Source organism: Chenopodium quinoa, unplaced genomic scaffold (assembly GCF_001683475.1).
Source record: "Chenopodium quinoa cultivar QQ74 unplaced genomic scaffold, ASM168347v1, whole genome shotgun sequence".
In the NCBI taxonomy this organism is placed as follows: Eukaryota; Viridiplantae; Streptophyta; class Magnoliopsida; order Caryophyllales; family Amaranthaceae; genus Chenopodium; species Chenopodium quinoa.
Genome location: NW_018742879.1, coordinates 3,071,663 through 3,215,450, shown reverse-complemented (window position 1 = coordinate 3,215,450; position 143,788 = coordinate 3,071,663). Strand labels below are relative to the sequence as shown.

Genomic DNA, 143,788 nt, shown 5'->3' with positions numbered 1-143,788 from the left:
ATCAAGGCCCAATTCAGTCTAGAGGCCCGATCAGCCCTAGGTTTACCTTAAACCTAGAGAGTTGCACGCTTCCCAAGGCTATAAATACTCGATTAATCCTCATTAATCAAGAACCGAATAATTAAGAGATCAAGCAGAGAAGAACAGACTTATTAACGACCGGCTAATCTCGCTAACAACGCAGATTACCAACACTAAGCACTCTCACCTAGAGAGATCTGATTACTTTAATTTCTGTATTGATTACTCCTTAATCAGGTACTAACTTGACCGTTGGAGGCGGAGCTCTCAGGAGTCTCCGTTATTTTGCAGGTACAGGCGTCCGGTTCCAGTCTCGGAATTGTAACTCTCCCGCAGGACATCAGAAAACCCCGAAACAAATGATATACATATACATTAACAATGTCGTATTGAATCAATTTCGATTTCCAAACATTTACATTTCTTATAATTTATAAGTTACACGAGGTTAAATGGATTAGTTTGTTACCTTATTTAGATTACTAATTCAAACAGCCTGATATGCTAAATGGACGAAAGTCACTAAAGTGGTGATGAAATCTTTATGCAATACTAATGTACAAATATACAACGGTTAGATTGAATGCCCATGAAAAACAACGGTTAGATTTCATTAAAAACTAAACCTACCAAACTAAACCCCAATCTACTCATACTCTTTAGTCTCTATTATTTATTAATTATTATTACTTTATTAGTTATTACTTATTAGTTTATTACATATACAGTCACAGACTCATAGATATATACATATAGAGATGTCAAATATTGATACACATTAACTATGTCGTATTGAATCAATTTCAATTTCGAAACATTTGCATTTCTTACAATTTATAAGTAATAACTTACATAGTTACATACTACATTATATAGTTTGTTGGATTAGTTTGTTGTTGTATTACCTACCAAACTAAACCCTAATCTACTCATACTCTCTAGTCTCTATTATTTATTAATTATTATTACTTTATTAGTTATTAGTTATTACTTATTACATTATTACATATACAGTCACAAACTCACAGATATATACATATAGAGATGTCAAATATTGATATACATTAACTATGTCGTATTGAATCAATTTCAATTTTGAAACATTTGCGTTTCTTACAATTTATAAGTAATACTACGTAGCTTACATACTACATTATATAGATAGTTTGTTGGATTAGTTTGTTGCTGTATTTATGTTATTAAACTCAAACAGCCTAAAAGGCTTAATGGACGAAAGTCACGAAAGTAATGAAACCATTATATAGTACAATTGTAAAAGTGACAACGAAGTAAGAATCGTTTAAAGCTCAATAACGGTAAACTATAAACTGCAATTTTCTCGATAGTAGTAGTAGTAGTATGATACCAATTGATAATTAGATCGATTCTGTAAGTTCTAATTTTTATTTTCTTCTTTTTTTTTTTTTTTTTTTGTAGATTTGTCATATTTATTCTGTACTCACAATTATTTAAGGTATTTTTTTTATTCTAAGTTTCGATTTTTATTCTAAGTTCTGTTTTTTATTGAATTTCTGGTTTATTTTGGTTTGTTTTTTTCCTAATGTGTTGTAGGATTTTTATCGGAATTTTATTTTGTTAGAAACTTAATTTTGAGTCTGTTTGTTTTTAAATATTTTGAGACTCTTATTTTTTTGCAATTTATTTTCAGTTTGTGAATGTTAGGTCTGTCATCTGTATTTAACTTCTGATTTTATTTTTATTTTATTTTTATTTTTTTATTTTGGTAGATCTGTAACTAACTTGCTCACGTTTTTTCTGTTAAGGTATGTTTTTTTCATTTATCCTCAATTTGATATTTTTTCTTGCTTTTAATTCTAAGTTCCGAAATTTATTCTAAGTTCTGATTTTTATTGAATTTCTGGTTTTTTTTGGTTTTTTTTTTTTTTTGCTAATGTGTGAAATTGTAATAGCAAATGGAGTGTTGTTTAAGTTCTGATTTTTTGCTGATGTGTGAAATAGAAAATCGAAATATATTCTAAGTTCTAATTTTTTAATGACTGTAATTAAGATTTTAAGTTCTATTTTTTATTCTGTTTATTTCAATTTATCTGTTTTTTTTTAAGTATTGTTTTTATGTTATGCTATTTGTTTTGCTTTGCCCTATGTATTGTATACTGTTGATTTGTTTTTTTTAAATGCTGCTACAGTCATGGCTCATGAATATGATGATTTTGACCATTAGAGGAGTGAGGGTGAGAGGCCATCTGATTTGGAGAGTGTGAGCTCTCAAGCTCCCTCTGGACCAGTTGATGATGCTCATAATACTAGCATTATCACTATTGCTGGTAATATACGTCAAAGAACCTCAGGTATATTGAAGCATTACACATTTTTTTTTAAGACGGTAGGTAATAAAAAGGTAGAATATGCTCGTTGTAATTTGTGTGGCAAACATATTAATGCATGCTTGGGCTAAACCATGGTCTTCAGCAAGGTGTAGAATCAACATTTGATCAAAAAAACTTATTTACAAAAGTTTGCTAAAGCTAAAATCTGTCATGCATATCCTTTAAATATTGTAGAGCATGTATATCTTAGGGAACTTCATGCATATTTGAATCCTAAGGTGAAGCATGTTTGTAGAAAAACTATGTTAAAGTATTGTATTGCTGAGTATGATAAATATAAATCCTTGTTGCATGAGTCTTTGGCTAATGTTTGTGGTAGAGTTAGCTTTACATGTGACTTGTGGACTGCACGAGGCTATCTCACTTTGACTGCTCATTATGTTGATGACAGTTGGTCTCTTAGGTCTAAAATTTTAAATTTTTAGATATTGTGGCCCTCCCCATACTGGTGTTGAGGTTGGAAAGTTTGTGTTTAAACTGATCAAAGAGTGGAACCTTCAAGGTAAGGCTTTTTCAATGACCGTTGATAATGCTCGTTCTATGAATGTTATGGTTGAATATTTGAAAAAAGAATTAATGCAATGATCTCCTCTTCCTTGTAATGGTAAATTCTTTCATGTTCGATGTTCAGCTCATGTTTTAAATCTTATTGTTTAAAGAGGTTTAAAAGAAGTTCATGAAAGTGTTGAAAAATTGTGTGAATTTGTTAACTATATTGATGCTTGTGATTTTAGATTAACTCAATTTGAGCATGCTTTGTTTGAGTTACAGTGTGCTTTTAATGGTAAGTTATGTCTCGATGTTGTGACTCGTTGGAATGCCACTTATACAATGCTCTGAAAAGTCTTAGAAGCTAAGGATGCCTTGATTCTATATACTAGTAGGTTTTTGGGTATTTTTTATAGACTTGATGCTGATGAATGGGATACTATTCAAAATATTTGTGATTTCCTTCGGCCATTTTATGATATTACTGTGTTATTTTCTGGTACTGAATATCCCACTGCTAATTTGTATTTTGTTAGTGTTTTAAAATTGAGTACGCTATGAATCAAGCCCATAAAGACCCTAAACTTGCACCCATGGCATGCAGCACTTATGCTTGAGAAGTTTGAGGGTCATTGGGAGGATTATTGTTTGATTCTTTTAGTTGCTGTTGCTCTTGATCCTCGTTATAAGCTGTGTCGAGTGAGAAAAATGTTTAACTTGTTGTATGATGGTGAGGCATGCGACGAAAAGATTAAGATGATTAAGGAATCTCTTTGTGACCTTTATAAATTTTATTCTGCTGCATCTAATACAAGCTGCAGAAATCCTGCCACTTTTGTCACAGCTCAATCTAAAAATTCTAATCGCATGTTGAATTCTCAAAATATTTTCACGGTAATTATCTCATACAATATTAATGGCAGTATTTTATTGTTATCTGTAATGTTATAATTGAACTTTTTATAAAAGAAAACTGTTTCAGTTGTGTGAGATTGATGATGACGAAGATGGTGATTCAGCTAGATGCCATCTGGCTGATCTTGAGTCATATTTGAATGGACCTCGTTCGCGAATAATTCAAGGGGAACATTTTGATGTTCTGAAGTATAGTACTGGGAATCTCAAGCTTCTTCTTTTCCTATTTTAGCTAATATAGCAAGGGATGTTTTGGCCATTCCTATTACATCAGTGGCCTCCGAATCTTCTTATAGTTTGGGTGGTCATATTTTGAACAAATATAGGGGTAAGCTTTTGCCAAAGAATGTTGAGGCATAGGTTACCACCCAAAATTGGTGTCGTGGTTATCAAGGGGATGTTGAGGAAGACGTCCTCCTTGTTGGTAAAGAGATTGAAGCAGAAAGTGCTTCATCTACATAACAGGTATTTGTACAACGGTGTTGCCTCACTATGGCTAGCTGTTGTTATATATGTACTTGCTCCTGTTGCCTCACTGTGGTTGTTTTATTTTATCTTGAAAAATCGTTACCCTTGTCATTTATTTTGAGACTTGCTGGTAGCATTTTTCAAGATTTAGGTTAAAACACCCACTGCTCGGTGATGAAATTGTAAACTTAAATCTGAGAGAAATTTATAAAACAAAAAATGACGCTTGATTTTGGATGAAAGGATGCTGCATGAGTTGTTGTAGCATGCTTCTGGTTACAATTCATGTTGAGCTGCTTCTGCTTATTCTGTTGCCTGCTTCTACTAAGTTGTTCATCTGTTGCTGCCTCAACTGGTTCCTGCCAGCTTGAGGCTGCTGCTGTTTCTTCTACTCTTGGGTGTTGTGTTGCTGCTTCAGTATTGTTGCTGCCTTTTGTGTTTATGATAAGTTTTGTTGCTGCTGTTTCTTATGCTTGTTGTTTTAATTTATCTTGAATCATCGTTGCCCTTGTCATTTATGTTGAGACTTCAATGTATATGTACTTGCTGGCAGCATTTTTCAAGTTTTAAGTTAAAACAACCATTGCTCAGTGATGATACGATAAATGTAAATCTGAGAGCAATTTTTAAAAACAAAAATTAGTTCTAAAGTTGGTTGAACTGATGTTTGTGAGCTGCTTATCTGCTTTTGGTTGTTGTTCCTGCTAAGCTGCTTCTGCTTATATTGTTGCTTGCTTCTGCTGAGTTGCTGATCTGTTGTTGCCTGAGTTGGTTCCTGCCTGCTGATGTTGTTTCTTCTGCTCTTGGGTGGTGTGCTACTGCTTCAAGATTGTTGCTGCCTTTTGATTTTAGGATTTTTTTTTAGGTTAAATTTTGTTATTAGGATAATTTATGATCATATGTAAAATGTAAATCCTAATAAACTTATTTATTTTTAATGTAAAATGTAGATGAAATGTATATTTTTTGGAATAATTAAAGTTATTTACTTTAAATTTATATTTATTGTTACCTTTGTTTAATTAAAGTATATATATATATAATACATTAATACTAGTATGCTACATTTTATATTAATTAAAATAAATAAGTAATCTAAAACGACATCAATAATGTCGTTGGACTAGGTGATATATACCATTGTATTAACCTAAGCCGTTTGATTAGATCTACATTTATTAACTTTTTTACATTGTAATCTAATACAACGACATATTAGATGTATATGTTATATTTACAAAATTACCAATGGCTACGGTTAATTTACTTTAAACATTAATTGTATTTAGGTTGTAAATAATTCAATTTGAATTAAGCAGTTTGTAATCGGATCTGTTTGAACGGGTTGCGATTTGAAAACAGTTCGATTTTAACGGTTTAACGGGTTATAGCGGTTCAGTTTAAACGGTTAACGGATTACAACGGTTCGGTTTAAACGGTTTCAGTTTATAAACGGGTCGGTTTAAACGATTAGCGGGATACAAATGGTTCGGTTTAAACGGTTTTTTCTACGGTTTAAACGGTTTCGGTTTATTAACGGTTCGGGTCAATAATGGGTTTATAAACCATTCGGTTCGGTTTTGAGCGGTTCGGTTTGTTATCAGTCTACGGTCCGTAACATGTTGATAATTAAGCGGTTCGGTTCGATTTTGGTTTGACATTATACGGTTCGGTTCAGTTTTCGGTTTAAAATTAGCGGTTTATAAACGGTTCGGCTCGGTAACGGGCGGTTTCACAATTCGGTTTGAAAAGTCCCACCCTTACGTGTTTCTATTAATGTGTACCACACACATGTAAGGTCTATATATATGCTCATATCAATTACTGTACATTACGATGCACATACAGTTTTGGTATTTCTACCACCTAAAACTTATAGAACGAAGCAAACTCGAGGTTATGCTAAAATTTTAATGTTCTTGAAAAAGTTAAATTTGCACTTTTTTCATCAACATTTCTGAATACTACTACATGATCTGATAACTAATATTCGTATTGAAAATATAATCGATATGACAAGAGACGTAGCCATGTAGGTCATGTATGTCATTGTTACCTATACATTCTCTGCACACTTACAATATAATATAGGAAAAATTGATTATAATAATCCTATTTTTGCCGGTTCACTGTTAATAATCCCACATTTCGATTATTATTTAATAATCCCACCTTTATAAGGCATTTTCTTTTGTTGGTTCTTTGTGACCGGTAACCTTGTACATTGGGTATTTTTTTTTATTTTTTTTAGTGACACATGTCACTACGCGATTAGTCAAAAAATTAAAAAAAAAAACTAAAAAAAAAGGAAAAGGCCAGCCGTTAACCCCAACCCCTACGTCAACCCTCCGGCAGCCTTCCCCCGGAGCGCCGGTCAACCCAACATCTTCCCTAGCGCCGACCGACCCATCCCCCTCCACCACTCAGGCCGATCCACCACCCCTTCCTATCCCCCGCCGCGACCATCCATATCTTTCTAAATCCTGATTCCCGACAATCATCCCCCCTCCCTTCCACCACCACCAAATGGATCGGATTGTTGTTTTGCCTTCTTTGCTCTTTTCTTTTGATTGAATACATAGCCTCCTGCGCATATTAATAGCAACAATAGAACGGAAAATCCGATCCAGGGGGGAGGGCTACCGGGGTTAGGGTTTAGAGAAAGATGGGTGGTCGCAGCGGGGGTAAGGGGGGCTGAGTCGGCCGGGGGGGGAGGCTGGGTTGGCAGGTGCGAGGAAGTGGTCTAGGTCAGTCGGTGCTCCAGGAGAGGGCTGCCGGAGGGTTGGGGTGGGTTAGTTATTTTCTTAATTTTTTTTTTTTTGGTTTAAGTTTTTTTATTTTAAAAAAAAATATTTTTCACCAATCACAAAGTGACACGTAGACTTTAACCTATCAAAACCGGTTACCAACAGGTTAAGAACCAATAAAAGAGAATGTTTTATAAAGGTGGGATTATTAGATAATAATCAAAAGGTGGGATTTGATTAGGGGATTTTTATCCACCAATCACCGTCTGACAAGTGGACCAACCATGTTCCGCCACGGGTCCTTCACGAAGGCCAATAGGAGCCTGCCACGTGTCAATCACAGATACGTCCTCTACGGACCAATCAAGGCACGCCACGTGTCCACCCATGCCAAATGGGAAAACCGGCCATCAAGGCCCAATCCAGTCTAGAGGCCCGATCAGCCCTAGGTTTACCTTAAACCTAGAGAGTGGCACGCTTCTCAAGGCTATAAATACTTAATTAATCCTCATTAGTTAGGGAATGGAGAAATCAAGAAATCAAGCAGAGAAGAACAGAAATATTACGGAACACCAACAACCGGCTAATCTCGCTAACGACGCAGATTACCAACATTAAGCACTCTCACCTAGAGAGATCTTAGTACTTTACTTTCCGTATTAATAACTCCTTAATCAGGTACTAACTTGACCGTTGGAGGCGGAGCTCTCAGGAGTCTCCGTTATTTTGCAGGTACAGGCGTCCGGTTCCAGTCTCGGAATTGTAACTCTCCCGCAGGACATCAGAAAACCCCGAAACATTTGGCGCCGTCTGTGGGGAGAGTACTTCAGAGATGGCATCCAAGTCTGTACCGACTCTTGAAGAGAGGCGTCCCCTAGACGATCCTCAAGTTCAGTCGGACCATGATACCGAAAGTGAATTTGAAGTTGAAACTCATACAGCTCCAGACGGGACCCTAAGGGCCCGACGTACCCGTCATACCGAAAGGAGGGAACGGGAGCATCTTCAAACAGGAAGCGAGCCAGCAGGCGCACCGCCTGCTCGGCAACAGCCGACTGATGGGTCTGCTCCCATCACAAGGAACGAACTCATGACCTTCATGAGGGACTTCAAGGGAGAGATTCAAGAGTTGATCAACAAAAAACCGCCTGCTTCAGTCAAAGAGCAGTCGGCCAAGAAACCTTCCACTTCACTGAAGAGGAAGCCAGTTCAAGGGCGAGAGGCGACTCCTCATCCTAAATCCAAGAAGCGGGAGCCACCTGCTCTTGATTTCACAAAACTCCGTTATCCTACGGGAAATAGGAAACCGGTTCGTCATATTCAGGCGGACGGGTCAAAGCAAACGTTCACAGATGCTCGGCTCCTGCTAGAGCAGAAGAAGAGTGACCGATTATCAGAGTCGGCTTCTACTTCAAATTTTCAAGACAGTTTGCGAAATGCCTCGATGAGGCATACTCAGTCGTACCATGAGAGTCAGTCAGGCGGCACCTCCCGTCAGTCCGGCTTTCATAGTGCCCAGGCGGTACCAAACTTACCATTTGTGCCGCAACAACAGTATTTTATGCAGCCACCTCCATTTGGTGGACCTGCAGCAAAAAACGTCCAACCTATGGACTGGCAGCTACGGTTGCTTAGACTTGGTGAACAGCCGTCGGCCTTCTCCAAGGAAATTACTGAAGCCGCTCAGCCGGCCAAAGTAAAAAATGTTCTAGTAGGCGCCTATGACGGCACTACTAACCCAGAAGACCATCTGATGGCATTCACCAACCTGATATACCTTCAAGGGTTGGATGATCCCACTTGGTGCAAATGTTTCCCAGCGACTCTCAAGGGAATTGCACAGCAATGGTTCGGCAACCTGCCGACGGGTTGTGTAAACAGCTTCAGGACGCTTGCTTACTTATTTGCCTCCAACTTCGCTATGAACATCCCTGCGAAGAAAACGACCCTTGATTTGGGAACAATTCAGCAGGGCGAGAAGGAGGGGCTTCGTTCTTACATCAGGCGGTTCAACCTGATGAGAATACAGATTCAAGGGTTACCGGATGAGGTAGCTTATACTGACTTTTTTAGAGGTCTCAAAGACGGGTCTACCTTCAAATTTGATTTAGTTCGAAAAAGGGTGGCGACTCTTCAAGAGGCCTTGATTGAAGCAGAAGCCTATATACAGGCGACTGATCTGTGTACGATAAAACAGTCGGACGGGAAAAGGTTCGACAAAAGAGAGGGACGACAGAAACAGTCGTCCAACAAAGATGAGAAAAGAAAAGAGGTCTGGGCGGCTGATTCCTCTAAACAGCCGGCCCAGAAAAAGAAAAAAGAATTCAAACCATACTCCCCAAAGTATGTGTTTAACAAGGATAACCAGTTTATCCTAAAAGAAATAAAGGGACGGTTCTCAATTGAGAAGCCGCTCCCCATGAAGGGTTCTGCAAACAACCGGAACCAAGATCAAAATTTGTGCTTATCATGATGACGTTGGTCATCACACCAATGACTGCATCAGTCTCATGCGGTACCTAGACCGCTTGGCTGAGCAAGGTGATCTTGACACTTATGTCAAGAAATCTACGGGGAACACTCCCTCAAAAAAGCAGTCGGCCAAAAAGAATCAACAGGCCGACAGTTCTGATACAGATGATGCAGTCGTCTACACCATTGCAGACGGCTTCTCAGGAGGCGGTCCCACTATTAGGGGCAACAAAGATAATATAAGGCGGTTAGATGTAAATTCCGTTCACCAAGAACGGTCGCCCAAATATATATTTCCTGATATTGTCATCACTGAAGAGGATCTAGGAGGGGTAAGGGGGCCGCATGACGACCCTCTCGTTATTGAATGTAAAGTGGCCAACCAGAGAGTTGGCCGAATCCTCATAGATACCGGGAGCTCCTCAGATCTCATCAGCAGCAAATGTCTGTCAAAACTGAAATATCAGACGGACTGCATACATCCGGCCTCCCACCCTTTAATAGGGTTTGGAGGAGGAGGAGTCCACCCACTGGGACGAGTAAATTTACCCATTTGCCTGGGCGAAAAAGGGGAAGGACGACACATGGTAGTCCGGTTCCTAGTAGTAGAGGAACTCTCGGCCTACAACATGATTCTGGGTCGACCAACCCTGAATAATTCCAAGGCTGTTATAATCCCGTCTCTTATGCTGCTTAAGTTTGAAAGGGATAATGGAACAGTCGGCTCCCTAAGGGGAGATCAGAGGATGGCCCGAGAGTGCTATCTCTCGGATGTCAAGCCCACTGTTGTGGCCACTGGGTCAAGTGGAGAAAAAACAGACCTTGACAATGTCAAGGAGAGTGCGCCTGTTCAAGAAGCAGGCGGCAAAAAGAGAAAGGCGTCCCAGACAGAGTCCGCGAAAAAAGCGAGAAAATAGCAATCATTGGCAGAGGAGCGGCCGGATGAACTCCGCCCTCAGCCGACTGGTGAGCATGCGGACCTGATATTAGACGACTCACGTCCTGACCGAACAGTCAAAGTTGGGACGACTGCTCTGAGAAACCTTGGTGACGACTTTCACAACCTGTTGAAAGAATACAAGGACATCTTTGCATTTGAAGTCCATGAAATGCCAGGCATTAGTCCTGATATGGCGGTACATAAACTCGCTGTGGATCCGAAAAAGAAGCCGGTACGGCAAAAGAAGCGGAACCATGGCGAAGAAAGAAGTCAGGCGGCAGCCGCCGAAGTTAAAAAATTACTTGATACAGGGTTCATTCGGCAATGTTACTTCCCAGACTGGGTTGCAAATGTGGTGCTTGTTAAAAAGCCGAATGGCACCTGGCGAATGTGTGTAGACTACACAGACTTAAACAAGGCGTGCCCCAAAGACAGTTACCCTCTGCCTAAAATTGATAACCTGGTCGACTCAACAGCCGGCCATGCCTTGATGAGTTTCATGGACGCCTATTCTGGTTTCCATCAAATTCCCTTATGGAAGAAAGATCAGGAGAAGACGGCCTTCGTCACTGATCAGGGGTTATACTGTTACACGGTCATGCCGTTTGGTCTTAAGAATGCCCCGGCTACCTTCCAACGAATGATAAACACAGTGTTCTTTGATCAGATTGGGAGAAACGTCGAGGCATATATTGATGATATGATTGTCAAGACTAAACTTCAGAAAGATCATCTGACGGACCTCCGAGAAACTTTCGCCACACTCAGGCGGCACCATGTCATGCTCAATCCCAAGAAATGTGTATTTGGAGTTGAGTCTGGGAAATTTCTCGGATTCCTTATCAATCAGAGAGGAATAGAGGCGAACCCTGAGAAGGTACAGGCGGTCATTGACATGCAGTCGCCTCGTACCGTCCGAGAGGTTCAGAAGTTAACAGGTTGTCTGGCGGCCTTAGGGAGATTCCTAAGCCGATCAGGCGACAAATGCCTATACTTTTTCCAGGCAATTAAGAAAAAGGCAAGGTTTGAATGGGGGCCGGATGCTGAGGCCGCCTTCCAGAAATTAAAGGTTCACTTGCATTCCTTGCCGAGGCTGGTCAGCCCTTTGCCCAAAGAAGATCTCTACATGTACTTGGCCGTCTCTGATCATGCGTTAAGCGCTGTGCTCCTTGCTGAAAGGGACGGCTGTCAGCTCCCGGTCTACTTTGTCAGTCACGTACTGAAAAATGCCGAGTTGAGGTATCCCCTAGTGGAGAAATTTGGTCTTGCACTCTTCATGGCTGTTAAAAAATTGAAGCCCTACTTTTTGGCACATGCAGTCGTCGTGTATACCGACCAACCAATCAAGCGGCCCCTTACCATCATGGAGTCGTCAGGACGAATGATCAAATGGGCCATAGAAATACAGAGCCTCGAAGTTACTTTCGAGCCTAGAAAAGCAGTGAAGGGGCAAGCCTTTGCTGACTTTATTGTAGAGATGACTCGTCCTCATGACTCTCAAGTTCCAGACCAAGTCTGGAAGGTATATGTGGACGGAAGCTCTACTTCAAATGGTTGTGGAGCAGGCGTCGTATGTCAATCTCCAGAGGGCGACAGGTTCGAGTATGCTCTACGCTTCAGTTTTCAGGCTTCAAACAATGAGGCAGAATATGAAGCTTTACTAGCCGGGATCCGCATGTGCAAGGCGGCAGGGGCAAGAAAAATAGACGCCTGTTCTGATTCACAATTGATAGTGAGTCAGTACAATGGCGAATACGAAGCAACCCATCCGGCCATGATCAAGTATTTACAGGCGGTCCGACAAGCAGTCGGCTCCCTGGAGGATTTCCATCTGATCCAAGTGCCGAGATCAGAAAACAACCAGGCAGATGCACTGTCAAAATTAGCATCATCCGCCTCCTCCGATACTCCTCGAACTGTTTTTTGGGAAGTAATGGAGAAGAGAAGCATCGAGGAAAACCCTATTGGAATCCTAGACAGAAGCTCAACCTGGATGGATTCAATCAGGGCATATCTGACAAACGGTAAACTGCCGGATGATCCTCAACAAGCGGCAACACTGAAAAAACGAGCCTCTTGTTTTGAGATGATACAGGGAGAACTTCACAAGAGGGGGTACCTTCAACCCTTCTTAAAGTGTGTTACTCCTGAAAAGGGACGAGAGATACTAGATGATCTTCACTCTGGTTTCTGTGCTTCCCATATAGGTGGTAGGATGCTTGCTCAAAGGGCAAGGCGGCAGGGCTACTTTTGGCCTACTTTGGAAGCAGATGCAATGGAGATGGTGAAAAAATGTAACAAGTGCCAAAGGTTTGGCAAATTAATTCACCGTCCGGCTACTGACCTCACTACCATTCACAGCCCACTACCGTTTGCTAAGTGGGGCATGGACATTCTGGGTCCATATACGCCTGCTACAGGCGGCAGAAGGTATATAATTGTTGCCGTTGACTACTTCACTAAATGGGTAGAGGCGGAGGCTGTAAAGGGAATCAAGACGAAAGATGTAATTTCATTCATTTGGAAAAACGTCATCACTCGGTTCGGGGTTCCCATGTCTATGGTTTTTGATAATGGTCCCCAATTTGAGACGCCTGTTCTCAAAAGCTGGTTGGGAGACCAAGGAATTGCACACTACTTTGCATCTGTCGGCCGTCCACAAGCAAACGGCCAGGTAGAAGCCTTTAATAAAATCATCTCAGACGGTCTCAAGAAAAAGATTGAACGAGCAGGCGGCCTATGGGCGGATGAACTACCACATGTTCTCTGGGCCATTAGGACGACTGAAAAAGGGGCGACTGGAGAAACTCCATTCCTCCTAACTTATGGTGCAGAAGCTGTTCTTCCAATAGAACACTACGAGCCGACTCTTCGAGTAATGCTGTATAACGAAGAGGCAAACTGGGAAGCCATGCGCCTGGCATTAGACTCACTTCCTGAAAAGAGGGGCAATGCTGTTTTGCGCCATGAGATCTATCGCCTGAGAATGACTAGATCATACAACAAAAAAGTACACAGGCGTCCACTCAAAGTAGGGGACTTTGTACTTAGAAAAATGGAAGCAGTTGGTAGGGCTAATGAGTCTGGCAAACTAACTCCCAACTGGGAAGGACCCTACCGAATCTATGAGGAAGTCAGGGACGGTACCTACCGTCTGGAAACACCAGACGGACAACCGTTGCCTCGAACTTGGAATGTAGATAACCTTAAAAAATATTTCTTCTGAATGATGTAAAGTAAAGAGCTACTTAATAAAGGTTGCACTTACTATTCAATTTTGTAGTACGAGGGGCATGCCGTCTGTACCTTTACAGTCGGCTACTCTCCATTGAGTTTTTCACTCTATCTTCAGAGGGGCATGCCGTCTGTACCTTTACAGTCGGCTACTCTCCATTGAGTATTTTACTCACAATACTTAGCTAAAAAGATTAGGGCCTGGCCGACCCTGTGTCTAACAGGCGGCTACCCTTCTTTTACTTAGCACCTACGTTCACCAAGAACTTACCAAGGCCACCGGCCGAATGATCAGACCAGGCGCCAAGCCACCTGATCAAATCTACAGAACTAATACGACCTGTCCCAACATCATAGCAGGCGTCCGACGGCATCCCTCCGGATGAAATTCGTCGCAGAGAGCAGCTCCCTTTTGGGTGGAACATTGTTCTATAAACTAATTACACGGCACCTATACGACTGTCCCCAAGGGCAACCACGTAGCCGTTTTTGAGACAAGGATAACTCTATCACTAACCAAACCAGTGGTAGCAGTTGACATCTGAGTCAGATGACCGCCTGTATTACTTGGGATAAATGCAGGGGGTACCTATTGAGTTAATAGCCAACAAACATTGGCGAATCAAGGGGTCTAGCCGGCCTCCGCCGCCTGGTACCTCTACTATTCAATCTAGAGTGTGACGAAGACTAAGTAACTCCTATGTTTACTTAATAGTCACTCAAACTTAGTATGGAGCCTAAAAGGTATGAGTCGTCCGCCTGTTTTTAACAAACAGGGACTCTCAACCACTACTCTTGCTAGGTTAAACAAATTACGAGTTAAAAGCCAACATTGGCAATAAAGGGAAACAACCGGTACCCGCCGCTTGTTATCCTACTTAATTCCTTGACGACTAGGTAATACTATTTACTTGGTCAGACCGATTGAATAAATAGTTCGAATACCGATTGAATAAATGGCCGACTGATCGTCTATCCTGGAAACAGACAACCAGTCGTCCAGGGGCATAGGCGGCGTACTTTTACGTTGGCCAAAGATTTCTCCATGGCTTCGTAAAAGTGCATTTTTTGGCGAAGAGGTTTCAGCTCGGCCTTAAGGTTTGTGACGGTCGCCTCCAGCTCGTCAACCTTCTTTTGGCCGCCTCTAACTGAGCCCGAACAGCGGCGGTAGCCTGCGCCTGATAATAAAGAAGATCAATGGTCAGTACTTCATTTTGGGCAATTTGAAACATTGCCTTATCACAGCTGGAGGCGGCCATAGCTTTTGCGGCCTTTACCTCTTTGTTTTTCCGATCAATCGGCTTGCGAAGGCTGTTGACTCGGAGCAGGGCCTAAGTACAAAGAAAAACAGGCGTCAGTTTCCAAACAAAAAAGATAACAGGCGTCCTGGAACTCAAAAGCTCAAAAATATGCTAAGTATACCTCAGCAAGGACCCCTGAAATCCCATCAAGGTCAAGGGTGCCGGCACCCCTGACCGCCTCCCTGTCAGATGGAGGAACTACTTTAACCATGGACTTGGCTACCTCAACCAAGTCAAGCCCCTGAGGGCCGGCTGCATTAAGCGAAAGGAAAAAACAAGTTAGACCTAGTCAAGAAGGAAGCAAGTGTGAGTTTTTACAAGTGATTGTCCATACTTCTAGGCGGCCCCGCCGGGGTTTTAGAAGAAGTGGCCGGCTGCTTCTCAGCCGCCACTGTTTTCCTGGAAGACCCAGGAGAGCTTGCAACAGTCGTCCTCCGGGCCTTGGGGTCCGGCTGTTGCGAGGAAGAAGCCCTTGGAGTGCCAGACTGAAAACAAAAAGAGTTAGTATATGCATAAGACAACTAAAAGAGGAAGAGTTTTCGAAGCTTACCAAGGGTGCCCCCTTGTTGGGGGAGTCGGCATAAGACTGTTGCATGAGCGAGGCCCGCAACATGGCCGCCGCAGTCTTGGATGCTGTTATTTTACTCATGGCGTCAGCTGCAAGAAATAAACAGCAAAGTTAGTAAAAATCCTAAGTAAACAAGGCGTGAAAAAACAGAGTATTTGTCAGGCCGGCTACCTCTAGAGCACCGACTGCTGAGGCCACAAGCGGCCAAAAAGTACTCGTCATAGAGCCACTTGAAGCTCGGGACGCAGTTTAGGGGTACTTGCTCTCGTACCCCTGACGTAGGGTTCACCCTAGTCTCTACTTTGAAGAGTCCTTTGTCTAGGATCTCTCTTTTAGCCTTTGGGGGAACAGGCGGCATGCTGCGGCCGCCTGCGAGAAGAGGCGGATCCCTATTCCACTTGTTAAAACGTTGGTTCAGCTCCGTGTCTGAACCCTCAATGATAAGGAAGGTGTTCCGCCAATCCTTCCATTTGTTCGCCTTACCTCTCGTCATGAGGTAACCCCTATGGCTTGTTAATTGGTACCAGCCGGTACCTCCCGACTTAGGGGTCCGGCTGAGATAGTTCATGTGGGCGAAAGCCTCAAAGCTTGGCTCCACCCCGTACATTTCGCACCCGGCCACATAGCCGAGTACTTTTACCCAAGAGTTGGGGGCTAACTGCCATAACCCCAGATCATACCCATCTAAAATCCGCTGAACAGCCGGATGTAATGGGAAGCGCAGTCCAGCTTTGATGGCCGCCACATAGCAGCCAAAGCAGCCGTCACCATAGCTGGTACCAGCCGGCCAGACGACAGTGTCTTCTGGATCCGGCACGAACAGTAAAAATTCCGGGCCCATTCTGTGGTTGGCAATAAAGCTCGCCACGTTGTCTTGCATGGTTGCGATCCGGCCCCGGGGTACCATGCAGTAGTAGGGGGCGTTTTCCTCTCTGTAAGAGGCGGACGGCTCCGCCCAATTGTCCCCCTTCTCAACTGCATGAGAAAGTCTCGCCTCTTGTAGGCGGCTATGTCTTTCTTCTGAGCCTGGAGAACTGTGGCCAGAAGAGCTGGACTCGGACTCGTCCTCTGACGAGTCCGAAGAGGACGACTCCTCCCCTCTCCCAGAGGGGCCCGCCTCCTCTCCCTTAGAAGGAGCAGGAGGAAAATTAGACATGTCAACGGTAAGATGGGAAGGGACCACCTTGGCCCCTCTCTCAGAACTGTCGGCTTGGCAGTCGCCTCGTTTCAATTCTACATCTGGCGCCTGGTCAGATGTTTCACTAAGGAGCACCCTTTGGGAGGAGCCGTCTGAGTTTGATATCATAGCAGTCTGTTTCGTTCTGGCCATCACGTTCTGCATAGACACAGATACAGTCGGACTTTGTATAAAGGGCAAAGATGGGTCCAGAAAAGGGCAGGCGGCACTCCTAGTCCTAGATTCAGCCGTCCCCGGTGACCGGCTGATCACTAACTTAGGTCGTGTCGTGTGCTTCCGTGGTGCCATTTCAAAAAATAAAAAGAAAATTAAGAGTAAGAGAACTGAGTTACCTGAACGAGTGACGGTTGATGAAGTCCTGGAAGTCCGACGCAGTCGGCTTGTCAGAACAGGCGGTAGGCAGAAAAGGTCCGAAATGTCAGAGCAAGTTCAGGGGTCCGAATGTTCTCGCAAAGTTCTCAAATGTGAAAATGACCGAAGTCAGCACTTCCTTTTATAGGCAAAGTGAGAAGGCGAAAGGTCGTTTCCAAATTCAAAATTTGGGCGGGAAAATCTCTCGGCCGTTTGCAAGGTGACACCTGTAGCAGGCCGTCGCCTGTCACCGTGCGACACCTGTCACAGGCGACACGTGACCAGTCACGTGCCACCTGTGAGGGGCAAATGATTAGGGGATTTTTATCCACCAATCACCGTCTGACAAGTGGACCAACCATGTTCCGCCACGGGTCCTTCACGAAGGCCAATAGGAGCCTGCCACGTGTCAATCACAGATACGTCCTCTACGGACCAATCAAGGCACGCCACGTGTCCACCCATGCCAAATGGGAAAACCGGCCATCAAGGCCCAATCCAGTCTAGAGGCCCGATCAGCCCTAGGTTTACCTTAAACCTAGAGAGTGGCACGCTTCTCAAGGCTATAAATACTTAATTAATCCTCATTAGTTAGGGAATGGAGAAATAAAGAAATCAAGCAGAGAAGAACAGAAATATTACGGAACACCAACAACCGGCTAATCTCGCTAACGACGCAGATTACCAACATTAAGCACTCTCACCTAGAGAGATCTTAGTACTTTACTTTCCGTATTAATAACTCCTTAATCAGTTACTAACTTGACCGTTGGAGGCGGAGCTCTCAGGAGTCTCCGTTATTTTGCAGGTACAGGCGTCCGGTTCCAGTCTCGGAATTGTAACTCTCCCGCAGGACATCAGAAAACCCCGAAACAGGATTATTAATAGCGAACCGGTTAAAGGTGGGATTATTAGAATCAATTTTTCCTATAATATATGGTTACACCTTAAGTACTTAAGCGTAGAATACTATATTAATTATAAGCACACAAATTCAACATCAATACATACAGGAAACAAATACAAATTAAATTAAAAGATTTACGCTAAGGTCAAATTAAAAATATTAATAATTGAAACACGAGACATTACGACTCTCTTAGGAGCATTATATTATACATGGGGAAAAAAACCAAAACCCAACCTGCCGGAATCAAATCAGCTGAGGGAAACCTCCGACTACAGTCCTCCGCTCTACCAACTGAGCATGGTTGGACATAAGTTTGTGGCTGCTGGGGTCCGAGCCTAGGTCTCCACGGCCACAACATGGAATTCTTACCACTAAAACCACACCCGCTTTGTTGTTTTAATTTGGATTAATTTTAAATTGTTAATTAATGTGACTTAGTTAATATGAGCCCCTAGTAGTCTAGTCCAAGAATCCTTCTGAATAGGGCTAATGGTCCAATCAATTCTAAACTTTATCGAAGCCCAAAACTATCTTGTTCAAGTTCCACTTGTACTTTCATTCAAGATATCTTCATATCATTTCATAAACTAAAAAGCTTTGAGAATAGCCTCCTTGAGAAGTATTATTATTCTCTATATTTATGTAAAGTATTATTTTATATTTCCTCCCTTCTAGTAATATTGCAACAACTTGACAATATATTTTTGTGGTATCTTGTTAGATCCGTCTCATAAAATAATTACACAATATTAACTTTTTATAATTTTTTTTTATAGAATTATAGATATTTAACATATAAAATGTGTTTTGGGATACGTAATTTCATCCTTGTTGCAATATTTTATTTTATTTTTTTTAATAGATCCTTGTTGCAATATTAATAGAATGGAGGAAGTAAAAAATAAGGAGATATTTATGTATTTTCTATCAAATGTGATAAAAATTTGTGAGATTTTTCAAATGATGAGAGCTTTCTAACACTTGATCAATCTCATCATGTAGATGGATGTTAAAGAAGGTTGAGCCTTTGAAATGAGTAAAAATAAGAATTGCATTACGTATTAACCCTTATTCATAAGTATGGTGCATAGTATGTAAAATTATATACATCGCAGATTCGATCGATTGACTTAATATAAAATTTCATCTGAAACAATACAATATTTGAGGGTTAGCACTAATTCGACTTGAATCCACAAATGCATAGTCGTTTGGGTGAAAATATTCATGTAATCCTCTATATACTTATAGAGATTATGAAACCCTATATTTTCAATTCACGCCAAACAACACCATCTCCAGTTGGGGATCAAGTCATTGAAAGCGATAAAAAAGTTTTTGGGGCTTACCACCGATAAGAATACCGGTGGAAGGCCCAACAAAGATTCACATAATCATATCCAAGACCGAAAAAAATATGAAAGAGAGAAAAGGGAGAAGAGTGAATGAAAACATTATTTTTAAATAACAGAAGAAACCTAATAATGGATCGGAGTTTAGAAAAACTTTCTTAAAAAAGAAATCCTAAAAGAAACCAGAAAAATCCTCCCAAGGAAAAACCCTAGCTAGTGGGAACTTGCATTATCTAAAATGTTTTCTTAAAGTTTAGCCTTTTACGAGTTCAAATTGTTATATTAATCATGTGTTTGGAAAATATCCTTAAAACTTTGATCAAGTATTAATTCAAAGAGTATATGGAGTATCCTTGCCAGAGTGAACATAGAATTTAATCAAATTGGTATCTAAAAAAAAAATATTAAAAAAGGAATAAGGGTGATAAAAGCATTTTGACCGAAAAAAAAAAAAAAAAAGTTGCTAACTAAACTAGGGCTGAGCAAAACTGTCCGAAAAACCGAAAACCCGATTCGTAACCGTTTTGAAAATTAAGGTACCCGATCCGATAATCATAACGGTTCGAGTACCCCATTCGATTATTTGTTATCGGGTATGGTTAATGGGTATCATTTTAAAATTAACGGTTACCTGATCCGATCCGATAAGCAATTTTTTGTTTTTTTTTTCCTACTTAAATCTATTTTTCCAAAATCTAAACTCTTACTTTACTTCATAATCACTTTATAGTATCAATGATTAGTAATATTATTAATAATTTGGTCAAGATCATGTGGTATTGTTGTTAATTAGTGTTAAATGATATCATAATAACTACATTAGTAAGTTTAATTATCATTATTGGATATCTTATTGAGTACTCGATAAGCAATGATCCAAAAATCCGGGTACCCGGACTTATCAGTTCGGTTTATGGATATCACTTTTAGTGATATTGGTTATCGATTACCCGAACCGTTAGTACTAATGATACGGGTACCCGTCCCATGCTCACCCTTAAACTAAACTACTTCACGAATCGAATATTCAAATTCCTCCATTTCTCCTCCTCCTAATTAAATTGGCCCAACTTGTATCTACATTTGAAAATTTCATATATATAATTGCATTAGGGGCGTTTGGTTCGCGAAATATAAGTATGAGCCTATGAGGTATGGGTTTAAATGACTAAAATACATACCGTATGTTTGGTTGTCAAAAGTATGAATTTTAAACCCATACCTCAAACCCATGAGATATGGGGTTTAGAAATCTTGGGGGGAGGATGGATTTGGCCCATTCCATTCCCTTAGGTATTAAATTAAAGGAAAAAATAGTGAGAGATTTCATTCCAAAATTGAACCAAACACATGGTATTAAGTATCAAATTCCAACCTGATACCACCTTAACCCCATTTCTGATTCCAAACTCATACCACTCTGCGAACCAAACGCATCATTCGCATCCTTAAAACTCTATGTTTTGGATAATTATAATTTGTTTATTTACTCCATTTGTAGATGTTTTGCATTTCAAAACTCCATATAATCGCATTGAAATTATTTCAATCATTGCCCAAAATATACCAGCATATTTGAAAATTGAATCCTAAGACTAGACTATCAAATTCATTATTCCAATTTATCCACCTTACCAAATCAAATTAAAGATATTGAGGAAAATTAATGAGTCGTCTTTTATATTATTATTTTTAATGGAGGGACCACTCATCCAATCAATTCTTGACGATTTTATTCGACCACAAAATATAAAGTTCATATAAAAAGTCATCCTTGAGTATATTATACAAATTGATGCAATTGAATTAGGACCTTAAAACTATTTATTAAGCTATTACACATGTGTAATGGGTCCAACGAAAGCAACACTTCTTGACTTCTTGTTCCTATATTAGTGAAATCGAAAGTGATTTCAATTTTTATTTATTTATTTTTTTTAAAAGAAAAGAATACTAACATTTTTACACATCTAGATCACACAACTTTACATTACATACTTGTAACAAAAAAATAAAATTAAATAGTTGCTTGTTTATGCATTTTTTATAATGGCTATATATACATGTCTTGTTCATAGAATCGTAGGTAGCAGGAGAAATCTCTTTTGAAAATTTAGCTATTGACTCTTAATATTAGTACTTGTAGTTATTGTTTTCACGACTCACCTGCTAAGATATTACTCCGTATAATTTATTTTTCATGGTCTTACATCAATACTAGAATTTGCATTTCTAAGAAATAAAACGATTTTTGTATAAAGAACTACACAAAAGGCAATGATGTTATGAAATTGATCTTAGTTCCTATACTACATTGAATTTTATTTATTTTTTGATGATGTTGTGATTATATGAAAAATCAACTCTCTCTATATATAATACTTCATAATAACAACTATATCTGTGTCTTTGTTATAAGTAAAAGGGTAATAACTTCAAATGTGTCTTTGTTATAAGTAAAAGGGTAATAACTTCAAAACAAGTAAGTTTTAGATCAAATATGTAGAATTAATGGGATGATTGAGCATGTATGATTTTTTAAATTATGTACTTGAATCAGTTAATTAAAGTTGGCCCTAATGAAATCTGATGTAAGATGGTTGTTGATAAGCTTATACGTACTTTGTATAACTTTTTTTTGTTAATCATAAATTTCTTAAGGTGAAAGAAATACTTTAATATTAATTTTTATACCTTTTTTCTCTAATACATCCTCCAACTTCTCTCACTATCATTTTATTTCTCTCTCTAGAAACTCATCTATATTTAAGGTTTTTTTAATGTAATTTGAGAAACAAAACAAGTACAATATCATCTGGCACAATGATTGTTTCTCTGGAAAGTTTCTTAGGATGGATATTGGATATGGAGTATGGACCATTGAGTTTAAGTCTCATTTAATTAAGCTTACGTTGACGTATTAATTTAGAAACTAAAATAAGTAAAACAGCTTCAGGCACAATGATGATTTGTCTAGAAATTTTGTTAGGACGTAACTTAGTTAAATATATATGTTCAGACAAAAATAAAATTTGACAAGGTAATCGTACATACTAGCGACTAGCGTATACTTTGCAGTATGAGTTATGTTACATCTATAAACTTATCAATACTGATCGACTCAGTGATATTAATGCCATAACGTCATGATGAAATATACAATAATAATCTTTAATTACCATTGAACCAAGTATGTTAAATGTATGATCGATGATGATTTGAAGCATTGGATACATGCAAGATAAGTAATACAAAATACAATTGTTTTTTGGTAGGCGAGGACATTGATAGTAACCTATAATATTGGAACCATGCACAAGTCAATTCAGCTTGACTTAGCCAGTAAGACCCCTTTAAAGTGTAAGGAAAAAATAAGGGAATTTCTAACCCCAAAGTGCTTCAAATACAGTACTGATCTTACAATTTTGTAAAAGTTAAATGGAACAAGTAAATATGAAATAGAGATGGAAAGAGTAATTATTAAAGATATTAATGGTCAAACTTTTATAGTAGCACATGTGCCAATTAAATTGAGATATTTATTTTCAAAATGGAAAAGTACAAATATTATCAATACATCAAATCCTAATGAGGTGTCAAATCGAGTAGTTGAGTCGGTTTGTAAAGTTGATCAGGTCGGGACTATTTCAAAGTTGATTTATGCTGAATTATTATAATTACACGAGTTGAAATTTGAATCGGTTTTTTTATCAAGTCGATCGGCTCAGTTTTTTACAAATGTCTTACACCTAATTCTTAAAGATAAATAGCGGTCGGCTGTTTGTGCTCCATTGAGAAACGCCAAGTACTCGTAGCAATATAAGAGGTTCCACAAAAAAGTGGGACCCAAGAGAGAATCAAAATAGGAAGAGACAACCAATGAGTATAGCTTGGTCGACGGCGTAATGGTCACGTGGCGAACATCAGACGGCTGGTGTTGAAGAGACGAGAGTGGACCAAATCATATAAAGTGTAATTAGCTAAGATTGATTAGGACACTTGGCATGTGATTGATGGGCTGTCACAACCATTCTTTGTAGCCCTGGATGTTAACAATTCGCTTAAACTATCCATAATTTCAAACTCATATGTGCTCATGCTCCACGCAATTATCCATTTATATTTTAAATAATCGCAACATTTTCTTTTTACTCTAATATATTTGTATGTACTATGTAAAGTCATGTACAAAATAGTTGGAAGAATCTTTTAAAATTGATGTAAATACTCGCCGTTTATATTATATAATTACGCTCATATTTACATTATCATGACACAGTTAATGAAGTATCAAGTATTGTTTTGCTTGGTCCTATCCTTAAAAAAAGTATTGCTTGATCTCACATCATTTATCTTTCAATTTTCAGTTTTGTTGTTGAACCCATGAGCAAACCCACATGTGACTGAAAGTGTTGTCCCACATCGAAAGAGTATGAAAGTGTTAGGAAGTGTATCCTACATTGAAGAAACAAGAAAGTTGTGTCCACTTTATAAGGCTAAGGGGCTATTTCCCTCATTACCATATGGTTTTGAGGTGGAACCTCCTTGGACTTATATAGTGGGGAATGTTGAGCCCATGAGCAAACCCATATGTGAGTGAAATTGTTGTCCCACATCAAAAGAGTATAGAAGTGTATCCCACATTGAAAAAACAAGAAAGTTGTATCCACTTTATAAGGTTAAGGGGTTACTCCCCTCATTGTCATATGGTTTTAAGGTGGAACCTCATTGGATTTGTATGGTAGTCACTTGTGACGAGTGTGGCCCAGGCCCGTTAATCATTTATGAGACAGGATAAGAGTCAAGTAGTAATTGATCTGATGGTAAGATTTGTACCATTATTGATAATTACAAGGTTGTAGCATTGCAAGACAAATGCCTCGTAGGATACTTCGGGAATACGAAGTATAATTTCATTATCATTTAAACTAGCTCTTCCTCATACCTAAATGTACATTTGTTAGCATATTGAACAAATAAGTACTCTGACTTGAATACTTTTGAATTGAAGTTATGATCGATGATGAGATTAACATGTTTGTCTCTTCATGAATAATTTGACTTTCACGGGCTAAAATTTTGAAGAGTTGCAAAGGAGTCACATTTTCCTCTAACCCTAGGATATGCAATTGACCAAATTACAATTTCAATTTAGAAGGATAATTACAAATTTTTGAGCCAGCCTTAGGCTTGGGTTTGAGTTTTTACAATTTTGTTGAACAACCTCAAATTTGATCACAATTAAGCTCAATACTTCACCCAAAAAAACACATTTAAAATTAGGAAATAAATTAAAATCCCAAAGCAAATATGATGGAAACTAAACCCCCCCCCCCCCCCCCCCCCAAAAAAAAAAAAAAATAGCTGGGAAAAGCTTAATGGTTTATAATTTTTGAGCTTGAGATTGTGAGTTTAGTCTTGTACAATCATGTCTTTTTTTTTTTTTTTTTTTTTTTTTCACAATAGCACAATCATATGTCTCCATGTTTTAAATAATGTGTAAATAAATTCGAAGTTTATCATTGAATAAGTTTTGCATCGATCATGAGCCAACTGATATAACTTGCTTAAGAATAATTTTCAATAATTCATACATAAAAAAACAGTTATAAAGCTATGACTATTGTTTAAGCAAATTTCTGTTAATCTTACTAATAAATAATGCAATACGAGGCATAAATGTATTCACAAGCTATGGTTTGTCGGTTTAAAACTGAAGTATTACCTCCATTTCATATTATTTGCAACGATTAGACATTTTCTACTCACACTTTATGTTAAATTATTGCAAATAATATGAAAAGGAGGTAGTAACTAATTCATACAGATAAAAAAAAAATTAAAAATTAATACTCCGTATTTCGTATGAACTATATGAAATTTGAGTGTACATCATATTATTATATAGGCCTCCCTATATAACCATAAACAATTTGGCAGGACTGGAATTTGAGTAGGCCGGTGTTGGTGGTAGGCAAAGATGTTGTATGCAAGGAGCAGAGGAACGAAAAGAAACGAATCTTTCATTTAATTCATCATACACAATTAAATAATTTATAGATTAGACCATTAGTCCATTAACAAAAAGTGTAGATTTTTTAATTACCTTTTTTTGCAATTTTTACATAAGTATTTTAATTCTACGTACAGCCAAGCTAAGCTTGGTTTAATGAGAAATATTGCACATTTTAACCTTAAAGTTGAGAGTTCACTATAGTTATTTTAAGGGTAGGTATCCCTTACCCTTTCCCCTCAGATCACTCACAAATTGTCTAGCTCACAAATAAATGATTAATAGACCAAAAAAGGTGTAAGGGTTGAAGTTTGTCTGATTAGGTCATGGTTATTTTCCTTACGCTTATACAAAAATCATTATGATTCATTCTACCATTATGCAAATTAAAACAATAGCAACAACTAGTTAACATTCAACCTTGTAATATCAAAGTTATTATAAGCTTATAGCAGTGATTTACTCCTCCATATATGGGATCCCACTTATATATCTTATACTTTCATCATGTTTCTAAACATTTGATAAGCTAAGATTATTAGACTATAAAAATCATGAGAACAAAGTAGGTTTGAGTATGTCATTCATATTACTTACCCAAAAAAAAAAAAAAAAAAAAAAAAAAAAAAAAAAAAAAAAAAAACAACGTATATGTAAATGAGACTTACATGTTATTTATACAATAAACAATAAAGCAATCACCTTTGAAAATACAAAACTGTCACAACCTCACAAATAAAAAAAATATTCTTAGTATAAAATCACCTCGAATATCTTATTAAAATTGCCAATTTATATATGATTTAATGTGATTTCCTTTTCATAAAAAGAAAATTAAAAGAAGAAAAAGAAATAAAAATAAATAAATGGTGGACGTCGATATCAGCAGTAGCATCCATACATAAATTGATAGGGCAAACACTTTGAATGTGACTTAAAAATGCGCAATACTTCGTCTCCAAAGGATTGCTCACCTTTTAATTAAACTATTTAAGCATGTCTCTTCTTCGTCATCTTCCACCTGACTTTTATTATTTGTTATGTATACGTAATTACGTACCAACTTAAGTTTTATTTTAATTTAATTTTGAATTGAAATACTATTTGAACATTAATTAAAATACGAATTTGAAGTGTAGTCATATTTACCACCTTTCACTAGCTATAAAGTTTATTTGACTATAGTTTACATTCTAGTCGGTCGAAGTGCAATTAGTCATATTTTTAAAATATGCGAAGTAGATTTGTTATGTCAAACGAGGGATATAGATTGATGGTCGAAGTATCATGATTGGTTTATTATTTTTTCAATATATACCAAAATTTGATGATAGGCAAACAATTAGCCGCCGAGAGTTGACTCTTGATATCATGTCAAATGATCAACTCAATTAAAAGGTGAAGTTTTTGGTTAGAATTCAACGATTGAATTTATAGTATTCTATCATATATATTAGCCAATAATAAGCATGGTTAACATCTCTTGATCAACAAAATAATAAGCATTTACTTCATCCATCCGTCGTAACAAACCAACGCATAGTGCATAGTATGTACTCTATAGTTGACAATTAGTTCGTTAATTGAGAGAAGTTAAAGATACAAGTAATGTTTTAATTGAAGTATAAAATTCCCAAGTCGAGCAAATAAACAAGAAATAATAATTTGATACGTTGTTTGTTTGTTTGAAAATCAAGGTAGTTGCTTATCCTAGCTAATTAAATTACTAATTATAACATAATTTATACATCTTTATAAATTTATAAACACACGTGTAAGCTGTAAGGGTGACTAGGTAAGATGTAGCATATTTGTGGCTACAAATGGATGTACATGTCATCTTATTTTTAAACCAAGATTGACTTATTAATTAACCTTTATAATACAGTAGAAATTACAATATGAAATTAAAAAAATACTCCTGTGTCACTAAAAACTATAAAAAGACTTTTCTCTTCTCAGGAAGTTAAATTTAGAATAAGATTGTTTAATACGGAAAAAGGGCCAATATTAATTGATCAATCCACACTAATTGCCACTAAATGAAATAATTAGCATTGTTTTTATTAAGATACTAGTGTGTGTCCCGGGTGATGCCCTGAATTGCTAGTTTGTATTTTGTACTTCTTTAATTTGATAATTATGTTCAATTGTTTGTATAGCTAGTGTGTGGTCCGGGTGTTGACTCGAATGTTACAGTTTTTCTTAACTCATATGTATTTTTTTTTTTTATTTTTTTTTTTGAAAACCTATGTATTTATTTTCTAATCTTGTGAAGAATAAATAAATTAAATAACCTCTAATTTGAAAGGAATACATAATGTTAATTATGTGAAATTTAAAACACTAATATAAGTTGGTTGAGATGGTAAGTCTATAACCTTTATTTGTTGGAGGTTACGGGTTCAAATCTAGATCAAATCATAATTTATTTATTTTGTTAAATGAAGTTGCAAGCTTATGTGTCGCATGTACTTTGAATAGTGACATGGCATTGTGATATGGTGTCATATACGTTGAAGAGTGCCACGTGGCACCGTTCCTTTAAAAAGAACGCCTTTTAATATATACTATATTATATAGATTATATATTTATATGTGACAATGTGAGATAGGTATGGGAATCCCTTTCTAAAAATTTGCAAAATAAGTCCTCTAGAATAAGATTTATAGCTATTAGACTATTATAGTGCTTAGTAAGGTTAGTTAACCGAAAAGCCCGAAACCATCCGGATTATGTGTCAACCATCTCTCTTTTCTCCGAGCAGTATAAAACGCGGAAGTTAAAATTGGTGTCAATTCCTAACCTAGTACTCATATCCTTATACTTCGTATAATAATTGTAAAAAAAGAATGTATAATGAAAAACTTTCACACGATTCATGCACTTTGTCAATCGCACGTTACAATACAAATAATCACCGAATAATTTCATGTCAATTGGTTTTGGAGCACACGACTAAAGATGGTACAAATTGACTCTGTAAATTCATAAATATTCCAAATTCTTCATACTGGGGAACAGGATACTAAAGGGGCCATTTAGCAAAGATATTATTAAAAGTTAATCATAACACACAACCATAAAGTATATATATCCATCTTTCAAAAAAAAAAAAAAAGGTATATATATCCAGCTAATCTTAGCATCAACCTCGAGATCATTAATACTAATTTAACCTCAAAAGCTATGGATCAGATATTATATTTGATTATCTAACCTTTTCTGCATGTAAGCAAGCAATCTTGATTAATTAAAATATATAAATAAGCAAATCTTATTTAATCACATACTTAACTTTGAGGTAAAGTTCGGTGAGCTCAAAAAAAGAAAATCAAAAGATAAGAGTCAATCCCCTCCAACAAAAGCAAGATTACATAAAAGGGGATCACCAAAAGATGGTAATAATTCAAAATAAAAAAAAAAATACAATTTTTCAAACCACAATTGAAGAGGGGTGCAAATGATTGGTTTCATAAGTGAGTAGCATACACACTCTCTCTACTTATCATGATAAATATGTGGTATGAATATATCATATATATGTTTAGTATTTATAAGTAGATTTATTACATTTTCAGGTTGATATCTCAGTAAGGCCAGAAGAGAGGAGAAGGATGATCATCTGCTGGAAGCCCATAGTTGTTGCAAGAGCTGGTGGCAGGCGGGCCAGGATAATCGACATCCCCGATCTTCAAGAAGACATGGGAAGAAGGCAGAAGGCTCTTGCTCAAGTAGTCTTCATCATCTTGAGATATATCAGAGTGGTCTGCTTCAAAAGCATAGGAATCACCAGGCTCGCCGAAGGGAGAATGGCTAACATCCACATAGTGTGGGCTATCAGAGTCGATAATATCGCTCTTACCAGAGCTCAGGTCTTCCTGTTTGCAGCCAAAGACTGGTGCTAGGTGATCCTCACTCTCAGAAGCAGATTCAATAACGGGTTCTTCTTGGACTGTTTTGGATGCTGCGTATGTTTTGGGTGGTTCGGATTGATCTCCCTCCGTTTTCTCCTTCAGAAGCAGCTTGTCTGTCAGGTTAACAACCTGAAATCAATGACAGCAAAGATAAAAGTTAGTATCATTCCTAGTGTTAACAGCTAATCATCATATAGCTACTGTCGAGGTCAAATTGAATTCCGAAAGGAAAACTTATTTTAGTTGTGGGTTGAACTTGGGTAGCGACTTATCTTAACTAAACTTATTTACCTCAAACTTATTGTAAACCATACGAATCTTGCAGGAAAATATCTAGCTAAAAGAATATGTCAAGGTTAACAGGATTAGATACCTCAGCTTGAAGTTTCTCCTTTTCCTGAAGAAGATTCTCATAGTCAGCCTTCAGGTTGTTAAAGTTGGACTGCAAACTGTCGAAATCTTTCTCTAGTTGCTTAGTCTTCCACCTTGCTCTTCGGTTCTGGAACCAAATAGCAACTTGCCGCGGCTGCAAGCCAAGGTCCTTGGCTAGCAGAACTTTCCTCTCAGGCTCAAGCTTGTTCTCAACCTCAAAGCTCTTTTCCAAGAATTGGACTTGCTCGACTGTCAGCCGTCGTTTCTTCTCTGGCTGATGGAAGTAATCGTCGTAATCCTCATCACCATTCTCTTCTTGATCATATGTGCAAAAGAATGGCCTCTCTGACCTTTTTCCTCCACAAACATCTTCGAAACTAACCATGGAGCTCGAACCTAATAATAAACATCATCACAAAGAATATGAATTCAGATCACGTCACAATAAATCCATATTTGGTCAATTAAATCTAATTGGCCCATTTTATGTGTAGTATGACAAAGTGGGAGCACAACTACCTTTCCACAAATAGCCTATTGCTAATAATTATCAAACAACAAACCACAGATACAAAACACTCACACTAAGGTAATGATCAAATTCCAAGCATGTTGGGGGTGGCACTAAAGACATGAGATCAAATACCGTCTATTCGTAACTATGTATACACACACAAACCAAAGTGGACCAAGTTCCTTACTAAATTTAACTTTTTTTAAGGATTAAAATTGATCAGATAAACAAGATGTTGACTTTCGACGAACAAGTACAGTATGGGAAATAACGTGACCTAAATCAAACCTCTGAGACAGGAAAATTTCAGAGAAAGTATATAAAATTAATAATAAAACTAATACGGAGTATTAATTTAGTAAACAGTTTAGAAGCAGGAACAAAAAGCAGAGCATCATTGTTATCTTTCTGGCATAAAGCATCATAGATCAGTTTTTTGTTCCCCTAATCCAAAATAATCATACAACAATCAATTAGATCATAATTAACAATATCATAATCTTGAATTAATAAAAATAAACAGACCCATCTCATTTAAAAACTCAAAAAATCAGATCCAGAAAATTAAATAACCAAAACCAATCAAAACTCTCACACAGGCATTTCAACAAACAGTTCGAGGGCAAAGGAGAAAGAAAATATACCCAGAAAATTAGAGGTAGACCCAGAAATGAAAAGTGATTCAGGAGACTGAGAAGAACGAGGTACCCTCTGATTAAACAGCAAAGAAGCTCCAACACCTACACCGCCGGAAGAACCACCACCAAAGACCCTTCCAACACCGGCGCCCGCCATAACTTCTGCCTTCTAAGTAAGAATTTAGCTAAAAAACTTGGGAATTCTAAGAAACCATGATCGATTAATTAAAGGGTTCTAAGAAGAATCTGGAAATTTCGATTTGATGGGGGGAAGAAGAAGAAGATGAAGATGAAGGGATTTTCAGAGCTTATGACGGAAAAAGCTGGTGATGATGAGTTCAGTGATGTGGGAAGTGTGAGAACCCGGAATTCGCACCCCCATCACTCAGTACAAGAAGCTTCAAAATGGAGGAGAGAGAAAATCAGTTGAATTTCTGTAAAAGTTTTGATTTTTCTGGAAAAAAATGAAGAACAGAGCAAAAGGAAGAAGAAGAAAGAAAAAAGGAGGTGTTTTGATTAAGTTGAAATTTTTGGGTATTTGATTGGAAGATGGGAAGGGGGGATTATAAATTAAAATAGTACGTCAAAAAAATTAAAAAAGATGTGGGGGCCATTTATTTTTGGCTAGGGGGAGTGGACGTGGTTTGGTTGAAATGACTATTTTGTCCTTTGATTGCATCGTTGGGAGGAGAGAGAAGGAGTAGAATAATAAGGGGGTGAAAAATTCTGTCCATATGACTCATTAGATTCTTTTTATTCCCCCTTTTTTGAAGGGGATTCCTTAATTGGTAAGGTTAGGGTTTACTTGGGTGAGTTGGGCCCTATCATGATAGACCTGGTAAACGGATCGTTTGGGTCGGGTCAATTTCGGATCAGCAAAAATTCGGGTTGGATCGAGTTAATTCGGGTTTCGGGTCAGCACTTCGGGTTAAGTTCGGGTCGGGTCAATTCTTAGGATCAATTTTCGGGTCAATTTCGGGTCGGGTCAATTCGGATCGGGTCAAGTTTGGGTCAGGTCACCAAAATAAATTCACTGAAAAAAAAAAAGGTTGGAAAAATAAAGTAAAATCGTTAAGAAAATAAAAAAAAATCGTGAGTACCTATTACTTAGGAAAGAAAGAAGCCCTAAAATAAGTAATTCACCATTTCACCCTATTCACTTCGAGATTCGGGTCACTTCGAGTTGAATCAATTCAAGTCGGGTCACTTCCGGTCAATCAATTTGGGTTTAAATCAGGTGGTGTTACTTCCGGTCGGGTCATTCGGGAATCGGGTCATGTTCGGGTCAACTCCATGTCGGGTTTGGATCGGGTTAGTTCGGGTTTGGGTCAATGGTTTTGGGTCATGGGTCGGGTCATTTGGGTTGGGTCAAGATTGTCAAGTCTAATCATGTTTAGTTAAGGTCAGGTCAAGTTGAGTTGGATTGGATTGGATGTTGTTCACGATCTTCATCGTCGGCGAGTCCTGATTTTAGGTTTTGTGAAATTAACAATCTTAACATGTCGTTGTTACTTGTTGGCTCAAAAATTGGGGAGTGGAGATGTTGGAGGGATTAGCTAGTTTGATTTTTGTAATCACTGGAATTTTTTTATAAGCTACTCCCTTCGTGTTTAAATAAATTAAACGTTTTGACTTTTTGCAGTATTCATCTAATTCACTTTAACTAATGTTTGCAATTTATACATAAGAATAGATATAGTCTTGTACGTGGATACTTGTCGGAATCGTCTCAATGAATAATTTATTAATATTCAATTGTTAAAATTTTTACTTATTGATAATTAAAGATACTATCAGTCAAAGCGTTGCATTGACATACATGCATAAGGAAAACGTTTCATTTATTTAAACATGGAGGGAATATATTTATTAAGAAATATAAAATGTTATTAATATAATGAAAATATACATAAGGACTAATCCAAAAATATTTTACATAGGTACATATCTTTTTTTCAGTTCTTTTAGCAAATTTCAGTTCAGTTCAACAAATTCGATTCAATTCAACAAATTTCAGTTTAGTTCAGCATAGTTCAGCGCAGTGAATTTCAATTCAGCAAATTTCAATCCAAAAGAACGGGGCCTTAGTAATACTCTTTATACTACAATTTGGAAATTTCAATACAAACGGATGCAATTAACAATGTGAGTACTCTAAGTGACTACATTTGTCAAAAAATTTCCATTATAAAACTTGTACTAGTATTTAGGTATTTCATGACAAATTTTCCTGGTATTCTCTATCTATTTCATAATATTTCACTACTTATATTACTTTAACAAAAAAATTACTTTAATATCTTTTCATACCATGCATATTCTGTTTTACTCTCTTATTTTTTTTTTATTTTTTATTTTTAACTAAGTTAGGTCCTGTGTCATGCATGTTAATTTTCAATATTTATCATTAGTTTAACACTATTATTTAACCATAAAAATTTACTAGTATAGATCCCGTGCATGCACATATAGTAGTAAGATTTTTATTCAACTTATTAATTCAAAGATTATCATATTTAAACTTTAATGAAATTAATTGATACATAACTATGTCTCGCCTTTTCAATTTATAGTACTAACATTAATTTTACAAGAAATTATTATGTATAATATTTTTATTTTCAAAAAAAAAAAATTGATTTTAGTTTATACACTTTCCTTATTAGTTGATTAGTCGAAATTTTATAAATTATTGATTTATAAAAGAATGTTTTTCCAACTTTAGATTTGTAACATTTGTTGTAATAAAAAAAGGAAATTCATTGTTAATAATACTTAATGAAATATCGTGTACATACTTATCCTTGAAAATCATAATTTAATTATGGTAAGATTTAGTAACAACGGTAATAAAAAGAAAATTTTGGAAAGTAAAATTAGGTAGGAAATTATTTTACCTCAAAATGACACTCTTTTAGTATAGGTTTATTGATTATTGATACTTTAAATTATCTAATTGCAAAATAGGATGAAAGTCATGTAATTACAAAATTAAAAAAAAATAATAATATATTTACACTAAATAAAATAGAGGAAGAAATACATGCACGACTAATAAAAATACCTATGTATTATAGTACATCACAAAGTTTTAAATATGAAAATATTATTGCACAATATTGTATAAAAGAATAATATCTTTGTTTAACGTGTATAAATGGAATATACTTACCAAATAGGAAGAGAAATATTATTGTATAGAAAGTATTAAATACTTCTTTAAAATGCTTTGGCAAAAAAATAATATATATATCACTAATAAATAAATTCGGTCTCACAACCAGGTCATGAGATAGCGACACTAGGCATTCCAGTTTTTCGTCAATTGTCGAGCCACTGCACGTAGGCGATAAAAGATATTATTATGACACATATGATGGTAAGGAAGAGAATTTTGGATAGATTTTTTAAGATAAAAAATGTTGTATAGAGTTTTATTATTGATATACTTCTAATATTTCGCATATACAAAATTAATTATAACTTTTAATAAAAATCCTATAACTCGGTTCTAATTCCATCATAAAATTTGTTTTAAAATTTTTTATAAAATAAGATTTATTTATAATATATTTTAATTTAGTTTTAAAAATAATAGAGAATCAATAAAAATAAGTTTTAATTAGTAAAAATAATTTTAGTTTAGTAAAAATTAAATACTTTTAATTCAGTAAAAATAATCTAAGTTCAATAAAAATAATTTCAAGTCTATAATAACATAGATATGTATTTACAAACAAAACTACAAAAGGTATAATTAATAAACACAAATTCTTATATGTGACTGGCCACACGGTGTGGCCAATCATAATGGGGGTTTAATCGTTAGTGTTATAGGGGTTACTCGGTTAGTGCTATAGGGTTACTCGGTTAGTATTACAAGTGTTACTCGGTTAGTGTTATAAGGGTTACTTTGTTATTTTAAGCGGGCACATGGTGTGGCCACCCACACACAAGGTGCGCTGCAATTATTATATAAATAAGCGATATGATATTGTATGTCTAAATATCTAGCTTTATCAAAAGGGATTATATGATCGTATTTAACATTTAAGCCAAAAAATTTATTAACAATTTGAGTATCGCCCGGACACAAAACTAGTGTGTGTGTGTGTGTTTATGGAGGGTTTGTTAACCAGGAAATGAAATGTGTCATTCCTGGCTTCGCTTTTAGTATAGATTATTATCCTAAACACCTTGAACTTTGGAAAACAAAAAGGGTAACCATTGAATCGAAACAGATGGAATACAAAAGTAATTGATAAGCAAAATTTATAAGTAAAAAAGCATAGTAAAAGCATGGAGCCAATTAGACCTATGTAGCCGATGATAAATTGAGGTAATGGCATGAAAATTAATTTTATTTTTAAGTATAATTTAGTATGAAAAACAACTTATAATCTCCATGGGAACCCAATCTCATCTCCAAAGATTGAATTTTCTTCGTATATATTCATTATCATTTATCATCCATTACCACTAGAGAGGTAGGATTGTCATAATGAAAATTTAGAAGAGAAATATACACTTTAGGTTTTTTTTTTTTTTTTTTTTTGAGTGGTCATGAGAATGAAAATAAAAGGCCAATTACCATTATTTATAATCGATTATCAAATGGGCCGTTATGGGATTACGCTAAGATTTCTAGTGGAGTTATCCACTCATTAAAAAGTAAGATGAAAAATCCTACTCTTTTTAATCAAGGGCAAAATTGTCATTTGAGGCAAAGTCTAGAATTAAGATTGACAACGAGGCAACAGGCTGAGTTAGACTAAACAAAGGAATCTGTCCAAATCAGTCACTATCATTCGTTCAAGTGGTGGGCTCATGATAAGTCCATTTATGGGCCCAACCTTATTCTTGGGTCACTGTACTTGGTTAACCATTCTTTTGGTTTACTTCTAGATTAAGCCAGCTAGATCCAGCCCACAGTGTTGGGCTACTGACCTTTACCTATTAAGCCCAACTTGGAATCTGAAGTACACTACCCCAAAATCAAAATCCAATTCAACCTATAATTAATTATAACACAAATTATTGAACTAATGTTGTTTTTGTCGTAATTATCAATCTCGTGATTTATGGATAAGGATACTTTATGTACTGTTAATAAGTTAGGATACAATTTTGAGAGAGAAGTCTAATTTACGTGAATCCTTTCATAAAAACTGTACTTTTTTTTTTTTTTTTTTTTTTGGGAAAAACTGTATTTTTTTTTTTCGAAACTGTACTTGATTGTTGCAATTTTGGGAAAAATATATGTTGTTTGCCATTTTTTTTGGGATTTGTTAAACATCGCCTGCAAATCTCTACATAAAGCCCACAAATTTTAGTGAATTGACACTTTTGCCCTTTTTCTAATTTTTAACGAAAATGAACGTAATTTTCTCTCACGAAAAATGTGGAGCCGGAGTGGATCGCCGAGGGACACCGGAGAGCGACGAACATCGGAGAGTCGTCATCGTCGCCGAAAAGCGACGTAAAATGGAAAAAAATCTACCAAATTTAGGGGTGGCGTCTTGTCGGGACGTCGCCACCATGGTAGTGGCGTCTTTCATCGGCTCTCCGGTGTCCCTCGGCAATCCACTCCGGCTCCACATTTTTCGTGAGAGAGAATTACGTTTTCGGTAAAAATTAGAAAAAGGGCAAAAGTATCAATTCACTGAAATTTGAGGGCTTTATGTAGAGATTTGCAAGCGGTATTTAACAATATATATTTTTTTTTTTACAAAATGTTGTTCGCTATTTTATTGCAACCAAGTTACAACGTTGATGACATTTATTGTTACAAGCATATCTTTTATTTATTTTTATTTTTTTGAAAGGATTGGTACAAGTATATCTTAACTTATGTAATTGGTATAATACAAATTTATAACTTATATATAATGTAGATGATTAAAGTCGTTGACCACAAAAGTTAAAGGTATCTTATATTGAGGCCACTCACAAACTTTTGTGAACTTGTCTGGCTTTCTACCTTTTTTGAGGTCCATAAGTCCAACATAAGTTTGTGAAAGGGTAACTTCCAAAATAGGAATCAACTATGGTTTAATCAATAATTGATCATTAGTGGAATTTCTACCCCATTAAGATTTAGGGATCAGATTCAACTACAGCACTATTGGAGAGCGTCTTCCCTATTTGTGTCATGGGTTGGGCATTCCCAATTTGTTAGATTTGGGCTTGTATATGAAGCCCAACGAGGCACCTTCTCAAACATGGACAATAAAGTAATAATAGGCATAGCAATAGTAATGCAATTTATACCATCAATCAATCATATATATATATTTACTAAAACAGACACCAAGAAAGACACGCGTCAATTCTCGGTGCAATATTTTTCCTCAAAATATCTTCCCTCTTTTCCTGCCAAGAACATTTTAGAGAATATTGATATAATTTGATTTATTATTTATTGGTTTTATTATATCTTTTATATATACGCAATCAACTAAAAATTTATTCTTAATATGTTATAATTCGTATCTTTTCTTGCCAAGATCTTTTAAAGAATATTTGTATAATATGATTTTCTATTTGGTCTTTTTTTTTGGGTAATCATGGTTTTTTTTTAATTTAATTTGATGCAATTTATATTGGGAAAAATTAAATGATTAACTATTTTTTTTTCTCCCAAAAGATCGCAAGATCACTTTGACTATCAAGCTAAACTCTCTTTCCTCTATTTAATGTCATCTCATCATTTCACATCCCTATTTTGTTTGTTTTTCTTTTCCACTTCCTATGTACCGTTGAATTAAGGATTGAAGTATCAAATATTATTATTATTGTAGTAAGTTACATGTTGATTTTAAAACTATTTCAATAATATACAACTTTAATTTACGCAAATTTTTTTGGCTACATACGTGTATCGCACGGGCACTAACCAAGTAGGTGTTCTAAACCACACACAATTTTAATTTTCGTATTGGGCTTTGTGCGTTGATAATGAGGCTAACATAAACTTCAGAGCTATTAAAAACCGACTCCATTCAAGATACGAGTAAACTAGAAAAAATGTTGTATCTGATTTTAATATTTGCATTACTTTAAGTTATGCACTATTTACATACTCTATTATAAAATAATTAAATGTTGTTATGTATTACTATGCCTTTGAATTAGTTACAATGTCTATTTTCATAATTAAAGATATTAATGGTCAAAATGGTCAAAATTATGTCTTGACAATTGTACCGGTCAAAGCGATGCAAATATTAAAAACTGGAGAGAGTATTCAAATTTTAAAGTGACTTGATGAAACTGTTGTTCAATTCTAATCCGCATGTACACTGATCCAACATATGAAAAAATTAATATGACTCGACTTGACGAGGTCCAAATTGAATGAAGTAACTTGTACACCCAATATGAGTATATGACTATCCAAACCCAAGAGGGCTAGTGATACCAGAAAAACTCCATGTTAGTAAATACAATTCTATGGAGTATTATTCTACAGACTAACATTGCGTTTAAGTAGATTTAGTGTATAGTTAGAATACTACTTAATCCGAATTATAGTGTTTGCAAAGTAGTGATAATTGTTATTTAATAATATTAAAATAGACACCAGAAAAGACACGTGTCAATTTACGGTGTAATATTTTCCCTCCAAAATATCTTCCCTCTTTTCCTGCCAAAAACGTTTTAGAGAATATTTATATAATTTGATTTATTATATCTTCTATATATACGCAATCAACTAAAAATTTATTCTAAATATGTTATAATTCGTATTTTTTCTTTCCAAGATCTTTTAAAAGAATATTTGTATAATATGATTTTCTATTTGGTTTTTTTTTTTTTTTGGGTAATCATGGTTTTTTTTTTTTTTATTTAATTTGATGCAATTTATATTGTATTGGGAAAATAAACTGATTAACTATTTTTTTTCCCCAAAAGATCGCAAGATCACTTTGACTATCAAGCTAAACTCTCTTTCCTCTATTTAATCTCATCTCATCATCTTCAGTTAAGTTCATACTCAATTGAAATAAGGTAAAAACATCCTCAGTTGATGCCTTACCGAAATGTTAATTACATTGGAATCTAATGTACATTATGCCACAAATGCAATTTTTTAATTTGCTATCTATCATCAAATTCATCAATTTTAAGAATTGACAAACTTAATATTTAAGGAGTACATGAATCATGAATGTTCTAGAGTCGCTGATATGCACAGTGTAGATGACACAGAGTGTGGGGCAGTCCACAAATACAAAAATTCTTGAATATAATGATTTATGTTGAATATAATTTCCATTTTGATAAAAAAAAATTTGAAGATATGGAGATTAAAATCAAGAAAATATGAGGTAGAAAGGGAAAAAGTTAAATAAACAATTTGTGAGTCTTATAACCAAGACGGAATTATATGTCATTTGGTAGTAATTTTACCACAATTAACAAATTTAAGGTGGTAAATTAAAAAAAAAAGAAGGTATAAGGACTGAAGAAGTAATCCACTAGTTTAGTGAGCTGTAGAATTATACAGCTGAAATTAATTATATATTGAATGATTTTGCATACTTGTACTCCCTCCATGTTTTAATAAATGTTACACTTTGATCAAGCATGCATGTTGAGACATGACTTTTCTTCAACCCCTCTGTCCTTGCGATAATATATGGACCATTATGAAATTACAAGCAAGATAGATACTTTGAGTGTTTAAACCACAATATATATTATAATTAAATAGACACCAATTGATATTATGAAAGTATATACTACGTATTATAATTAAATGGACACCAATTGATAATTTAAACAATAACCCCCAACCCGCGACCACTCCCCCACCCCAACTCCCACCTTCTTGAAGTTGGTTAAAACTCGTTAATCAGTTAATTAGTTAAACATCACGTACTCGCATATCTTTAGTTCAACCCCTTATCCTTGCAATAGTATATAAACTATGAAATTACACGCAAGATAGATACTTTGAGTGTTTAAACCACAATATATGGTTCAAAGAATAAAGATGGCGAGTAATGGAACGGGACTATGGAAATATCCTATGCCATCGGTAACAAACTTTTCATGGACAGCAGTGGATAAAAAATTGACCCAAAAAAAAAAAAAAAAAAACAGGACTGAAAATTGTTATAGGGAACATAATGCAGTGGTTGCAACTTGCAAGATTTGCGTACTAAGGTCGGTGCGTCAACTTGCATTGGTGAGTTAAGTGACAACACTAAATTTGGTCTACGTAACTTATAATTATGCATGTACGTACCCTACAATTAATAGAGCACTAATTTTTTGAAGCATATTTCTTATAATTATGCATGTACGTACCCTTAAATTATAAAATATTATAAATAATGTGTCTACATGTTAAGCAAGTAGATTTTTTTTTTTTCCTCTAAAATGAGGTCGATGGATTATTTTTATAAATTAAGTATTCAAGAAACTAAACCTTAGGTTACTTGTATAACTAGAGAGTTTTGGGGAAAAAAAAAATAGCTACTAGAGAAGTAGAGAGGATATCGTTCATCCATGTTATTAAGATTTAGTATTTAACTCACATAAGGTTTGTTCTTATCTCAAAACCCATACATCTAAAGTTCGAAATTTATCAAGTGAGGATGTTTGGGGCAAAGGATCTTATTACAATTCTCCTTATCTCAAATGCTCGGTCTGCATATACCAGACCATAAGAAATTGTAAAGTCAGGGTTAAGATCACTCCTTTAATTCTCCTTATTAAATTTTTTTATAAATAAAAAAGCGAAGATATCAATAACTGTGACGTTACATATTTTGTTCGGCCTATATCAATATAGATTGTGATAAGAATTCCAATTGTTAGCCTAGATACATCTAATGTAACATAGATCCAGAATAAGGAATTCATCACATATTCTGATATTCACATGTTATGATGCTAATTGCTAAGCTGCCAATAGTTTCTAAAAGCTGAAAACTTGTCTTTCAATTCTTTCAGCATCATATTCCCCACCATTTTACAATTTGTGCAACAAGACAAGCTTCATGTATATCTTTAAAGGTTCCAAAATTTTTTGCAAGTATTTTCTGGATCAATTTTTTTGGGTTCGTTTGAAGCCCTAAACACTTCGTATTTTTTTTCACCCGAATACCAAATGAATCAGGTAATCACAATCAAGACAAGCTATCTCCAATAACCAATTACTACATCACAAGCCACGATTTCCCAAAAAAAGTCTTTAGAAATTTTAATTAATCTCTAAGTATCATATCGACTTTGCACATTTATCATAGGACAGTGACAGAGCTAGGGTTTTGAAGATAGGGTGTCAAAGTTATGGATATGATAAAAGGTATCAGAGAGATTGAAATTACTCCATACAATGATACAAATATAACTTTAAAAGCATTATTACAAGTATTTTTGATGGACAATCGGCTTATATCTCATACATCTTAGTGGTTTCTCCATTGTCATCAGAATAATAGAAAAACTTTGGAAAACCTGTGCCCACGAAAATGAACTTATTTTATATTGCATTGTACGTACATTTTGTCATCTATGTTGTGTAGGTGGTTAACAATTGACCACTCAAAACATAATAATAACACAGAATTTAAAAAGAACACTAATATTCTTAGTAGGAAGAAACACCAGGAAGAATTTTAACAAAAAGAGAGATGCAAAATGAATAAGATGAGAATTTTTATTATCCAACCAAATTTGAGGTTGAAGAGTGAGAGAACAAGTATAAGTGATCATGGTGATGAACCTTTCAACAAAACGGAAAGCAAATACGGAGTAAAATTTAACCCATTCGAAGAACGTGGCTAAGTCTTATACGAGAAAATAAAGTATCGAGGTAGATTGACGCGCGATAGACATTGATTTAGACAATAGTGACTCACTTCCAGAAATAGTACACCACATACAAAGTAATTTTTTCCCTTTTTTTATTTGACACTATTTGCCCTTTATACTATTTATAAATTATCCTTTGATTAGCTTTGTGATTTATACCTACGATAAAATATAGTCAAGTAACATCTTATTTGAATTGTCTCAATTTATATTTTATTAATATTCACTTTGTATAATTTTACAATGTCTAGAATTAGAGATATTAATCGTTAAGATAATGCGTTGACAAGCGTGATAAAAGAAATGTGTCAACTAAATAAAAATGGAGGTAGTATATATTACCATCGTTTCGTTCCATAATATTCTTACACTTAGACCCTGTTTGGTAATTAGTTGTTAGCTGATTAATATAGCTGATTATATTAATTGGTTTGACTAGATGGTTATATTAGCTCATTTGACTAGCTGGTTGTAAACAACTGATTATATAAAAGTGCTTAGTAAATAGTTGTTTATTATTAACTGTTTCAGTGTATTAATTACTCAAAAGCTAATTGTTCAATAAGCTAATTTCGAAAAGCTCTTAGAATGAGCTTTTTCTAAAAGAGCTTTTTGAGCCTAAAAAACTCTTTTAATAAGTTATCTACCAAACACCCAGATAAGCTTTTTAAAATGGTCAAACCTCTAATAGTGCTCAATAAGCTAAGCTAAAAGTTTTCCAATAAGCTCTTTACCAAACAAGGACTTAGGCTACGTCCAGTTCGACTTATATAAGTTGATACTCCCCCCCGTTTTATAAAAATTGGAACACTTTTGACTGAAATACGTGTCAATGCTCAATTTTGACCATTAATATCTGTAATTACTCTCTCCGTGTTAAAATAAATAAAACGTTTCGACTTTTTGCACCAATCATCTAATTTAATACTTTGACTAATGTTTGTGATTTATGCATAAAAACAAATTTAGTCATGTGGGTACTTGTTGGAATAGTTTCAATGAATATTTTTATTACTCCTTCTGTTTCTATTTGTTAGTCCCATATACTATTTTGGGCGTTTTAAAAGATCTACCCATGTTGAATGTATTCCATTTTTAACTTAGTTTTTATTTCCTATTTTATACATATTAAATCATAATTGGTTAAATTAATTGATTGTTGATTGACGATCACATGGCTCTAAGTAAGGAAATCCCTCCCTTGAATTATGCAATTATGGTTGATGTTTTCCCAAAAAAAAAAATCAAAAAAGTTAAATAAGGCAAACTAATTATGAACTATTTTTTTTTTACTTTAATGTTAGATTCCAAATATTGTTCTTTTCTTATTTTATGTGATTGTTCCATATGGGATTATCATGTAGATACGGAGGGAGTAATATTCAGTTGTTATAATTTTTACTTATTAAGAATCAAAGATATTTTCGGTCAAAGTTTTGCATTGGCATACGTGCACAAGGGAAACATTTCATTTATTTAAACACGGAGGGAATATATATTGTTAAGAAATATAAAATGTTAATATAATGAAATATATATGTACATAAGGACTAATCCAAAAATATTTTACATGGCTACATATGTTTTTTATTATTTTATATATATATATATATATATATATATATATATATATATATATATATATATATATATATTGGTAAAAAGTATGGTCTAAGTAAGTATATGAATAGTCTAAAAGTCAAGGTGCTGCAATTATTACAAAATGGAGGGAATATAAACTTATTTAAGAAATAATCAGATTAGAACATATATCATATTTTATCTTTTTTACTCGCGTTTATATATTGTCGAATATCTTTATTTTCGTAATTTGAAAAATTATGAAAATTTCAAATTTAAAAAGTACAAATTAATACGAATCTAATGACATCTTATTGTGTTTTTTTTAATCCTCATTCTGATCCAGTTGGCGATAGGAAGAATGACCTATCTACTAATATACATCGAGTATACGTTAGTCATCTCTCTCCTCTTCTACACGAGACCAATGTGCATGGGACACCTATCCCTGTACTCAATACATATATTACTGCAATGTAGAATAATGAACAAATGAATAAGTAGCTGAAAATTGTGAATGGGAGCTTGGCTAGAAATTAAATGTGTGAAAGCTACAAGAGTGGCCACGGCGGTGCAATTTCTTATCCCGGCCATATAAACCATATCAAATTAACACTCCGACAATTTTTCTGATTGAATCATCCAAACAAATTATTCCATCGTTTTCAGGTAAGTGTTAACAAATTGTTTTGAGGAAAATGTACAAATTCCCTAGAAGTGGTCCTTTTATTACTCACAAATGTACATGAATGTGATGAAGATTGGAGAACATAGAGATATACAAACAAGCTTAAGCTTTTAAGCAAGCAAGTTAGATATATTTTTTCCTAGATAATAATAGCTAATGTACAAAGTATGAAGTATTGTATTATTTATTTATTTTTAAAAAATACTATTAACTTTAAATTTCTAACCGTTTAGTGCTTGTATCGTAGCTACTTTATCGTGTTTTAAATGACCATTTAGGATGTCAACCGTAATTTATTTTTGGGATAAATTTTGGGAATTATTGGTAAAAGTTCTAAAATTTGACCAATTTAGAGGGTTGATTCCGTAATTCCACTATCTTAGTCGTTTGGTAAAGAGTTGATTCAACGAGTTATTACTTAATTGTGCTTAATCTCTAATTTCTACAAAGTTGGAAAATTGAGCTTCTAAGGTTAGCTAGTTTTGAAGTTTCAGCCAAATGACAGCTTTGTCCTAAAGTTATGTATTATTGCATTATTAACATTCAATATATTACCCTATTCTGATCTAGTACATACATATATATTTCAATATTTGTCATATCTTATATTTCAGTAATAAAATAACTGCATTACTTAATTTGTTTATAATGAGTTAATATTACAGATACTCGTAACAATACTACTACCAATAAATCAAAACATCCGATCTTTATAATCAACTACTCATCAATTTCATTCCCGTATTAATCAGAATTTCCCATTATATATAGAATTGGATTAGTCGAATCTCTCTTTTTACCTCAAAACTCTCCCAACCAAACTCAAAATAGATTAAGGTATACCAAGAACTAGAATGTACTGTGATTGAGATTCAATCCTAGATCTTGGTAACATAATCTATACTTTATTGGCTAAGATATCTAAGCTAGCATCACAAAAACCCGAGGAAAAATTCGATAAACATAGCTTAATATTTTTGAAGATTAGCTTTAAGTAAGTGGCCGTACCACTACTAATTGTGTGGGGACTAAGGAAAAAGAGTAAAAGACGTGGGACATTGCATAAAAAAACAAAGGACAATTTCCAACTTCACGATTAATTTAAAATTACCAATAATTTTGGAGCATTTAAGCACACGCCCACTTGCATTTGTCTCTTCATAATTCGTCTCAAAAATCTTACACTCTTTTATATATGATCACCTCAAATTTTTTATTTTGCTACGAAAATTTAGCTGACATGTCTAACATCACCCATTGATCTACAGCAATCGACTAACACCACGTACCACTTCCCCACCTTATAAGTCACATTTTCGTAATCTTGTAACTGTTAATTATTTTAATTGGTTAACACATTAAACGAGACATCCAAGATTAGTAATAATAAAATTCCGCCTATATTATTTATCGTTTGTGATTATCTTTCTCTATGATAATTATATACAAAGGTGTCATATCGAGTACTCAGATGGAGTTTGGATTGATCCATGACGGGTCGGGATGTTTGGATCGGGTAATGATGGGTCATATTAATCTAACAAACCAAATTAAATCGGGTTGAGCTGAATCAGATTCGGGTTAAAGTTGTGTTCAAGCATGGTTGGATACAAATCGAACTTGGGTCAAGTCAAATTCGGGTCGAGTCATATCAAGTTAAGATGAACTCGGATTCAGATTTTATCGGGTTTATTTGGGTCAAAATGGATTTATTTGACTTTGGATCGGGTCATTTCATATTTGATTAGTTCTCGGTTCAAATCAATTCAATTCCGATTAAAATTTGGATCTAGTTACTTCGATTATTAGCTCATTCTTAGTTAAAATTACTTTAGTTTCGGTTTTGAGTCGACTAATTTGAATTCGGGTCAATCTCATTTCAAGTCGTTTTAGCTATATTAGAATACATGTCATGTCATTTTTGTTATTGGAAACTTTCATTCATATATAGTTTGTTGGGTTTCATTTAATTAAGTTTCGTATTAGCATTAGAATTGTTATGACAACTCAAGTTATTACAAAAAAATGATTATTTATCGCCTTGATCGGGTGATTATCACATCATTGTAAAATGTCTTTTTCCTTACCATTTTCCGTTTATCGTCGTCTTTGCGGCTATTTATCATCGTTAATTCGGTGTTGTTTATATAAATTCGGATAAGTTCAATTAAGTTGAAATAAATTCAGATTCGTTAAAATCAGGTGAATATAACACACCTAAATCACATTAATATATCATATACATATATTTATGTTATAAATTTCAAATTTCATACATTTTAGGAACTATATTTTATGGTATAATGGTAATTTATTGTTTGACTTTTGAGTACTAAAATCATGGACTAATATATCGATCATTGTACATACTGTCCCTATAATGTTGACTCCATTCAAACACTCTTATTGCTTTGCCGCACCACTCTTTACTTCTATAGTATCTCAATCTTTCCAATAAATTTAAGATTTTCTTATACCGTTTTATTACCAATTACCATTACATTCTCTGTCTCCCTTCTTTATTCTCTCTACAGTTAACAACTTGGATCATGAGTTATTATTGGTTTGCTCTTTACCCAATTACCTTAGTCATGTCGGGTTATGGTCATGGAAAATTTTAGTTAGGTTAATAATAGGTCGAGTTTAATTGGATAATGAGTAATTTCGGGCTGGTTTTAATTGGGTAATGGGAGGTTTCAAATCGGGTAATTAAAGGTTGGGTAAAAAGAGGTACTTTTCGTGTCTAAATGGTTTTGGGCTAGATCGAATTCGGATTTTATATTACGGGTCTTATTTGTTTCGGATTAAATATTAGTCGATTTCAAGTTGGGTTTGGATCATAAATTACAGGGTGGAGTTGATTTTGAGATAATGTCGGGTCGACTCTAGATCGAATTCGGATAAAAAAAATAACCGGGTCCAACTAGTTCGAAAATTATTCGATTTCAGGTAAACCTTTCGGATCGGGTAAGTTTCTGACACCCTAATGATATAATCCCAACTCTTAATTGTCTTAAACAAGTTGGGTCCAAAAAGAGGAGTTCTTAAGCCATTTAGATGAATACATTTCCAAATCGAGCAAATTAAACATCCAAATATGGCATTAGAATAAAAAGGCTTTGTTTGGATTTAACGTCTTCTTAATAGTGGGACAACGTGATTCTCCATTAAGCTTAATTAATTAGACAGGACCAAGTAACTCATTCTCTTTTGGTTAACTAGTTTCTAGTATTCTCTAATTCCAGTAGTATAGGTTAAGATAAGGACTTGCTTCCTAGATAGAGACTTGCAACATGTACAAATCCGGAAAGATTAGCCTAAACAGCAATTGGCATACATTCAATTATCATTTATGAATCTTTCAATTCCACTTAGATTGACGCAAATTGCAAAACATATATATAAGAAACTAGATCAACCTATTTTGAATTGGGATCGAGCTAAATGAAATAGATAAAGCTAACCTTAATGATCGATCAGCTTGATAGACAAGTGAATCAATTTACTTCGACAAATATTTTATGAGTTACACAATGTAATTATTTTTATTATACTTCGTATGTAGATTAATTTTATTAACCCGTGGTCCAACTTTTTTTATCCCTTTCTTGACATGATTTGTGACCTAATTCTCTCGAACTAGCTAAAATTGTACCAAAATTTATCTAAATGACTCATCATCTCTATGTGACATGCCAGACAATTCATTTGTTATCTCTAGTCAAAAGGTATAATATGGTACTATTTACTTACAATTCACTGTTATGACATGTATTTAGTTAAAGCAATTATAAAATATAACAATCTAATTTAAACACTAAAATATCAAAACACAGCTAAAGATAAAAAAAAAACCTTATATTTTAGTTAAGGGCTTAGATAATTTTACTTGTACAATATATTTTCAACATTTTTTTTTATAGATGTGTAGACTTTTGTAACACAAAGATTGGTGTGTGAAAAGGTCCAAGAGAAGGAATAATGTCAAGTCCTTTTCTTGGACTCTAGATCTTTCTCTATACTTCATTATTATGGGATTTATGACTCATGTATGTTTCTATATATTCTCATCTTCACCCCAACACTCGTTCACAATATAGTGAACGAAGCTCACTGCCGAAAACCTTCATAATCAAACAGCTCTAACATACAACAAACTTGTGACACTATGGTGGGTTTATCCGTTTATGATATTAAACATGTCTTTAATTACATTCGAATAATCGTTTAGCCTTGCTTGTTCTGTTATTATGTCTAGCTAATCTATGTGATGCATACGTATATTATGTAGGAAGAAGCATACGCCGAGCTAAGCTCATGGGAAGGTTATGTAGATTGGAGGAACAAACCGGCCATTAAAGGTCGTCATAGTGGAATTCTTGCTGCATTTTTTGTCTTAGGTTCGTTTTTATCTTGCTTCTTACATTTTGCGTAGTGGACAGTATTAAACTGTCTATTATACATCCGGATGCAAGTGGCATCTATCCAATTTGCAAACGAACTTAATTAACTAATTGCATTTTTTGTTGCTTGATTATTGTCGATCTTCTTACAACCATCAGTTGTGGAGGTACTCGAGAACCTTGCATACTTGGCAAACGCGAGTAACCTAGTGATTTACCTGTCAAAGTATATGCACTTCTCTCCATCTAGATCATCCATCATTGTAACAAACTTCATGGGCACGGCGTTCTTGCTAGCACTTCTCGGTGGCTTTTTGTCCGATGCTTACTTCACCACATATCAAGTGTTCTTCATCAGTGCTGTTATTGAGTTTATGGTAAGTAGGAATAAAATTAATCTTAAGAGATTGATATATTTTCATAATGCATGTACACATAATAATTCAACCACAAATTATACTATTTCAACAAGAAAGTAGCATCAAATGAATGTTACTACACATGGGATGACTAAGACATGAAAGTAACATGTAACATTCTAAAGACTTAATTAAATGTTTGAATGAGATTATAATTATATGTTACTATCTCATTAATAAATACTTAAACAAAAATAATGGTCCGTTAATTTATTGTTACATCTATCACAAACTTAATATTCAATGGCTTTGCATCCAATAACAAGAACAAAAGTACTGCCTTAGCTTAAAGTAAGAATTAAGACAAACTATTACTTGTGTAGGGTCTGTTGATACTCACTATCCAAGCTCATATAGAGTCCTTGCAACCACCACCGTGTCCTCCGAACAATTCGAGCAACGTATCATGCCGTGGAGTCACAGGTGGGAAAGCAGCAGTGCTATTTATAGGCCTATATTTGATAGCACTTGGTGTAGGAGGGATTAAAGGTTCGCTTCCACCACACGGAGCCGAGCAGTTTGATGAGAATACCAAAGAAGGAAGGAAGAAAAGATAAACATTTTTTAACTACTATGTGTTCTGTCTTTCTTGTGGTGCTTTAATTGCTGTAACCTTTGTGGTGTGGATTGAAGATAACATTGGCTGGCAATGGGGATTCAGAATTTCGACTTTAACTATATTGCTTGCTATACCGATCTTTCTACTTGGATCCACTACTTACAGCATCAAAGTTCCTGCAGGTAGCCCTTTGACAATCATCTTCAAGGTAACTTGTATAACTTCCTTTTATTTTTTTTCGACAGGAGTAACTGTGTGTATACCTCTCTAGACCCTACCTTTTATGTAACGGGTAATTGTAGAGAAAAACCTTACACTTTTACACATCTAACATGTTAGGTGTCTTATTACAATCTTACATTACCAAGTACGAATAAAGTATGTGTTAAATTGAAACTATTGTTAAAAAAGTGTGTAGTATAGCTAGGTTGAAGTGGGTTCATTGAAGGAGAAAAAAAATTCTCTTATAAGAAGGTAACTGATTAACAGTTAGCCGTTTAGCCTTATTCACGTGTAAGCAAACTCATATAATCATTTTCACATTGTGATCAGGTTTTGACAGCAGCAATTTGCAACAAGTTCTTCCCTAGGAAACCAAGCAATGCTGTCATGAACATGGAAACAAGCCCTCGAATTACAGCTACCGAGGAGATACAAACTTCAACAACACCACCAACAACAGCAACAACCGCAACAACAACAGAAACATCTGAACTTAAGTTCCTAAACCAGGCAGTGACAAACAATCCAGTCCATCAGACACTAGACTGCTCAAGAAAACAAGTAGAAGATGTCAAAATTGTCATGAAAACCATCCCTATTTTCGCTTCCACTATAATGCTAAACTGCTGCCTAGACTCTCAACCTTCTCAATCCAACAAGCTGCAACAATGAATACTAAACTCGGCTCCTTAGTAGTCCCACCGGCCTCTCTTCCAGTATTCCCGGTTGTCTTCATACTAATACTCACGCCTCTATACAACCACATCATACTCCCACTAGCAAGAAAACTGACAAAAACGGAAATGGGAATCACCCATCTACAGAGGATTGGAATAGGCCTAATCATGTCCATTGTCGCAATGGCAGTTGCAGCACTAGTCGAGACAAAAAGAAAGAAAGTTACTGCTCAACGAGGTTTACTAGACTCGTCTGAGCCACTGCCCATTACATTTCTATGGATCGCGCTACAATACTTATTTCTAGGCTCTGCTGATCTTTTTAGCTTAGCAGGTTTGTTGGAGTTTTTCTTTACTGAGGCTCCTAGAAGTATGAAATCATTGGCTACATCTTTCTCCTGGGCATCATTAGCAATCGGGTACTATCTAAGCTCGGTATTAGTAGCTGTTGTTAATCGAATCACAGGAGTTTCCGGTCACACCCCCTGGCTTAAGGGAAGCAACCTGAATCATTATCACTTAGAAAGGTTTTACTGGATGATGTGTGTGTTAAGTGGTGTGAACTTCTTGAACTACTTGTTTTGGGCTAGACGATACAAGTATTGATCCATGAATCAAGGTTAATATGATTGATTTGTAGCACGTAAATTTAATGTGATTATATTTATCTAGGAAAGTTTTATGTTGCAATCATCAATATAATGTAGGAACTTCTTGAGATTTTTAGGCATTATTTCTAGCATGCAAGTTGGCCTAACTAGCTAATGAACATAAACCCTTGATTATTAAGACATATGTATGTAATAAGGTATTCTTATAGTACATTAACAATTTAATAGAATGTTATGAAGTGTTAATCATCAAAAATTTGAGTTTTTAATGAGTGTACCTATATTAGGTATGCCTGGTTGTACAATAAAATTAGTGCGCTACTTTATTGTTATTTTTTAATTTCGAATGTGTCAATCAAGGTATACACGCGCACATTCAGTCAATAAAAAAACTGCCTCGATTGAATATAAGGTGTCATATCAAAGCTAATTAATTACAGACATTGGTCACATCGGTATACATTCGGCCATATGCAAATATTAATATTTGAAGCAGTGAGTTCATATCATGCATGGACCACTATTAAGTCTTCATCATTCATGCATCAACCAGCGAAGCAGCAGCTGCACTTCTGATTCTCCAAAGATCATAGCAGTTAAGCAGCTTCAAACTAAAATTGATTTCGAAAAGTGAATTGCTATCCACCATCCACAATTACTAACATTCGCCACATTGAATGACATTTTTTGTGAAATAATGAAGGACTCATTTCAGCCATTGAGGAACACAAAAATCCGTAAAGTTTATATGCAAAAATTTCTTAACATAAATTTAACGAACTATAGATTATTCAACTAGGGGATGTAGCTCAGATGGTAGAGCGCTCGCTTAGCATGCGAGAGGTACGGGGAGCGATACCCCGCAGCATCTCCACAGTTGGATTTCTATAGTTAATTGGAAGCTTGACCTCAGTTTAATGTTCTGCAAATCTCTTCCTCAGTTTCAATCCGACTCTGCATTACAATTTCAGCCAAAACTTTTACTCAAAATAATTTATAACTTATAAACAGGCTCGAAAAATTCAACACTAAGATGTTTGCAATTTGGCAATGAATTACGAGTTACCCCTTAAAGCTGGTATTTGTTTTTTAATCTGTAGCATGCTACCCTCACTCCCTCAGTCTAGCAGCAGAATTTTTAGGCAACTGATTAGAACAAGAACGAGCAAAATTTTCTTTTAGCTTTTCAGACCGAAACCAGGACATCAGTTCTTCCTCGCACAGCTATAATTGAAACAGGAGAAAACTATTGTATCATATGTAATAAATAACATGCTCATATCTCTCTAAAGTGTAAATATCTAATACATACAGCCAATCACTGCTTTTGCAATTTCATAACATCATCCTAATTGAGTTCAGGACAGTGGCTCAAATAGATAGATAATAGAAAAGGAAAGTTGAATTTTAACCAGATTAAAATATAGCAACTTAACCAGAGATTTGTATTAGAATAAAGTTAGATTGTTCATTGAACCATCAATGACAGATGCTTAAAACCGAATCGTTTGCCTTATCAGCTAGGGCATGGTGCTTTATAGATGCAACCATAAACAAGGTTAAGTAGCAGTATAATACTAGCAAACCATAATTCTTGAACATCTAGAAAAGTAAGCAATAACCCTATTTTATAATAATAATATTGGGTACTATATACACCATAATCAAATCCAAAGTTGAAAGAGGAATTTCGACAAACAGTTGGCGTGCATCAATAGATTTTACACAGAATTTGTTAGGGTTTACAATGCAATTCTACACAACAAGATCACTTAACTATGGTGGACAAACCCTAGAATGTGTATAAATTCCAACGAAATTTACAACACCAAATACTTAACGTAGTATTACAAACCAAGCACTGAATTAACAATGTAAAACAGAAATTACAACAAAATAATACTAATATGAAAGATTCTTTACTTGCCTCACTCCAAGCCAAAAACCACCAAGAACATGAGAAAACCAATGACCACGTGAGTCTTCTATACCGGATACTTGTCTAAGGCGTGTATACACTTTCCTAAAGTGATAATTTCCCCCACCTCGGTGCTTGGGTTGAAACCGGAAACTCACTTTGAGATACAATAGACAACACCACACTCTAAGCACAAAGATGTGTGATAAGATGATTAAATTCTCAATCAATAAACTTTAATGATGGAGGATTAAAGAAGAGTTTGCAAAGTTCTTCAATAATAATGTAGAGAGGGAATAATTTCAGAGAGGAAGGAGTTTTTTCTGTGTATCCAAAAAACAAAGCATCGATACGATATAAAGGGAATAACCGCAAAACCGAAGACGAGCGAGGAGACGCAGGCGCGAACGAGGAGGAGCGCCACTTGCTTGCGCGGGCGCTCCTCCTCGTTCTTCCAAAAATCCAATGTTCTAGAAACCTGACACGATTTTGTCGCGCCTTTGGCGCGGGCGCGCCTCCAAAATCTGACAGATTTTCCAGAAACTCAGCGCGATTTTGTCGCGCTTTTGGAGCGGGTCGCGCTTGCCTTTCACGAGCGCGCTAACAAGTGGAGCGAGCTCTCCACCACAACACTCTAAATAACTCAACAATCCTCCCCTATTTAGAGTGTTCCTTTAAATCCTTCTCTACTTCCATCAATTAAGCTTCATCTCATGCATCAATGTCAATGTCCCTACGGATTAAATTGACACTCAGTATAACACACTTAACGATGAACATATCCTATGATTTCCATATGGATTGAATCACACGGATATCTCTAATCATTCGAAGGTGAAATACACACAAGATAACTCGAATTTAACATCACTTGACACTTTTATACAATCATGTGTCCGTATCTTTCATAAGTTCATTAAAGTCTATATGTCCATCTAGACTTCTTGAAGCGGCTAAATTTCGAACTTATATAGGTAGGTTCTCATATACGTAAGTGTGTCCTTGTGACAAGACACTTTCATTTAGAGCATCTCAACTCTAAATCTTTGAGAACTTTGAATTGACGCTACCTTACCGTCACAAGTAACATAGCAATATGGGTCATCAAATATTGCTAACAAACAACAAAAATGTAATTCAACCACATTGAATCTAAGACTTGATGTTTCTTCAAGCGTTAGATTGGGTTTCACAAATTTGTGCTTTAGGACATAAACCCATTCCAGTCAAAGCAAATATGATGGAATGTCTTGGCATTGCTTTAGTAAAGCAATCCGCCAAATTCATTTTCGTAGGAACATAGTCAAGACTTATGACCCCATCATTGATAAGCTCTTTCACTAGGCTATGCCTTAGTGAAATATGCCGAGACTTACCATTATACACTTGATTATATGCCTTTATCAAAGCCGAATTCGAATCACAATGGATTGCCACCGGTGACATTGGCTTAGACAATAAAGGCAACTCTAACATGAGATTTCTCAACCACTCAACTTCCTTACTAACTGAGGCAAGAGCTATGAATTCTGCTGCCATAGTGGAATCGGCAATGCAAGTTTGTTTCTTGGAAGACCATGAAATGGCACCTCCCCCACCCAACCACTTACAGAAGAGTCATCTTCTTTGTAAGTGATCCAACTTGCATCAGAATATCCTTCTAAAACCGAAGGAAATCCACTATAAGACAAACCATAGTCCAATGTACCCTTAAGGTACCTCAAGACCCTCCGAACTGCAAACCAATGTTGTGCACCCGGGTTACTAGTAAATCTACTAAGTTTTCCCGCAGCTAATGCAATATTCGGTCTTGTACTTATCATGGCATACATCAAGGATCCAATTATCCTTGAATAGTCCAATTGGGAAATCGTTTTCCCCGAATTCTTAACCAATTTTACATTGGGTTCCATGGGGGTGTTCACAGGACACTTATCAAACATATTGAACCATTTGATCATTTTCTCAATGTAATGAGATTTATTTAATATAAGCCTTCCATTGTCCCTAATTATCTTGATGCCCAAAATGGCATCCGTCTTCCCCAAATCCTTCATCTAAAAATATGAGGATAAGAATTTCTTGGTAAATTCTACTTGTTGTAGACTTGTACCAAAGATAAACATATCATCAACATATAGACAAATGATGACACCATGACCTTTGTCATCAAATTTGCTATATATACACTTATTAGCTTGATTCACTTTGAATCCAAAGAACAAAATCGTGTCATCAATTTTCCGATGCCACTGCTTTGGTGCTTGTTTAAGTCCATATAATGACTTAACCAATTTACACACCTTATTTTCCTGTCCTTCCAAAACAAGCCCTTCAGGTTGTTTCATATACACTTCTTCCTCTATATCTCCATAAAGGAATTCCATTTTGACATCTATTTGATGAATCACTAGATTGTATACCGAAGCCATTGTAATTAACAACCTTATCGAGGTTATTCTTGCAACCGGTGCATATGTGTCAAAATAATCAACACCATGCTTTTGCCTAAAGCATTGGATTACCAATATGGCTTTAAATTTCACTATGAAGCCATCCGGTCTCCTTTTCCTAGTGAAAATCCACTTGCAACCAAGAGGTTTGCAACTGGGAGGTAAATCCTCTAAGACCCAAGTGTCATTTCTCATGATGGAATCCATTTCATCATTTATAGCTTCTTTCCAAAATGCACTATCTTGGGAAGATATGGCCTCGCTATAAGATTTTGGGTCACTATCCACATTAAAACAATATGTAGTAGTCGAGCTAAGGACATCCCTAGATCCTTCAACTAGATAGATTATAAAATCATCTCCGAAGTTCTTAGGTTTCCTTTGTCTCTTACCTCTTCTAATATGAAAAGTCTCATCCTCATTATTAGATGAATATTCATGAGATTCTTGTTGATCATCATAATCAACAATTTCATTTCCTTTGGTACTAACTTGTAGATCCTTAGATCTACTCATTGATGAAAAACGATTTTCATCAAAAATTGCAACCAATAAAAATGCACTTGTAGATCCTTAGATCTACTCATTGACTCAATAATCGAATGTTTCGAAATAAAGTCACTTTATTCTACAACATATAACCTATAGGTTTTGCTATGCTCAGCATAACCTATAAAAATGCATTCCAAGCCCCTTTCACCGAGCTTTCTCTTTTTGTAACTGGGCACTCTTACAACTGCCCTACAACCCCAAACCTTGAGATATTTCAAGTTTGGTTTCCTTTTGTACCAAAGTTCATAAGGAGTGGAATCTTTTCCCTTAGTGGGAACACGGTTAAGTATGTGACAAACCGTCAACATAGCTTCACCCCAAAACCCTTCATTCAAACCGGAGTAAGATAGCATGGAATTAACCATTTCTTGAAGAGTTCTGTTCTTCCTTTCAGCTACACCATTTGATTGTGGTGCATAACCAGCTGTAGTCTCATGAATAATACCTAAAGATTGGAAATAAGCAGGATCATAATACTCCCCTCCCTTATCTGTTCTCAATCTCTTAAATAAAGATTCTACTTGCACTTCTACCTCTTTCTTATAAATATCAAATTTAACCAAGGCTTCATCTTTGGAATATAAAAGATACACATAGAAAAATCTTGAAAAATCATCAATAAACGTAACTATGTATCTTTTACTTCCCAAAGAAGGTGTACTATAAAAGTCACACAAATCACTATGAACCAATTCTAAGATCTTAAAACACCTCTCAACTTTCTTGAAAGGAGTTCTAGTGATCTTATTAAGCATGCAAGTAGTACATTTATCAAGAGCAATATCACATGGTGGAATAAGTTCTAGTTTAGACATGAAATTCAACTTATTGTAATTCACATGACCTAATCTAGAATGCCATAAAAAAAACAAAGTCATACCATTGTCATTACCAACATTAAAACAAACATCATCCAACATTACAGACTTCTCTCTTAATGAGAGTTTAAACAAACCTTGAGACAAATAACAACGTCCGATAAAAAAGCTACCCTTAGTAATAATACATCTATCTGATTCAAAAACTAGTCTATATCCAAGTCTATTTAGGGTTGGGCCTGATACAAGATTTCTATAAATACTAGGAGCATATAATACATCCCTAAGGATGATACTATTGCCCGAACTAAACATCAGCTCAACTTGTCCTCTTCCTTGGACCATGATGGTAGAGTTGTTTCCCATAAAGAGCTCTTCTCCATCACCAACCTTGTAAAAGGTTTTGAACCAATGCTTCACCTTGCATACATGCCTTGAAGCCCCCGAATCCATCCACCATGAGTCATCATCCTGCACCATAAAAATGTTAGGATCCGTTACCGGAATTAAATTCAACCTCATGTAATAAATTACCTTTGGTGGGTTGGTCCTTGCTCTTAGAAGCTTGACCATCCTTGGATTTCTCCATTTTCTTCTTGAAAATGTAACAGTCCTTCTTGCGGTGTCCAGTCTTACCGCATTCCCAACAAGCATACTTGTTGTTGTCCTTTTGTTTCTTGGACTTGCCCTTAGAGGAATTAAACATCTTCCTCTTACCACTAGTTGAAGCACTAGATTTTCCTTCCTCCACCACATTGATGGTGGAAGAGCTAGGATTTCCATCCTTAGCTTTCTCCATGGCCCTTATCCCTTCTTAAATTTGAAGATGGGTAGCCAAATTGGACAAAGATATGTCTTCCTTTTTATGTTTCAAGTCATGTTTTACATCCTTCCAACTATTAGGCAGCTTATCAATAATACTCGAAACAACAAACAATTCATCAACATTGATTCCATGTTGTTTCAAGTTACTATAAATACGTTGTATCTCATGAAACTGGTTCATAATTGATCTACCATCAACAAATTTGAAATCATTAAAATTACTTACAAAGAATTTCTTGCTAGAAGCATCCTCCGCCATATACTTGCTTTCTAACGATTCCCATAGCTCTTTAGCCGACTCAACATGTTGATACACATCAAACAAATCATCCTCCATCCCATTGAGAATATGTCCCCGACATATAAAGTCATCATTACCCCACTTAGATTTCTCACGCACATCCTCCATTGTTTCATTTTCATGTTCTACTGGTCTAGGAGTACTAATCACATAGGCAACCTTCAACGATGTAAGAAGAAAATATATCTTCTTATTCCATCGTCAAAACTCCACACCGTCAAACTTCTTGAGTTTGACAAAGTTTGTGGTAAGTTCTTTCACACTAGACATGTTGTTCTCAATTATCACTTTAGATTGTTAGGGTTTACAATGCAATTCTACACAACAAAAATCACTTAACTATGGTGGACAAACCCTAGAATGTGTATAAATTCCAACGAAATTTACAACACCAAATACTTAACGTAGTATTACAAACCAAGCACTGAATTAACAATGTAAAACATAAATTACAACAAAATAATACTAATATGAAAGATTCTTTACTTGCCTCACTCCAAGCCAAAAACCACCAAGAACATGAGAAAACCAATGACCACGTGAGTCTTCTATACCGGATACTTGTCTAAGGCGTGTATACACTTTCCTAAAGTGATAATTTCCCCCACCTCGGTGCTTGGGTTGAAACCGGAAACTCACTTTGAGATACAATAGACAACACCACACTCTAAGCACAAAGATGTGTGATAAGATGATTAAATTCTCAATCAATAAACTTTAATGATGGAGGATTAAAGAAGAGTTTGCAAAGTTCTTCAATAATAATGTAGAGAGGGAATAATTTCAGAGAGGAAGGAGTTTTTTCTGTGTATCCAAAAAACAAAGCATCGATACGATATAAAGGGAATAACCGCAAAACCGAAGACGAGCGAGGAGACGCGGGCGCGAACGAGGAGGAGCACCACTTGCTTGCGCGGGCGCTCCTCCTCGTTCTTCCAAAAATCCAATGTTCTAGAAACCTGACACGGGTCGCGCTTGCCTTTCACGAGCGCGCTAACAACTGGAGCAAGATCTCCACCACAACACTCTAAATAACTCAACAGAATTGCTATAAATCAAACTCAAGCTGACATCTGAAGTCTAAATGAGTGAGAATGGAAATGGTGACAGGCTGACAGCATTACCGAGAGTTCATTCGTTGCTTTTCTAAATCAGATTGGTTTGATGTGTTTATAGTATTTTGGGGTGAATTCAGATTTTTTTTTTCCAAAATTAAGTTTTAATGGAATATAATTTGACTACCAAATACTCACTGTTTCATAATAATCGTAACACTTTCTTTTAGAGTTCATTTCATAATATCGTAACATCGTAACGCTTTCTTTTAGAGTTCATTTCATAATATCGTAACACTTCGTTATTTGAAAATGACTAGATTCGGTTGTTTCGAACCGATCCGTAAAGGAACCGAACCGTTAAAAACCCATTTTTTGAAAACCGAAAATCGACCCGACTCAATTTTTCAACCCGAAACTGAACTGAATCGAAGGTGTGCAAACCGTTAATGACCCGACCCGTTATCAAATCAAACCATTACAACCGAAAACCGAAAGCAACCCGAACCGATTATGTCTGAACCCGATAGTAACCCAACCCATTTTAAACCGAAAACCGTTTAAACCCGGCAAAAATTCGATTAACCTGAACCGTTCCAACCAGTAACCCGCTGTGACCGAACCGTTTATAACCTATAACCCGTTAGGAGCGAACCGTTTACAACCCATAACCCGTTGAGACCGAAATGTTTACAAACCGTAATCCATTATTACTGAATCGTTTACAACTCGTAACCTAATATGTTTATGATCTGATCCGTTTCAACCCACTACTCGATAAATCCAACTTATTTAAGACTTAACTCGATTCTGACCTAACCCGTTCCTACCCATTATCTAATTAACCAGACTCGATAATGATTCGACTCGATTTTAACCTGATATGATTTGAACTGAAACACGCTTCATATTGGATAATACTGTTTCCAAATAGACCCAATTCAATCCAAACCGGTTATGACCTTAACCAATAATAACCCAAGCTGATTTCACCCGATCTGTTTTGAACCGAAATCCATTTTCAAACCGACCCAATTTAACACAAACTGATTATGACCTAAACCGATTACAACCCGACCCGATTAGGACCCGAATTGTTTTGAACCAAAACCCGCTTTAAATTAGCTAAAACCATTTTCTAATCGACTCGGTTTAACCCAAACTGATTATGACCCGAACCGATTACAACTTGATCCGATTAGAACCCGATCCGAATAGAAACCGCAATTAAAAAAACCAAACCGAACTGACCCGATAATTTACAAAATCGACCCAAACCGACCCACTAATCATTTCAACCCGTTATAAACCGATCTATTATAACCCGAAATCGATAAACCCAATCTGAAACTGAACCGTTTACCCAAATTGACACCCCTAATAACGACCCATTCTTATTTTATTATTTTTCTCTCATACTAACCCACTTTACACATTTTTTTAAAAAAAAAAAAAATTATTTTCTCTTCTACTAACAATTAAATGTATCCCTTCCAACTTTATACGAAGTATTAGGTTAGAACCTGTGCGATGCACGGTTTATATAAAATCTATTTTTATAATTTGTACATTTAAAAAAAATGGATGAATATAAATAAGAATTATGCACCTTGTACAAAAATATTTGTAATTTTATAGTTTTAGATTTTCATCAAAATTATGATATAATACCTGTTCAACGTCGCCTAATACATATTTCAAGGTAGGAGCCCATTTATTAGTGTACTATTTACAATTGTTTCATTTTTTAAAGATAAATTGATAGGTTGTAGTTGTAATTTAGAAGCTTCTAATATTCAAATTTCAAAATTGTTAAATGTGGTAGCTCCAAAAAAAAAAAAAAAACATCATCCTTGCATTTAGGCGGGAAAAAAATTTATTATTTGAGTAACATAAGAACAGTGATGATGTCAGCAACGTTTTGTTTTAGTAATAGTTAATAGATTATTAAACTCTCATAGTCTCATTTTGGCCCTCAGACTATAAGTTTCCTATAATTATGTGTCATACCTAATATTGCGAGTATAAGATTTGTACTTCCTGCTGTTCATTTTAGTTGATACTTTTTAGCTTTCGCCGCTTTTGACAAACTGTTAGTTAAAACATCTATTACAATATTACTTTTAGTTTTTGGCACTCTCTCAGTCTTTCCAACTCTCTTGCATAAAATAATTAGTCAATTCCAAGGAGTAATTTTTATTTCAATTGAGATGTCGACTAACACTGTATGCACCTTAGTGGTTTCCCTACTTTATCTTATCTCATGTTACTTTGTATATTTGTTTGGGTTCTAGCAAATAACAATATGTTAATAGCCTCATTATACCACTTTGATTTGTTTATTCAACTCTAATCAACAATTAACAAAACTCCACTACATACAATATCCCTATTTACATATGACCAACCTAAATGGATAGCTAATCTGGAAGAAAGTCTAAAATTAGAAAGTTAGTAAACAAACAAGAACCAACTATATCATGCCACGTGTATTATAACACTGAAAATATAGATAGACCTTCTGCAACATGATTGGTTGGTGTCATCTAGAGAAAGATTACAGTATGTGGGTGTGAGGAATACACAAGATAATTGAATTAGAAAGATAAAAAAACAAAAGAGAACAAATTGAGGCAAAAATTTCATCAACAATCTTTGAAGCAACCATGGCAGCAATAGCTGCTGCTTCAACTTCCTATTTTGGAAAGTCTGTAAAATATGCTCAACCTCCATTTTCTTTCTCCTCTACCTCTCCTAGAAATCTCACAATCCTTGCTATGGCATCACAGAAGAAGGTAGTTATTACTTTTTTTTTTTTTTTTTTTTTGCGGTAATGTTTAACTCCATATTTATTTTCACTAAATTTATAGAACTTTATTGATTAGATTTATTTTATACTTCTTATAATCTAGTTTTACCTAGATTAATTCTCAACAAGGCCTTAAGGGTTTGATTACTACTAATTATGTATGTAATGATACAAGTATAGTTAAGGGCCATATTGATTTGATTTTCCTTGCCTTTCTTGTCTTTTTATTTATGTGTTTTCATGGATGTTCATCTCTAATGGTTTCATAGAGTTTATCGAGCTGTTTGCCTTAAGGGATTGAATCTCGTTTATATCACTATATACATAATTTAACTTATAAAAGTATTAAAAATGCATTACACCTCCTTAATTAGAGAATTTTATTGTAGCTAGTTGTTTTTTGTTATAATAATTTGGGAGTTGATTTTTGGTTCTTGTCACCTTAAGAAAGTTTATCGAACATAGGTTACCTAGAAGTACAAGATTTTATGTATTTTGATTATATTGTCACCTTAAGAAAATTTATATTAATTGAGATAGATTGCATCTCGTTACATTACCATTAGAGTAATTTAATAAATGTGTTACACTTGAATTCTATTGCTTAGCTAGAAGTACAATTTATTATTATTATTATTATTATTTTTTTCCGTCAAAATAAAAGAAGTACAAATTTTTAAAAGTTTATGTACTTAAAAACAGGTGAACAAGTATGATCCAAAATGGAAGAAACAATGGTTTGGAGCAGGACTATTTTTCGAAGGTAGTGAAGAGGTACAAGTAGATGTATTCAAGAAGCTAGAGAATCGAAAAGTTCTTAGCAATGTTGAGAAAGCTGGATTACTATCAAAGGCAGAGGATCTTGGATTTACACTATCTTCCATTGAGAAACTAGGGGTGTTATCAAAGGCAGAGGATTTGGGGTTATTGAGTTTATTGGAGAATTTCGCTAGTTTGTCTCCTGCGGCCTTAGCATCCGCGTCATTGCCCTTGCTAGTAGCCGCGATTGCAGCTGTTGTTCTTATACCCGATGACACAAGTGCCCTTGTGGCAACTCAAGCTGTGGTTGCCGGTACTCTTTTTGCCGGGGCTGCCGGGTTGTTTATTGGGTCTGTGGTTTTGGATGGGTTACAAGAAGCTGATTGAGTTGTTTATTGAGTTTGTATGTATATGAATATGTTGTTAGTGCATGGTTGGAGTTCTAGATTAGAGGGAGAAGTGTGCCAATTTTAGTTTCTTAAGGGGGAAAAAAAAATGAACATGTTTGGCTAAGATTTTTTGTGCATTTGTAAGCAAGAATTAGGACTCTTGACTACTATGGATTGAATTTATATGTATGAATTTTGGACAACATATAATTCATATATAGAGGATATTTGAAGGTTCATATATGGTAGGTTTGCAACTTTGCACGCTTCTGAAAATGCATTTTTTTTTTTTTGAAATGACATGTATAATGCTCTGAAACTCAGATCATATATATGGTTTCAATCCAACAATAAACTTAAAGTAAATTGATGTCATTTTAGCTTGTAAGTTGTAACTTGCAAATTGAACATACTCAATACGAGTACTAAATAATTAAGTTGCTCATCAAAAGTTTAAAAATAGAGGATGATTTGATGTAGCTTGTGTGATTTAGTTAGGCCATGTTCAGTTCAACTTAAAAAAAAAAAATATTCAGTAAAAATAAGTTCAGTTCAGTAAAATTAATTTGAGTTCATTAAAAATAATTTCAGTTCAGTAAAAATCAGTAACTCTAAAGAAGAAATATAATTGATAATCTGTAATAATAATTTCAGTTCAGTAAAATTAATTTCACTTCAGCAAAAAATAAGGTGAAGTGAACGGGGCCTTAGTTAGAAAAATTTTAAATTTATTAACCATCCAATACTCCCCAAAATTATAAGCTATTTTTTGTAAGTCTCTAGATTTCAATTATCCATGACATGGATGGACCATTTAAGCTTATTAGTATCACTATTATAAATGATTGGAATCATCTAGAATTATAGCCTATTGCTCAATACTTCCTCAACACCAAGATGAGTGAAATTTATTTGACAAAGGTTTTATTTAGAGAATAATAATAATCCTTGTAAATACTTGGTATTGGTTTATTAATACCAGGGGAATTTGTTTTTTCCCACCCCTCAAAACACTCACATTTTGATTAAACCATCCTATTTCGGTTTTTTTATTTTTTATTTTTTATTTTTTTTAATAGCAAAAATATTTCATTAATTAAAAGTCATACGACATCTACAATAGAAATTCGATGTTAACAAATACATTAAATATTGAATCAAATAAAATTTTCCTTCCTAAAACCTACGATCGTTTGTTTTATTTAACCATTAAAAAAAGGAAAAAACTTCGATTTCACCGATAAGTTCCATTTAAAAAAAATAAAATTTGGAGCCATTTTGGCTTTATACAGTCTATTTAAGGTCAAAATTGACAAAAAAAAAAATATCGAAAATACGGAATTTTAGCACCATAAATTTGCACTCCGTAATTAAACATCCTTTAAGTAAAATTTGTTTTAAATATTACTCCATAAATAGGGAAAGTGGTGGACAATTAACCAAACTAAGCTTGATTACAAAACAATATTGTAAAGTAGATGCGTGGCAAAACTATTTACCAAACTAAAAATAATAAAAATAACAATTTTGAGGTAAATGAATCTGGATGCATAGCTATCAAGTTTAAAAAAATAATAAAAATAAATAAAAAATAAAAAAATAATAAAAGTGTTGAGAAAGAGAATCAAACCTGTGATGTCTAGAAAACTATAAGCAACGCTCACCACTGCTCCAACCTATTAGAGTATCTAATTTATTTTTAAAAAATAAAATAAATAGTGAAACGCTGTCTGAGGCAGCGTTTCACTAACTTATTTTTTTTTTTAAACCTAGGGTGTAAACTGGATGCTTAGTTTGGTAAATAGTTTTGCCACACATCTACTTTACAAAATTGTTTTGTAATCAAGCTTAGTTTGGTTAATTGTCCGAAAGTGGTCTCTCTATTATTTGCTGTGATACTCTTGGCAAGAACTTGTGTAATCTCAATTGTACGTTAAACCCTAAACCTCTCCCCCAATATAAACTCTCCCACCCCCTTCCTTGTCTTAATCAATCAGACCTCAATCGCAATTTCGATTTCTCAACGCAGGTACTAACTGCTGTTCTTCATAATTTTGGAATTCAGACGCTAAATTGAGTTTATTTTTTTGCAATTTAGTTCAATTCTGTGTAAAATATATTGATGCATGCCAACTGTTTGTCAAAATTCCTCTTCTAATTTGGATTTTGATTATGATGCTCATACTACCCAATCTAATTTTTACGGTGTGGCTTTTAATTTCTTTGGATTAGAGTGTATTTTTTACTCTTCAAGAATTATGAATTTGCGATATGATTAGGTCTTTTGAGATGGAGTGACGAATTGATTTCTTGATCAACAGAAATGCGACTGTTTTTTTCATCAGAATTAGCCCAATTGATCTGTGATTTTGAAATTTGTGAATGGATTTGAATACCCTTTTGCATAAAAATTTGTGTTTAACAATGACTGTGTTAAGAATCGCATACCCCCATTACCTCCGTGGTTGCCGACGAAAGAAAGGGAAAAAGAATTTCTATGTACAATGATGATTATGTTAAGCAATGCTTATTTGATAGGACTTGGGAACAAAGGGTATGAGAAAGTCCCAGTTTATGTGATCGAGTTCGAGGTATAAAGTATGGCGGTCAATGGATTCAATTCAAAGTAAAAATAAAGAAGCAGAATGGAGAAACAATTACTGGAAAGAGATAGACATTGGAAATTACTGGAGTTATGATTTTGCACTACACTTTGTAGTGTTAGCTATACCATCTGTTTTCTTATGTTGTATGCAATTGTTAATCGAAGTTGTCTTAAATCGTTTGTTTCCTTGCTGTAGTCTGGTGCTTTCTTCTATCGTTCTCACTCTTGTTTGAACTTTGAAGGTATTTTAATATCTGGGTCAATTTTTTTTATATTGTAACTTTCATAGTTTTAAGACTACAATTGATATGGGTTTGTGCTACATTCTCGTGATATCTCAGTATGATAAGATGATACACTTGGCATAAGTTTTAAGTAAATAAAGAAATAAAGACAAACAGATGTAAAATATTGGGTCCTTGTGCATATTAGTTCTTGAAAGCATAACCAGCAGTTCAACGAAACCAATTGTGCAGGATAGACTGAAAATGGGCAACTTATTTTGTTGTGCACAAGTTGGGCAATCAAAAGTAGCTATTAAGGAGAATTTTGGCAGATTTTCTGAGGTACTTGAGCCAGGATGCCACTTTGTTCCTTGGATTCTCGGGAGTAGCATTGCTGGATATCTTACACTGAGGTTGCAACAATTAGATGTGAAATGCGAGACAAAAACTAAGGTTGGTATGAACAAAACTGTGTCTTCTTAATTTAGCACAGATCGAGTTAATGGGCTTGTGTGTAATATTCTTTTATTCAACCAAGCTGATAAAGAAATATGTTTTGATAAGTTGAATGCTTAGGTTTCAATACCAACGAATAGAAGTTATAACTCTTAGGTGCCCTGGCTTATTTTGCAGCATTCACTTTTTGCTCATGTCTGTTGATCAGTTGATGAAATGTTTAAAGGTTATTTAAGTAATATGTTCAACGTCTGTACATTTCTGTAGCATTGATTGATGAGATCATATATAATTGTGGTTATTTTTTTGTGCAGGACAATGTGTTTGTCAATGTAGTTGCATCTATACAGTACCGTGCCCTAGCTGATAAGGCAAGTGATGCTTTCTACAAACTAACCAATACAAGATCTCAGATTCAGGCCTATGTCTATGACGGTATAATAAATTTAACTATTTTATATTATAATAAATCTTTCTGTTCTAGTTGCTGAATTTCAACCAAACTACAATCTGTCCATCCTTTTTTATTTCCTAGTTATTCGAGCCAGTGTCCCAAAACTCAATTTGGATGATGTCTTTGAGCAAAAGGATGAAATAGCAAGAGCAGTGGAGGATGAACTACAGAAGGTTATTTTGGCTTAAGTAATTGATGTCTAATTTTGCTTTTCCTCCCTTCTATATCAAACTCTAATGTGTCCTTTATCCAAACAGGCAATGTCTGCTTATGGTTATGAGATTGTACAAACACTCATTGTCGATATTGAACCAGATAAGCATGTCAAACACGCAATGAATGAGATCAATGCAGGTAATTTTCCTCTTTCTGTTAGAGCTATCTATTGTAGTACAGTAGAACAGCTTCTGTATTGGGTAGTGTATAATCATCTAGCAGTATAAAACCATTGGTTGAAATCTGGTAGACAATATATGTTTCCTGATATGTCAGATTGCTAGGCAAAGGAAGTAGTCATGACTACGGGCACCTTTTGCTAATGCTTTGCATCTATAGGTTGTTTTTGACAATTTTCTGTTATTTTTATGAGTTCATCATTTTTCACAAATGTTAGCATAGTTTTTCTCCCATCCCAATTTATGTTGTGGGAGAGTGAATGATCAATGATGTTCTTAATTCAGTTGCTGAAAAATATTAGGCAAAATAAATTCTCATTCTTATTATAACCACTTCCCTAAAATTTTTAGCTGCAAGACTGAGGGTGGCTGCCAATGAGAAAGCAGAGGCCGAAAAAATCTTACAGATTAAGAGAGCTGAGGGTGAAGCTGAATCCAAGTACCTCTCGGGAATGGGTATTGCTCGTCAGCGTCAGGCCATTGTAGATGGTCTAAGAGACAGTGTGCTTGGCTTTTCGGAAAATGTTCCTGGGACCAGTGCTAAGGATGTCATGGATATGGTTTTAGTCACCCAATATTTTGACACCATGAAGGACATTGGAGCATCATCTAAATCTTCAACAGTCTTCATTCCGCATGGACCTGGTGCAGTTCGTGATGTGGCTTCTCAAATTCGTGATGGCCTTCTCCAGGCTCAAAATATGCATCGATGATGGCCAGAAAAGTAAAAAAAGTAAAGTGCTAATTTGTTCATATTGCTTGAATGCTCTTAGTTAATCATAGTAGTATATGGGAATGATAGCTAAAATTGTTTATATGACCTGGCTATATGCTCAAGTTTTTTTTTCCCCTTGTTTTTTGTGCTTAATGAAACTTTTTATTAATAAATAATCTGGTAATAACTTCGTTTATCTCCAATGTAATTTTCTCCGTGCTTGTATGATTGCCATATTATTATGATTTTGAAGGCTAGATAGGGATTGTAGCTAGCACTGTTAGCCTCTGCTATTTTTTATGAAATAATTATTTTAAAAAAAACCAAGTATATTGGCAGAATTAGATCTCTTAACACAGTTTCTACTAATCTCAAAGGTGGAAAAATATAGAGGGACAATGGCAGGCATCATGCTAGCCTGGGCTGGGGTTTCGCTCGAGGATCGGCAATTTTATTAATATTATCATTAGATGTCACTGAAAATTTCTGTGCAGTATAGATACATTATATTATTATACAAGTGCTATTTGATAGTTGAAGGGGAGAATATAAGACATATTTCAAAAATTGTCAGCTTTAGGGGGTAACTCATTTTTAATTTAGTCTTGTTTGAGATCAGGATCATCTTCCTTGTTTGGGTTAGCAACTGCATTCTTTTCAGCTTCTTCAATGGATTTCAGGATCTCCTCTCTCTTAGCCGCCAGATCGCGCATCTTAGTGTCGATTTTTTCGAGCTTGAGCTTAAGTTTTGATGGATCCTTCTTATCTTCAGGGTTCTTTTTCTTCTTCTCTTTTCCACCACCCTTTTCTTTGCTGTGTTCATGATTATTATCACCTTCACCTTTTTCCTTGCTTTCCTTGTCTTTCTTCTTCTTTTCCTTAACTTTCTCTTCGACTTTTTCTTCGACTTTCTCACATTCTTTTCCCTCCCCGTCTTGGTGCTTTTGCTTAATCTCCTCCTCTGTTCCTTTCATGATTATGAAAAAAAAAGTATATGATATAATTCTGTAAATTTTCCTTTAGTTGATTTATTTTTTCTTTGGAATTAGATTCAAAATAAAAAGCCTCTTGTTTATTATGTAGAAATTGTTATTCTTTCTATAGGCTTACACCTATTTTTAGCTTTTCATGAAGTACAAATTAATCAATGGCCTTAAAAGAAGTTTTTTTCCTGAAAATGTGAATGCCCATTGGTTTGGACTTTGAAGTACATTGTGGAATGCAATTTGGTCAATCTTCTTGTTGGCAAAATAATAAAGGGCTTAAGGATACGACAGTATCACAAATTCTTTTAATTGTACTATTTTTAATAAGATTTGGGTCCTTTCTTTTTATCACAATGTTCTACTGTTAACGACATTCTATTCTTAGGGGTGCTTGGTTCACGGAGTCTAGGTATGCAATATGGGTTTAGAATGGTTTAAACTCCCAATACTTTGTGATTGATTTATGATTTTAAGAATTCTACCTCAATCAAACCCCCTATGTATGGGGTTTGAAAGCTTAAAGGAAAGTGGGTTTTATTCATACCAACACTTTTAGGTATCAAATAAAGAAAACAAAAAGTACTTTGTACTTGATTCTTAAATCAACCCAAACATATAGCAAGAGTCAAGTTCTAAACCCACAACATTATGATTTCATTTCTGATTCTAACCGTACCCCATATCATTTTACGAACCAAACGCCCCCTTAATTGTAAACTTCTACTCATGTATGTATCAAAGGCCAGAGTTCAATGCCTCGAACAATAAGACCACTCTTCCAACCAATGCCTTGAACCTCATTCAGTGTCATCTCCAAGACCATCTGTTCATCCGCAGCCTCAACACTAGAATCAACTTGGAATATGCCCATCTCAATCTCCATCCATCCATCAGCTCTTTCTTCTGGAAGCTCATCAGGATGTCTACACAAACTTCGTCCTGATGCCTTCAGATAGAATTTCTTAAAGACGGCTCTATGATGGTTGTAATGTTTTGACAACCCTTCTTCAGAATTTGCAAATACAGACACCATAACTGGTATATGTTCAAATCTATAAGCATGATTGTCATCTGCATCTGTCTTGAACACAAAATACATGGCGTATGTTGTATCAGGCGATAGGAATTTGGTGTGTATTCTTCCTTTTATTTCTAGACAACATTCATCATAGTCTGTATAGAGCTCAACAATCTCTAAGGACCTACAAAAAGATGATGCAGTTCCATCAAGAGGCACTTCATCTAAGAGTGATCATACATTAACATATTTACGGAGTAGTTGTATACTGAAGAACGTACAATTTACATACGATTAAAATAAATTTAGATAAATTCAGTTAAATTAGGCAAGTTAAAATTAGGTGAATACAATGCACTCTTATACTATATATGCGCATTCATATACAGTGTGTCAAGAATTATTTTGTATTTGCGTTTGTAGAAACTAGAAAGAGAAGAAGAGAAACCTCGATTCCGGTACATATTTCCAGTGTTGAGGGGTGCCTCCCCAGGCTATTTCCAGAGCCCTTGCACCAAGCATGTAGGATTTCTTTCCAGTCTATAAATCCAAGGGAAAGCTCTATGTTATGCAGCCAAAAATTAACATGTAATGAGTATATCAGTATGTTACTAAACAATGGAGTACCTTTGATTTTAAGCGGGCTACTACGTATATACATTACAGAGTATTTTATTTTCCTAATAAACGTGTTGGAAAATAATAACATCAAGTACGGAATATTAATTAAGTTTTGTTGGATGGATACCCCACGTCCCCACTTGACTGACTATGATTACAAATTTGCAAGTAGTTTAGTTTAGTGGTTTAAACCTAAAACTTACAACTCTTACCAGTTCAATGATTTGGAAATACATGATCCTCTTTATTTATATGTAATAGTCAAAATTATAGTTGTAACATACACTTTATCACGATATTTAAAAAAAGTGGACCTTACCTGATATAATCGTTTAGTTTAGTGGTTTCAACCTAAAACTTACTACTCTTACCGATTCAATAATTTGGAAATACATGATCCTCTTTATCCATATGTAATAGTCAAAATTATAGCTGCAACATACACTTTATCACGATATTTAAGAAAAGTAGACCTTACATGATATAATAGTAACAATACATTTAAAATGGGTTTAAGAGGTTATTAAGAGTATAATCAAGTGGGTCATGAGCTTTATATAAAGGTAATAGTATAATTTTTACCATAAAAACCTCTTTTTTGTGTGTTGTAACTACTGTGACATTTCTATTTTAGAAAACTGTTTCAACTATAAAAAAAATGGGGAAACTATCTATTAACATCGTGATAAAATTGTTTTTTTAGAAATTTATATACAAGTATAATTTAATATTAAATTGCTACCTTAGACAAAGACCAATCAAGAAGCCGAAATCTAATTATTAATAATCATATACAGAAATTAAAAATCCAAATATTCAGGTATTCAAATCTATTATATAGCAAAATTGCAAAAAGATTAGTGATTACCTTAGAGCAATCATTGTTCAAGAGTATAGGAGATCGGCAGAGTCGAAAATAGAGTTCTTTTTTCGAAACAATTTGTTGTTGTTGATCACGTACAAGTTGTGGGGACGAGTGTTCGATGAAGCGATCACAATTCAAGGGAATAAACTTCTCCCAAGCAAAATTGGATTCCGAGGCGGATAAAAACTGCTTTGACACCGCCGATGATCGGATGACATCGGTAGGCGTCGTTAATGAAAGGATTTGCGAAAGACATTCTTCAGGTAAGTCTATGAAGTTTGTAGTTGACAAAGACATGTTTTAAAGTTTTTTGGGGTTTTTTTTACTTTTTTTTAGGGGATTAATAAGAACAGAAGTTAAGGAAAGAGGGAATAAATGAACCAAGTCTATTTTATTGCTCTTAGACCACTAACCAGTGAGGAAAAATTTCCTCAACAACATCACGTTGATGAACAGTAGCAAGTGGGCCCCACCACCACTTGTTACTATTTTTTTTTTTTTTTTTTTTTGGCTTCCTGCACTCTAAAACACCGAGTTTTGGGCCTCCACACCTCAAAACTCATCTCGGGTACACTTTTTTTTTTTTTTTTTTTGGGGTGTCTTCAGAGTTTAGCTTTAAACCCATCCATAATTAACCAACGACCAAATTTGTCGATTTGACTAATCAACTAACGTAATTCATTAGTTAAAAAAGGTACACATGAAATAGTTGTATCTTGTATGTGGTCCCTAAGGCTTAAATACAACAGTTTTGATGAATAGTTTTATTTTATTATTTTGACAAAGATGAATAGTTTTGACAACTACACTACAATTTTGGTGAACATAAAGTTTTATATGTAGCTGGGGTTACTCGGTCGGTCACGTTTAATCGGTTAGGGGTTACATGTCAATGTTTGGGTGTGTGTTAGCCGGCTACAAGGTGTGAATGCACTGTTTAAACATACATAATACTCCCTTCGTTTCGAAATAATCGCAATATTTTGACTTTTACACTATTCACATGTTTACTTTGACTCTATTTTTTATCAATTATAAAAAACATATATTGTCATGTAATATATTTTTGGACTAGCCTTTATATTACCTCCGTTTCATATTATTTGTAACGATTTGACATAAAGTAGAGAGGAAAAATGTCTAATCGTTGCAAATAATATGAAACGGAAATAATATGAAACGGAGGTAATATATATTTTCATTAGATCAAGCTTTTATACTTTTTAGTTATATATAATTATAAATATTAAAGGTCAAAGTTGTGCATCGGTATATGTGCCTGTAAAGTGTTGCAATCATTATGAATCAGATTGGAGTATATATTTATATGCGCTTAATCTAATGACCAAAGTTCAACCTTGAAAATCAAAATTGTCTTATAAAGTTCTCTGTAATTGATATTGATATTGACATACTTTCTCTGTCCTTATTTTTTTTGTATCATTTGACTTTTTACGATTTCCAACTTTCCAAGACGTTTTTTAAAATGTACATAACTTCATTTCTATATGCGTAAAAATTAGAAAATTTTGTAAAGAACCCCAAATAGTTGGGGCTTTTTGAAAAATACATACCCCCATTAACTTATTTTTTTTGAATTAAACCTCCAAGGTTTCTTATAAAGTTTAACTAGCACCATCAAACTAACAAATCGGTTAAATTTTCTACCTTTAGGCCCCTCTTCTACTTCAATTTAATTGTCATCCCATCCTTCCTTACGTTCTTCAATCTCTTCTACAAAATGGTCATATTTTGATTTTCAATAATCAGTTAAATTATTTCTTAAAGAGAACTTATGGTCAAAGTTTTTAAAATTTGACCCATTTATTTGTAATGGGGCAAAAAAATTAGTACAGAGGGAGTATATCAAATCAAAAAAATCATTTATAAATTAAATTAAATATTGTATCATCACACAGTATTAACTAGTGTGGCAGCATGATATGTTGATTGGGCTATAAAATTAGTTTTTAATTCTTCTTTGAAACCGGCTATAAAATTAGTATGAGCCAGACTTGACATGACATTATCAATACAAATTGGCTGATTCGTAGACAGTGGGCCTACACAACCTAGCTTGCGCATAACCAAGTTTTTTTCATTTAAAAACGATGAATTGATAAAGAACAATCACAATTTTAAAAACCAAAACCCAATACATGTTCCATAATATCTCAACCCAACGTCATATTATCATCACATCATCAAACAAAGTAAAAATTAAAAAAGAAAAGAAAAACATGAAGTAATAAAAACGGTGATGATAATGATATTATTAATGTACCACATACGAACCAACCAACACTTCATGCAACTAAGCTAATAATGAATCCAAAGGACGAAGCTCAAAGCCATAAACAATAATTCCACTCTTCCAAATAAGATGTTTAGTCTGCTTAATCCTCATCTCCAAGACTTGCCTTTCATTCAAAGCATTTTCACCAACATGATACCTGCTCATCTCTACCTCTAGCCATCCATCATTTCGCTGAGTCGGGTAATGTTCGGACAAAGCTCTCGTATACGACGCTACCTTGAGGTAGAAATTCTTGATGGGATGTTCATTATCATCAATGGATGGCTCTTCTTCATCAGCCTCGACCACAGACGCCTCGACGGGTGTACGTTCAAAGCCGTAGCAACGGTCGATAGCAGGATGCTCCTTGTACACAAAGTACACACCATAAGTTGTGTTTGACGACAGGTATTTGGCGTGGAATTTTCCACTTATGTCTAGCCAACATACGGTGATCAGTGATGCAACCTCTGGGAACCTACAATTTTCATTAAGGATGTATGTAACAAATCTCTCAATATATTGATATAGTTGAACTTGTTCTTATTTTATTTATTTATTTTAGGGATTTAGTTTAAGTGTGATAACTTTCTAAATTATCTAAAATCTTGCATAGTACCATACCAATAGTGTTATATTTATTATCTTCAATTATTCAACCGATTGTACCTTATAACGTAAAACAAGATCATACCTATTCAAAAAAAAAAAAACAAGATCATACAATTTTGCATATGCACGTATGCACGTGCTCACAAGGTACAATCACATTATATTATTATTATTATTATTTCATGCATGTCAACGCACATTTTATAACTTAAATATTTTAAGTTGTATTTTAGTAAAAATTATAACAAGTTGATATATATTATGAAAGTCGAGATAAATATAACAAAATCTCAAATAAGAATACTTTTATCTAATATAAAATTCACAAAATAATAATAATAATAATAATAATAAAAGGAATGTGCGTGAATAGTGTAAAAAGAATGAGGAAAGTATAACAAAGTACAACTGGTTGATTGTACGTACATAGAAAACTGACTATAGATTTAATATGTAGAAAGAAAGAAAAACCTTGATTCAGGCATGTATTTCCAGCTCCAGTAAATACGGGTGTCTCCCCAAGCAATCTTCAACTTCCTGGCACCAAGCATGAAGATTTTCTTCCCAGTACAGTAGTCCAAGGCAAAGCTCTAAATAATACAGCATAATAGCCATAATTTAACATGAATATTTTACCAAGTAGTAGGAAAAAACACAAATTATGGTGTAACAAGCCAACAACTAGCTAGTAGGAAACAACACAAATTTGAAATCACTGCTCTCTTATTGCAATTAACCCTTAAAAAAATTATTGTCTCTTGCCCTAATTTTATAGTATTTATCATTTTCTTTAAAAAATAAAAATAAAAATAAAAATAGTATCTATCATTTAATAATTTAATATTTTGGCAAATTAAATTCTTAAATTAATATAGTATTGTTCTAGAAATATTGATTCTATTTTAATGCGAGTATAAACAATACAGATAAGACAACAACTATCTATTATAAATGGGTGTATATTTTGAAATGTTAAAGAAATTTCATTCTTTAATTAGTCCTTTTATCACTTCAATGGATATCAAAAACAACCGGTTATTTGAAATGACCAGTCTCTTATCGTAACTAACCCTAAATTTTTTTTTAGTCACTATATCTAAAAAGTATGTTTTTGAGAACGAGATAAAGATATAGTATCTTCACTAAAATTTTTTACTTCATTTATTAATTCTATGGATATCATAATAACTGGCTATTTAAAACAATCGGTTTCTTATTGCAACTAATATTTTAAAAAAAAAATGAGAATCCTTGAAGGAATTTTAAAAAGTTAAAATTCAATCCAATTCGATCAATCCAAATTAAATTTTGATAATATGGATCCAACCTGAAACCTGATTTCAATAAACATCCAATTTTTTCATGTCAATATATTGCTCTAATTTTGTAATAATGGAATTAAAAAAATATACAATTTATCAAAAATTGGATGCCCTACATTGCTTCATAATACCTTAGGGAGGATTTAATTAAGATGTTTAATTTGGTTAGCTAGCTTGTTGTGCTTTCTGTGCATGCAATGTCACTAATTTTAATTAACTTCAAATTAATTTTTGATTTGTAGAAAGAATTCGGTTTTTTGATTTATTAGATCCAAACCCCTTTAATTCGATTTGATCCGATTTTAAATTTTCTTTAAAAAAAAGTCCAATCTAATCCAATCCAATTTTTAAAAAATTCAATTTTGATTGTCCAATTTACCTTGAGGGATTTGATCGAGTTCTTTAAAGCTTTTGGAATTGTTAAATAAAAAAAAGTGTCTATTTTGTTCTTTTTTCTTACTTTGTATTATTTACAATGTATGAATTAGTGATATTTTTTGTTTATTATTATTAGTTTTTGAATATTATTATTATTAAATTTGACAGCAGAAATAAATCCCCATATATTTCGTGATAATGTTACGCATATTAAATTTTGCACATATATAGTGATATTCAGTAGTTGGTAACGATTGAAGCAAATTTTGTTTGGAATCTGGAGGGAATGTGATTTATACTCTGCATGTATCTCACTTGTACTCCATTCAAGTTAAATAATTTTCACCAATTATTCTGCTAGAGTTCTTGTTGTGCATGATAAGGTTTAATTAAACCGTGTTAGTGTGTTACATTATTTATTGTAGTAAATTAAGTCCTAATTAACTAAATAAGACTCACTTGGAGCGATCTCATAATAATTTATTAATGTTACTCATTTCATAAGACAGCCTTTTTTACGAGACTCGATTGATTTTTCTCACTTATATTAATGAGTGTAAATTAAACACTTGGGTCAACAAATAGATGTGTTATGTGTATAAAAATGAGAGGATTACCGACCTGAGTATTGTTGTTCAAGAGTATAGGATTCTGGCAAAGATATAAAAAGAGATCCTTCTTGCTTTTTAATATTTGTTCATCAATTGGGGTTGATGATTGAGATATGAAGTCATCACAATCTGAAAGTCTAACTGGCTAATACAAGAGGGGGGGTGAATTGTATTTGAGATGAAATCTAAAAACTTTTGCGGAATTTAACTAAATGAAATAATGACGACAGAAGATATAGGCTTTTCTAAATTTCCACTATGTAATCAAGCTCTTTACAAGTGAAGATTCAAACCCGTTAACAAGTTCCACAAATCAGGAACTCGTTCCCAACTCTCACAGAAGACTTCAGCAGCGAAGCTTCCTTGACCTCAACTTACACAAACTCACAATCCCAAACCCCAAAGTGCTTCAATACAATCTGTGATTACAAATACCTATTGCACTCAAGAATATAAGAAGGATAATAACTCTCTTTATGTTATTAGATGGCTACTGGAATTTTTATGCTCAAGAGTTGTGTTTTGCTGAGATAGTTTGCATGAGTATTTATAGAGAAGGCTTAGTCATTAACCTCCACTATAATCACGTCCACATGCCAACACCCCACTAACAACTTGTGGAGTTATCTTGACAGATGGTGATCAAGAAGGAGGTTTCCTAGCCTTATCTCACTAATCCACTATCTCAACAACTTGATAAACATTAGCTATGATAAAACGTATGATCAGCGATTTTCACAAAGAAAACTGCTTGCTAACTTTATCAAAAGTTTGTTTTAAAAAGATTTTATTTTAAAAAGGATTTTATTTGAAAAGATAATTTAATTATTTATATTAAAACCACTAGATAATTATCTTCGATAATTATCTTTATTCGAAATAAAATTACTAGATAAAACTTTTATAAATTATCTTTTCCCTTAAGAAATTATCTTTTAAAAATAACTTTTATTCCAGTAGTCTTAATAACATAAGTCATTGAGTTCCTTTCCGACTTTATATTATTGAGTGCTCACAATTAAAACTAGAACGTGAGATTTGCATGAGGCTTTTTAGAGAATGCTACTCCGCATCCAAGTTCCTACTCCGGAACGAACTTTGCTTGAACCCTTTATTCACCAAAGACTCAAAACGTTCATTAGTCGAGTTTGTCAATTTGTCCATCAAAACCAAAAGGCTCAACATATTCCCCCTTTTTGATGATGACAAACTTAGGTAAATAAAATCATCCAGGCATGCAACAAAAATTTAAAGCAAAACATGAAAACAAAAAAACAAACAGAGTAATTAAAGAACTTAGAAAAATACTAAAAAGTATTTATTTTAAAAAGACTGAGCAAAAGAAAAATTAACAAAGACTTTAAAAACTTAGATTACTAGGACTTTATTGAGTTAACTGAACTTAGCAAAAGTTTGTACCTTCGATGTGTGAGTTCCTTGGTAAACACCTTAGCCGCCATGAAGTTTGTCTTTTTCCCCCTTTTGGTATTATCAAAAGATGAAAAAAAAAACATTTTGCTATACTCCCACTAGACTACGTAGGGAATAGTGAGCTCAAATAATGCAAGGCAAAAATAAGTTAGGTACTAAATTATCAGCAAACACACACAATCATATGAAAAATACGAGCCAAGTTCCCATAGACGAAAATCAAAAGCAGGAAAGAGTAGCAAGAGTTAAGCATTACAAACTGAAATCCAAATGAAACAAGCAAAAGCAAAAGAAATTAAAAGTAACAAGTTCGAAATTGCAATTATGGGGAATAGGTAGGTTCATCAGCTGGGTTTATTGGGTCATTAGAAGCTTCCTCCACTTCTTCAAAAGCCACCCTGTTAATCGTCTCCAATATCTCCTGAGTGCTGTGTAGTATGTTCTTCTCAGCAGCATCAACCTTGTTCTCCATCCCAGTAAAACTAGTTGCCTGAGTGTCTGCCACAGCCTGCACTTGGCGTTGAAGAGAAGTCAGCTGCTTTGCCATTTCCTCCAGCTTTGTGCTCACTATCTTTATCAGCTGCTCCATTTCTGCTTTCACCTGTTGAATATCAAAAATAGAAGCATTTGTTCCAGAGAAGGCAGCAAAGCCTGTAGGCTGTGATGTAGGAAAAGCTGAGGAGGGAGAGGGAGAAGTCTGTTTTGGAGGTGAAACAGGAGTGGAAGAGGGTTTAGCTTGTTTTGGGGGGGGAGGAGTCATGAACAGAAGATGGCTCGGAAGCAAAAGGAACTTGTGTAGGGGTAAAATCAGGGTCAGAGTGATCTGAAGAACTAATGTCTTTAATAATCACAGGCTTTAGAGTAGAAACAGTAGGTTTGACAATTTTCCTCTTACTCCTCCTGAGTTCCCCTTTAAAAGAGAGGTCAAGACTCTCACTTTCTGAACTAGATTCCCCCTCACTCTGAGTCTCCTCTTCTTTCTCAGGTTCTGCCTCCTGTGTTTCCCCCTCAGAAATTTCTTCTTCCTCTTTGTCTTCCTCTCCTTTTTCTTTACTTTCTTCTTTTTCAGATTCACTTTCCTCCTCTTCTGACTCACTTGTATCTCCCTCTACAACCTGTGTTTTCCCTTTTTCCACCATTTTTCTCCTCTCCTCCTCTAGTCAAGAAGGTAATTATCCCACTCTCAAGTTTAAGGCTCAGGCGAAGCAAAGATTGCTCCGAAAGAATGTTCTCAGGTTTAATATAAGTGGGTGACTCACTTTCAACATCAATCCCAAAAGACTTAAACAACACAGTAAGGAGAGATCCATATGGAATAGTAGTTTTAGCAGCATAGAAAACCAAATGTTCAATCATCAGTTTTGGAAAGTTTATTTTTATTTTCCGAGCAAGACAAAAGATGATGGTTGCATCTAGTAAGGATACTGTGCTTCGTTTTTGCAAACGGGGAACAATGCCTCTCCATGTGAAATTGAATAGTAATTTGTGAAGAGGAGTGAGTATGTTATGATGTGAAGTCTTGCTTTTCGGGTTTCCACCTATAAATTTGATTATTCTATTCTCATCATAATGCCCAATTTGCACAATTTGTTTGTGTTTTAGGTACGAACTATAGCCAGAGGTGGGGACTTGAAACAAGTTCCCTAAATATGCAACATCAAAATGAATGTAAGTTTCTTTGACAATAGCCGTGCATACACCATTGTTGTGTTTGAAAGTATTTTTAAATTCAAACAGAAGCTTAGGGTAAATTGGATAGTGAGAACAATTTTGGAACAAATGCACCCATTCTTGATAATCAATTAAGGATGTGAATTCGGAGAACTTACTTGTCGTACACCAGTCATAATTGATGTGATATCCGTGAGTGTAGTTCCAAGATGGAAACTTTTGAGAGCTTCGCCTCTTCCTTTCGCCTCCTTTCACGGTTGTAGCCTTTCTCTTTGGTGGAGCTTTTGGGTGAACGACGACAATTAGGACTGGTTCAGGGGAGCCGTCAGCAGAGGAAGGTTTGGGAGGAGGTATTCGGGTTTTTGGTGGTTTCGGTGTTGAGTTTAGGTTGGTTTTCATGGTTATGAAGGTGAGTTGAAAGGAAGGAGAAGATGAATAGTGTGAATAGGAAGGAGAGAGAGTGAGGCAGGTTTTTATGAGGGTGTATGGAGAAGTTAATTTGATGTGATTGGTGAGGGTGGAGTGTTAAAGAAAAAGAGTTTAATTGGGAAGGGTGAGAAAAAGTGACGGTTTATGGTGAGGTAGTAGAGTAGTTTTAGAGGTAGTAGGATTTTAATAGGGTGGATTAATTGCAACTTTCAAACTTATCACAATAAAAGATGAATGTGTAAAAGATAAAAAAAAAATACACGGAAAGTAAGGAGTAGTGAATATATTAGCTCCTTATCTTACGAAAGAAAAAAATATTTTTGTATTTTTGAATTGTATGAGGAAAAAAATTGAACATAAAAAATAAGGAAGGAAAAAGATAAGAATAAAAAATAAGGAAGGAAAAAGATAAGAATAAAAAATAAGGAAGGAAAAAGAAGATAATAACAAGAAGGAAAACAGATAAAAAAAATTTAAAAAGATAGATAAGTGCAAATTGATCGTAAATTATGATAATAATTTACGTGATCATAATACAGAGAATAAATAATGATGAAAAGGGAACTTGAAATAACATGGCTCAATATTTTTAACATATTAAAAGTATGTATAAGTGACTTTTCAATACTTCACAAATCTTTCCCCTGGGTAATTTCAGCTGTGTTATGCACACAAGATTGAGCATAGCATTGTTAGTTACATCCGATTTTACCTTAGGGGTTCCAAACAAAAATCACTTTAGCCGTAGCATCCCCAATTCCACACGCATCTTTTCAAACTTGTCTCTGCTTAAAGGCTTAGTTAATATATCAGCAATTTGACATTCAGTAGAAATAAAATCTACCTTAATTAATCCCTTTTCAACATTATCTTTCAAAAAGTGATATAGCCATAATTTAACAATCTTCAACTTCCTGGCACCAAGCATGAAGATTTTCTTCCCAGTACAGTAGTCCAAGGCAAAGCTCTAAATAATACAGCATAATAGCCATAATTTAACATGAATATTTTACCAAGTAGTAGGAAAAAACACAAATTATGGTGTAACAAGCCAACAACTAGCTAGTAGGAAACAACACAAATTTGAAATCACTGCTCTCTTATTGCAATTAACCCTTAAAAAAATTATTGTCTCTTGCCCTAATTTTATAGTATTTATCATTTTCTTTAAAAAATAAAAATAAAAATAAAAATAGTATCTATCATTTAATAATTTAATATTTTGGCAAATTAAATTCTTAAATTAATATAGTATTGTTCTAGAAATATTGATTCTATTTTAATGCGAGTATAAACAATACAGATAAGACAACAACTATCTATTATAAATGGGTGTATATTTTGAAATGTTAAAGAAATTTCATTCTTTAATTAGTCCTTTTATCACTTCAATGGATATCAAAAACAACCGGTTATTTGAAATGACCAGTCTCTTATCGTAACTAACCCTAAATTTTTTTTTAGTCACTATATCTAAAAAGTATGTTTTTGAGAACGAGATAAAGATATAGTATCTTCACTAAAATTTTTTACTTCATTTATTAATTCTATGGATATCATAATAACTGGCTATTTAAAACAATCGGTTTCTTATTGCAACTAATATTTTAAAAAAAAAAATGAGAATCCTTGAAGGAATTTTAAAAAGTTAAAATTCAATCCAATTCGATCAATCCAAATTAAATTTTGATAATATGGATCCAACCTGAAACCTGATTTCAATAAACATCCAATTTTTTCATGTCAATATATTGCTCTAATTTTGTAATAATGGAATTAAAAAAAATATACAATTTATCAAAAATTGGATGCCCTACATTGCTTCATAATACCTTAGGGAGGATTTAATTAAGATGTTTAATTTGGTTAGCTAGCTTGTTGTGCTTTCTGTGCATGCAATGTCACTAATTTTAATTAACTTCAAATTAATTTTTGATTTGTAGAAAGAATTCGGTTTTTTTGATTTATTAGATCCAAACCCCTTTAATTCGATTTGATCCGATTTTAAATTTTCTTTAAAAAAAAGTCCAATCTAATCCAATCCAATTTTTAAAAAATTCAATTTTGATTGTCCAATTTACCTTGAGGGATTTGATCGAGTTCTTTAAAGCTTTTGGAATTGTTAAATAAAAAAAAGTGTCTATTTTGTTCTTTTTTCTTACTTTGTATTATTTACAATGTATGAATTAGTGATATTTTTTGTTTATTATTATTAGTTTTTGAATATTATTATTATTAAATTTGACAGCAGAAATAAATCCCCATATATTTCGTGATAATGTTACGCATATTAAATTTTGCACATATATAGTGATATTCAGTAGTTGGTAACGATTGAAGCAAATTTTGTTTGGAATCTGGAGGGAATGTGATTTATACTCTGCATGTATCTCACTTGTACTCCATTCAAGTTAAATAATTTTCACCAATTATTCTGCTAGAGTTCTTGTTGTGCATGATAAGGTTTAATTAAACCGTGTTAGTGTGTTACATTATTTATTGTAGTAAATTAAGTCCTAATTAACTAAATAAGACTCACTTGGAGCGATCTCATAATAATTTATTAATGTTACTCATTTCATAAGACAGCCTTTTTTACGAGACTCGATTGATTTTTCTCACTTATATTAATGAGTGTAAATTAAACACTTGGGTCAACAAATAGATGTGTTATGTGTATAAAAATGAGAGGATTACCGACCTGAGTATTGTTGTTCAAGAGTATAGGATTCTGGCAAAGATATAAAAAGAGATCCTTCTTGCTTTTTAATATTTGTTCATCAATTGGGGTTGATGATTGAGATATGAAGTCATCACAATCTGAAAGTCTAACTGGCTAATACAAGAGGGGGGGTGAATTGTATTTGAGATGAAATCTAAAAACTTTTGCGGAATTTAACTAAATGAAATAATGACGACAGAAGATATAGGCTTTTCTAAATTTCCACTATGTAATCAAGCTCTTTACAAGTGAAGATTCAAACCCGTTAACAAGTTCCACAAATCAGGAACTCGTTCCCAACTCTCACAGAAGACTTCAGCAGCGAAGCTTCCTTGACCTCAACTTACACAAACTCACAATCCCAAACCCCAAAGTGCTTCAATACAATCTGTGATTACAAATACCTATTGCACTCAAGAATATAAGAAGGATAATAACTCTCTTTATGTTATTAGATGGCTACTGGAATTTTTATGCTCAAGAGTTGTGTTTTGCTGAGATAGTTTGCATGAGTATTTATAGAGAAGGCTTAGTCATTAACCTCCACTATAATCACGTCCACATGCCAACACCCCACTAACAACTTGTGGAGTTATCTTGACAGATGGTGATCAAGAAGGAGGTTTCCTAGCCTTATCTCACTAATCCACTATCTCAACAACTTGATAAACATTAGCTATGATAAAACGTATGATCAGCGATTTTCACAAAGAAAACTGCTTGCTAACTTTATCAAAAGTTTGTTTTAAAAAGATTTTATTTTAAAAAGGATTTTATTTGAAAAGATAATTTAATTATTTATATTAAAACCACTAGATAATTATCTTCGATAATTATCTTTATTCGAAATAAAATTACTAGATAAAACTTTTATAAATTATCTTTTCCCTTAAGAAATTATCTTTTAAAAATAACTTTTATTCCAGTAGTCTTAATAACATAAGTCATTGAGTTCCTTTCCGACTTTATATTATTGAGTGCTCACAATTAAAACTAGAACGTGAGATTTGCATGAGGCTTTTTAGAGAATGCTACTCCGCATCCAAGTTCCTACTCCGGAACGAACTTTGCTTGAACCCTTTATTCACCAAAGACTCAAAACGTTCATTAGTCGAGTTTGTCAATTTGTCCATCAAAACCAAAAGGCTCAACATATTCCCCCTTTTTGATGATGACAAACTTAGGTAAATAAAATCATCCAGGCATGCAACAAAAATTTAAAGCAAAACATGAAAACAAAAAAACAAACAGAGTAATTAAAGAACTTAGAAAAATACTAAAAAGTATTTATTTTAAAAAGACTGAGCAAAAGAAAAATTAACAAAGACTTTAAAAACTTAGATTACTAGGACTTTATTGAGTTAACTGAACTTAGCAAAAGTTTGTACCTTCGATGTGTGAGTTCCTTGGTAAACACCTTAGCCGCCATGAAGTTTGTCTTTTTCCCCCTTTTGGTATTATCAAAAGATGAAAAAAAAAACATTTTGCTATACTCCCACTAGACTACGTAGGGAATAGTGAGCTCAAATAATGCAAGGCAAAAATAAGTTAGGTACTAAATTATCAGCAAACACACACAATCATATGAAAAATACGAGCCAAGTTCCCATAGACGAAAATCAAAAGCAGGAAAGAGTAGCAAGAGTTAAGCATTACAAACTGAAATCCAAATGAAACAAGCAAAAGCAAAAGAAATTAAAAGTAACAAGTTCGAAATTGCAATTATGGGGAATAGGTAGGTTCATCAGCTGGGTTTATTGGGTCATTAGAAGCTTCCTCCACTTCTTCAAAAGCCACCCTGTTAATCGTCTCCAATATCTCCTGAGTGCTGTGTAGTATGTTCTTCTCAGCAGCATCAACCTTGTTCTCCATCCCAGTAAAACTAGTTGCCTGAGTGTCTGCCACAGCCTGCACTTGGCGTTGAAGAGAAGTCAGCTGCTTTGCCATTTCCTCCAGCTTTGTGCTCACTATCTTTATCAGCTGCTCCATTTCTGCTTTCACCTGTTGAATATCAAAAATAGAAGCATTTGTTCCAGAGAAGGCAGCAAAGCCTGTAGGCTGTGATGTAGGAAAAGCTGAGGAGGGAGAGGGAGAAGTCTGTTTTGGAGGTGAAACAGGAGTGGAAGAGGGTTTAGCTTGTTTTGGGGGGGGAGGAGTCATGAACAGAAGATGGCTCGGAAGCAAAAGGAACTTGTGTAGGGGTAAAATCAGGGTCAGAGTGATCTGAAGAACTAATGTCTTTAATAATCACAGGCTTTAGAGTAGAAACAGTAGGTTTGACAATTTTCCTCTTACTCCTCCTGAGTTCCCCTTTAAAAGAGAGGTCAAGACTCTCACTTTCTGAACTAGATTCCCCCTCACTCTGAGTCTCCTCTTCTTTCTCAGGTTCTGCCTCCTGTGTTTCCCCCTCAGAAATTTCTTCTTCCTCTTTGTCTTCCTCTCCTTTTTCTTTACTTTCTTCTTTTTCAGATTCACTTTCCTCCTCTTCTGACTCACTTGTATCTCCCTCTACAACCTGTGTTTTCCCTTTTTCCACCATTTTTCTCCTCTCCTCCTCTAGTCAAGAAGGTAATTATCCCACTCTCAAGTTTAAGGCTCAGGCGAAGCAAAGATTGCTCCGAAAGAATGTTCTCAGGTTTAATATAAGTGGGTGACTCACTTTCAACATCAATCCCAAAAGACTTAAACAACACAGTAAGGAGAGATCCATATGGAATAGTAGTTTTAGCAGCATAGAAAACCAAATGTTCAATCATCAGTTTTGGAAAGTTTATTTTTATTTTCCGAGCAAGACAAAAGATGATGGTTGCATCTAGTAAGGATACTGTGCTTCGTTTTTGCAAACGGGGAACAATGCCTCTCCATGTGAAATTGAATAGTAATTTGTGAAGAGGAGTGAGTATGTTATGATGTGAAGTCTTGCTTTTCGGGTTTCCACCTATAAATTTGATTATTCTATTCTCATCATAATGCCCAATTTGCACAATTTGTTTGTGTTTTAGGTACGAACTATAGCCAGAGGTGGGGACTTGAAACAAGTTCCCTAAATATGCAACATCAAAATGAATGTAAGTTTCTTTGACAATAGCCGTGCATACACCATTGTTGTGTTTGAAAGTATTTTTAAATTCAAACAGAAGCTTAGGGTAAATTGGATAGTGAGAACAATTTTGGAACAAATGCACCCATTCTTGATAATCAATTAAGGATGTGAATTCGGAGAACTTACTTGTCGTACACCAGTCATAATTGATGTGATATCCGTGAGTGTAGTTCCAAGATGGAAACTTTTGAGAGCTTCGCCTCTTCCTTTCGCCTCCTTTCACGGTTGTAGCCTTTCTCTTTGGTGGAGCTTTTGGGTGAACGACGACAATTAGGACTGGTTCAGGGGAGCCGTCAGCAGAGGAAGGTTTGGGAGGAGGTATTCGGGTTTTTGGTGGTTTCGGTGTTGAGTTTAGGTTGGTTTTCATGGTTATGAAGGTGAGTTGAAAGGAAGGAGAAGATGAATAGTGTGAATAGGAAGGAGAGAGAGTGAGGCAGGTTTTTATGAGGGTGTATGGAGAAGTTAATTTGATGTGATTGGTGAGGGTGGAGTGTTAAAGAAAAAGAGTTTAATTGGGAAGGGTGAGAAAAAGTGACGGTTTATGGTGAGGTAGTAGAGTAGTTTTAGAGGTAGTAGGATTTTAATAGGGTGGATTAATTGCAACTTTCAAACTTATCACAATAAAAGATGAATGTGTAAAAGATAAAAAAAAAAATACACGGAAAGTAAGGAGTAGTGAATATATTAGCTCCTTATCTTACGAAAGAAAAAAATATTTTTGTATTTTTGAATTGTATGAGGAAAAAAATTGAACATAAAAAATAAGGAAGGAAAAAGATAAGAATAAAAAATAAGGAAGGAAAAAGATAAGAATAAAAAATAAGGAAGGAAAAAGAAGATAATAACAAGAAGGAAAACAGATAAAAAAAATTTAAAAAGATAGATAAGTGCAAATTGATCGTAAATTATGATAATAATTTACGTGATCATAATACAGAGAATAAATAATGATGAAAAGGGAACTTGAAATAACATGGCTCAATATTTTTAACATATTAAAAGTATGTATAAGTGACTTTTCAATACTTCACAAATCTTTCCCCTGGGTAATTTCAGCTGTGTTATGCACACAAGATTGAGCATAGCATTGTTAGTTACATCCGATTTTACCTTAGGGGTTCCAAACAAAAATCACTTTAGCCGTAGCATCCCCAATTCCACACGCATCTTTTCAAACTTGTCTCTGCTTAAAGGCTTAGTTAATATATCAGCAATTTGACATTCAGTAGAAATAAAATCTACCTTAATTAATCCCTTTTCAACATTATCTTTCAAAAAGTGATGCCTTACGTGTATATGCTTAACTTTAGAGTGTTGTACTGGATCTTTAGAGATGCAAATGGCACTTGTGTTATCACAATGAATAGGAACGCACTCTAAAATGATGCCATAGTCACGCAACTGTTGTTTTATCCATAACAATTGAGAGCAACATGCAGCAGCAGCCACATATTCTGCTTCGGCAGTGGATAAAGCAACAATGTTTTGTTTCTTGGAACTCCAAGAAACCATGCAAGAGCCTAAGAATTGGACCATACCTGACGTGCTTTTACGATTTACTAAATCTCCTGCATAGTTAGCATCAGCATATCCTCTTAGGTCAAACGAGTCACTTTTTGGATAGAACAGACACAAGTCTTCCGTCCCTTTTAAGTATCGTAAAATCCTTTTGACGGCTGTTAGATGCGATTCCTTTGGATCCGATTGAAATCTTGCACAAAGACCTACACTAAACGAAATGTCAGGTCTGCTAGCAGTTAAATATAACAAGGAACCAATCATACCTCTGTATTTTGTTTGGTCCACACGAGTTCCCTTGGGGTCTTGGTCCAACCTTGTGGTTGTTCCCATGGGAGTGTGGTTTATCTTTGTGCTTTCCATACTGTATTTTTTCAATAACTCCTTCACATATTTCTGCTGATGGATCATTATTCCTTCGTTAGTTTGCTTAATTTGGAGCCCAAGGAAGAAGTTGAGTTCCCCCATCATGCTCATCTCAAACTCACTGCTCATTAAATCGGCAAAGTACTTGCACAAGGATTCATTAGTTGCACCGACTGAAATTCTAACTGGGCCACACAAATCCATATGAATGAGTTCCAATGGTTTTGTGGTGCTTACCATTTTCTTTGATTTAAACGATGATCGAACATGCTTTCCTTTGATGCAGGCTTCACAAATTTTGTCATTTAGGAACTTGATAGAAGGTAGTCCGATTACCAAGTCCTTTGACCTTAATTTGTCAAGCAATGAAAGACTAGCATGTCCAAAACGTTTATGTCATAGAAGTGGATCATCCTCAATAACACTTAAACAAGATAGATTGTATTTTGGAACTTTGTTAAGGTCCACGGTATACGTGTTCCCTTTACGAGTTCCTTCCAAAACGATTTTTCCAGTGTTATTGTTGATGATTTTGCATTTTTCAGAAGAAAAGCTTACAAAGTTTCCTTTATCACAAAACTGAGAAATACTGAGTAGATTATGCTTCAAACCCTCGACTAAAAATACATTGTTAATTGCATGGGAACTTGACCTTCCTACTTTGCCAACAGCAACAATGTTGCCTTTCTTATTGTCTCCAAAGGTCACTGTTCCCCCTGTATAGGCCGTCAGTGAGAGAAACTTGGATTCATCTTCTGTCATGTGCTTAGAACAACCGCTATCGAGGTACCACTGGTTGTTCCCCCTCACTGCGACCTGCAAAAGAAATTAAGGGTTAGTAGCAGGAACCCTTTCATTCATGGGTTCCTGTGTTGACACATTTGAATCAGATTTCTTCTGCCAAACATAGTTCACATTCTTATTGTACTGATTTGCTTTCTTAGTACATTCTTCACTGCGATGTTCCTTTTTACCACAAAAAGAACAAACGGTCTCACTAGGTAAATTCACATACTTCTTTTTCTTTCCAGTGGACTTCTTCTTATGAACATAGCCTAGACCTTCTGTTCTTTTTGTCTGAGCTTCCTTTACCCACTTGGGAACACCCGTGCTTGCTGTATTTTTACTTTTTCTTGCAATTTCTAGGTCCTTTTCTAGTTTCTCATTTTTATCATTAGTATCCTTTATCTCTTTCTTAACATGCTCTAGTTCATTATTAAACATGATTAAAGGAACTTCAGTAGACCTGCAAGAATCAATGTTAGTACACAACATTTTATATTGAGTCAATTCAATATTCAGCATGATATTCTCACTCTTGACTCTTTCAAGGGATTCTTTTAGCATAATATTTTTATCTAACAATTCAAAGAATCTGCCTTGAACATCATTTCTTAAGCTATTCAGATACTTAACATGATCTCTACAAATTCCAGTTGCCTTTTCGGCTTGCCTTAGTTTTGCACATAATTCTTTATATTCATCTAAGGTTTCTAACAATAAAGAGATTAACTTATCCTTTGAGAGAGATTTCAAATAACTAGGTTGAATGACTACCTCATCATCATGCTTTGCCATTAGACAGAGATTTGCTACTTCATCGTCTGTGTGTTCCTGTTCCTCTTCTTCGGAACTTGATTCTCCCCACGTGGAAATCATTGCTTTCCTGAAATTTGTTTTAGAAAAGTTAGGCTTGGAGTTTCTATTTTGATCAGCTTCTTTTCCCTTGCCTTTCTCAGATTCCCATAATGGACACTCTTTGATGAAGTGGTTGGTGCTTCCACATTTGTGACAAGAAGACTTGACTTTGATTCCTGATTTCTTTTACTGTATCCTTTCTTCTTATCTAAAAACTTTTTGTTACGGTAGAATTTTTTCAGCCTTCTCACCAACATTGCAGCTTCTTCTTCATCAATGTCAGACTTCTCTTCGGATTCTTCATTAGCTCTTAGTGCTAGCCCTTGACTTTTGACAGTCTCCTGAGTCCGGTTGTTCAACTGGATCTCGTGGGTAATGAGGGAACCCGCAAGCTGTTCCAGATTGAACTTGGTGAAGTCTTTTGATTCCTGCACAGCTGGGACCTTTGCTCTCCATCTGTCATTGTCTGGAAGACTTCTTAAGACCTTTCTGACCTGCTCATCTATAGGAATTATCTTACCAAGACACGTTAGTTCGTTAGTAATACTTTTAAATCGAGTAAACATGTCTTTAATGGATTCTTTGTTTCCCATTTCAAAGCGCTTATACTGAGACAAAAGAATGTCTATTTTGGAACGTTTAACATCTGACGTTCCTTCATGTGTAACTTCCAGAAGATCCCAAATTTCCTTTGCGGATTTGCACCCTTTGACACGAGTATGTTCATCGGGTCCAAGTCCCCAAATTAAAAACTTTTTATCAGTAGCATTCATTTCTAGTTTTTCGAAATCAGTTTTTTTATATTCATCCATAGGTTTAGGGATTACCTCATTGTTAGCATTCGTTTTCGTAATTTCGTAATCTCCTACTTGTATAATCTGCCATACCTGATAGTTCTCTGCTTGGATAAAGATTTCCATCTTATCCTTCCAATAAGGATAATATTTGCCGTTGAAGTATGGAGGCCTTTGAATGGATGTACTCCCGAATTCCTTTTCCTCTGTGTAAGCCATTTTCCCAGGAACTTACTCAACAGGGTTGCCTGCGTGCTCTGAGTTCCTGCTCTGATACCAACTGAAAGTCTAGCTGGCTAATACAAGAGGGGGGGTGAATTGTATTTGAGATGAAATCTAAAAACTTTTGCGGAATTTAACTAAATGAAATAATGACGACAGAAGATATAGGCTTTTCTAAATTTCCACTATGTAATCAAGCTCTTTACAAGTGAAGATTCAAACCCGTTAACAAGTTCCACAAATCAGGAACTCGTTCCCAACTCTCACAGAAGACTTCAGCAGCGAAGCTTCCTTGACCTCAACTTACACAAACTCACAATCCCAAACCCCAAAGTGCTTCAATACAATCTGTGATTACAAATACCTATTGCACTCAAGAATATAAGAAGGATAATAACTCTCTTTATGTTATTAGATGGCTACTGGAATTTTTATGCTCAAGAGTTGTGTTTTGCTGAGATAGTTTGCATGAGTATTTATAGAGAAGGCTTAGTCATTAACCTCCACTATAATCACGTCCACATGCCAACACCCCACTAACAACTTGTGGAGTTATCTTGACAGATGGTGATCAAGAAGGAGGTTTCCTAGCCTTATCTCACTAATCCACTATCTCAACAACTTGATAAACATTAGCTATGATAAAACGTATGATCAGCGATTTTCACAAAGAAAACTGCTTGCTAACTTTATCAAAAGTTTGTTTTAAAAAGATTTTATTTTAAAAAGGATTTTATTTGAAAAGATAATTTAATTATTTATATTAAAACCACTAGATAATTATCTTCGATAATTATCTTTATTCGAAATAAAATTACTAGATAAAACTTTTATAAATTATCTTTTCCCTTAAGAAATTATCTTTTAAAAATAACTTTTATTCCAGTAGTCTTAATAACATAAGTCATTGAGTTCCTTTCCGACTTTATATTATTGAGTGCTCACAATTAAAACTAGAACGTGAGATTTGCATGAGGCTTTTTAGAGAATGCTACTCCGCATCCAAGTTCCTACTCCGGAACGAACTTTGCTTGAACCCTTTATTCACCAAAGACTCAAAACGTTCATTAGTCGAGTTTGTCAATTTGTCCATCAAAACCAAAAGGCTCAACACAACCCGATGGAATGGACTTCTCCCAAACGTAGTTTGATTCCGAGGCAGATAAAAACTGCCTCGAAACCACCGATGATCGGATAACATCTTTCGGTGTTGTCAATGTAAAGTATGTGTGAAAGACATTCCACAGGAAGATCTGTTAAGTTCATATGATGCATGTTTTTTTTGGGGTTACAAACTTAATGAGAAATGGGATTGGGGAGACAATGTGACTTTGCTTGCTTGTTATATAACCCTCTAGTCACGTTTAACTTCTTTTGTTTTTTAAAACGTTGAAAGGAAAGGTGTGAAAAAGCATGTAAGGTGACAGCTCTGCCTTTTGTATAAATGTAACGTTTTGATATCCAACCTAAGCATTTACTATACATATGGGCTTGAAGGAATATATAGCCCAGCACAATAATTAACTAAGGTCTAATACATCTTATACAATTAATAAAAGAATCCCAATATTCCCAAGTAGAAGCATGCAAATTAATTATCACAATCACTGAAATCAGCATTATTTGGGTAAATAAAATTAACCCCAAATTTACTAAAAATGAAAAGAAAATTTCCGCTCTCACAATCACTGTAATCTATTAAAATTTGGGGAAAATAAACAATTTGCTTATCATATGCAAGTGATTATAAATGAACCTTTGTAGATAAAGTGGTAGGAAAGTTAGAAATATTTCAGGAAAAATTGTTAAAAATAATCCCAACTTTTGTCCGTTCGCTCAAAATAATCCCAATTTTGGATTATTTTTAAATAACCCGAATTATAGGGGTCATTCGCTCAAAATGGTCCCAAGTGACCGGCAACCTGTTAAAAAAGCCTTTTTTTTTTTAGGTTTCAGTGACATGTGTTAGCACGCTATAGGTTGAAAAATAAATAAAAAAAAAAAATCCCACACGTAACACCAGGTTACCGACAACCCCCTAGGCCCACGCAACCCCTTCGATTACCACCACCGTTCCGGCAATCCCTAGGCCCAGCCCAAGTCCCCCTGCCGGCGCCCAACCCCTCCCCTGCTCCAGCGCCGTTGATGCCCCTCCCCCAATTCATTCATGCCAATTCCTCACTTTTTGCTATCAACCCGGCCTAACAATTTTACAGCAATTTCTGGGTTAATCTTTGTTGAATCATCAATGGATTTGTGGTCGTTGTCCTTCATATGAGTCGTCGTCGTCTGGATCGCCACTGAGAATTTCTTGATCTCAGCTCAATGATGTTCTCGTTGTTGCTGCTTATGGGGAATGTTGTTCTCGTCGTCGCTGCTTGAGGGGAATGTTGTTTTCGACGTCGCTGCTTGAGGGAGGTGAGTTGCTTGTATTTAATTTAATTTATAAATGATTTTTTTGATTTGATATACTTCCTCTGTACTTTTTTTTTTGGGTAATTGGGTGGTTGTGCTGGAGGAGGTGCGGCAAGCTTCTTGTGGTGGCGATTTGGGTGGCTGCTGGGCTATTGAAGGTTGGGCAACAGTAGGTTGTTGCGGGGCTGCAACAAGGTGGTTTTGTAATGGTTGTGGTTAAGGCGTGTTTGTGTGTTTGTGGGCTGCAGCTAGTTGCGGCGGGCGGTGTACATGGGTGAATGGGTGATTGGGTGTCTGATTGCCGGTGGGGATGGAGGTTCCGGGAAAGGGCTGTGGCTGGTGGTGGAGGGTGGTCGTGAGTGGGGTTACGTTAATTTTTTTAAAAAAAAAAATATTTTAAGTTTAATTTTTAAATGTTTTTTTTAGTTTTTTTCCCAACCAATTACGTGATGACACGTGTCACCTTAACTTTTTATAACAAGTTAAGTGACTGGTTAGGACTATTTTGAGCGAATGACCCCAAAAGTTGGGATTATTTAAAAATAATCCAAAGTTGGGATTATTTTGAGCGAACGGATAAAAGTTGAGATTATTTTTATCAATTTTTCCAATTTTTTAAGGTACTTTGTTTTGGAATAATAACACAACTAGTTTAAAGCCCAGGCGATGCCCCGGGTTTTGTTTAAATAAAAATGTAAAACTTATTTTAAGTTTTAACAATATCTTGAAAACATTATCTTAAGTTTAAATAATAAAATAAAAAGTTGAAAAAAAATATGGGGATAGAAAAAAAGATGCAGTAGTATATGTTTTACGATTAAGTAGGACATTGCATAATATGCTTAAAAACTTTTAGAATCCAAGTTAATGAAAAGTTACAGCTTATAAATATTAATTAAGTGATAGAATGACATTAATTGTGGAATATAAAAACAAATAGAATAGAATAAAAAAGAATTTATTTATGGGGAATCAATGTGGTTGTCCACTTGATAGAATAATAATGGTCATAGAAGTTAGAAATTCCAAGTGTTGTGAGTGATTAAATATGGTCCAAATATGTATACGTAATGTCATATCATCATCCATGTGGCGCCATGTAATAAATCTCATTATGACATGGAGTGACACATGTCCTTAACATGTTATCCCCATGAGATTTAATAATATTATTATTATAGATTATTTTTCTTCCGTATTTTAGTTTTTAGACACGTGTATAAACACGGTTACAAACTAGTCTTAAATTCTTAATTAATACAGAGTTTGTATTCATAGTAATTAATGACCATAGTTTAACTTTTAGTGATTAATGAATTCAGACAACATTCATATCAAAATATCATTTGAAATTACCCTTTTTTTTTTTTTTTTTTTTGAAGAAATCATTTGAAATTACTTAGTCATTAATTAATAATGTAATATCGCAAGACTTGCCATTCAAAAAACCAAAGACAATACTTATTCCAATCCAAACTGTACAAACCCAAGATGACCATGAATCATCACATATTCACATCCATTAATTTAAGTAAAAAACGTAGAAATTGCACATTTAATGTTGATGAATATATTGCATCACAATGAAAAACAATCCTTTTCTTTAATAATCAATCCAAAGGACGAAGTTCAATGCCTTGAACAAGAAGACCACTCTTCCAACTAAGGTCTTCAACCTCCATCAGTGCCATCTCCAACACCACCCTTTCGTCGAAAGCCTCAACACCGGAACCAACATGATACCTGCCCATCTCTATCTCCATCCATCCGTCACCTCTTTCCACTGGCAATTCATCGGCATCCAACCAACATGTAGGTTCATCAAAGTCTTGATCCCCAATAAAATAGTGATTAGCAACTAACCTATGATCTTCATAACTTTTGGACAGCCCTTCTTGATCAGACTCTAGTACAGATGCCTTAACTGGTCCATAAAACCCGGCGAAAGAATGCACAACCTTCTGGAACACAAAATACGCGCCATAAGTTGTATCTGCGGAGAGGAATTTGATTGGTAATCGCCCTTTAATATCAAACCAACATACAGAATTCAGCTGAGCAGTCTCAGGAAACCTATAAATTGACAATATATGTAATTCAACCCCATTATATTGTGTCATTTTATCATAAAAACTTGTAAATTAACAATTTCATGTCATAGAATCAAAGTTAAGCATTATCATGCGTTTGTATTGAAAGAAAAAGCGAAAGAGAAACCTCGATTCAGGGATGAATCTCCAACTCCAGTATGCAGGGGTTTCTCCCCACGCGATCATCAGCATTCTTGCACCAAGCATGTAACATTTTTTGCCACTACTTTTGTCCAAGGCAAAACTCTAAATTATGCAACAAAATTGTTACAAGTCTACATATATAGTTTATCAAGGAATAATAATAGTACAAGAAGTATGTGGATTGGAAATGGATCAAGGAAAAGACTATTACCTAATTGTATATAAGTATAACTGATTTGTTAAAAGTTTAAAGCTGAATAGAGGATCCTGATGATTAAGTATTAGTTGTAGTACCAGAAGTTTTTAATTAAATGATTAGTTAGCTAGAGCAATTTTGAAACAGGGGAAATGAAAAACAAATATGTAATAGTTTTGTGTTAGAATCTGTCCTACACTCTTGGACAATGAGTCAATAACACTTTGTACTTAAAGCTTAAAAGTGAAAATAAAAAATTCACTAACATTTACAAGATCATATTAATGTACTCCCTCCTCTGTCACTTAATAGTTTTTCATTTGGTGTTTTTCACGAGAATTAAGAAAGTTTGAAAATTACGTATTCAACAATGCTTTTTCATACATTAAAACTTGTTTCACCATACATGAAATACTTTTGCCCCATAAAAATATGTTTCCACAAACTTTTATTCAATGTGAGCATGGTGACGGAGGGAGTAGTTTGTAGGACGGACTATGGAGTATTGATTTAATGAGCACATTATGAAGACATTGTATAACATTTGGGCACAGGTTGATTAGTTATTCATACAAGATTCTGATTAACACTTCTTCCATTTCTTTTCTATTGTTACATCTTCACTTTGGTGGTAACCGTTTTAAACCTTTGACTATAAAATACATTATTATAAAAATTAAAATCATATTATATGTGAGGTTCGCTTTGTCCTGAAAAGAATTTTCAAAATATCAATTTCTTAGAATTTTACTCAAATCATGTTGAATATATACGTGATCAAAGATGTTTATTGGAAACGGTTAAGATCAAGGTGTAACAATAAAAAGAAACAAAGCGAGTATTTGAAGATTTAACTATAGAACTATTAAGCATAAATCAACCCTAATAACAACCATCATAATTGATAACCGTCAATAAAATCATTACTCTATAAAGCAAATATAATAATGATTTTCTCACTTTTTTCACAAATTTTGGGTAAAACTGTGTATTTTACATTATTGTTTTAACTATACTCCATAAGATTGTCATTGTTACCTATAAAAGTATATATAGAAAACTTACCCTTATCAAATGAATACTAAGATCTACAAATTAAATTAAACAAAAAAAAAAAAAAATTACCTGAGTTTTATTGTCGAAGAGTATAGGAAATTGACAAAGAGAGAAAAAAAGATCTTTTTTAGAAGCAAATTGTTGTTGATCAATTGGAATTGACGATTGAGATAAGAAGTAATCACAATCGGACGGCAGAAAGTTGTTCCAAATGGCATCCGATTTCGACGCCGATAAAAAGTCCGTCGAAACGGCTGATGATCGGACGACATCCCTCGGCGAAGTCAACGACAATATGTGCGAAAGACATCCCACAGGTAAATCTAATAAGTTGTTACAAGACATGTCGTCTATTTTTGGGAAGTTACTCAGTTCGAGAGATTTTGTCTTTGATAGTATGCTTGCTTTCATCAGCTTTTTTGGGTTTTTTGTTAAAAAAAAATTTAATAAAAATACAATAGTTGGTTAGAATTGGTAAGAGCTCATTATTAAGCTAAACACGATATGAGAGACAACACCTTTTAAATACACTCGGGTGTATATAGAGGTAAGTGCATCCAAGGATAATTTATTTTTTTGTTCATTTGATATTTACTTAAAATGAGTTAATGAATAGAAAATATGTAGTGAAACAAGCACAACACTGAAATGATGTGTGGGAAGAGTTGTGCATAAAGCCATAAAGGTGTCAATTTAGATAACTGGATCGAAATATGTAAGGTCGAGTCGGAAAGGTTTTCCATAAAGGTGTTAATTCGGATAAATGAGTCGAATTCAATAAAGTTGGATCGGAGAGGGTTGCGCATAAGGTGTCCCATGTACTCATATCGTAACTAAAAAGATTTTCTTTAGGGAAAAAAAGACTTTTTATTTAAGGACGAAAAAAGTAGGAATATTATTACCAATTCAAAATAACTACGGAGAATGTGCTATTTTCTCAAAAAAAAAAAAAAAAAAAAAAAAAAAAAAAAAAAAACAAAACTATGTGCTCCAGTACCACCAGCCCGTGAAAAAAATAGTGCTAAAGCCCAACACCCTTTATTCTTATGGGCTTATTTAAAATGTACTCCGTACTAGAACTGAATAAGATTTACGGATTATTGGTTAGAAATTTTTATAGCTTGATTTGGTATGCTTTTTCCAATCCTTTTCAATTCACTTGTTTTCATTGAACTTAATATATTATATTTGTACACTTATATGAAAGTAAACACATATTTAAGTGGGGTTTTTGTTAGGTATTTCTTCAAATGTACTTCATATTACCTAAATATCTAATTTTCATATTTTTTTATAAGAAATTTCATGTATTGGCAATAAGAAAATTAAATAAAAAGACATGGTCTTGTCTGTTTTTTTTTTTTTTTTTTATTTATATATTTTTTTTTATTGTGAGCTAATTTGGTTTGTTGTAATAAGAATAAACAGTAAGTTAGTATTATCATTATTAATCGATACTCATATTTTAGATACACAAAAAAAAAAAAAAAAAAAAAAAAAAAAAAAAAAAAATCTAAAATTATACTTCGTAGTTCATATTAGAGTATAGTCCAATTGTTATATAGGTGATTTGTAAATTGAGTATGTTTCATCATTCTTCATTAAACTGAAATTTTGTTAATATTGAATTTAATTGAGAGAAATTAAGTACTGTAGTTAATAATTGTTTATATTGAGTATTTATTAATATTTCCAATTATCATAAAAATGTTCTATAAAAAGCTAACACCTTTAGTTAAGGATTACCTCGGATAAAGAATAATGCTTTTAACGTAAGCATGGTATGTCAAGAAACACAATGGTGATTGGCAAGAGTCAAGGAGGTGAAAAGGAACAGGAAAAAGTGCCTTTAATTTGGTGCTTCTATTCTTGAGCTCAATATCACACCTCCCCACCCCTTTTTTCCTCCGGAATCTCCCTTTTGCTCTGGCTCTACAAACTTTGCTTTTTAACCAAGTTTAAATTGATGCTATTAAGCTAATTCTATCATGTACGTGCGTGTAAATGATAATTGTCGCTCTATAAAACTTTACCCGACTATAATATATTTTGTACGTAATTGACATCCATTAATAATAAACTAGTTCTATAGGCCATATTAAGGCGAGTTAAAGACAAATCGACAGATACATCATGGTGCTAATTGACTCATTGTATCTATAAAATTATTAAACAGGATTGGAAAAGTGAATGAACAATGGTAATGTTTGAAATCCCATATTATATCTTATGCTTTATGTTAAACAAAGCTTGACAACCTCACTTACAAGGCAGAAAATTCTTGTTTTTGGAAGTTGAGAATATAATTGAAATTAGATTGCAAAACTTACTCCAACAACACTTTGTATATATAAATGGGCTTTACCGCTATACAATGTGAGGATCAAAATTAACTAGAGACATAACATATGAGTCTCTAAAAACCAAATTATCAAATGCAACCAAGAGTTCTAAACATGATACTCATATTCTTGGGAGCGCGAGGAGGTTGTCCTCCACGCGGTAGCACGTGACAGCCACATGCTGTGTTATGCACGACTATGCTATTAACACTTTAAAAGTACATACATTTGTTCCGATGCTCAGATATAAGCTTGATAAAATGGATTCTTAAGCTAATAGAAGAAGACAGAGTAAAAAAGACTTAAATACTACTTGTATAATAGTGAAAAGTGCTCTTTATAATTAGGAAATTCCTAATTAATATTGGCCTTTAAACACAGGGTCTCACGTAATGGAAGTGGGTGTAATGGGGCATCATTTCTTTATGCTTCCAGCCTTGATATGTTGATAAAGTAAAGGTTGAATGCTTGCATCTTTGAAATGGAAATTCAAAAAATTTCAGAATGTATTTCTAAAACATTGTACAAATTTCTATACTAATTTAATTTGCATATTATAGTGTAAATGCTACAATTTTAACTCGATTCATCACCAATTTACCATTTAACATTGATTAAACATTACACATTATATTTACAAGAAAACGTTCACAACCATTATAAACCCGAACTCCTTCATAAATCATACTCATACAAATCTTTTACTCCTAGTGATACAATCAAATGTTAGTAGAAACTATAAAGTAAAAAGTACAATTAAATCTCTATAATAATACTACAGAGACAATACAACACCAATCTCCCTGGCATCCAAAAATTTGCCCCCACTTTTTTTGTTCTTCTTCTCCTAATTTCAATCCTTTTGTCAGGCAATCAATTTCAATCCCCAAACAAACAAAAGTCCTTTTTTTGACCCGTTTTTTCAACCCACTTTCTCCTCTCCCAATGTACATATAGTACCCTACATTATTTGGAGACCCAAACCCTTTTCAAACCCACAAATACTCTTTTTTTTTTCCCCGCTAAAAAAGTCTCCCTTTTTCTTCCCTATAAATCTAAATAAATTGCATTTCTCTATAGGTATAAATATTTTTCTAAGCAAAAGATTTGGAAAAAAGTGAGAAAAAAATGTTAATAAATGTCTAGATTAATCGATCAGACAAACTTGGTAGCCTTCTAAAGAAGTTTAGACTAGTTGGAGGCATTGGTTCTCTAAACATGGGATGCCTCAAAAAATAAAACCCAAGTGCTACGGCAACCATTTTTGGGGGTACTGCATATAGTGTTATTGTTATCATAAAACATACCCCTATAAATAGTTTTGTAGCCCTCGGGTCTCGCCAACTTACTAATGCTTGGGCTCGCTCGCCTTGGGTCGCTAAATCCCCCAACACGGTTTGAACCCGGGCTGCCAAGATTCGCAACCGATCATATCGAACACGGATTAAGTCTGGTGGGGTTGAACTTGGGACCGTGTCGAATTCTTCGTCGAGGTCATCCGGGTCGACAGTTTCCGCTTGTGATAATCGGGTATCCATACCCGCGGGTATTTTGGGTCGAAACCGGTAATACCATATTCCCATTAGGAAAACATAGAGGAATCCCGTTGGGACTATTAAGTCAGGATACCAAACTAGGACCAAATAAAGAATGTGAACCAAAATTGTGGTTAATGGGTTCCTCCATCTTCTTATATGGTTTAACCACTTGGCTAACCCGATTGCCCAAGCGAGCACGGCTACGATCCGAAACCAATTAGCTTTGCTTTTCCTCATGCTCCAAGTATGTGAGTCTGCATCTAACATGTACCTGACTACTTCAGGCCCAAGGGGTGGCTCGGAACGGGCTAACCAAGCTGCTACCATCTTAGTGGCAGCCCCGCGAAGAGCCTCTTGTTGGGCCACCCCAAGTGGGCGGAGATAATGCATCCGCGGAAGTAGTGGCTGCCCATAGATACCACACGTATCCGGCAACATAGACGGGCAAACGAATCGAACCGCCAACTCAATTTCACCCATTTTCTTAAGCCCAGTTCGGAGCAATACCAAAAGAGGATAAGAATTAGTATACACCTTGTTACTCTCCAATGTAGACACCCGAATACGAACCTTACCAATCCGATAGTCCGGTTTCTCCTCCCCCGGGTCTGTAAACATCCGCCAATTATCAAATACTCCGATCGTTAACACGGTACACGGGTCATAAACCTGCCACGTGTACTGCTCATTCCATCTCGGATCAAAACTATCCGTAACCGTCCGGGTCCGAACCCATTTCTTACCATACTTAGCCACACAATAAGCGTCAGTAGAGCCCTTACCCGGACCCTTAGTTTTCATCGGAAGCAACCCACGTGCCCCAAGAACACCAAGCTCTAATACCCCAATAGGAGGCTTCCACAACTGCTTCGCCGTCGGCCGGTAATCGCTACACACGTGAGCCGCCTCATCAAGCACGTGATACCCACCTTCTAAACACAACCTTAAAAGAACCCTCCCACAGTAGGGCCCATCACCACCCTCCAAATTAACCCATTTTGCAGCCACGTGTCGCTCATCGATTCGCTGCTCGATTGACCCCACAGGAATAATAGCGTGGCCTAAAAGCATGGGATCCTTACTAGTCCTATCTTCAACCAACAGAATCAATTGCTCTTCCAAAGGTTCCCCTGCAATTAAAATCAAGTCCTCGTTAAAGTGCACCGCGGCTCCACCGTGAGCACTCATAGACCCGCGTCTCGTCCTCAGAGATTGAAACCCCAACTGTGCTTTAACCCGAATCTCCGGCGCCGTCAATGGAGGGAGGTTCGGCGGAATGTGGAGGTCTTGAGCCTCAATCACCGTCACCCGGAGGTACCATAGTTTCGGGGATTGGTATACCTTAGCACGAGTGTAAGAAACATTCGGCTGCTGCGGAGGTGCATCGGATATCCACGCTTCAGGGAACGCGTCATCAGCTTGGGTTCCCAGCCAAACCGCAAGCTGTACGTCCCCTGAAACGCCCTCCCCTCCCTCCAGACGATACCATTGCGGGGCCAGCGGACTATCAGGCGGGTCCCGCACTGGCACGTCTGAGAGGTCGAAGCAGACCCCTCCTAAGAATCTCTCCGTTGCCGAGTCCCATATCGAGATTTCGAGGGTCCCGGCAATGGAGGGTGAGGGAGAGGAGATAGCAAAGGTCTCCTGCCACTCCGGGTTCTCGGGAGGTTCACCTGGACGATAGGCAGCAGGTTTTGTACAGAGTGGACGAGTGGAGTTTGTTCGTATCTTGATGTATGGATTCTCATTAGGTGTTAACCCACGAGCCTTCACGATTTTAACATAGAGGTATTGCATTGGCTCAACTAAGTCAAATGCTGATATCTTCTCTGTTTCAGGAACAAATTTACCAGATATAACTCTAGGAGCAAACTCACCCGGGTTGGCTCGTTTATGAGCCGCAGCCATTCGCCTTATAATCTCTGGCGGAGGACCCTGCATTTCTGGCGGAGGATGGTTGTGGTGAGGGTGGTATTGTTCTTGCTGTGGTGGCGGGTATCCGTCATGATGGTGGTGGACAATCGTTTCGGTTGTCGCACCACCTTGATGTTGTTGTTGAGGAGGACCTTGACCTTCTTCCACCACCATCCCTTGAGGTGGAGGACCATGACCTTGAGGGTAAGGACCATTCCCAGCTGCTTCCATTGCGACATCGGTCGGCATTGGTGGAACAACCTCTACCACTCTGCCTTGCTCTTCTTCCCTTCTTTGTTCGGGTTGGACCTCCGCTATCTCAGGAGGCGGAGGTCCGCCTCCTCCGCATTCGCCTTGCGGAGGAGGTACCTCAATAACCTCATCAAAGTAATAAATTCTCAACCCAAGCTCCCCTTTAATCCAACTAAACACACTCTTCTTCTCTAAAGGAAAATACACCAGCCCTTCATCACCTCTCCTTGAAAATTGCGACCCATACAACTTCACCCTCCCTAGGAAATGATTCTTCCTAGCTGCACCCGAAGGCGACATTCGCTTATCATGATACACCTCAACATTAAGCTCCTCGAAATCCATCGTATTCGGGTCCGAAACAATGAAGTCCAAGGGCTCATTCCAAGTCGGGTTAAGGTCCCGGTACTTGGTAGTAGTCCTCTTTCTTTGCCCATCAAAATCGACCACCACATACGGGCTTGAACTCCCTTGACCATCCTTAGGGAGCAAGTCTCGAGCATCGATCACCTCGACAATTAATCTTCGTACGAGTCTTTGCTCGACGGCATTTGCTCCCTGAGGGTCATTCGCATTTTGAGGTGGTGGTGGTGGTGAGCTCATAACTTCATTGTAATGAACTTATGATATCCTCTTTTTTGTAAGGTTAGACAAGATTGCCGTTGATAGCGGGGAGAAAAACAACACAATTTTTTTCTTTTTAGGAATAAGTGATGGTGGTAATAATTCTAGTAGTGGTGTTTTGTTTTTGTTTAATTATTTATGAGTTCTTGTTTTTCTGGACTTTGGGTTTCAAATAAGTGTATAAGCGTGTTCAGATTTGAGGGAATGTTTTTTTGGGTTATTTTTTTTCAGATTCTATTCTTTTCTTGAAGGTTTTATTTGTCTAATGTATGTCTATAGGTATTTGGGCCTTTTTATTAATTTATATTTACTGTATAATTATTTATTCATGTATAATTATTTAATTTTATTTATTCATATATAATTATTTAATTTTATTTATAATAATTCAGGTTCCCTCCTTTTTGGTTTTGTTATCAGCTTCCTTCCCTTTGATTATGGTTTCATGATTTGCTAAATCTGTCTTTTTTAGTACCGTCTGTTGGGTTTCTGTCTGAATTTTATTTATTATAATTCTAAAATGAAGGTCATAAAGTTAGATTGCGAAATTAAACATAATTAAGTAATAGGGTGTGAGTTAGGATTGTAATGTAAAGGGTAACAGTACATGACAATAAGGTTCGGTGGAGGTCTAGATGTACGCAAGTTTAGTGCTAATGTAGACTCGAAGCTGGTAGAGTAACACGATTAGCAAGATTCTTAGTTTAATTAATTTGTTCTCCTGATGCAGTAGGAAAGAATTTGGGGAAGATTGAAGATTACACAACTAGGAAGTGATATGCTATAGGAAAAGGTTCAGATGCCCTGTATGTGCAATTGTGCAAAGCATATGATTCCACCTCAAAATCTTAGGGCTATGAGTAAGCTTGATTTCTTCTTTTTTATTTTATGTTTTTGTGAAAAGCAACCCTTAAAGATTTTGAATAAAGGGGTTTTTTCCAAGTGCAAAAGGCATCTCCTTTTATTTTTGTCATAGATATGTTCTAATATTCTTCTGAAAGAAACTTATCATTGTCAAATACCTTAACTTTTTCTGGATTATGTTATTGGCCTTTGAATTGTATCACGTCATGACAATTCGTTTATTTTTGCAATGAACTAAAGATGCTCCCATCTCCCTTTACTGTTCCGCATTGATTTTCCTTTAATTAATACTCTTGAGCATGACCAAATTGATGACTAAATGCATTATATGTACTTCTAAGTCCTATATGTATGTCCCAAAACAATATATAGTCATATCTAATGGAATTAGAGCTCTAACATAATAAGATGACAGTATTGATGAATTCTGTTAATAACCAGTTTTTTTTAAACTGGTAACGCGCTCTCTTTGTATTCTGTCAACTTCTCCCTGCAGTAAGTAACAAAACTAGCCACTTTAGTTGTGTTTTCTGTAGGCTAAAATATGCATAAATTAAGTTGAGAAACGATTGCTAAGAAGATGATTTACATAATGTATTATACAAATATTTAGGATTACAATGTGTGCTTTTCATCTCAACTCCGAAAGAAGCTTCTTTATTTTCTGATGCTCCAAAAATAAGGACACCTTTTTCCTGCAGTGGATTTCTGAAGATTACAGAACTGTTTATTGAGAATCAGATACTCCATAAATAGGTAAAATAATTTTATGTTTTCAATCATACATCAATAACGAATTGTTAGTGGACCAACTTAACCAAAAGCTTAAGCTGATGGTTGAGGCCTAGAAATATGTTTTATACTCTGAATAGTTATTAATTTTGAAGCATGTACTCCGTATATCTTTTCTTTTCATTGTCATAACAGCTAGCTAAAATTCCATACAAAGGGACTGATGTACTGTCAATCTGCCATACAAATATTATGATGAATGACATAAAACTTACATCGCTTTTATTTAGCTGCAATGTTTTCTCTTTGATGAGTATGCGGAGAAAGATCGAATATGTTTTGTCAATACACTCATTAGCACCACTTCATTTATACTTCGGATATATCTTAAAGCTCTAACATTCTATGTATAACGTCATATGTTAGACAAATACAGTATGAATCCGAAAATAGACAAATACAGTATGAATCCGAAAATATTTCAGGTCTAATAAACACATCTTGAATATTGTTCAAGCAAACAATCAATATAATTTATAAAGAAGAAGAGCAGAAACAGAACTTTTAAGTTGATGATGGGTGCATTTTGTGAGACAGTAACACCCCAAGTGTAAATGATATAATGGATGCTAAAAGAATCCCTTTGTTCTCAGCAATCCTCCCTAGTACAGATGCCTTTGAACTTTTTTCCTCTTGATCACCGCCTTTTTTTGGTTCTTTGTTTCCTTCTTCTTTAGGAGGGCTCTTGAATGGTTCCTCTTTCTTCTCTTTGGTGTCACCAGACTCACCACTTACTACAGAATTGTCAGGTTCTTTGTTTTTAGTAGCTATTTCTTTCTGCTCATTGGTGTCGCTGTTTGATGCACGGCTATCATTAGCATCTACAATTGCCGCCCCATTGGTACCGTTATTTGGAGTTGGACTCTTAGCTTCTTTGTTAGATTCTACTGGTTTACCTTCCTTGATTGAACCTAAGGAAGGAATGAAGGATGCTTCCTTGCGATTCTCTGTTTCGCCGTTGCTAGGAGCAGGACTCTCGCTTGGAATCATATCAGATTCGGTGGTATCCTTGGTAGCCTCCGGGTTGATGTTGTTAGTTGAAGTTCCATCTGCACTACTCGGTTTATTCTCTTCCGAATTAGCCACCTTTGGGATACGTACTCTGAGTGTAGCTCCGTCGAATATCTTTTTTATGTTGTTAACGTCTCCATCTTCTGGCACATTGAAGGTCTTTTCAAAATGCTCTTGTTTCTCATCACTTACCTTTCTCCTTCCGCTAACTACTACGATCCCAGATTCGTCGACATTCAGCTTGATGTCGTCTTCATTAAAACCTTCAAACAAAATATATGTTCCAAAATTGTAAAATTTGCTCATGCAAGATAACTATATGTACTAGACATAACAAGTTAACTTTATGTGTATGTGTACATAACAAGAATTTGACATGATAGCTAAAATATAATGTACAAATGAATATTAAAGTGCATGAATTTGTCTAACCAGGAAGATTAACGAGAAGGCAATGAAATCCAGGAAAGTCATTAGTCCACCCTGAAGATGGGTTGATTTCTTCATCTACCGGACCACGGCGAGGAACGGCTATCCTAGGCGTAGTCCATCTTCGCCGTGTAAAATCTGCCATATTTTCAAGTGTTGAAGGAATACCTTAGAAGCAACCGCGATTTTATGTCTGTTTTATATTTTTGAATTGTATGATTGCGATGGATGTGTCAATGTTATATACTCGTCGTACTAATACTAAATATGGAAATGGGAGAAAAGTGTTTGGGTGCACTTTTAAACATGCAAGTTTTTAATTAAGAGAAGTCTTTACTTGTGGTTTTATACATTGCTTTATACCAAGCTTTGGGTTTGAATACTGAAGTCTATTGCAAAGGAAATGGGATGATTCTTTGCTTTTTAGACTTCTTGTAACAACTTCTTTCTTCAGCTAATTATCAACAAATACATGCATTTCACCTGATTTTGAAAAAACAATATATTAGTCTTATGAAACTCATTTCACATCTTAATTATACGATTATGTGATGACCTTTTTTCTTGATTTCCTCCTATTTGGCTTGATGGTACGAGTTTATCCTAATCATGTTGCAATTAATTTCAAATGAGCAAATAATAAAAACTCTAATGTCGCGAAATTCTCAGATGAGCCATTAATTTACAAATAGAGTTAAAGAGAATTAGTAATTCATTATCCATACGTCAAATGAATAAACACAGATATCTTAATTTCTCATAAATATGTTGGTTCACCTTACACGTGCTACAACTATTGACTATTGAGTGTAAATAATCTGGCAGCTAGATTGTTAAGTATTTTGAAAAAAGTCTTTAGAATAGAGTTAGATATTACATTATATTGTAAGAAAAAGTAGATTATGAAAATTTTATAAAAATAATTATCAAATTACTCCATCTTTATATCGATTAAGCACATAGGTAATGATTTTTGTGAGAAAATATTGTACAAGTATGATCAGTTGTTAACGTGTGCCCATTGTTACATTAGAAGATCCTTAAATCAATTTGGGATGTTTAGTAATCTTTTGTGGTGCCTTCTTTAAACAAGAGGCCATATATATACTGACGCCAAATGTCTAAATTTGCTAAAATTGGAGCAAAAAATGTACATATTTTTACCACCCTTTATTAATTTATCTGTTTTTTTAACTCCCTAATTTCTGTCACATGTACACATTTTTACCACCCGTTGTTATTTTTTTCTGTTTGTTTAATTCACCAATTTTTGTCACAATCACCTTTCTTCACTCCCTGCTTCCCATTTCCTTTCCTTCCTTGTTTTAGAATTTCTTTTCTTTATACCACTATTTTGCAACTGACGAAAATGGAACTTCAGAATAGATTAAAAACACCCATAAAAAAAAAATTTAAAAAAAAAAAAAAAGAATACTTCGTATTATTCAAAAAAGGAAAAAAAATATTGGTAGGAGATAAAAGAAGGCAAAAAACATAGAAGAAAGAATGGCAAAAGTTAAAATAATATGTATGTTGTTGTTCATGTTTGTTTCAATCATCCTTCCCCTACACGTACAGGCTAACATTGGTGATTTCGACGACCATTGGAAAAGTCGAGAGCAACAAGCAAAGATGAATGCAGCTAAGGCTTATGATCCCAATCCACAAGAAGCTTGTCACACGCTTAATAAACAAGTTCATGAGTATGTTATTACCATCCACCTTTCATTTCTTACAATATGCTCTACACATTTCATTTTAGGGGCATAGAGACCCAATAAATTTCAAGTCTAGACGCGATGTCTAAATCAGAAGTCTTTATAATTTGGATGAGAAGTCGATATTGGATCCCCTACAATAGACAACGACCCAATCTAACCCGTCCTTATAGATGGCTTCATCGCCTTTTTGCTGTGCTACAAGAATAATTTTTAAAGGATCATCTCAACCAACAAAAGATTAAGCTGATGGTTAAAGCCGGTTTATATACTTTATCACGCCCCCTCACATGAGAGTCCAATGGGCTTGAAGTGTGGATGTAGCATGGACTCCACTATACCTAACGTTTAATATTCTATTCGGCTATTCCACTTTGAAAGGAGGGGTGGATGAGCTTCGAACCCATGACCTTTGTATCATGCTCACTCTGATACCATGTTAAAGAATTATCTCAATCAAAAGTTTAAGTTAATGATTGAAGCCCAAGATCAGTTTATATATAGTTATATACTCTATCAACTTATACAAGAAAGTAAAACATCAACAAATTTATTAAAGGATTTTCTAACACTTGTCCAAGGCTGAAAATTTTATAGTGGTCGTTTGAAATATGACTACCATAATGTTTTAATATAAGACTAAGTATTAGTTAAAGTAATTATGATTATATGTTTGATGACACAGGAATTTTCATGAGACAAGCAACAATAATATAAGGAGCGGCTTAGGAAAGTATGATGGTCATTGCCTAGCCGCGAACCCTATAGACCGGTGTTGGAGATGTGACAAGCACTGGTCCATGAACCGTCAAAAGCTAGCTGATTGTGCTCGAGGGTTCGGTCACAAGACCACCGGGGGCAAAAATGGAAGAATCTATGTTGTGACCGATGACTCGGACGGTGACCTACTAAACCCTAAGCCAGGAACCCTCCGCCATGCAGTCATCCAAGATGGACCACTTTGGATCACTTTCAAGCATGGCATGGTGATTAGGCTAAGTGAAGAGCTCCTCGTTTCGAGCAACAAGACGATAGATGGCCGTGGAGGGCACGTACACATAGCCGGCGGGGCTGGGATAATGTTACAATATGTGGATAATGTGATCATACATAGTGTACATATACATGATATTAAGAAGGGAAATGGAGGGCTTATTAGAGATTCTATGAACCATTTCGGGTTTAGGACTGCTAGTGATGGTGATGGTATATCTATATTTGGATCTACTAATATTTGGATTGATCATGTTTCTATGTCTAATTGTATGGATGGTTTGATTGATGCTATTGAGGCTTCTACTGCTATCACCATCTCCAATTGCCACTTCACTGACCACAATGATGTAAGTATACACTCCCCATGTGCTATATGTTTGGTTATACAGGGAATCACATAGGCCAATAATGTAAACAAGATTCAATTTTATGTCTTTTGTTTTATCTACAAAATATTACAAACTACAATATAATACTAAAATCTAGGATATGACCAGTAAGTGTTTAGTCAATTGGTAAGATAGCAGCAGTTCTAGCTTTACCGAGGTCTCAGGTTTGAGACTTGGGGACGTAACAACAACTAGTTTCGTGATTAGAAATTTTGAATTATCATAACATTAGTAACTAAATGCATGAATGAAAATAAGTAAATTTAATGATATATTTATAGGTGATGTTGTTTGGAGCAAGAGATGGTAATACATTGGATGAATTAATGCAAGTAACATTAGCTTTTAACCATTTTGGGAAGCGTTTGATACAAAGAATGCCAAGATGTAGATATGGGTTCTTCCATGTTGTTAACAATGACTACACTCACTGGGAAATGTATGCCATTGGAGGAAGCCAACACCCTACTATCATTAGTCAAGGCAATCGCTTCATCGCGCCTCCTAATCTCTTTGCTAAAGAGGTAACATTACGTCGTAGTTCTATCAATACATGCTTATGCAATATTTTACCTTAAAATGGATATAACCTAAAGTTTTTGTTAATGATAAAATGATGGTGAATATAGGTGACTAAGAGGGAATATGCACCATATAGTGAGTGGAAGAATTGGCTATGGACGTCGGATGAAGATATAATGTTGAATGGAGCTTTCTTCAATCAATCTGGAGATAAATCAAATAAATTCTCCTACACTAGGCAAGACGTGATCAAAGCAAAACCCGGAAGTTATGTCAAGCGTCTCACACGCTTTGCTGGTGCTCTTAATTGTAAGGAAGGCAAAGCATGCTAAAGTCGCGCTTCTTAGCTTCAATAGCTATACTTTTTTTCGCCATCCATTAGAATAACTACTGGGGTTAGCTACTCTAATTTGAGAGCAATGGGAGACGCTTAAACATAAGTTGATTGTACTTAGTCGCATAGTTTAGCTTTGTCCCCCTCTTTTTATGTGTGCTTCTTGCTTTACAAATGGAGGCAAGAACAAGGAGAAAAATGCAAGGAATCTAGTAGCAAGGCAATGTTTTAAAACTAATATGTATATCATGATTATGTTCCTTGAAGAAATTTTGGTTTTGAAAGTACAAATTGCATAATATACTTGCATACATTCGTGCGAATCATGTGTGTGCTTTACCAAAGTGAACCATAAATCGAGTCTTGTAGTTCCTTCAATATGCAGAGCATAACTTGAAATTCCTTCAATATACAGAGCATAACTTGAATCAAGTAGTTGTTCTAGCAAATGAAGTTTGATCATTAAAAAGAGGCTCACTTCATATCTAAGTAACTGGATGTCATACTATCACAATACTAATAAAGTTCCACAACTCGATATACCCTTCATGAGGAGGGTATCCTAATGTTTTTTTATTTTACCTTCTTTAAAAAAAAAATAAAAAAAAAAAAAAAAAAAAAAAATGGGGCTTCAATAGGATCATCATTTAAGGTAATATGTAAAACTTAAATTTTTTACTTATCAAATTTAGATTAATGACATCATTTCTATTTAATAAGAACAAAATAAGAGAAATTTAGGACAAGTTAATGAGCATTTGCACATTGTTAAAAATGATACCATACAGTATCGTTTTTTGTTGGTTTTACCATTCGGAAAACCTCATTTTATGTCTTGCTCAAATGATCTTTTATTACACATGATTACAAGCAAGCCTTGCAAAATTGGCAATACAATGTTATACAAGGGAATAAGCATATCCCATCCAAAGGGGCAGCATCGGGAAAAATGGAAACTAACTACAAAACTGTATACGACACATCAGTCCTCCTCTGCATTAAGACCACCAATACGATGCCGCCTCCTGTCAAAAACAGCTCTGAAGGACTCTTGCTCTGCACGCTGCCTCTCTTGAAACATGGTATGCTTCTTCGTCTCTCTAGATTTTCCGGCTGTTGCTTCTTCCTTAGGTAGTGGATTTGACTTCTGCAGAATATTAAGGCAAAAAGTTATAATAGTTCTAGCAAAAAACTATTTGTACTATTAAATACAACACAACTAAATTGAAGTCCTTTAAAGTATTCGATGAAGTTGAACTTGGAAACCCACCAAGTTGTAACCTGCACCAGGGCCAATGACTAATGACACCAAATTTGCTTTCTTGACAGCACCAATGGAAAAACCAGTATTGCCACCCTATAACACAGCATTTATCCAGTTAACAAGGAAACAGAGGTCGACATATTTTAGCATGCAGCAAGTCAGCAAACAAGCAACCCAAAAAATGGAAAGAAATCTACATGTAATAAGCAAAGCAAGTATAGAAGGAATCCACAAGCAATAAGCAAAACTCCAAGCATGGAAGACTTGGAAGTAGATCCACATTAGAAAATTGCTAGCATGTCATTGACAAAGCAGGTTTGCAGCTTTCTAAGTGATCGTTAGATAAGTCATGCATGGGAATGACGAATAAGGAACAAATATTAGCAACTCCTCTCGATTAAATCTATCAGCATAACTCAATATACCCCACAATCACAATTCTTAGGGAAAATCCTTGGAAGGACATGTCAAAAAGAACCATCGAGTTCGAGAAACAGCATCACATTAGGAGAGGAGAGGAGATTGTAACTTCCTTTCCCCATTGTTCTGCCAACTGAGTCAAAGGCGAAAACATAAAATAGAATCTTAACATTCAAACTACCGAACAAAATCAGGTGATCACAAATAAATATAACCATGGAAACACAGTTTGTCAAAAGTTACAGAAAAAATTAAGATATTGCAGAACAAACAAGCACGATATGGTAACAGCTACTACTCCCGAAAGGTTCAACTTATCACAAATGAGCCATCAAAGTTTAACCAAAAGGACACCAAAATAACCATTTAATGGTTGACGTAGACCTTTAAATAACTCCACTCTCGAGATAACACTTCTGATTTTCTGGAGTATAAATATACAAATGTAAAACATGGACAAACTTTGATTTCACTCTCGAAAAATGAAAGACAGTGCAGAAGACAACTATACACAACGTCACAACCACAATATACAAAAGTTGAAAAGTGGAAACCACTATGCATGACTGCAGAGTATAGACCAATTGGGCAATTACAGATCAAGCATGTAGATACATGGAAAGACGAAAAGAAATATAGCATACCTGATCTCCCCAGTGAACAGATTTACCTTCTCTCCCATATGTTCTGACCAATCCAGACAAAACAGTGGCCTTGCCCTTCAAAACTTGTTTTATCTCATCATCGTCATCATCCAAATTGTCTGACCATTTACTACGTCCTAAATCTTTGACTTCTTCTGTTGGATGATCAACCTGGGAATCCCAGTTCCTCTCATCCTTTTGGGAAACTGTATTTTGAAGACCAAAACTTAACCACATACCCTTCCTCTCTATTCACGATTTTATGTTATACAATTGATGTCACTTCCAAAATGATTATAATGCTTGAAAAGTTGCAAGAATTTCTAAAAGCAAGTCATGGCAATATAGTCCTTTACCCTCTAAAAAATCTTCAACTTTTAATGAGTGACCCGGCGAAGAAGCTAACAATGTATAAACGGCTAAAAACATACAATCATGAGAAGTAATGAACCAAAAACAATTCAAAAGATCTGGAAAACAATAAAAGTTACTTCCTCCGTTTCTTATTAGTTGACACACTTCATCTAGGCACACATTTTAAGGTGTGTCAAAAGATGTTAAAAGCCAATAAAACCCCTTACCCATCATATTACAAATCAATTTAAAGGTGGTAAGTGAGAATAAAATGGGATTATACATTAAGAAACTTACCAAAAAGAGACGTGTCAACTAAAAGAACTTTACTTAAAAGGAATGTGTCGACTAAAGAAAACGGAGGAAGTATTACATAAGGGTCACAAATGCAAGTATAATACAGCTTTAACCCTAATCTACAGCAAGCAGCATTTGGTATATCTCAAAATAAAAGGTGTCCAACCAGGACCTTTTCAGATCACACTTTGTTTTTTCACAAAATAAACTGCTCATAGAAATATGATCCCACCAAATGAAAGAAACAATCATCTGCTAAATAGTCTTGAACTAATATCAAGCAGTGGAATAGGTTAAAAAATCCACTCCCAACTGCATTGTTAATTTGCAAGGCTTTCAAGTTATATAAAAAAAAAAGGTTTAAAACATGTAAAAGTAATAGATTTTGATAAAAAATTTTGAATCATACCATTAGACCCAAAGTCTCCAGATGAAGATGTAACAATTTTCTCGGCTAATCTTTCATCAACATCCCCATCTTCCGTGTCCATGTCAACCTGGAGTGCAGAAACTGTCATCAATAGTAACTCTCAACAAGAAGACTTACACAGCCAGTTTGGCAGGTACTAGACAATGATAAATGACGTAATTGTATTGAGTCTATACTCCATCCGTTCATTGAAATTGCAACACTTTTCTTGTTGGAAGTAAAATAATAGTAAAATCACTTTATTTGGATAATGGTTCTCAATATCTCTCTCTTCATCACATTTTTTCTGTTATCATCTCTCTTCTCACATTTAAAACAGTGAATCCCCCCATATTGCAGTTTTAACCATTTAATGAAGTATGAAATTTTGCAAGAAACTTCCGTAGACATTGTCGATGGTTATGCTTCTCCACCACTAAGCGTTTCTTTTCAAGAATGTCCATGTGATAATTAAAATAAATTAAACATTACATACACGGAAGTAGAGTTGCATTACCAGGGACTTCTTTGCAAATATACACAAGTTCATTGTTATTACCATCATATATTACTGCCTATGGTCTACCGAATCGGCCATCAGATTATGACCCTTAAAGATAATACGAAGTATATATTAAAAGACTCGAAAAAAAAAAAAAGTAATTTATATTACCTCTTCTATATTGCTCTCCTTTAAATCATCTCCATGGAATAAAGACTGTCATAAATGTATTACACCCATATCAAGTTAGAACAATCTTGCTAACCATAATTTGAAAAGGCTATAGAAAGGACCATAGATTAAACCTTAGCATCCACTTGTAAGTACATTGATGGAGCTTCTTCCCATTTTGCAGCCATCTTTTCCACATCAACCTGATTAAAGCCGTGAATATTCCTAGCAGTGCAACCCTGAAATTTTTTTACAGATATTTCAAAAAAAAAGTAAAAGTATTCAAGTCAAGAAATGATCTCTCATCTACTACCCCTAAAAAATATGCAATACCCTATAACATTCCAATCATCAAAGACTGCAGGGGATGAGGGGAATAAGAAAGGAAATATTTTTAAATGCCATACAAACAGAGACTTTCTATGATCCTTCTCCCTCACCCCGTCCCACCCCCTTCTTTTTATTCTTTCCATTCAACAGTACCTTAGCTAAAGAACAAGGAGAGAGAAAGACGGAGAAAGAGACAACTTGTGACAGTATAAGAGACAAAGTTTTCACACAAGAGGTATGCATCATCCTCAGTTGTAAGCCATGCTTTAGAGGCAGCACGAGAAGCCTAAAGGCCCTAAACTATGACCAACAATATACATTAACCTCCTAAAGGGAACTCACCGCAGGATCCTTGTATGGTGCTTCCAGCACATAAACTTCATAACCCGATCTCTAAGCAAAAATAAAAAGACAATCATTAGTTAAAGCATAAAGTATCAAGTATCAACTCGGATAGGACGGAGAAATTCAGTTAAAACAGAAATGAAAGCAGTAAAAGGACAGTTAGTGGCTGCAAAGTCACACCAAATAACAAGCTTAAGCCATTAGCATCAATATCAATATAGCAATGAGCATAAAGCAGTATCAACATCTGCTAACCTTTGTTGATGTTGCAACATTATTACAGCAAAGAGTCACAAATTAACATCTAAAAGGAAAGTGAAGCAAGGCCAATAAAAAATGTAGCAAACATGGGTCCCCCACCTGAACTTGAGAAGAATCCTTTTCCAGACCCCAAAAGAACATGAAACAGACAACAAAATCTCGCATAACTGATTTTAAAGAAACAGAATATACCTTAGCAGTTGCCCAAAACTGAGCAAAATCAGCTACCCGCAGATTGCGGTCATCCACTAAGACGAGGCACAACAAATCAGCGACAAATGGGTCAATTGCCAATGAAAACTGCATCTGATGTCAGTGAAGATGAAAGCAGTGCAACAGCACTACATGACCACTAAGACCCACAACTACTCAACAATGGAAATTCGTGAATTCCTATATAAATCAGGAATATTATTTCACGTACTTCTTGTATGTCTATGCCTATGATTTTTCTAAAGAGCATATAGAAAGCATAATTTTATAACACAAAAGGCCAAACCATACATTACTAGTTTCATAAAATACGATTAAGTCATACTATAAAAAGAATATAAAATTAGAAGATGCAAAAGAAAATAGATCAGTGGTTATTCATTAGTCTAATCATTAAGCATACCAATTACAAAGGTGAAAGCACCCTCCTCAAGAGTCTTCTTAAATGCTTTTAGCATGCTTGATCTGTAAGCCTGTTGCAACAAAAACAAATTCAGAAGTCAAGACTTCAAAGACCATTTGAGCAACAGAGAAAGACATATATAATTTTCAATTAGTGCAATACCTCCTCCATTTCTGGTTCATAACAGTACTCTAAGACCATCTTCATGGTAGGTTTCTTGAACCTTCCAGAAGATTTTGAAGCTTCATTCTCCTCAACCTATGTAGCAAAAGATGACTACATGAGTATACGTTATTCAGATTTTAAGTTCAAAACAGTGTAAATAAACATCTCAACTGGATTAGGATTGTAAAAAGATATTTTACCAAAGTAACCAAACTAATAAAACACTTCACCCCATAAAGAATGCCCATCTTCCCATAATGGATGTACTTAAGCAAAAATAGCTACTGAGAAAGAATTCTTTCTACTGGAAAGTGCACTTACTAAGCTTTCACATACTCATCACATCCAATTTTTGACAACATCCTCTAATTTAAAATTTAAACTATGCTTGTCTGGTGTTATCCCTTAAATATGATATATAGTCCTATAAACCAATACACTGTGCTTAAGGATCAAACTAGTATATCTTACCGCATATAACAAATCAAACTGAACATTCTATGTGGAACATGAGAGGATAAAAAGCCAGAGACACACCTTCTCAACTTCTGTCATGAAATAATCATCCATTGAATGAATTCTGGGAGCACTGCCACCATGTTCAACCTCCAAGTCACGTAACATCTTAGCCAAGTAACTCTTTCCACTTCCTGTGTAAAATATTGCAATGGTGAGGAATTGCATCCTTTTGTTTTTTCAGATAATGTTTACTTATTTATGAGCTGTGCTAACTTCATGCACATGCACATTAGGAGTTTTTTTTATTATATTGCTGCTTAAAACATTTCTAGTTCTTATCCATCTGGTACTAGACAGATAGAAAATACTCCATAGACCAAATTAAAAGTTCGCGAAGAAGAGAACGTCAGATTCAGCAAAAGGGTACAGCAATGGAAGTACCTGGCAAGCCTCGGAGTATAATCACAAAATGATCTGGACGAGATTTCCGATGAGGTGGTTTGAATAAGTGGGCAGCATCTATAGTTTTTGGTTTATCAGGAAAATTGTTCTTTGATGGAATTGTTTGGCCATCTCCAAGATACTGTCCAAATGATGTCAAAGTTCCTTGAGCATCCTGGAGAAAGAAAGAACGCCAATGTAACAGTTAGTTGGAATAGGGAAGCAATAGAGTTTTAAAAATCAAAAAAAAAAGATTTTAAAAAAAATTAGGAAAAAAAAAAAGTAGCAAACTCCACAAAACCGTAATGGAGTCAAATAGACACAAACACCATCAATCATCAAATAGGAGACACCCTTGTTTTTCAATTAAACTAGCAGCACCATAACAGATGATGCAAGTACTTTGTATTTTTTTTTAAGAGTTCAAAGAAAATTCTCCTTAGGAGGGAGGGGAAGTCTAGCGGGCTGTCAATCATGTATTCCAAGATAATAACCAATTAACCATGACTTGAGAAGCTACATCACTCAGTAACCTCATCAGCATATATGACAATTGGGTACATATCTTCCCCTACCTTCCAGTAGTCTATGAGTAAAACAGTCTCAGAAACAAAATCTACTATAACTATACCATGACATCTACAAGCAAACAATAAATAAAGGAAGGTTTGGATTCACTCACCCGTTGAAAGGCACCACGAGACATATGTCCAAGTTGAGAGTTCAGCAGATGTGAATTTGCCCGTGTGTGAGATTCAGGAATTGGGACATGTGAAGAGTGCACTGGTGCTGAAGAGCCAACAGGAACAGGAAACAATGAAGAAGACACTCTGGGTGGTGGAGATAAAGGCTTGTGATCTGCTGGCCAGGGACCTGGTGGCTCCATAGGCAGAGGTGGAGGTGGAGAAGCTGGAAGTGGAGGCTGCATGTCAAATCCTTGTGAAGCATGAAAATGACCCGTGTTTTCTGGAATAGAGTTACCATAACCACCCTGGTAATCCATATGTGGGGCTCCGTAATGAGGTCGTGCAGGAGCAATATGATTACCAGCTGGAACCTGACAACCATCAGGAGGGGGTGGCCTAGTTTCAATTGGCGGCCTTAAATCACTTAAAGGGCGAGGAGGACCGTAATCATATCTCAATTGACCAGGTTGCGGCACTGCAGGAGGAAGTGGTGGATGGCCACTGGAGTAGTGGTTCGCTGTAGGCAAATTGCTCCTTTGATCATAATGTATAGGAGCATTGTGAGAATGCAAAGGCTCTACATTGCTACCATAGAACCCCTCATTTGAACCACGCAACATTCCATAGTTTGAGTGATGATAACCATGCTCTATATCCGACACACTCCTTTTCACGGAATACCGTGATCCATACCCCGTCTGGCATTCTACTCCATCCCTTTGATAATGCACCTCATGCCCCACTCCAGCAGGGTTGTTACTCATCTCCACATTGCTCAACGGTCTCACTCCAAACTCACTCGAATTCCCAGGAACCCGAACATCAACATTCCTATCAAAACCCGAACTTTCTAGAGCATTCCCCCTCATATCCCCACCAAAACCAAAACCCGGATTCGGCCCACCATGATCATGAATCATCTTTAACCTTCTCTCACCGCCCTCCACCGGAATTTTCGATGCCGGATAATTCCCATCGCCTTGAACCCCATATAACCCAGGATAATTCCCATCAACCCTTAATCTCTTAATACCCCTACCATTCACATTGTTATAATAATCATTCCCCATATAACTACCATCCCCAAAACCAGGGTTTTCCATTGAATATGGACCTCCATTAACAGTCCCAAAATTACCCACATGAGGAAAACTAGGGTTTCGATTACTATACCCAGGATCATAATATGGGTCACAAGGATTAGTATTATTATAAACAGGTCGATTCATATTAATTGGGCGAAAATTGGGATCCAAATTAGGAGCAGAATATGTAGAGGGGTGGGGAAGAGGAGGGCAAAAGGGGAAGTGAGAGATTGAACAAGTTGGGCAGATGTTACCTTGGATTGTTGGGTGAGGACGCCATGAATGATCCATTGATTGAGCTCAGATTTGCAGTGAATTTGCAAGGAAAAGTGTCGATTAAATCGAAGAACACAATACAACAGAAATGGAGAAATTAGGAGGACTAGTATCAAAGGTTTTCTGAGATTTGTGTTGTTGATGTTTTCACTTTTTAGTAGGATGGGTGGGTGTACAAAGTAGAAACTAGAAGGAGGGTGTGTGACCGTGGAAAACTACCTCCAAAAACGCAAAAACAAATGGACGTTTTAGGAAACTAAGCTTCCCGAAGAAAATAATTACAAATTTGGTTGCGTGGCAAAAGTATTTACAAAAATAAGCTTCTGGGGTAAACTGCTGCCTCGGGTAGCGTTTTACCCTCTATTTTTTTAAAAAAAAAATCTGCTACAAAGGGCAGCGTTTTTATAGTTTGACTTTTTTTTTCCCTCGTTTATTTTTTTTTTAAATTAATTAAAAAATAAAGGCAACAGCATAAAACGATGCCTCAGGCAGCGTCTTATGCTTGAACATAAGACGCTGCCTGGGGCAGCCTTTTATCTGTATATGTTTACAGGTAAAACGCTGCCCCAGGCAGCGTTTTACCTGGTTGGCAGCACCAAACCAGTTTCTTGCCCCAACCCTCAACATCCTTCCAACACCACCCCCAACCTCCTTCCACCACCTCCAACCCCTTTCCACTACCGCCCTCCACCACCACCGCCTTCCACCACCACCACCACCTTCCACCACCTCCAACCCCTTTCCACCACCGCCCTCCACCACCTCCAACCATCACCTCCACCACCTTCCACCACCACCTCCAACCATCACCTTCCACCACCGCCTTCCACCGGCTTCCACCACCTTCCTCCACCGCCGTCCACCACCTTCCACCCCGACCTCCCACCACCACAACCACCTTCCAACAACCGTCCACCACCACCTCCAACAACCTTCCACCACCACCACCTCCAACAACCTTCCACCTCACACCACTACCTTCCACCACCACCGTTGACAAGTCAATATATACATAAATCAAAACATATTGGGAAACAAAGAACATAACACACAAATGTTGACCGAAAAACATTTATTATAATAGAAATGTAAATGTTATATACCTAATCTATACAAAAATTTTACTACATGAAATAACTAAGCTAACACTATCCCGATTCATCTATTCGGGGCAATTGATCTAGGTCAGGTTGCTCGGCCCTCTGTCTGACACGTCGCCGCCTGTAATGAGTAATGGTGGTGAATGGGTCTAGAGGCGGCGGGGGAGTCAGCTGGCTGGTATCTGGCACCTCCTGGGAGCCGGACGGCGCAGTGCTGTGGAAGATACCAGAGGACTACGACGCCGACATTCTCAGAGGACTACACCTTCCACAGCACTGCGCCGTCCGGCTCCCAGGAGGTGCCAGATACCAGCCAGCTGACTCCCCCGCCGCCTCTAGACCCATTCACCACCATTACTCATTACAGGCGGCGGCGTGTCAGACAGAGGGTCGAGCAACCTGACCTAGATCAATTGCCCCGGATAGATGAATCGGGATAGTGTTAGCTTAGTTATTTCATGTAGTAAAATTTTTGTATAGATTAGGTATATAACATTTACATTTCTAATATAATAAATGTTTTTCGGTCAACATTTGTGTGTTATGTTCTTTGTTTCCCAATATGTTTTGATTTATGTATATATTGACTTGTCAACGGTGGTGGTGGAAGGTAGTGGTGTGAGGTGGAAGGTTGTTGGAGGTGGTGGTGGTGGAAGGTTGTTGGAGGTGGTGGTGGACGGTTGTTGGAAGGTGGTTGTGGTGGTGGGAGGTCGGGGTGGAAGGTGGTGGACGGCGGTGGAGGAAGGTGGTGGAAGCCGGTGGAAGGCGGTGGTGGAAGGTGATGGTTGGAGGTGGTGGTGGAAGGTGGTGGAGGTGATGGTTGGAGGTGGTGGAGGGCGGTGGTGGAAAGGGGTTGGAGGTGGTGGAAGGTGGTGGTGGTGGTGGAAGGCGGTGGTGGTGGAGGGCGGTAATGGAAAGGGGTTGGAGGTGGTGGAAGGAGGTTGGGGGTGGTGTTGGAAGGATGTTGAGGGTTGGGGTAAGAAACTGGTTTGGTGCTGCCAACCAGGTAAAACGCTGCCTGGGGCAGCGTTTTACCTGTAAACATATACAGATAAAAGGCTGCCCCAGGCAGCGTCTTATGTTCAAGCATAAGACGCTGCCTGGGGCAGCGTTTTATGCTGTTGCCTTTTTTTTTAATTAATTTTAAAAAAAATAAACCAGGGAAAAAAAAAGTCAAACTATAAAAACGCTGCCTGGGGCAGCGTTTTTGTAGCAGAATTTTTTTTTTTTAAAAAATAGAGGGTAAAACGCTGCCCGAGGCAGCGGTTTACCCCAGAAGCTTATTTTTGTAAATACTTTTGCCACGCAACCAAATTTGTAATTATTTTCTTCGGGAAGCTTAGTTTCCTAAAACGTCCAAAACAAATTGTGTTCTCTAATAAAGTATGGGTTTTCTAAAGATTTGGTGTGGTAATTCGGAGAAAATACAAATTGTGTTCTCTTTTGAGCTGCTCTACTCTATTTTGATTTACTCCACTAAAATCTGCGTTATTATGTTGAAATATGCTCTACTTTGTTGAATCCTACTCTGTTCTGCTCTGCTAACTCAATCTGCTGTGTTGACACCTGCTTTGCTCTGCTCTGTTATGCTAAAATCTGCTCTGCTCTGCTTGCCCACAAGCTCAAAAGAATAGGACCTTAATCTGATTATCTAAGGGTATAATCGTCAATATTTGCATTTTAATATGGGTAACTTTGTATGTTCAAGAAGAAAAAAAAAGCTAACACTGTCAACTTTTCATTTGTGGGACCCACATATTCGTTTCTCCTCGGCTATCTAACTTTTTTTCCCCTCATATTTATAGGGTTTCTTTTATTTCGTTATCATCCAAGGATAAGAAATTAAAGTTGTTGGAGGTAATTACTCACCAAGTTCAACAAGAAGTAATTTTATGAAGTTATGTTTGTAATACATTTTTTAAATTTATGGGTTAGGTGACAAAGGGATAATTTATGTCGTTAAATGAAACTTCTAAGCCAAGTAATATTTGTAACTTAAACTAACCTAAGACAAGTCTAGGCCAAGTAAAGGGTCGTATCCACGGAGAATGGCTAATAAGTGCACCAAAAGCGTAAAACAACTATAAGCTAATTAGGTCACAAGTTAGGCATCTGACTAATTAGCTAATTGACCATTAAACTAAGCTAAGGAATATACTATATACGGGAGACAAACGCTAGGATAAGATGGGATTCGACACCAACCAAACCAATGAATCAACAAAGTAGGTGAACATGAACGCAAATTAAGTGATAGAACGGTCACTCAACATTGCCTTCTTTCTAAGCCACAATAGTTAAATCATTTCTAAACCAAACTCAACTAACAAGATAGGCCAACAAAGGCTCAATGATAGAAAGCGGAATACTAACTTGGGTTTGTCTTTTGATCGCTTAAAGAAAGCATAAAAGCCTAACTAATTGAGATTCTCACCTAACGCAACTAAGGCAACCACGTCATTGAAACAATGTATCTTAACCAAGGTAGAAATTTGGTCTATATATCATACAAGAAAAGGCTCACAACTAAACCTCATTTTTCAATGCAAGCATAAGTAGTGAATACATGAGCAATAAGTGGTCATCTAAATACACATGCAATAAACTAACTCTTTAATCATCAATCAACTTAAAGTGAACATGCAAATACCTACAATTAATCAACCCATAGTTTGGATGGGTCTTCAACCAACCCTTAGCTAAAGGACTACTCACAAATCATGGTGAAAACATCTTAACAACTAATTCTAATTTTATATCTAACAAGTTGAGAGTAGTGATAGTATGGAGACAGATTGAACATGCAATAATACGTGAGATTAAAGGAGAAACTAACAATTCATAGTAATTAAAAAAGAAAATAATAAGAGTAAGAGATATAGATTACTATCATGGAGCTTCAAAGATTGAGAAATTTATGAAATTTAGAGTACAAAAACTTGAGGTTGTCTTTTACAATGATTGAGTAATTGAGTTTAGAAAAACTAAGTTAATTTAATGAATAATTAGCACTAATTAAGAAAGAAAGAGTTAAGAAAACGATTGCTAACTAAGAGAAGTGGGTCTAAGAAATCTAAGGGAGAGGAGATCTACCCAAATAAAGCTAAGGGGGTTTTAAACTTTTTAATATGACCCCTTAATAAAAAGGACAGAATGCACATACATGCCAAAGTTGGCACGGAAGTTCAAAGTTCCAAAAATCATGGCTACTGCCTACTGGAACCTAATTTGCACGAACATGCTGGAATTGGGCTTCGTTTTGCAAGACCATAACTTCTTCGTTACTTGTCGAAATAAGACATGTGATTAGTTGCTGGAAAGCTCTTTAGACAAATTTTAATCTCCGGTAGGAATCACCTCAAATAATGAGTAGGGAAAAAATATGATCATTTGAAGCTGACCTAGTGCAAAAATCCTTCTAAAATTCTTTCAAATCCTTTTATTTCACTCCAAGACACTTGTTCTTGCTTCTTTCATTCTTCCTTTCTTGCTTCATTCTTCCACAACTCCCTTATTTAATCTTTTTGCCTCCAACTTCTTTGCTGCTTTATCCCAAAAAGTTCAAATTGTCATCTTTATACCTAAATACATAGCATACACCAAAATACTTACAACCCCGTGAAGCATATAATACACAACCTGCATAAAAATAGAGTATTTAATGAATCGAGACATTGATTTCTCCTAATACGAAGGCTCAAAACCACTTTAAAATCATACTAAATCATAAGCTATCAAATCCTTCTAAGCTAGGCTTTTGCTCATCCTATCAAAATAATCCTACCAAACTAAAAGGGAGAAAAGAACTTGTTAAACCCGAAATAAAAGAAAGGCAATAGGAAAAACAGAAATGCATATTAATCTGAATTTATGGTGATCACGAATTTACGATCACTAGTAACGGGGCCTTCCAAAGGGAGGTTTGATAGGTACTTGTATATACATATCAAGGGGCATTTGAGACATTTCGCATGAAATTTATCCATCTCTCTCCTCCTTTTCTCTCACACCCACGTGCTGGATTTAAATGTACCACTGGGTGATTAATAGTATCACTAGATGATCAAATAGTATCACTGAACATTCAGTGGTACTATATATTCATTCAATGGTACTATATATTCATTTAGTGGTACCAACTACGTATAGAAATAATATCACTACATATTCAATGATATTATATAAGCTTTTAGTGGTACATTTAAAAATTGGTCCCACTTGCCAATCTCTCTCCTCCTTTCTCTCACTCCCATGTGCTTACAATACTTTTTAATATTTTAAGGTTTGTTCATTAGTACTTCCTCCACTAGTAACATTAGTGAGAAGCCATTTAAAATTTTAAACCTATAAGTCGCTTTATAGGACAAATTTTGCTCTGGTGAGGGTTTTTATTGAAATTAACCTACAACTCACAAAAGAAAGAACTATTTGACTGTTTGAGTGTGTAAAATTAGAGTCAAGAACTGCCATATATATTACAGTATCAAAAATGTCAATGGAGCCAAAGAACAACGAGTCGAACTCGGAAGCAAACTCAGCAACAAAGAAGAAGAAAAGAGGAATAAATATACAAGGCTATCAAATTGAGGGTTTATCAATTGCTGGTCAAGAAACATGCATAATCGTCCCTTCTCTCAACCTCGCTTTTGATATCGGAAGGTGCCCTCAACGCGCCATTTCTCAAGACTTCCTTTTTATCTCCCATGGTCATATGGATCACATTGTATGTCTTTTTATTCTTTATGGTTTATCAATTATTTCATTTTTTCTGTTTTAGCCATAATCTTAATTTGGGATTTTTTGACTATATTGTGGGTTTCTTTGTTTTTGAATTATTTTGATTTTTGTTGAGTTTTTCTGAGTTTTTGCAATGATCTAAATATGGGTTTTTGGAATATTGCAATGGAACTGTTTGAGATTTGTAATATGATATTCAATCATCTGTTTGTTGGTACTGTGAACTGTATAACAAATGGAACACACTGTCTCTTTAATCATATGTTGATAAAGTTAACAAATTAATGGATAGCTGTTTGCTGATACTGTGAATTCTATATTTATTTAAAAGGTGAATTCTTTAAATGAATTATATGCCTTTTCAAATAGACTATGGAGTATTTTGTGAAATGTTTCCATCTCCTAAATACTATGTGTACTGTGTAATGTGATGTGTAATCAGGGAGGATTACCAATGTATGTTGCGACTCGTGGATTGTTCTCTATGAAACCTCCTACGATTTTTGTGCCTAAAGCTATAAAAGAGGATGTGGAAAGGCTTTTTGATGTACACAGAGCAATGGACCAATCTGAGCTGAAGAATAATTTAGTTGGAATAGACGTGGGTAATGTTCGTATTAGATCCACATATTCATTGTCTATAACTCACTCCAAGCTTGCTTTTTTCAATGATCATGCCAACAGTTTCTAATTAATTATTGTGCTTAAATTTTTTATTTTTATAATTTTCAGGAGAAGAATTCTATATCAGGAGGGATCTCAAAGTTAAAGCATTTAAGACATATCATGTCATTCCCAGTCAGGTACCAAGTACTCCCTTCTTAGTTATTTCCCCTTTTAAGATCTCACTATGTGGGTCTAAGAGATCCTCGAGCTATAAAGCAAGTATGCTTTGTTCATTCATATTCTATGTTGCAGGGATATGTAATTTATTCAGTTAAGCACAAGCTTAAGCAAGATTACATTGGTCTTCCTGGAAATGAGATCAAGGCTTTGAAGGATAAAGGTGTGGAGGTATGTTTGGTAGCTGTATTATCAACCGACAATTGTTGCATTTATGGTGATAAGGTAGACGGTTATTCTAAAAGTTAGTTTGTTCAGTCATGAGTCCGTGAGTTTGTGCTCTCAGTTTATATCTGTAATTAATCGGACTTTATGATAAGAAGAGAATGTTAGACTATATAAGTGATAAATGATACTTTTTATCTGTTTTGGCATTGTTTCCTTACTTTAGATGTATACATCTATTGAGGTCCATGTAACCATTTAGTCATATGTCGGGGTGGCTGTAGTTTGTAATTGCCAGACAAACACAATAACATTCTGAAGTATAGGTTTGTATTAGTTGACTGCTTATTTACTTGTGGTCCTCTTTTTCTGTAGTTGGTATCTTAAAGGTCAGTTGGAGTCCTTCCTAATTTGATAAATTGCACACATGTCGTCACAGCTGCAACTGGAGGTACATATTTGACGCCTTCTTGTGATGTTCTGTGCCTTTCAAAGTCTTAGGAGTAGACTGTTCTAGCATCCCCTCTCCCCCTTCCCCCTTCCCCCCAATACCAACCCTATAAGTTAGAATAGTTTCAAAATAAAAGACAAGCTATGCAAATGCATAAGTGGTCAGCAACTTAACATACTTCTTTCTCATGCATTTGGTTCTGCTGCCTTCTGCATATTTTTTGTCTGATGGATTGGTTCCACATTGGCAGATTACCACAACAACTACATCACCTGAGATAGCATTTACTGGAGACACAACAGTTGACTTCATTGTTGATTCAGATAATGTTGATGTGCTGAGCGCAAAGATTCTTGTGATGGAGGTAACTCACTTTATGAGCGTTTGGTTTTTCAGATTTATTTATTGACTGTTACTTGTTCGAACAATGATGTTTCTTGATAAGTTTATTTTATTTGAGCTTCTGCCTTCTTTGTTGATTTGTTTGTGGAATTTCTGGTTTTTCGATCTGCAAAACAGATGTATATGATGTTTGTGTTGGTGAATTGTGATGTAAGATCCATGTGACCTGTCCTGTTGCGTGTCATGCTCTTATCACAAGTTTTACGGGGAGAAGGAATACTTTCAGGCTTAGAACTCTTGGATAAACACTTACGAATGGGTATTGAGGAAATTTGCAAATTTAGCAAGGGTTCTTGAGTTTGCAAGAGTTTTAGTTGGGGAACACTTACAGTTGGAACTTGAAAGTCAATGGTTTTGGATATGGCACAACCTCTTCTTTTTGTAAGTACTATTTAAAAACCATTATGTGTAGAGGGTGTTGAGTTTGGATTTTTGTTCTGTGAGTTTGCTAGATGTGCATAGCATAAGCTTATTAATAGTGCTGGATTTTGCTCACCACAACTTCAATGTTAATTCTAGAAGCAGCCTCAGTTTGTGGGTCTAGAGCTCTATTCATCTTATCCTTCTTCAAGGCATAAATCCCCAAACCCATTATGGCAGGGACTTCAGTGGGTTGAGGACCTTGTGGTACTTGTATGTCTAAGGTTGCTGGAATTCTCTATCAACTACTGTTTTGTTCTCAATATCCTCTCTCCACTGGTAGCTTCTTAGGTGAATAATAGCTGTGTTTATTCTTGAGATTCCGATGATTAAATAGGCATGTTTTATCTTTTATTTTGTCTTGCAGTGCACCTTCTTAGACAAAGCAGTTGACGTGGTTCATGCAAGAGATTATGGACACACACACCTGGATGAGGTTCGTTTTCATCCTTTGTATCAGTTGTTTGTATAATTTTTTTTATTTTATTTTTTTATTTTATTGAATTCGTTTGTTTAATCATCATGCAGGTTGTAAAGTATGCTGATAAGTTTCAAAATAAGGCAATTCTTCTGATCCATTTTTCTGCAAGATACTTTGTAGAGGTAAGAGATTTGAAAATCCGGCCTTGTTTCTTTTTTCTAGTGGCTGTGGAATTGTTTATTCTTTGATTTATTGTTTGTACATATGGATGTGAAACTATACTCACTAGAATAAGTGCATGTGGCAGATAAGAGATGACTTGGATATTTGGTTCTTTTGTTGCCTTTGTCAATTCTTCTTTGTTTGCTAGTCTTAAGTAGTTTTCTAACAATTGTGGTTTTCATCTTTCTTTGCTTAGCAGATTCTACACTTGGTTATATCTGCCCTTTAGACATTACTTTTTTCCCTCAGGTTCTCATGAACATATGCAAGATGTAGCTATTATAAACATCTGAATTTTGATGCCTTACACCATAATATTAGATAGCAGCTAATTAAGCTAAATGGAAATGATTTGTCGAGCAGCATCAATGTGAAAGTATTTTCTTAGATGTCCTATATATGCAAACTCCTGAAGTTGGTTTCAGTTTTAAAGCTGATTATGTATATTGATCTTTAAGTGATTAGGTATACCAATCTCTCCTTCCCAAATTCACAAATTCAAATAGGATGGTGAGTAATGTTGAGATGAAGTAGGGGAATTCCTAATTTCCTGGTAATGAAATAAGTTGCTTTAATCAGGAGATGAGTTTGTTGGTAGTGTTGGTTGATGGCTGTGCTTGCCTTGCAGAACTAAAGGTAATTTTTAAATTGAAATGGCTTATATATTTTTTAGAGGTGAAGGATTAAGGTGGCAGTGTGGGTGGTTGGAGGCTTGGAGCACAAGATTGATGAGTATTGTGTGTATTTTTTAATATTTATTGCTCGGTTTCCTGTGGCCTGTGCATAGAAGTTTTATTTCGTCAGAAAAATTAGTCTCGTTTAAAAGGTGTTGAAGAATCCCTTTGCTGGGCTTTCTGTGCATAGAAGATTAAATTTGGTCAGAAATTGTTTTTGTTTAAAACAATTATGCTGTGCTAATTGTGCTGAAGAATCCTAGGGAATATCTTTTATGTCCGTCCATATTTCTAGGGCATCTGAGTTAGGATATTGTCATGTTTCTGGCTTGGCAATACTATATGAACTTGGGGAGCTATAATAAATGGCATCAGATGTGATTGGAAGAAAAATCTGGCCCATAACAGGAGAAGAGCTGATCTTGATGCTTCCTAATATGGAGATATGGAGGGAGAAAATATTTGGATCTTTACTCGGGAGTAAAAATTAACTAGTTACATACTTACATTAAAAAAATGCATCTAGATTCACAATTTTTGCTGCATTTTTGAAGCATAGTGTGTATATTTTGTTGCCTCCTGTTGTAATGTTGTATGCATACCCACCAAAACTAAAAACATCGTATACAGTTATAATTCTCAGCCTGATTTTGATTTGTGTTCTCTCTCGTTGAATGTTACAGAGTACCTCAGTTTTGCCTTTGCTTAGCCGTTTATTTTAAATTTAATTTGCTCCATTTATAAAAGTGATGCTTAAATTTGTACCTAAATTTGCAAAGTAACTTTAGCTGGGTTACTTCTTCTGACCCCTTAACTCAAATCCTACTGGAGTATTATTTACTGTAAGTATTGCTGGTACATCTATTTAGATGCCAAAATCCAGCTATTAATTATGCAGCTTTTGCAGGAAATCGAAGGAGCCATTTCGAGTTTGCCATCAGCTTTTGCTGGACGGATCTTTGCACTCACTGAAGGGATCTGATGATTGGTGTTATAATGAGGGCTTTCAGCCACGTCCATCTCCTGTACAGAAGTCGAGTTGTTTTTGTGCATTAGACTATTGAACTGGTTTTTTTCTCTTCTTTTCTCCCCTTTTGCCCACACTAGAAATACAAGCATTTGTACACATGACATGTACTATCACCCTAGTAGCTAGCAAACATGAAGATGTTTATTACTAAATCAAGTATTACAGTGAACCATGAAATTCAATTTTGACATCACTTTATTGCTGATTTTCACCCTAGTACTGTATAAACTAAATTAAGTGTAACTATTAACTTAGTGTAAATCTAGTTTTTTAAATAGAATGAAATTAATCTCAGAAAGCTAATGTATCATTCCCGCGCTTGGTTGGTAAAGAAACAAACTACTCCGTATTTAACTGATGTCTTGTTTATTTCATATAGTCAGGGAATTTCGTTCGAATGTTTGATTAGTGTTTAATTTTGTTTATAAGCTGATGGTTATATGATATGACCTTCATACTAAGACTTGCTTCATATCCTCAGTTTGCATAAAAAACGAAAGATGAATCTTGCCAATTAGCAGGCGAACAACTCAAAAACTACATTATTTATTGTATTGATTATAATTCAATAACATAAAAAAGCTGATCCTTATTCTGAACATATCTTTACAAAAAAAATACAAATAAAGTGAATAAAGATACGAGTAGGTGTGTTTTTTTTTTTTTTTTGGACATGATCATAATAAATTTATGATCCAAATTTGGATTCTATACTGTGGACAATGCTTGAATCAACTTGGAAAGTTTGAGTTAGAACATGATCCGGAATTGAAGGTTGGGTGTCAAATAGAGTTGTGGATAAATTCACTACACCAGGATTCTGGCTATTGAAAGCTGTTATTATTTCTGCTTTCTTATCCCCCACATTCTTCTGAAAATGAACTAATCCTCTGGGAATTGCAAACATCTGCCCTGGAAGCAACACCTTCGAGTAGTACACGTTACCTGTAGTCACAAAACCAACTAGAACTTTCCCCGTGATCACCACTCCACTCTCGCTTGATCGTGGGTGGGAGTGGGGTGGGTTCATTCCATTAGGTGCGAGATCAACCCGGTTCATTGAAAGTCCAAGCATGTTCAGGGCAGGGAATGTGAAAACGTTCCCAGGTGTGACCTTCGATCCAAAAATGTTAGAAGTATTGCCCTCCTTCATCAATCCATCGAAGAAGAAGTCTTTGGAGGTCACATTTGAGGCTGGCTTGCAAGGGAAACTGGAAAACGAGGGAGAGGAGCTGAGGTCTGCTATGCAGAAGTCCAGTAAGGGATCAGGATCAGCAGCGTGGGAGACAAAAGGAGCAAGCAAGAAAACTACAATGCAGAGTAAGGCAGCCATGAGTGTGTATATGTTCAAGTATTTTTGTTTGTGTATGAAAAAATAAGATTAAGGTGTTTATATAGGCCATTAACATGCGACTTTGTCAAGGACATGCAAAATATATTAAATTCTGTAAGACTGCTGCAAATGATGTTTACAAAGGAAAAAGAAACATAGTTTATCCCTTAATTTCAATACGGTAAGTTGTAGTGGTTGTAGACTTGCTTGGAGGTAAAAGACTAATTCAATTTGTTGAACATAGAAGAAGCTCATATTTTGCTTAAGATTAATCTGGCTTTCACACATTGAACTAAATCAGTTACAAAAAATACATATGTTATTATTTTCAGATCGTACTCTTGTAGATTATTCAATATATGGACAGCAATCTTTTTACTGAATGGAAACCTTCTACTCTTCTAGGCTGTTTAGCAGAAGGCTGTGTACAAGCTATTGCCTTGTAGCATTTTCTGACTCCAAACTCATCTGAAATTCATTTTCGGATATTCCCTAGCATTCTAATTTTGTCATTGTCCATGATGCTTCTTCAATCTTTATGGATTGTTAGGGGGTTAGGTGGTTGGGTTAGCAATGGTGATCCTTGGAGGTGGCACTTGGATTGTTCAACAAGGGTACTAGCCAAATGACTGAGTCCATTCGGATCGGGTCATTTTGGCCAAGGATTGTTTAGTTTATATTATAACTTGAATCAATTAACTTTCAGGTTGTTAATTAGCTAATTAAATAGATCAATCTCAGCATTTTATTTTCAATTAGGGTGAATTTTGGTTATGGTTTGAGCATGGTCAAGCAACACAACTGGAATCAATTTTCCCAGATCTAGCAACCCCACAATGATGGATGGTGCTACCTTGAGCCTTAATTATTGAGATTTTTTCAAATATTACTATGTACAAAAGATGGTCAACAAATTGAGATGACCATCTTTTGTACACTTGAAACCTATGTTACTCGGACTCTTCATTTTACTTTAAATACCAATGTTGAATCCTGAACATAGGTATGACACTTAGACACTTTATTTTAGTTTAAAATCATAATTTTTTTCAGAAAATTGCCGAGTCGGACACTTGGACCCATGTCGGACATGGGTACCCAAGTTTGAGTAACATAGCTTGAAACAACTTTCCCAATATTTCTTGAATGCTTGCATAGTTGCATGTTTCTGCATAAACAAATACCAGGAGACAGGCAAATTTTGTGGAAGTATTTGCAAACGATTTGTTTCGGGCACTGTATTGCCACTGATTAAAGATGGGTAGTGAAGAGATCACAGCTTTTTACTACCAGCATGGCAGCATCACTTACCTTGTCTTGAGCATTACACTCACGGACCCTTCAATTAAAAGCTATAATAAGATTGGATTTAAGTAAAATTTAACAAGCAAAGGAAGATCATATGAGTAATATATATATGATAATGCAATCTCATTTCCATGTTTCTTTTTAATAAATGTCATTAGTGGTAGTGAATGACTGAATAGTGATAAAAATGTGTAAAATAAAAGAAATGATTTGGGGTGAATGAACAACATTACCAAGATAATAGACAACAATTTTTCCTACAAATTTATACTAAATTAATCCTCATTAACACGTATGGAGTATATTACTACTACTCATCACGTCGTAAACTCTGTATGCGAAACACTCTTTCATCGACTGTTCAACCAGCATGATGCCCTCAGATAACAATCTTTTTTGTCACCCTTGATATTGCTGCTTTCATATCAGATGTTAGTAGGGTACGGCAGGGACCAGATCATCAAGACACCTTAAAAATTGCTGCTTTTATGATCAGGTGTTAGTAGGGTATGACAGTGCAAGATCATCAAGACACAAAAAGAGCGTAAATTTATTTTAGATTATGTAATTCTGGTCACAGTAATAATGACAGTTATTTGAAACCACTGTCTCCAAAAACTAAGCTAATGTACTCAACTCCATTTCCTAACTTGCAACCATTCAAAAGCATTGAAACATCAGGTAGCTGGTGGAAGTTTCCACTGGGATTGTACAGGACCAACATCGTATATGATTTCTCTATGGCAAGACCACACTAGCTTAATCGCTTCTGGAGTTCCAATTCCTGCACCCCTAGGATCTCCAGCAGGTCCAAACCTGGAGGATTTCAGGTCGAGAAATATTAATAAGAAATTACAACGCACCATATATAATTAAGATAATAATTGATAATAGGATTTAGGGCTCACCAATGATTTTGTGGAGCTCCTGTAGTCCTTGCTCGTAAGCCAGCATAAGTGGTTCCATTTACTGTATTCCCAATAACTTTCTGCAATTGATTGAATTAACTCAGATGAACGAAATATATTTGTGTCATAATCAGAATTTTGTATGATTACATAATTCCGTACGTTCTATTATTATATTGCAACAAAAGACTCTAAGATCAATGAACAAGTTCTGTTTCCCTTGTTCATTTCCAAAAGTTATTTATTCAGAATATATATTTTTGGCTTTCATGTATCTTAATTAAACGAATTTCGTGTTATTTACATCAGTGATTAACCCATGAAACTATTTTAATGTTATAAGTGAATCTTTCATTCCCACAACCACATCAACAAAAACATTAGTGAGATATCTTTCAAAAGGCCCATGCCCCCTGTTCTGTTAAAGGAAAAGCGGAAAAACAATATAAAAAGCAATCTTTTTCCGTATCTTGCCTGTAGGAATAACAAATCATTTGACACCACCGCAGCAGTCAAATGTGCATTCATCCTCTCTAAGGCATCTAGCACCAATGGAAGCTGGTTTGCTTTATAGTCAGTGATGATCTGCAAGTGCCAAAGTCCATAAGCAATATATTACAGTTTTCTTCAGGGACAGCTATTTTACCATGCTAATATTAGGTTCATTTTGCAGATATACACCAAAGATAGCATGAAGTGGGGAAGGGTAGAGAGAGATAAACCAAACTCACCTGGAACGGTCCAAATATTTCTTTAGTCACAAGCTCAAAATTTGTGTCCTTCAAAATTTCTTCCAGAGGAACATATACAGCAGTAGGCTTAAAGGCACCATAAATTGAAGGTATCGTGTGATTTTCTAAAGCCTCACCACCAAAAAGTACTTTCGATCCTGGTATTTTTAGCAGCTTCTCCACATGCTCCAACATTGCTTCAGTTGTAACCTATGTGAAAACACCAAAATCATTATGCATGAAAAAGATCAAAGCATAAGATCAAAGGCATTAAACCAAAATCACTGCAGAATTGTTATTGCATGCCTCACAGATGTTGGATAAGATACAAAATGTCACTCCTGGGGAAAAATTATCTACAACATATTGACTATATACTTTCTGACAACATGCATGGGTAATAGGGTAAGTAGTCTCTACTATACACCAAGTCACCAATTGACTGTTGGTGCAGTGGTGATTGGGACTGCACTTGGTAGGGAGGACCACGTGTTCGATCCCCCGCAGCAACAATTGAGAGGGGACTGGAACCTAACCACTCAGAACTGATCCCGAATTTGGATTAGCCTAAAGGGTGAACTGGGTGGAACACCAAAAAAAAAAAATTAAAAAAAAAAATAAAAAAAAAATATTAACTACGGAGATCAATTCCTCAAGAAGTTATCACCAAACAGCAATCACAACAAAGGCTAAAAGCCTGATATACACACAATACAACTAAAGGAAAACACATTTACAATACAAACACACCCAGAGGAAAGAAGGGGTGTTCTCTGGTTCTCCCCTCTCCATATAAAAGAAGGGTGCTTTAAGAGGTAAAGGATATAATTGAACAAATGAGATAGACATAAGTGCATCCCATTTTCCACTACGAAAATGACATAGGTAAATAGAGAGTAGCTGGTTGAATCTACATTCAATATGAACTTTAACTGTGTAGGAAACAAATAGAAATCCACAATCAATATCCATTATTAGTGATTCCAATGATATCCCTCAGAAAGTAAACAAAATGTAAAGATACTTAGTGTTCATCCAACCAAATGATGTTTAGCTTGATGAACTCAGTGACATAATGAGCAGCTCAGTGAAAGACATTCTCACAGCTCCTCACAGTCTTGTAGCAATCAATAAGTAGAAGTGGGATGAGACTGATTATTTTGTTGTTGGATAAGGAACTAATTCAAAAACTCCATTCCTTTTGTTTAGTACAGGGGTGTTAGAGAATGAAACAAATAAAGCAATGTGGTTTAAATAATAAAATAAAATAAAACTAAGCCTTCACCTAGGTTTCAGAAAATGAAAAAGAGCAGAAGTCCCCCCTGCACCCCCCCCCCCCTTCCTGGATCTTATTCTCAATCCTGACAAACACAGATGATCACTTTCATCCCGACTGACTCTTATTATTCCCAAATCCTACAGAAGCCATGAGTTGCAACATCTCTAATGCAAATTATGCAAATGGAACTTACAGTAAGAACAGGTCCAATAGTCAGGTTTTCTAGCTTCCTTCTAGCAGCAAGATCTTTCAACTTGGAAATAAGAGAACTTTCTGACCAGTTCTGCAATGAAAATCAGAGAAAAAGATCATATAAATATACATATATCAGTGGTTTCACACTGGAATTACAGAAAATCACTCCTTTTTCTAAAATATATCCATTATTCTCAATAGGGTTTACCTCATGCATAAAAAGGATGGACTGTGCAGAGCACTTCTGTCCACTGCATGCATATGCGTCTTGATCACAAACCCAGGCAACATAATCCTCCTGCCAACAAGAAGAGTGGATATGAGAATTATAAAACCAAGATCATGATTGAGATTATAAAGAAGTATGATAGAAGCAAACCTCCTGAACATCAGGGCCAAGGATTTTCCAATCAAATCCTGCATCCTCCAATTTAACTCGGCCCTTCAGGTCATCTGCTAATTTCTCTGCTACCCTAGAGCTTCCAGTGAAGAGGGTCATACGAGGGTTTGCCTGTACATGACATTTGGTTTGTAAAATAGATTTTAAGTTGCTTCAATCAGATTCAATTGAATGGAAGTACAACAAGTCCTGGTGATCTTTGACCCAATCTTCCACCAAGACAACATGGCACTATTAATAGATCTCAAAGCAGGAGATTAAACAGAATTTAAGCAAGGTCTAATGATATGAATAGAATTCTGGTTAGTGGTTACTAATCACAGGCAAAAGGTATAAAGATGCTAAAAAGGTAGCACAACCCCCTTTTCCCCAGAAAAATGTACACGCAACATATAAACATACTATCGATGCAGATGTTTCCAAAAGCAAATTTTGTATAGATTATTCAAAAGCAATTAAATTAAAATTCTTTGAAATAGCAATGCAGAATGAAACCTCCAACAGCAGTTTGTTCATCGTCTTGCCATCAGAGTTGATGAAGTCAACATCGTCAGTAGATAACCCACATAAATGAAGCAGGCGCAGCATTTGTTCCATTACAATGCTAACCTACAAAGCAGAAATATTGAAAGAGTCAAAATTATGTTCTGAACTTCTGATCACAGATTTAAGAAGCAAGTCAGGAAATAAAAGTTACAGCAAACATAGGCTTCAATTATTAGTATCTCTCTTTGGAATTAAGGAAGCCATTTGCAAAGCATATAACCACTTCTTTTTGCATGTGAACTTTATTATGGAGAATAGAATAAATTAGTATGCGTGAATGCAGATCATACATCAACAACAACCAACCAACAAAGCCTTAATCCCAAAATGCAGGTCATACATACAATAAGTCAATAACTAAAAGACTCGATGGATCCTTCTATACTTCCTACTGTTTTAGAAGAAAAGCCAACCAATTATTTTAGTTATAAAATAATAAGTCACCAATTATTTTCAAAGCAAGGTTGCAAGAAGAAACGAAAGTATACATACAACAATAGTGTTACAACTGAATGCATCACGCAAACAGGATTCGACAGTATGTGAAGTCAAAAGTCCAACAATGTATACTCTATTGTAGCAGCTTGCAAACAGATGACATTTTACACATTCTTCTCAAATGGATCTATCCCACAATTAGCAGACAACAGTCAGTACAGCACTGAATAATTGTAGACTTGGTCTACCTCCAATAACACCCTCTATATTGCTCAAAGCCCTAGACCCCAAGCAAATTGTTGAACATGTGGATCAACCAGGGTAGTAATCAGATAAGGAGTTAGGACACAAGGGATTCAAAATTTGTAACTACTTCAGAAATAAATGTTGGTATGACATCTTGCTCACATGCTATAACGGAATATATAAAAGTACTATAGTTTGAGGTCTCATTGCCAATTACAAATTCTGCATCGAAATGTTCCCTTAATTGTCCAAGCACTGCAGTTACTCTTAGAATCTGATACACCTACTTTGAGAACAGGAGGCCATTGGTAAATTGGTATACTAGAGCCATACATTAACTCCGTTTTATTTTATTTTTTCAATTAACGTAATTTGACTTTTCACTCTTGCCGGCTCTAAATTTGGACTATTAATATCTTTATTATTAGTAAGTAATAATTATAAAAAGTTGATATTTGGAAACTAAAAGTTAAAATGATTCCAACAAGATCCCACATGACTATTTTTTCTTATTAAAAATCACTAACATTGGTCAAAGTGAATCAATACCCGCAAAAGGTCAAATTGGGTAATTACAAAAAACAAAGTAATAGCCTAAGATAAAATAGGATACAATGCCATGTATGGCCCTCCATAATCTTTATACTGATATCAATAAAGACTGTTTATATCTTACAAGAAAAAGGAAGAGTTGCTATGTAGTTTTCATTCTTTCATCACTTTCTTTCTTCTTTTAGAGAATGAGAGGGGAGGTTATCAAGGATTAAGGTTCAACCCGCCAACCCACACCAAATTAGGGCTAAATAATATCAAACATCACACCAGCTCTTGTCAATATGAATGAAGCCTAATAGTAACTCACACCAAAAATTTTTTTAAAAAAAAAAAAAAAAATCTATATCACAAACATAGCCTCCTGAAACCCATACAAATGCCTTTACTAAATACCTTGCTATCCACTTTGAGAAGAGGTTTGTTTCCCATGTAAAGTGCACCCATCAACTGTAGCACAGGGATTTCTAGAGGGAAATTGAAGGGAGTAATGATAGCCACCTGAAATCAAAAATCGTTATTAAAAAAAGCTGTCTATAAGGTATTAGCTTGATTTTGTGGGCATTGTAAATAATGGTCAAAATAGGATTTGACATTTTCAGCTACAATTGAGTTATGCATAACAAAAAAAAATGCGATCAAACTTTCAAAGGGAGAAAATGTGGCAAATAATGCTAAAACTTCCTGGGCATCCAAATCAAAATATGCATATTACAATCATCACAGTACCTTTTTCTTCTTCTTCTTCTTTTTTTTTTTTTTTTTTTTTTGTGAGGAAAAGCATGGTACTCTAATTCTACTCAGCATACTGCATTCTACTGGTGTAAAAAAACTCAAAATTAATAAGGGAGTGAGTGTAAGATGGTAACATACTGGGCCATAAGGCCAACGGAAACCATGACTTTGCTGACCAAGATGATTCCCGGGTATTGCAAATGACCTTGCAAGAAAACGAACCTGTCCAAAAGTAAATATAATCAACAAAAACATATAAATTTGAAGAAAAATGAGTAGCTATTAAAATTAAGGATGTACTGCAACTTCATAGGGAAAGATAAGAAATTACCATAACAAATTTTGTTTTCACAACACATGATATCAAAGCTTATGCTTTCTACTTTTCACTTTTGACTGTAAGGACACAGCCTCTAGTTTGCAACCAGCTAAAACATAAAACTGGGTTTACCATTCAATAAAAAAAATGCTAGTAATAAAGTGTTTTTGTTAAGACAATTCTCCAGATACCTGGTCACCAGAGAAATTCTCAAGAAATTTCTGTGTAACAGATACTTCAGCCATAGCCTGGTCGAAACTCTTTGGAGAAACCCTTTGAATCAATCTAGCAAAGAACTTTGAAATCTGGGATATAACACAAATATATTTACTAATTACTTTTTTTTTTTAAAGGTAAGTATCTTCAAACAACTAGTTGGTTCGAAAAAAAGGCAAAATAAGAAGATAAGGAATGAGCCCATGTATACCTCAGGCTGAGATAGCTTGTCAGCTGCTTTAGTTGATACAGCTCCTAAGTGCAGGTATCTGAAAATTCAGCCTCTTTAGCATAAGAAGAAATCATAATTAAGAACACAACGGTCTATAGGAAACTGTGGAGAGAGCATAATGCAATAATCATACAAGGGAGGACAACTACGAGAATGACATAGGCACAAACCTTTCTGGGTCTTTGAACGGATTATGAAGACCATGTTTAGGGCACCTGGATAAGCTATCTACAAATGGCTGAATAGGCAGTAAGCATGAAAAAAAAAATAACATCAGATGAGTATATGCATAGTGTCCGAAATGATTTCACAGAATGGATTAAATAAGGGGAGATTGGAAAGCTAGTATCACTAGAAGGAAAAAGTAGAGTACCATGACATACCTTTATATTTGATTCACCAACCTCAGCAACCTTGATGAATGGTTCACCATTCAATGGATCCACAATTGTATTCCAGGAAGGAGACTCGAACCATTTCCCATTCACTGAAGATCAAACAATTATATTATCAAAACAGCTTAGATTGAATGTGCAAGTTTTCTTAAGAATGGAATGCTTAATAAAAATTACTAATGCCTATCCCAAAAGAACAGAATTTGAGAGCACCAATATCAGACTAGTTGATAAATTATAGATTACAGAATTCCTGTGAAAACATGGTCAGTAGCAGCAAGGCAAGGAGGGTGACATAATGATATAGTTGAATTAAATAGACAAGAACGACAGCAAATATCCCAATCGTTTATTTAAATTTTAACAAAACCTCACATCTACACTATTTCAAACATACCCAAGTTATGCACTTTAGCTGGTTCAGAACCGGATACTTTGTCTGCATCTACAGTTTGAAAAGCTGCCAAGCTCATATACCTGCACAAGAAGGATTTATAAATAAATCAGGCTGAAGAAGAAAGTGAGTCTCTCATAGTTGTATAAACATGTGTCAGTCATACAAGCTATTGCATATGTAATTGATATTCCTAAAAAAAAAAAAAAAAAAAAAAAGATAGTAGAGGGGATAAAGCACAAGAAATCCCATAATGCATGTATTTCTCGACTTCTCGTCCTTAGTTGTGTTTCTATGTTTTTTGCACATGTGGGGAAGGCTGGCATGAGGGAATCAAAGACCACACCGATGATCTGCCCTCATACTGTGACAACTATGTATCATTTAATACGCAAGCACTCCTTCCCTGATCTAATTAACCAACCACAGCTACATCTTACATGTACAATCAAGACGAGAAAGCATATAAATAAATTGTTAATTGCTATCTACTAATGCTTAGCAATACTTTCCAATACCTGCCACACTGCCCAACTTTGTTAAGTACAACGATACAAGAACAACAATATGCAAAAGAGGTTTGTATGTACCAACAACTTCACCTTAGTAGCACTCACACTGTGTGGCATTTCTATTGATTCTAGATTTGTCACTTATTACCTTGTTCTAATGTGCAAACTACTTAACTACTCCGTGCTACAATTACCTTAGTCATGCCAACAATGGCTGCCCTGATATTTTAATCGTTGATAGCCTTTGCCAGTTAGCAGACACGGCAAGTATATAAGTGATCAGAAAGTTCATCTTTTAGTGGTAGACTGTTCACAAGGTGTCCCAACACACTTTCTTATTATGAGTAATTAAAGAGACGCATGTCTCTTAGGATAATGTGATGTATGATGAAGTTTATCGCTTCCTCTTGCTTTCTTCTTGATATAAATATGACCGTATTTGTTCATATGTATTTGCACATGGATTGAATTACTACTTCAATCAAACAACCTAAATCAATTGGTCACGTCTTGGTATCTCAATAATTATATCGTGTTAAACCGGTTGTTTATAAAACAATAAATATTAAACTACTATGAAAACAACCATGTTACGTGCCTAGAAGAAATATATAATCCCTCCAATTCCTTGAAGGCGCATATGGCTTTCGCAAGCTATTATAGATTTATAAGAGTTTCCCTCACTTAAAGGTGTTTATCCATGTCAAAAATTCTCAAAATTCATTTGATTAGCAAGGCAAATCACTATATAATCAATTTAATTAATTGCCCAAACCTATAAACCAAACTCAGAATTGACGCAAAAAATCATAAAGTAATAAATTAATACCAATCAAACAGTAAAATCACAAAATAAAATTCAATAATTAAACATATATAGCAAAATATTGAGATGACTCGATCAAGCTAAATTCTAATCATTTCACAAAACCCTCAAAAACCCAAATACATTATCTCAAATACATCATACCCAGAAGACCAAAATTCTATGTAAAATTCACTGAAAATTTGTAAATTAATTGATTGATCAATTGATGTTAATTCTACAATTAAAAAAAAATTAAAAAAAAAATACCTGGGAAATTTACAAGAATCAAGCAAAGAAACAGCTTTTTTGGAAACAATTGCCCTCATTTCTCTGCGAATTGCAAATCTATGCATGATGCTCGTCTCTCCGTATAAGAAAGAATATTTCGATTTTCCTCGTCTCTCTGTTTCTCTCTTCTTTATAAGTTAAGAGTTAACTGAGACTGACACTTCTCCTTGGAGTTATAGAAAAATGAACTAATTACTACAACAATAAAATGGGTTTAACAAAAGGTTTAAATAGAAATGGAAACATTCATTCGGTTATTCGGGTTCAACCCGGTACCCGGATTGGTGGGAAAATCTTCAATTGAGATTTTGGCTTAAAATAAATCCGATTAAACTTGTCATATATTCTAACCAATTCGTGACCTATCCTTGCTATGGAAGTTTTTTCTATAAAAATAAAAAAAACTCAAACTCGTTTTTCAACCAGCTAATCTGATTACGGACTTTACGATCATGTATTATGATTGTCACGGGTGGTTGTTTCTAAATATAAACTTGGTAGAAATGATAAGGTTTGAATTGTTTGAGTTGTTTTTCAAATGAATTTATATCAAATTTGATCCACAAACTAACATGGACAAAATTGATTGACCATTTTTCGGCTTATGTTGATTGATTGTGATATTAAAAGTTATCGAGCATAAACATAATACGACTCAAATTATTCAATTGCATAAACCTAACTTCAAAACTTCATACTTTGTATTTTGTAATCAGTGTGTACTTTAATAAGGTGTTAAGTCATGTAATTAGTATATACTTAGTCGATGGGCCAAGTGTTTAGAGCCCGATACTTAGTTTGTATAAATACTTCTTTCTACAGCAATACAACAAAAGAAAACTCAATTCTTGACATAAGGAGTACTCTATAATAGTTACACGTTCATCGTCCCAGTCTGAAAACAGGTTAATATCATTATACGGAAGGCAGTTTAAGTGCTTAACGTTTTCGGTTCCTGTATGACTAACAAACAAACATCAGTAACATGTGAAATGGAAGTTTTAAAATTTTAAAGTAGAGGATTTGGTGATTGGATGGATCCTATGAAACCTTGATCGTTGTTCACTGACTCATGCAGAATTAGATAAGTTGGTGAGTCATACTACAATCAGATTTATATTTATGGGAATAATTCAACGCATGTAGAGTAGCAACCAAATTTGTACGTTAGGTTATGTGACAAGTGTTTAACTTAGGTTGCTTCTCAGTGGACTTTTGCTTAAAGACTTTGTTTTCAATTAAGATTAACCTTTTTTAATTAACTAGTGTAAATCCCGTGCATGCACAGATAGTAGTAAGATCTTTATTTAACTTATTAATTCAAAGATTATCATAATTAAACTTTAATGAAATTAATTGACACATAATATGTCTTGCTTTTTGAATTTATAGTACTAACATTAATTTTATAAGAAATTATTATGTATAATGTTTTTTTAAAAAAAAAAATTGATTTTAGTTTATACATTTTCCTTATTTGTTGATTAGTAGAAATTTTATAAATTATTGATTAATTAAATAATGTTTTTCCAACTTTAGATTTGTTGTAATATAAAAAGAAAATTTATTGTTATTAATAGTTAATGAAATATCGTGTACATAATTATCCTTGAAAATGATAATTTAAGTTATGGTAAGATTTAGTAACAACTGTAATAAAAAGAAAAAATTTGGAAAGTAAAATTAGGCGGGAAATTTACCACAAAATGACATGTGTCATTTGAGATTTGTCTTTTGTATAGATTTATTGATTGATTGATTGATATGAAGTAATAATAAATAAATTGTTGATTAATTTATACGGAGTACTTGGGATTTTCAATGGTGTCATTTTCATGTAGTTCATCTTACTGAGTACTGACTAATTGGGCCGTTAGTTAGTCCATGATCCACATGCATGTCCGTCTAATTGTTCAAAGTGACTATAGCTTAACACTAACTCGGCCCGTGGGCTTGTGAATTAAATTAGAAGAGGGAGTGATAATGAATTTATGACGTATGGTTGGAGGTGGTAATCTGGTCATTCAAAATGAGTTCATTCGAGTTGGGTCATTTTTTAGTTCAGATAAGATAAGTTTAGAAAAAATAAATTATAACAAATGTTACTCTAGTTTAAATTAGGAAAAATTACTTTAAATAATCCAACCTTTGCCCCGTTCTCCTAAAATAAATCAACCTTTGGATTATTCCAGAATAGTCCAACCTTTGTACCCCCTCTTCCCATATCACACCTTGCAGGTCATCTATCCGGTGCAACCGGTTATAAGTACTACGTGGCACTTTCTAATTGGTTTTTTGTTTTAAATTTTAATATGTAAGAAAAAAAAATGTTGGATGCATGGCAAGTGGACAAGGAAGTATTGATCGAGGGCCTCATTTTTAGAAATTGCACAAATTCCATAGTTATGGCGTTATTGTAGCCCCGACATTGGAGCAGAACCCCTTAAGGAGGAGGAGGGTGGGGAGATTAAGGGAATTGAATCTTCACCTCTAAAGAACCTCCAATTAAAATATGATGTTTAATTTTTTTTATTGACAAAAAAATTTAATGTTTAATTAGATAATACCCAAGCCATGCTCAATTTTTAATGATGGAATTGAAATTAAATATATATGTCTCATGACAAATGTGATCTAAAAGTCTATCATAATAATAAATAATTAAAGTATAAAGTTTCTAGAAACATTAATAATATAATTATGCAAAAATCTAAACGGAAAAAAAAGAGTTTAAGAGGGAAAATTCCTTCCAAAAAAAACTCTAATATAGTTTAGGTACATAGATAGATAGATGGGCTTAACATTTGAGCAGAAATTTTTTTCATGAGTACATGTACAACTTTGGAAAAAGATGACATCAGCGGTTGCTACTTTATTATTAGTTAAAGATATAATAATATATCGTTATAGTAATAGATTTTTGTATTAAAGTCAATTTGATGCAATATAACGTAAAGATGTTTTTTTATTTATTTATTTTTTTCGTACTATAAATTAAATTCGTTTGATTGTAATAAATCAGAAAAAAA

The 143,788-nt window shown here is 35.3% G+C and overlaps 12 protein-coding genes and 3 pseudogenes across 15 annotated transcripts; 5 read left to right on the top strand and 10 right to left on the bottom strand.

Annotated features, from left to right (window-relative positions):
• Positions 1-28,680: 28,680 nt before the first annotated feature.
• Positions 28,681-31,346, bottom strand: LOC110726509 (homeobox-leucine zipper protein HAT5-like). The gene is made up of 3 exons (XM_021905986.1): positions 30,797-31,346; positions 29,640-30,034; positions 28,681-29,395 (listed from the first exon to the last, which is right to left on the bottom strand). The coding sequence occupies exons 1-3, from the start codon at positions 30,945-30,947 to the stop codon at positions 28,940-28,942; spliced, it is 1,002 nt and encodes a 333-aa protein (XP_021761678.1). The 5' UTR covers positions 30,948-31,346; the 3' UTR covers positions 28,681-28,939.
• A 16,586-nt stretch (positions 31,347-47,932) lies between these two features.
• LOC110726508 lies at positions 47,933-50,814 on the top strand (annotated as a pseudogene).
• A 10,446-nt stretch (positions 50,815-61,260) lies between these two features.
• On the top strand, positions 61,261-62,899 carry LOC110726507. Its single transcript, XM_021905984.1, has 2 exons — positions 61,261-61,494; positions 62,211-62,899. The coding sequence occupies exons 1-2, from the start codon at positions 61,366-61,368 to the stop codon at positions 62,652-62,654; spliced, it is 573 nt and encodes a 190-aa protein (XP_021761676.1). The 5' UTR covers positions 61,261-61,365; the 3' UTR covers positions 62,655-62,899.
• Positions 62,900-64,529: 1,630 nt separating this feature from the next.
• LOC110726506 (hypersensitive-induced response protein 1) lies at positions 64,530-67,701 on the top strand. 3 transcript variants are annotated; one of them, XM_021905982.1, is made up of 6 exons: positions 64,530-64,685; positions 65,743-65,938; positions 66,256-66,376; positions 66,477-66,568; positions 66,653-66,749; positions 67,142-67,701. In XM_021905982.1, the coding sequence occupies exons 2-6, from the start codon at positions 65,750-65,752 to the stop codon at positions 67,501-67,503; spliced, it is 861 nt and encodes a 286-aa protein (XP_021761674.1). In that variant the 5' UTR covers positions 64,530-64,685; positions 65,743-65,749; the 3' UTR covers positions 67,504-67,701. The 3 variants fall into 3 exon arrangements, with proteins under 3 accessions (XP_021761674.1, XP_021761675.1, XP_021761673.1); XM_021905983.1 differs by having other exon boundaries at positions 64,534-64,685; positions 65,716-65,938; XM_021905981.1 differs by having other exon boundaries at positions 64,535-64,685; positions 65,738-65,938.
• Positions 67,702-68,104: 403 nt separating this feature from the next.
• LOC110726577 (protein PXR1-like) lies at positions 68,105-68,479 on the bottom strand. Its single transcript, XM_021906059.1, has one exon. The coding sequence runs from the start codon at positions 68,477-68,479 to the stop codon at positions 68,105-68,107; it is 375 nt and encodes a 124-aa protein (XP_021761751.1).
• A 529-nt stretch (positions 68,480-69,008) lies between these two features.
• Positions 69,009-71,412, bottom strand: LOC110726504 (putative F-box protein PP2-B12). Its single transcript, XM_021905980.1, has 3 exons — positions 70,999-71,412; positions 69,958-70,049; positions 69,009-69,693 (listed from the first exon to the last, which is right to left on the bottom strand). Exons 1-3 carry the CDS (start codon positions 71,290-71,292, stop codon positions 69,216-69,218), a joined length of 864 nt encoding a protein of 287 aa, XP_021761672.1. The 5' UTR covers positions 71,293-71,412; the 3' UTR covers positions 69,009-69,215.
• Positions 71,413-72,823: 1,411 nt separating this feature from the next.
• Positions 72,824-91,383, bottom strand: LOC110726503 (annotated as a pseudogene).
• Positions 91,384-93,962: 2,579 nt separating this feature from the next.
• On the bottom strand, positions 93,963-97,164 carry LOC110726502 (putative F-box protein PP2-B12). Its single transcript, XM_021905979.1, has 3 exons — positions 96,079-97,164; positions 94,741-94,859; positions 93,963-94,596 (listed from the first exon to the last, which is right to left on the bottom strand). Exons 1-3 carry the CDS (start codon positions 96,418-96,420, stop codon positions 94,134-94,136), a joined length of 924 nt encoding a protein of 307 aa, XP_021761671.1. The 5' UTR covers positions 96,421-97,164; the 3' UTR covers positions 93,963-94,133.
• Positions 97,165-99,480: 2,316 nt separating this feature from the next.
• LOC110726501 (protein QUIRKY-like) lies at positions 99,481-103,739 on the bottom strand. Its single transcript, XM_021905978.1, has one exon. The coding sequence runs from the start codon at positions 102,656-102,658 to the stop codon at positions 99,494-99,496; it is 3,165 nt and encodes a 1,054-aa protein (XP_021761670.1). The 5' UTR covers positions 102,659-103,739; the 3' UTR covers positions 99,481-99,493.
• A 908-nt stretch (positions 103,740-104,647) lies between these two features.
• Positions 104,648-106,146, bottom strand: LOC110726246. Its single transcript, XM_021905704.1, has 2 exons — positions 105,779-106,146; positions 104,648-105,609 (listed from the first exon to the last, which is right to left on the bottom strand). Exons 1-2 carry the CDS (start codon positions 105,918-105,920, stop codon positions 104,840-104,842), a joined length of 912 nt encoding a protein of 303 aa, XP_021761396.1. The 5' UTR covers positions 105,921-106,146; the 3' UTR covers positions 104,648-104,839.
• A 969-nt stretch (positions 106,147-107,115) lies between these two features.
• LOC110726245 (pectate lyase-like) lies at positions 107,116-109,732 on the top strand. Its single transcript, XM_021905703.1, has 4 exons — positions 107,116-107,478; positions 108,179-108,836; positions 109,160-109,402; positions 109,508-109,732. The coding sequence occupies exons 1-4, from the start codon at positions 107,282-107,284 to the stop codon at positions 109,730-109,732; spliced, it is 1,323 nt and encodes a 440-aa protein (XP_021761395.1). The 5' UTR covers positions 107,116-107,281.
• A 738-nt stretch (positions 109,733-110,470) lies between these two features.
• LOC110726500 lies at positions 110,471-118,671 on the bottom strand. Its single transcript, XM_021905977.1, has 13 exons — positions 117,095-118,671; positions 116,413-116,587; positions 116,050-116,162; positions 115,510-115,605; positions 115,348-115,417; positions 114,924-114,979; positions 114,468-114,518; positions 113,930-114,034; positions 113,796-113,840; positions 113,123-113,210; positions 112,063-112,268; positions 111,005-111,091; positions 110,471-110,881 (listed from the first exon to the last, which is right to left on the bottom strand). The coding sequence occupies exons 1-13, from the start codon at positions 118,472-118,474 to the stop codon at positions 110,717-110,719; spliced, it is 2,637 nt and encodes an 878-aa protein (XP_021761669.1). The 5' UTR covers positions 118,475-118,671; the 3' UTR covers positions 110,471-110,716.
• Positions 118,672-123,967: 5,296 nt separating this feature from the next.
• On the top strand, positions 123,968-129,122 carry LOC110726498 (nuclear ribonuclease Z-like). Of its 2 annotated transcripts, none has more exons than XR_002512384.1 (8): positions 123,968-124,282; positions 124,739-124,901; positions 125,029-125,099; positions 125,215-125,310; positions 126,006-126,119; positions 126,275-126,538; positions 126,945-127,013; positions 127,106-127,119. XR_002512384.1 is itself a non-coding variant. In XM_021905976.1 (8 exons), exons 1-8 carry the CDS (start codon positions 124,049-124,051, stop codon positions 128,874-128,876), a joined length of 897 nt encoding a protein of 298 aa, XP_021761668.1. In that variant the 5' UTR covers positions 123,968-124,048; the 3' UTR covers positions 128,877-129,122. The 2 variants fall into 2 exon arrangements, 1 of the variants encoding a protein (XP_021761668.1); XM_021905976.1 differs by lacking the exon at positions 126,275-126,538 and adding an exon at positions 128,802-129,122 and having other exon boundaries at positions 127,106-127,180.
• A 140-nt stretch (positions 129,123-129,262) lies between these two features.
• LOC110726499 lies at positions 129,263-130,352 on the bottom strand (annotated as a pseudogene).
• Positions 130,353-132,088: 1,736 nt separating this feature from the next.
• On the bottom strand, positions 132,089-140,967 carry LOC110726497 (probable aldehyde dehydrogenase). Its single transcript, XM_021905974.1, has 16 exons — positions 140,739-140,967; positions 139,155-139,234; positions 138,746-138,849; positions 138,533-138,600; positions 138,342-138,399; positions 138,106-138,219; positions 137,734-137,817; positions 137,257-137,361; positions 135,574-135,687; positions 135,058-135,189; positions 134,887-134,976; positions 134,677-134,766; positions 133,205-133,414; positions 132,948-133,058; positions 132,474-132,553; positions 132,089-132,381 (listed from the first exon to the last, which is right to left on the bottom strand). The coding sequence occupies exons 1-16, from the start codon at positions 140,822-140,824 to the stop codon at positions 132,243-132,245; spliced, it is 1,665 nt and encodes a 554-aa protein (XP_021761666.1). The 5' UTR covers positions 140,825-140,967; the 3' UTR covers positions 132,089-132,242.
• Between the last annotated feature and the right edge of the window lie 2,821 nt (positions 140,968-143,788).

Bases quoted from the DNA above. Each gene is read 5' to 3' on its own strand.
- LOC110726509 (XM_021905986.1), bottom strand. From the start codon at position 30,947: ATGGCGGGCGCCGGTGTTGGAAGGGTCTTTGGTGGTGGTTCTTCCGGC. The intron at 30,035-30,796 runs GTATATTTTCTT...GTTTATTATTAG, and splicing joins GTCTACCTCTAATTTTCTGG to GTTCGAGCTCCATGGTTAGT. The intron at 29,396-29,639 runs GTATCTAATCCT...CATTGATTTCAG, and splicing joins AGGAGAAACTTCAAGCTGAG to GTTGTTAACCTGACAGACAA.
- LOC110726507 (XM_021905984.1), top strand. From the start codon at position 61,366: ATGGCAGCAATAGCTGCTGCTTCAACTTCCTATTTTGGAAAGTCTGTA. The intron at 61,495-62,210 runs GTAGTTATTACT...ACTTAAAAACAG, and splicing joins CTATGGCATCACAGAAGAAG to GTGAACAAGTATGATCCAAA.
- LOC110726506 (XM_021905982.1), top strand. From the start codon at position 65,750: ATGGGCAACTTATTTTGTTGTGCACAAGTTGGGCAATCAAAAGTAGCT. The intron at 65,939-66,255 runs GTTGGTATGAAC...TTTTTTGTGCAG, and splicing joins AATGCGAGACAAAAACTAAG to GACAATGTGTTTGTCAATGT. The intron at 66,569-66,652 runs GTTATTTTGGCT...TTATCCAAACAG, and splicing joins TGGAGGATGAACTACAGAAG to GCAATGTCTGCTTATGGTTA.
- LOC110726577 (XM_021906059.1), bottom strand. From the start codon at position 68,479: ATGAAAGGAACAGAGGAGGAGATTAAGCAAAAGCACCAAGACGGGGAG.
- LOC110726504 (XM_021905980.1), bottom strand. From the start codon at position 71,292: ATGTCTTTGTCAACTACAAACTTCATAGACTTACCTGAAGAATGTCTT. The intron at 70,050-70,998 runs GTAATCACTAAT...TTGGATTTATAG, and splicing joins TGAACAATGATTGCTCTAAG to ACTGGAAAGAAATCCTACAT. The intron at 69,694-69,957 runs GTTTCTCTTCTT...ATCTTTTTGTAG, and splicing joins AAATATGTACCGGAATCGAG to GTCCTTAGAGATTGTTGAGC.
- LOC110726502 (XM_021905979.1), bottom strand. From the start codon at position 96,420: ATGAAAGCAAGCATACTATCAAAGACAAAATCTCTCGAACTGAGTAAC. The intron at 94,860-96,078 runs GTAATTTTTTTT...TGCATAATTTAG, and splicing joins TCTTCGACAATAAAACTCAG to AGTTTTGCCTTGGACAAAAG. The intron at 94,597-94,740 runs GTTTCTCTTTCG...GTCAATTTATAG, and splicing joins AGATTCATCCCTGAATCGAG to GTTTCCTGAGACTGCTCAGC.
- LOC110726501 (XM_021905978.1), bottom strand. From the start codon at position 102,658: ATGAGCTCACCACCACCACCACCTCAAAATGCGAATGACCCTCAGGGA.
- LOC110726246 (XM_021905704.1), bottom strand. From the start codon at position 105,920: ATGGCAGATTTTACACGGCGAAGATGGACTACGCCTAGGATAGCCGTT. The intron at 105,610-105,778 runs GTTAGACAAATT...TTTTGTTTGAAG, and splicing joins CCTTCTCGTTAATCTTCCTG to GTTTTAATGAAGACGACATC.
- LOC110726245 (XM_021905703.1), top strand. From the start codon at position 107,282: ATGGCAAAAGTTAAAATAATATGTATGTTGTTGTTCATGTTTGTTTCA. The intron at 108,837-109,159 runs GTAAGTATACAC...ATATATTTATAG, and splicing joins ACTTCACTGACCACAATGAT to GTGATGTTGTTTGGAGCAAG. The intron at 109,403-109,507 runs GTAACATTACGT...TGGTGAATATAG, and splicing joins CTAATCTCTTTGCTAAAGAG to GTGACTAAGAGGGAATATGC.
- LOC110726500 (XM_021905977.1), bottom strand. From the start codon at position 118,474: ATGGATCATTCATGGCGTCCTCACCCAACAATCCAAGGTAACATCTGC. The intron at 116,163-116,412 runs GTACTTCCATTG...TATTTTACACAG, and splicing joins TATACTCCGAGGCTTGCCAG to GAAGTGGAAAGAGTTACTTG. The intron at 114,035-114,467 runs GTGAGTTCCCTT...AAAAAATTTCAG, and splicing joins CACCATACAAGGATCCTGCG to GGTTGCACTGCTAGGAATAT.
- LOC110726498 (XM_021905976.1), top strand. From the start codon at position 124,049: ATGTCAATGGAGCCAAAGAACAACGAGTCGAACTCGGAAGCAAACTCA. The intron at 124,902-125,028 runs GTAATGTTCGTA...TATAATTTTCAG, and splicing joins TTTAGTTGGAATAGACGTGG to GAGAAGAATTCTATATCAGG. The intron at 127,014-127,105 runs GTTCGTTTTCAT...ATCATCATGCAG, and splicing joins GACACACACACCTGGATGAG to GTTGTAAAGTATGCTGATAA.
- LOC110726497 (XM_021905974.1), bottom strand. From the start codon at position 140,824: ATGCATAGATTTGCAATTCGCAGAGAAATGAGGGCAATTGTTTCCAAA. The intron at 138,601-138,745 runs GTATGTCATGGT...CTGCCTATTCAG, and splicing joins TTGGTGAATCAAATATAAAG to CCATTTGTAGATAGCTTATC. The intron at 138,220-138,341 runs GTATACATGGGC...GTTATATCCCAG, and splicing joins ACAAGCTATCTCAGCCTGAG to ATTTCAAAGTTCTTTGCTAG.